This window comes from Erythranthe guttata, chromosome 14 (genome assembly GCF_056151865.1).
Source record: "Erythranthe guttata isolate IM_541 chromosome 14, IM_541, whole genome shotgun sequence".
In the NCBI taxonomy this organism is placed as follows: domain Eukaryota; kingdom Viridiplantae; phylum Streptophyta; class Magnoliopsida; order Lamiales; family Phrymaceae; genus Erythranthe; species Erythranthe guttata.
This window is the reverse complement of record NC_142546.1, coordinates 20,215,885-20,337,014: the sequence shown is the minus strand read 5'-3', so window position 1 is coordinate 20,337,014 and position 121,130 is coordinate 20,215,885. Positions and strand designations below refer to the sequence as shown.

Here is a 121,130-nt window from a genome sequence, read left to right as displayed (position 1 = left end):
ACTTGCCACAAACTTCATTTTCAGGGTAATTGTTTCTCTAATCTCTTTTATTTTCTTTTACCTATTTAAAAATCTAACAAGAAATCAATTTTACGTTATATTCAATTAAAGTTATTCTTCAATAAATAATTTTACGTATATATTTTATAATATTTTTTAAGGTTTCCCATATTTACGAGCAACTTAAAGATGAAATTTAAACGTAAACTACACTAGACTGGCCATGTGTGACAAGCTCGACTTAGTGACCCGTTGGCATGGGAATTCAAATTTCGATTAATTAACACAAACTCAATTACTCCAATCGCTAAAGTTGCGGGACAATTCAAAATTGAGAATTAATATTATAAAATTATTGACAATACAAACAACCTCAAAATTAATTGACCGATTAGTTAATAGTTAATAAATTGACCTCAAAATTAATTGACCGAATTAGTTAATAAAAAAAACACCTTATATGGAATAAGAACAATTGGTATCAAGAACAAAGTTGACTTAGAGAAAATTGCATGCCAGCTGATTGCTCAAAGCTTGAAAAAGGTTTTTTTTTTCCTTTTTTTTTAGGAATTATTAGAAATATTAATTTCATATCATCGTATTGTGACAACTTGGAGAATTGATCGAGTGGTTGGCTTTCATAAGTCGCGCAACCAATTGCATACCTTGATATACTAACTCGTGAAATTTTAATATATATTTTTTTACGAGATGCGGAATTTTAATAGTTAGGCGGTGTTTGAAAAAGTTTTTAAAAATAGATTATGAGTTTTTTTTTTCTGTATATAATCTGTTCTTTTAGATGTTTGCAAAACATTTTTTTATTTTTGGTTCTCTTAAAATAAGTTGATTTAGGTTATAATTTTAAAAGCATCAATGTACATGTTTTTTTTTCTATTTTAGTTGGTTTTTCAGTTAATTTGTAAGCACTTAAAACTTTAAAAAATAAACACTTAATCCCAACTTAAATCACAATTGATCACTACTATCTGCTTTTAAATAAGTTTTTTCAAACAACACCTTAAATATTTTACACTTATAAGTCTAATTGTCACTTGTCTTATTTTATATGCATTCCAAGTAGAAATGATAATAATCAATTGTTAATATCATGTAGAGCAAATTGTGTTACGCTAGAAAGAAGTGATCTATTATTAAATATAAATCTTGGTGAAACTTTCGATATCAAATGCCTATTCAAGTGTATAAAAATATACTTTGCGCGAATCCAAAATTATATGAAATCGGAAAAACAAAATATCACGATTACTATTTATTAAAATGCTGAAAATCGACCCGTATTAAAGGTGATGTAACTGATGAAATAAGAGAGCGCGAAATATGAGTTTGTGTCGCTTTATCAATGTTTTCTGCATTTACACTTACATTAAAGATTGCAAGTTCATTGAAAATCATCCAAACATTATTCAAATGTTTACACACGGTAGTAAAGACAAAATAAATAAGTTGTTTTATCCAAACATTATTCATGCATTATGTCTTGCGCCTTCTATGTTTTATTAAATATATATTGATACCTCGTTTGGTTGGCGAGATTATTCATTCCTAATTAAACAATTGGACTGTGCTTGATGTTTGCTATCCCAGTAACTTACCGGATCGACCTTCAAATATTATTTTATTATGATTTATCTTGCCTTTTAAAAAGTTGTTTGGTCAGACGTTCCAGGATCTGATAAAAGAATTACGTTTTCATTAGATCATTTAATTTTGACTATTCTTATCTTGGCAAACAAACGGGTACGAATCTATTATTTTATTTTGACAGATGAAATCAATATAGATATATATAATTAAAATATAATGGAACGCGTATCAGACTCTAAAATATAGATACAGAGAATGAATCTAAATCCATAAAATCCAAGGCCAAAAGTAATTAGCATTAATTAAAATAAATAAAACTGGAGAAAGGCACTGTCGGTGACATTTCAGAAGTGTCATTATATGAAAATTGATACTCAAAAGTTCAATAACCACTAATGCACTCAACCTTTCTATTTGGAATTATTCATTACAAAGATATTAATACTTAATATATCAGGAAAAAAAAACATTTAGATTACATTGAAGGGGAAAATAATTCAAAAGAATTCCAGATAAGATGAATTTAAATCAAATCTGATTCGAAAATTATTTTACTACAAGGGGTAGAGAAAGTTTCGGATGGAGTGGTGAAATGTGTAGAAATTGGGAAGAACGCAAACCGCGAAAAACACTCTGCTAAATCGATATTCAAAACTTGATAATTTCAAATTCGTCAATCCAAATGAAACCTTATTTCATGGAAGTATTAAAAAAAAAAAAAAAAAAAAAAAAAGAGAAATTAGAAGAAGGCCATTCAAGCTGCATCGTTCATTCTAATGTATGGAAGATTTTGTAGATACTAAATCCAATGATTTGAACCATATATCTATACAAAATAACTCACACTCACCCATGTATATGTTTACTTATTGAATAGTTATTTGTATAGATTTACAGTTTGCTGTACTGGTGTATTTTAACAGGCACAACATTTCATTGAAATCCAGTTATGTGATTTATGGCATTTAATCATTTATCCTCATTATTTACCCTATAAAAAGATGCTCTTCACACAATACACAAAGGGACGAGCAATGATTAAAAGTAAAAGCGCAAATTACAACCGCCCGTCTGAGGTAAGGTCTATTAACGAAAAAACCCTACATTTTTTCATAATTACATCCACCCATTGTAATTTGTAGATTTCTTTCATTAACACCCTTTTGTATGGGTAAATCTAAGCAATTTACAAACTATAAGGGACTGGATGTAATATCTAGAAAACAATGGTTTTTTTTTTCTTTTTTTGGTTATCCCAAAATAAAAGAAAATATAAAAACAAGAATTTTATTTTCACCAGAAATTGGGCACATAAGAAACTCAGTAGTGGTCTTAATCAAAGTGCACTTAGTATTTTTGTGACAAGATCAAATCAACAACAAAATGGATTAGCTAGTTTCACCAAGAAATGAATAACAAAGTATAGCACAATAATTGCTCTTTTAATCCATCATATTGTATGTATCATGGTTGTTGTTTAATTATGTGAAGATAAGGATAAAGCTTCTTCACAAAGGGCATGATTAGCAAATATCAATATAAAAATGAAAGCATAAATAATACCTACTTCATGACAAAGCCAACCTACCAACCACTTTTAGACATAACCAAAGGAGGCCAAAAAAGAAAAGAAAAAAAAAAAAGTAAGAACTAACAAATCATGTACTTTTTAATAGTTTGTAACTGCGGATTTTGTTACAAGTAAATAAACCGTAATCCGTAAGATCAAGCAATAAAATCAACGAAAAGTAAATAAAGATTCGTGTACTTAGCTAAGGGTCATTGTCGAATGGTACATTTGGAGCAGCCGATAATGAAATGTTAAGAGCACGATGCCCGTTGATTTGAAATTCAGCCAAAACAGATGCTTCGTCTACAAGTTGATTACATAAACTATTTCCAGATAAGTCCAGATGCTCGAGTGTTCCTGTGAATGGAGATAGAGAATAACGTACAGTGGATAAAGACCAGTAAACTTCCCGAGTATAATAAACTTTGGGTAATTGCAATTTTTTATTGTCTTGCAAAAAGAAATCCGAAAATGTGCTAGAGATGTGAGCCACCTTTTGAGGCTTTCAAGCCAGCGGATATTACTGACAACGATTCCGTAGGCATTAGGTTATATCTTGCATCAATTGACGTGATTTTGTGAGCATGTGAAACGAGGCTCGTTATAAACCGTGCAGCTTCAATCCCACCTTGGTTATTGCTGTAAAAATTTCATCAAATAATAAATAGTAAGCCATCAGGTATACGTTTGAAAAGCCCCGCTTCAGGGTGCGTGGGGCGGGGCGGGGTGGGTTTGGGGGGTGGGGGGGGGGGGGATGTGGTGAGCTTCCATGTACCTTATATTTATATAAACAATCTTCAATTCCTTTGATATTTCCTTGAGAGCTTCTCGAAAGCCAGAAGAACCAAGTCCAATGTCTTCAATATCAACGGCGCAAACGCCAGCGCACAAATATTCGCCCAATGACACCCCAATTTTACTGGTGAAAGGCAAAAAAGATATGAGCATTCACCCATGAGGAAATATTAGAAGTCATGTATAACATCTCGCGGCAACTGTACCTGCCAAGTCTATTGCCTTTGATTGAGAGCAAATTAAGTGGTTTTTTCATAGTTGAAAGAACTCCTAAAAGTTCAATCACTTGGTCGCAAGTAAGCTCACAATTCTCAAGCTTTAAGTCAGCAAAGGGTAATTCCCTGCCAGAGATCTCAGTAAAATAGGCGATCAGATTCCTGAAAAAAATGATTTTTTTAATTAATAAAAGTTATATAATTCAGTGCCTGAACGGCCCATCGTCCATGTATACCGTTTTAAAAGTGTACAAAAGTTCCAGAAAATTAAAAGCCCCCAGGGAAATCACATGATGTTGATAGGGGAAGGCATGAAAAGGCTAAAAACCTGAATCCACCCTCGATATAATTGTCACTTAAATCAAGATTCTCCAAATTAGGCATGTGAAGCAGAGCCTGTTTGAGACAGTTTGCATCATCACTTACTAAGTTGCAGAACCTGGAATTTCGCAAAAAACTTTGTTAGTGGACAACCATTTATATTACAAACTCTCTGAGCACCAAAGTTCGAATCAAACTTTAATGCATGAATTAAGAAATATTTTCCCATAGAAAGCATTTAGTGAACTGACAAAAAAATAAATATGCACATCCAGCAATTACATCCATATGTTCTGCAAAGTACCTCAAATTTGTTTGGTTCAGCATGCTTTGCAGGGAAATAGGGGAAAGGCAAATGAAAACGAAGAAAAAATTTGGGGAGACATACATAATTTCACCCATTTATTCTCCTCTCTTGTGTTTGTATACACAGACAATATGAAGTCTTAGCAGTATAATTGACGAATTTTCAAATAATATATTCCTAGGTCAAAGATAAGAGGCTCATTCCTATGATCAAAAAGTTGAACATAGGTATAAATATTAAGTTACCTTAAATTGAGCACTCGTAATGAGTGCAATGACTTGCCTATTCCACTTGGGCAACTTGATGATCTCCAACGAAACTGAGAAAGGAAACCTGAAATCTGCAATACCATCCCAAATTACGATTTTAGCAAGTGTTGAATATAAATTGAGATAAAATATAATCCAGTGATGCCCAACTAACATCATTTTCTGAAAGGTCCAGCTTGGAAATACTAGCTGAAACATCAAGGAGGGAATTAAAAATCACTCTTGCAAAATTTCGCCCTAGTTGGTCATCACATAAGGTTAATGATTGCAAAGACCTGCCAACAATTGATGAGTTTAGATACAAACAAACGGCAATATTTCATACGAAGATTGCCATGTCATAATAACAAAAAAGAGAGAAAACAGAATAAAGCTATATCCTCTATGCAAACAAGAATCTATGACTCTTCAAGCCATAGTTTCACTATAAAGCCCAATTACATGATCCCTTCTCCTAAAAGGAAATAATAAAGAAATAACTGACATAGTAAATCACATAAACTATCTGAGCAACAAAACTTAAAAATGAACTATGAAACTATATTGCAGAAACCAAGTTGTATAATGATGTCATAAAATCTGGATAAGTGAGATATCATTGTATTGTGAACAATGTCACAAGCAAGATAAAGTATTTAGACCATATAGACTTATCTTAAATTGAAGATCTAAAAGGGAAAAGCCAGAGTATCTTTTAATTAAATGATCAGGTAGTTTTCACACTGTAAGAGAAATCCTATATTAACATGTTAAAAGAGTAGAAAAGGCATTGCAAAATTGGTCATGGTCCACTCTGTATGGCACAGTCAAAACTGTGTGATCAGCATAAGAACCTTAATTGATCTCTACAAGCCAGATTCAAATCACAATTGCAGTCGATAATAATTAAAAAAAAAAAGTGTTTGGTAAACCGCTTATTTAATTGCAACCCCGAGCAGGACAACAGAAGACAAGATTCAATGTATAATGTCTTCAAATGTAACCATTATATAAATGCATACCTCCCAGATGTTAAGAAAGAAACCAATCCAACCGGTATGGGAGATGAATCAGTTTGAAGGAAGCTTGATCTCTTGATAGAAAAATGTTCAACTGCATGTGCTTGGAGATCCTTTATTTGCAGTGAGTCACAAATTGCATTTATGAAAGTGGTAGAAAGCTTGCAATGGACCAAGTGAATTGACTTCAAGGTCTTGCTATTCTGGTTTAAAAGTTTACATAACCCCTCAACCTGAGAAATTATGTGTGACAAATCAGATGATCCCAACATAAAAGAATTCCACAATTAATTGCTCATGGTGACCTCAATTATGTAACATATAGCAACGAAATAGTTTAAAGAAAGATTGGCTGGCATCATCATTTTACTTAAGGCCATCTCTCGATGCAGTTCAGAAGTTCTGTGTATGGCATCTGGTTAAAAAGACATAAAAAGCATAAAGAACAACAACATAAACACAGAGAGTAATTCTAGGCCTCAATTTTAGGAGTGAAGATATCAACATATCGAATTCATTCTGATTTTGATCTTGTCATGTAATATAGCTGAACTCAAGAGATAATGCAGTTGGTTACAGCTATTACACAACAGGAAGCACAAGGAAAGCAATGATTCATTTGATTATGCACGCATGAATATTTTTGCTTGGTCGGTCTTCTTCATTAGCTTATTTACTTTCCATGAAATTAAGAGAGACTTACATGGTCGGTGGATTTAATCCACTGAAGTTCCAGGCTTCCCAACTTACTGCTCCGTAACAAGTCCTGCAACAGACTAACAGCTAATGATAAAAGGAATAAAATGCCTAAAGCTTATTACATTTAAATTACTAGATGAATCATTTGTAGAAGATTATATTTATCAGTTGACAAATGTAGGGCCAGTTTTCTCCGCTGAGGTTGGTAAATAATAATAAAATCATAAGTTCTGATCGACAAGGATCTATCAGTGGATTGAATTCAGGAAAGAAAGAAGTGAATCCATTTCTTAGGGAGAATTCTCGTAAGCCCATATGGATAAAATTAAAAAAGGAATAGTCTTATGCGAAAATGGAAATATTTAAAGGCTGGTTAAGAAAAGTAAAAGGTTGTAAAGAGGAGTTCGAGTATTTCTTCAAACAATTGGAAATCCATAGAGAGTAAACCCCCAATTAGAAACTAGCTAAACATTGAGCAGTTAAGCTTTTCCTGGAACAAATGTCACAATTTGACAAGAAGCACTAGAATAGCTAGCCCTCGCAAAGACTTGACATTAAGGCAGAGAGCCCACTAATATTAATAAATGTTTAGGACAAACTTATTTCAGAAACCTCAGTAAGAAAAATATGGATAAAGCAGACAAGCACTATGTGCACGAGGTAGTGAAAGCCAATTTTGAAACAATACGACTGTCAGGTCACTAACAGGGTCTGTCTAACTTACACAAGTTTCTGCAACACAGAGTGCATTTGGAAGTCTTAGCTGTCTGCAACAGAAACAGATGCATCATAAAAATAAGTATCATAACATTACGTCCAAGTAATGAAAGATGCATTCAAGAAACACGTAAAATCAGAACAAGGTACATAAATTCTTGATTGTTGAAATGTAGCTTGATTGTTGAAATTAACAAGGTAAAGTACATGTTTACACATTCATCCTATACTACCTGGCATAAGCAGCAAATTTCTGGCAATGGTAAGAGAATTTGAGACAGTCAGATGTCAAGCTAATAAAGTGACCGCTAAGACCAATCTGTTGCAGTATACCATCTGCATAGAGCAAAACATTGATCAACTGATTCAGGCCTTGTTCTCTCTATACATAATAGTCTCAGGAAATTTCTCAGTTCATGAAAACTTCTTCAGATATAAACACCAATCGGAACAACATCTTGAATTAAAATGTGAAAAGATGCACAACTAGAGAAGTTTGTATTAAGTTTATGAAATAAATTCGATGCTCTGGCACTTTCCATAGCATAAGAGGGAATCCATGAAACAATATAACAGGGTAAAGAATAGCTAAGTTTTTCTTTTCAATAATTTATAGAACCATCATCCGTCGAGTCCAATTTTCTTTTGAATGTAAGTTTTCCAACTTCCTCCCTAGCTTGAGCAGCAAAGAGATAGAAAAATTTCAAAGGAAAGGAGACCAACTAACCGGGAATTTTTATTTCCGCAATGGAACCATCATAAGAAGGAAGCAAGGCTGTTTCTGCTACAGCATCCACGCAACTGCCAATAACAACGTGGTCAGATCTTCGTTATTAAAGTAATCAATCACAAGAGAAAATTGTGTCACTTAGACTATTTGGTGATTAGTATACTCTTGCAAGTGTGCCTCCCAGTACATCTGCTGCCAGTCATCAACCGAATCGTACTTCACTGCATCTTGTTTATCCAACCAAGGCACAGCCTGCTTCTGCTGACCAAAACCAGGCCAACGAACTTTGTGTAGTGCATGCCATGCTCCATCTAATATCCCATATCTGTGAAAATAATAGCTTCATACTGATATTTCTGCAAGTAATTTTTCCTCATACATGTAAAATATACTTTTGCAATCTCAGATGCACCTTTCTTCCCAACCTTCTACGTTTTCGACAATCTCCATGGTAATCGTAAGCACAGTCAAAGCTATCCCTGAAGTTAACTGGCCTATATCAAGAAATGAAGCAAGTTATATCATATATGTGTGTTCATCACATGCTATATGATACTGAATATGCTACCGAAATCAATTAACTCATCAAACAAGCTTCCTAGTCACGAAAACTTCTTTAGTTCATATGGAATCAAATTTCACCAAATTGCATAATCACTACTTATTAATGACTCAGTAACTTGCATCTATTCACTGCATCTCTCTAGAATTCATTTCGATACTTTTGAGTTTTGAACTCCACCCCCAACCCCAGCCCCCAAACGTAAAATTTAAAAGTACAACGGATAAATTTATTGATCTCTAGCATGAAAGTCCAATGCCATTTATTTTCCAAAATCAAAGATGAATTATGTGGGAAAGTACTCATGAATCGATTATTTCTTATAAATACAATTGTTCGAAAAAAGTTCTAAACTCACAAATTCTCTTGTAACTTCTGCAATGCCAATGGAGGCAAGTGCGGCAACAAGCTATTGAACAATTCTGACGGAAGTTCATAAATCACCATAAGAATATCATTGTTATCATCTCCTGCAACCACGAACAACAGCTATAAGAGTAGAAATCTAAAACAAAAGAAAATAAATCAATAGATGACAATATTTACCTTGCAGAAGTTCATCTGCAATGGCGGCGATGCACAAATCGACTAATTTTGGAACTCCGGCCATCGTTGAAACTAATTGCGAATCTTTGATAGGTAGGGGTAGAATTTTCTTAGTAGCGAGTCCAATTGTGCTGAGAAATCCGACGAACTCGTAAGCTCAGTGTATATACTTACGACGGATTTTTCTCCGATCAAAACCAAATTCCAAAATTGCCAGGGCGGCGGCGGAGCGGAAGGAAGTGGAAAATCGGAGCAAGTGTTCTGTATAGTCTATTTGAACGGAGTATTTTTGTTCTGATTTTGAAGTGAAATTAGGCAAAAATGTTGCGTTTTGGTCCTGTAGGTTTTGCTTTTTCAGATATTTACTCCAGTATGTTTTCAAGTGTTTGATTTTAGTCCATTTGGTTTCTTTTTTGGTCCTTTTGTGCTATATTTTCATTTTATTTTGGGGAAATTTGTTTTGGAATGATAATTAATTTCAGAAAAAAAAAAAAATTATTTATATCGCAACAAAAAAATAATTTAAATTATGTCCTCAATCCTACATCGGGTGATTGTCACGAGGTCGGTCTCCTATCGATCGAAAGAAGCTAATACCGTTGAACTTAGAGGGTGTTTGGCTAAACTTATTTTAAATAGCTGATAAGCTCTTACATCTGATAAGATGTTTTAAGAGTTGATAAGTTGTTACATCTTATTTTTAGGATTAATTTTTTGAGTGTTTGGATAATGAACTTATTTCCTATTTTTACTCATTGTAAGATCTTAAATAAAAATGTGGGGTAGATGTACTTTTTAAAAAAATCTTATTTGCTCTCTAACAGCTTATTTTAAAAAAAATTAAGATCTTTTTTTTAAAATTTACCAAACATTTTGGAAGAGCTTATAAGCTCTAAAACATCTTATAAACCCCTTTTAACATCTTATAAGCTTAGCCAAACACCCTCTTAGAGCCTAACGGTTGCTATCGTTTTCGACCGAATTTTCAACCAATGTGTCATTAATATGAAATGTTATTTACGGTTAGAAAATTGCTATTTGCGGTTTATAACAAGACCCCCCAAAACTTTCCAAAAAAATCCAAAAACCCCCCAAACTGCAAATATAAAAAAAAAAAATTCGAAAATTCGAAATGAAGCTTGAAGAAGGGTTGGGCTTCGATTTTCTGTTGTAATTTCGACTCTATTATGTGTAATATGCATTGGGTAGGTCGATTACGGAACCAATTTCATGTCAAAAAGCCCTACAAATCGATTTGTAGGGCTTTTTTTTTTTGCAAAAACATGTTGGAACGCCCAAGATGGGCGCCCAAGGCGACGGGCGTTCGTACACGCCTTGGGCGTTCAATTAAAAAAAAAAAAAAATAATTGCACCGGACGCCCAACTTGGGCGTGCACTTCATGAATGGGCGCCCAAGTTGGGTTTTTACGCGTTTTGGGGGGGTTTTTGGATTTTTTTGGAAAGTTTTGGGGTTTTAGAGAAATAAAGTGTTTTTGTTATAAACCGTAAATAGCAATTTTCAAACCGTAAATAGCAAGTCCCGTCATTAATTAGTAATTGAAGACAACTCTCGATTTTCAATATTATGAACCGAAAAAATCAAGTACGCATAAGTTTCGAATTCGAAGAAATAACAACATTATCATCAAATAGATCGATCTACGTACGTTTTATTTTCCCTCTCATCCGGCAATCAACCCACATTGGCTTCTAGGCAGCCTGGAATCTGAAGTACATATAGTTAACTAATTTATAATATGATGAAGTAATTAAAAATGATTAAGCCATGGAATCCAAAGCCATGATGGTGGTGAGGTTCATCGGAAACATATATTTATCGGAACCGGTAAGCAATGTTTGAACAATAATCCTATTGGCCCGTTCGGTCGGATGAAACGGATCCCAAAATGCGTACACTTCTCTGTCCGGGCACAAATTTGAACTAGGGTTGCAAACTCCTACCCCGTTATATGGGCCTTGTCCGCAGCATGCGACCTTAGACGTAATAAAACCTATTAAAAAACCAAAAAAAAAAAGTCCTCGATTATATTTATATAAAACTCATATTAATGAAATATATGGCATAGTTAAACGAACGAATGAACGAACGAACCGAAAGCTTGGGGATTGGTGATGAAATCATTGTGCATTTGATTTGCATTAGCGGCTACGAAAATGTCGGAACCGAGCTCTTTATTGAGTCCTACGAGCATTTGGAGGAGAAGTGGGTTGAAGATGGCGGCGGCTTGTTGAGGCTCCTCCGCGCATTGGCCGTTTGTGCTCCTTGTCGCCAGCTGTGACGGCACACACCCTAGGGGCCCGGTTCCTGTTACTAGAACCCTTCGGGCTCCCAATTTATATAGCATCTGTAATATAATTATAACGATCATTCGGGGTGAAAATCAGATCGGAATTTCATATAAATTCTTGTTTTATTCGAAAGTGAAAAACTAATTTCAATACCGCTTCAATTTTTATTCAAATGGAAATTGGAATGGTAAAACTTCTTCCAAAATCAAAAAAAATCGGATATGAATTGGGGAAACTCAGGGGATGTTTGGTTATGTTTCCAAAACGAATTTCTAGTTTTCAAAATTTCTGATGGAAAAAGTAGATTATTGGTTTTTGTGTAGAAAATGGGAATATGTTTGGATGAAGGTGTATTTTTAGTTTTATGTAGGTGTAGAAATGAGAATATGTTTGGTTGTGGTGAATTTTCTCTACGAAAGTACGTGCAAAAGTAGAATATAATGATTGATGATGATGATAGTGATGATGATGATGATTATTATTATAATAATAATAATAATAATAATAATAATAATAATAATAATAATAATAATAATAATAATAATAATAATAATAATAATAATAATAATAATAATTATTATTATTATTATTATTATTATTATTATTATTATTATTATTATTATTATTATTATTATTATTATTATTATTTTATTATTATTATTATTATTATTATTATTATTATTATTGTTGTTGTTGTTGTTGTTTATATTCTTATATTATTATAATTATTATAATTATTATTATTTTATTATTTATTAGTATTATCATTACTATTACTATTATTATTATTATTATTATAATTATTATTATTATTATTATTATTATTATTATTATTATTATTATTATTATTATTATTATTATTATTATTATTATTATTATTATTATTATTATTATTATTATTATTTGATTTTATTTTATTTATTATTATTATTTTATTTTATTTTATTATTATTATTATTATATTATTATTATTATTATTATTATTATTATTATTGTTTATTATTATTATTATTATTTTTATTAGTATTATTATTATTATTATTATTATTATTATTATTATTATTATTATTATTTTTATTATTATTATTATTATTATTATTATCATCATTATTATTATTATTATTATTATTATTATTATTATTATTATTATTATTTTATTTTTAGTAGTAGATAGAGAAATTGTGAGGAAGGAGAGTGTAGGTATTAATGAGGAGAGAGGAGAGAGAGTGTGAATATTAATGAGGAGAGAGAAATGAGTTGTTGGAATAAAATATATAGGTTAGTAGTAGGTTTTAGTAGGTTTGAAAATTGAAAAAAGTATGAATAGTGTATTTTCAATAGAAATTTGATAAGAAAAAATGGGAATTTCTGGATAAAATTGTGAAACAAACATGATCTCGGTTTTATGAATAGTATAAAACTAGAAAGTGGGTTTGGAAATGAAACCAAACATCCCCTCAGTTTTTCAATTTTTTTGAGTCAGCTATAATATAAAATGCATGATAATATTGACTATTGATATAATTAATGTGTAATGTTTGGAAAAAGTATAGGAAATTTCGAATAATTAAAATTGCATTGGAATTTGGAATTTAACATGCATTCCAATTATTTCCCAAAAAAAAAAAAGAGAGGGGAAAAATGATAGCCGAAACTTCCGAAATTCGGAATGACAAATGTTGTTACAAAATAAAAATATATTTTGATCGAAATCGACAGAACTCAAAAATTCCGCTTCAATTTCCACCCCTATCCGTGATGAATCAGGGGTGAAATCTAAACGAAAATTTCAAATAATGCCGATTTTTTGACCCTATAGTTCTAAACCAATTTATTTTCATAATTAATAATAATAAAAGAAAAAGAAAAAAAAGGAGTGAAGAATTTACCAGTAAGATGTTCTTGTATTGAGAGATGAGAAAGTTGGAGAAATCATGAAGATTAAACTGAAGTCTTCTAAGAGTAATTGGTGTGAAGAAATAATTGTTGACAAAATCATTTCCTCCCAAAGTAATAAGTACAAGAGCGCTTTTAACAAGCAAACGCGCTTCTTCTTCTCCAATTATTGCACTAACCCTCATCTGGTACTCTTTGAACAACTCCAACTGCTCATTTATTCTTATTATGTTTGCCTGCCCCATATATATATATTTCAATTCCTCAATTTTAATTAATTATATTTAAATTTTATAAATACTTTTCCATGCAATTAATTAAGAATTATATATAAATGTGTATTATCAATTATATATATATACACAACATTAATTAATTGGTGGACTTACAAACTGAATGCCGGTATCATTAAGAATTCCAATTCCAGCAGAAGCAAAATTCGCTCCGACGAGCAGCGCTTTTCGCCTCTCAACTCCGGGTTCAAATACGCCATTGTTGATTCTGCACCAATTGCTTGACCTATATACATATATATGCATGTCAAAAATAAACTAAATAAATTAGACGACCATCATATATATATATATCAAAATTTTGGATGAGAATAAAAAAATTAAGTGTGATTATATATAATATGTGTACTTATTAGATCAGGGATGTTGTATCCGTTGGAAAAGCGGCCGGTGGGGCGGTGCGTAGGATAGTCGATGCCGTAAGGCGGTGAGTCAGCCCTAGCGGTGGTGGCCAAGTAGTTGTTATTGCCGTTATCCACCAGGGAATCGCCGAACACAAAGAATGCACGTGCTCCCTCCACCGCCGGCGGCGGCACCACCACTGCCGCCGCCACAACCACAAAAACAGCGAAAACAGCGCCGGAACAAGACATCATTGGATTAATGCAAACTTTTATACTCAGATGAATGAATCTCTATGTTTAGATATAACTTAAATATTAATCTGTACGTACGATGTTAATTAGTTGTAGTTTATAAAATGAGAAAAAATGCAAAAAGGGAAATGGTTTTATAAAGGGTTATTTTTGGCGGGGAGTTACGTGGCCTGCATGCATGGTTGAAAACCTAATAATAATAAATAGCCGGAGATCTGAGACCAGTTGTCTGATCAAAACTGGGAGCCACAAGTTTTATTATTTTGTAGCTAATTCAATAACTTGCTACCAATTTTGGTTGGTGTAAAAACATATAAATAAATATTGGGCTATTAATTGGAATAACTTGCTACCAATTTTAAGCGTCGAACCCTTACGAGATTATTTATTTATTTATTTATATATATTTTTTAATATTTGCCAACGATCAAATTTCGTTAACGTCATTTGGCAACAAAAATAAGTTATTGCCAGCTACATTGCATAAAGTTCGGGGCCACGAATTAAAAGTTCTTGCCAATACATTTAGTATGCACAATGAATTTATTTCGTTGGCAAATATATATTGTTGCCCCGATACATTCATTATCATGCACAGCAAGTTTAGTTTGAGCCAAATATATATATTTAATTTGCATACGTTACAAATACCATATGTCCGTAATGAATGAAATAGTAACTACTTTTTTATTTTTTCGGTAATATGAACGATTGGTATACCATGGTACTCGATATTTCGTAATTTTCCTTTCTTACAAAAAGAATAAAAATTAGAATAATGTTAAACGACCGAGTAATCAAAATATATAATATTTCTTAGTACAATTAATCAGTGTTCTAAAAATTGGTCAAGACGGCTGAAATTAATCATACCATTCATCGAGGTAGAGGCTGATCCAAACATTTATGATTTTGTTGTAATTGTTTGAAAAACGACTTTTTTGGCAATGTGAGGTGATTTCAAGCGATCCAAAGCTGGTCAAATCTTGGAGGCGGGTCAAACTTTGGAGGTAATTAATTTAAATGGGGCAAAAATAAACTTTTTTTCAAATCTAGGGTTTCTTTTATCAAAACGAAATTAGGGTTTTGGATCAAACTGTCGAGCTGTTTTATTTTTCGCTCTCTTGACTATGTCTTCCCGTAAGAAAGCAACGACGCACTCACCAAAAAACGGCATCGTCGCTCTACGAATAATGTTAAAATATCTTATTATGATCTTACTACATTATGAAACTTTGATTGTGTTATGTGATCGATTAGCTAGGATATAAAATAATGATGGATGTACATGCATGTTTAAATATATTTTTATATAGAGTATCTTGAAATATAATACACTAAATTTGAAAAAATCGATTCATTTTTGATTTATTGCTGATTAATCACCGTCCTGTCGTAACCGCCTCCAACCCCAATCGCGCTTCTTAGAACTTCGGTACAAAGCACTAGTCGACATCAATATGTACGAACATATTTGTTTAGCTTTTTGCAAACAAATTGTTAGACATGTCAATTATGATTTGCAACTCTACATCTATATGACAGATCTAAGAATGTACTATATATGCTTTGAGCAATTTTATATATACCTAGTTTTTAGGCCATTTATTACTGTTCGCTTTTTGAAGAGCCAAAACCTTTCTAAGAAGCTTGTCTGCATTCTCGTTCTTTCTCATTTTATTTGTCGTTTTGGAGAAGAAAAAAAAAATAGTTCTGATAATGTGTTATAAAATAAACTCTCTATGTTATATATTTTCAAAGGCTACAATAATCTAAAGAAGTAAGTTTGGTGAAGAAGAGTATTTTATATTTTTCTCACCACTCTGGCTATCTATCCGTACAAGAATATTCACCAGCTCTGTCACATTTGTATAAGTATTAAGAAATTCGATAAATGTGACTTGATTTCCAAGAAGAAAAAAAAATATATATAAAAATACTAAAATAACCTTTATTATTTAATAATTTATAAGAATTAATATCTAGAATTGAATTAAAAAAATTAAAACCTAAAAATACATTTAATGCAATATTGAAAATATAAAGCAACAAATAATATGAAACACGTAGATTTTTGACAAGTGACAATTACTGGAGGACAGAGAAATGTAGGCCCATTCAATTGGTTAAATTTAGGCCCATTCAATTTCCTTTTTCTCCATAGGAAAATTCAAGGAACCAAAAGCCCAAAGCCACAACGTACTAATTTTTAACTTTTTTTTTTAACAGGAAAAAGCCTACTACTCATTCTAATTTTTTTTTCTTTTTCTTTTTTTTTTTTCCCAAATCACCCTTCCCGGAAAGTAGGGGTGAACAAGAAAAAATGAACCAAAATCCAAGACGAAAAAACGGAAGCATTTCAACCCATTCCGAATTTTGAACTGATGATCAGTGGTTAAACCATGATTTCATCACCTGGGGGCCGGATATTCATTAAAGATAAGAAATACCGCAGTAGAATTTAGTCAACAATGATTGTTCGATACGTTAATTTGTAACTTCCTTTTTTTCATATATAGAAGAATCAGACTAAAAATAAATCGAACATGTCATATAAAACTGAACCAAAATCGAAAATGAACGAACGAGACTGATAGAAAACAAAAAATATATTCGGTTTTTAATTTTCTAAGAACCCGAAATAATCGATTCACGTTCCAATTTTATCCAAAAATCGAGTGGAACCATGCTCAACTTCACACACATCCAAAATAGAAATGAGGTTGAATTTGTTGGTTTGGTTTGGAGAGTGAAGAACACGCGCTAAGGCGGCGTAACAAAGTCCAATAATTTAATTTCCCATGTGATAGTCTCACTCTCAAATGTCTTTGTCATTTTAGCTGTTCCCCTGTCAATATCAAATACACTTTGAATCTTCAAATTATATTTGATCACGAGATTTATCGTTCTATTGTAATATTATATTTAATGATAATATTTTAAATTTTAGATTTTAAATTATTATTTATTTAACTTATTTATTTTTTGAAAAGAAAGTTGAATTTATTTAGATCCTAGTACAAATATTGCCAATTTGGGTCTATATATTGCTCTTCATGGGCTTTATTTAAATAATATATAATTATACAAAAAGTACATATAATTAAATTAAAATTAATAATGTTACAATTCATTAATTATTTGTTGGGCTCGAGCTCGAGCTCAAGCTTCAGCTTGTTAACATCGTTTTGAGCCCAAAAAAAATAAAATATTCAACGAGCTCGAGTTCGCCAAAAACAGCCAGACTCGGCTCGTTTACGCCCATAGACTCCAGAGACATGTTCCCTTTGTTTTGGTTTTCCAATGCAAACTCCCGGTATGGTATCTATTATCCCACAGTATTAGATAAAACTGTATGCAAAATGTAGCATCTTTTATAGTATTTTGTTCCCATTCATTTACTTAATATTATCTTGTAAAAAGAGATCATTTATATATTCTTTTGGGTTCATACCCAACATTTACATAACCACCCATCCCAACACACCCACAATTCCTTTTTATATTCCTTCCTCAATATGTGAATCTACGGCTGGAAAATCAGATGGATCAAATCGGAACTGGCACTTTCGAATTTTCTTTTTTAAATATTTTTTGAAAGTGAAAAACTAATTTCAAGTTCGTTCTTTTTTGGAAAAAACACAAATTGGAACTTCAGAATTTGGAATAAAAAAAAAAACTTGTTGCAATATCGGAAATTTCAAATAGGAATCCAAAGAATACAAAATTTTCAGTTTCAACGCTATGTGAATCCGAAAACACTTGCTGGGCTGCCTTGCCCAAACGCCATCATTTCCTAGTTAAACAAGGGTGGTCGGGTTTATAGATCAACCTCTTCGATAAAAAAATTGTCCGTTGCGATTTACAGCTCTCGTGTAAATTACCGAGAACTGAGTTTACGGGTGCACACATGTGGGCTGCAGATTCCTTTTTCTTTTAGTGGAAACAAAAAATATTGTATTCATTGACCACTGTACTTTGAACACAATATAGTTTAGTATCTTGATATTAATTACGTGACACGAAAGAGATGCAAGTACAAGTAGTTGATTCATGTTTTAATACGATTAAGTGGCATGAATGCTTCATATTTAGGATAAATTACGGCTAACCCCTGAAATAAGATTAAATTTCAAAAAAACCCTTCATTTTTGAGTTATTATAATCACTCTCTCACCTATGAATTTTCTTACACGTCCACCCTTGCGGTGTCAAATTTAGTGGAATTTTCTAGACTACCATTTATACCAGTTTTACCCCATTCGAACTTCATATTTTGAAACAAGACAATGATCATAAAATTGTGTTGCATCAGAAACTGCATTTTTACACAAAACGACACAAAGTAGAGAACAATCAACGGAATCTAGAAGATTATATTAAATTTGACACCATAGAAATTGACGTGTAAAATGATTCATAGTAGATCGAACGAAATCTAGAAGATTATATTAAATTTGACACCATAGAAGTTAACGTGTAAAAAAATTCATAGTGAATCGAGTAATTGTAATTACTCAAACAAGAAGATTTTTTTTCTTCATAATTTGATATTACCTCATGAGGCGGCGATAATTTACCACTAATATTTATATTCATTAAACAAGTCATTACTTATTAGCAATTCTTGGGTTGGAGAGAAAAAAATAAATAAATAAACAAAATAACAAATAATATACAGAAGCGGTCCCGGCCGGGGATGTATACTGACAATGCATATTAGTGGCAATTTGCACCGCCGAACAGTTAGTTACAGTGGCTGGGTGGGGGTGGACCATTCATTTTGTCGTGTAATAATAAAACACAAAAATAAAATAAATAATAACAGTATCTCAAACAACAACATATAAACTGTTGCTAAAAGAATATTAAAAAAAAAAAGCCACCTGTCACCCTCTACCTGTCAATTCAACCACCGCCTCCTCCACAAGCTCCTCCAGCAGCTTCACTTCAATTTCCTTCCCCAAATAATCCACCTCCATTCTTAAATTCTCAATCCACCACTTCCCCCCCACCACCTCCTTCCTCACCACCCTCTCCACCGCCAGGCTGTCGTTGCTGTCGTGGGCCCCACACTCATTCATCCACGCATTCATCCGCCCCCACACCTCTTCCACAATATTACTATTATTATTCGATTTTATTAATTCGTTCCCTCCACCAATTTCAACCAACACCGCATTTACGCAGTCGAAGACGAGCTTCTGCAGCGATCTCTTCTGCCTCCTCTTGGCTTCGGGCGTATAATTCGTCGCCTTGTCGTTTAGATCAATGTACTTGTCTCTCAACGACGGGTCCAATGGGATCCCGGGCGAGTGCCACCTGGCCGTGAATGAGCTGGATTGCAGCTCGCCATGTAGACCGGCTGCAGATAATAACGTTTTGACGAAGAAGAACCATTCCCTCTCCTCTTCGTCTGTGCCTCGTGCATTGATTAACGATGATTCGTTTGCTACTGCGTACGATGATGCTGTGTCCACGCATGAATCTTCCCATGATAGGGTTCGCGCGATGGAGCCTATGGGTGGTGACTTGTCGATCAAGTTTGATTTAATGTGGTCTCGTGGCAATTCGACTCCTGAAAATATTTAATGTTACAGTTACGCAAAATACATTATATTAAAAATGAAAAAAAACATATGCAAGTGAGGTGTATACCGTCGTGTCTGTCAGATTTGACAGGGGAGACAGGTGGTGCTGTAAGATCATTATCTTCAAAGGGTGGGTGTAAGACAGATATTGGACTTGGTTGTTCTTGATTCTCACCAGGTGTAATAAGTTTCGATACCGAAAATTGTGTCTGCAAAGGTCAAAACTGTGAGAATACAGTCTCCAGTTTCGAGTTTAGGATCGAAATTCCAAGATACTATAACAATAGCTAGAAGCAAACTTAATATAAACAAGCATCCATCATTCCGAATTCTCATTGGTCATAAAAACTTCAATTATCATTTTAAAGCAGGCTGCAATATAAAATCTTGAAAGACTTTTTAGAGAATCTAATAGCGAACGAGCATATGAAATTACCTCGGGGGTTACAACGCCCTGCTTGAATATTAGATTCGAGGAAGATGCTTTATTTGTGGGCTCCACCAGACCAGACGGCAAATGCTCGGGACCTTCGTTTACGAAACTTGCACTTCTATCATTTCCAATTTCTCCAGAAACGGGGTGCAAATCATCTTTGGTTTCAGATGCAAGAGATTTGTTTTTACCAGTCTTCTTGTTCCTCGAGAAAAACAAACTCGAAACTTTCACTTTCAGTGATGATTTAGCACTTCTACTCGCCTCTTTAGGAACTTCAACTTTGCCCTTATCAGAAACCGAAACGTGCCCGTTGAGCCTACTTCCAAATTGGGTAGAAGACACAGGAAGAGATTTAGACCTCAAAAGATTCCTTGGTGAATTATTCACATCTTCACCCGCTCCCTGTTCACTAACTAAGAGAGAATTTGCATCATCGATTTCTTCATTAGGACTACCTTTTTGTTCACCGAGCATAGCTGCTTTCTTTGCCTCAGAAAGAGCAAGCATTTCACCCAATGTACTAGAGCTTCTCCGTACATGTCTCTGTTCTTGACAAGTCCCATTAGATGCCATCATTGCCCATCTTTCAGAGAGACGTTTCTTTGCTTCTCTGCAAACCGACGACTCTGGAGAATAAGACGCTCTGCTAAAAGACGAAGATGAGTACGGACTGCCAAGCCTATTAACATAATCCCACGAATGCCTAGATACAGGCGACATGACTTCTGAGTCACTTAAATTACCGGCCGGATAATCGATTTCCGATTTATTAAACGAACTTTCATCAGCCACATAACCGTTGGAAAACACCGAAGAAATCCCAGTTTCGTCTCTATGGTGCCTGCCGAGTTTTTCACGCATTTGCTGTGTGATTGCTTTTGCAACTACTCTTGATTCGTGATTCTCGTTGTCTTCTACATCCCCAAAAAAGTCCTCACCGTGTACCCTTGCTGATTGTGACTGTGGAGAAGAACTCATAGCCCTATCGTCGAGTATTTTACCCAGGCTTGGTTTTAGAACTACTATCCGAGTTGGTTGAGTTGTATTTTCGTTATTATTACTCCAATTTGCAGGAGGAGAACTTTGATGGCTTTTCTCCAAATTATTCGGCATTTGTTTTCCTTCTTTATTCCCAGATCCAGCAAAGTTATAACTATCTGCGACCTTTGAAGGTCTAAGCACAGTGATACGCTTTGTCTCTGGTGGAGGAGCAATAGACTGCACATTGTAAAGTTGCTGAGAAAACCCTGAAGTTGGTTCTTGCAAACACCTAAGAAATAAGTCTTTGTTCGAATTCAGAACTTCCAATGCGTCTTGGAATTGCTTAGATTGTCGAAGCTTTGCATCCATAGACAGGCGTTTTGCTTCGACAAACTTCTGACGAACAAGAGCCATTTTTTTGTCACTAGCAGTTTCGTTGTGTTGTCTTCCCTTGTGTGTAACTTTCTGCGATTGCTGCCATATTTCGTAAACGTCTTTGTATTCATTTGGCTCTACGTAGTGAACAAATCCATTCTGTTGCTCCCAGTTACCCATCGGTATCTCCGACTGAGATCGGGGATGACCTTTCGAATGGCTTCTTTGCACCGCTCTGTCAGGTTCCTGTGGTGGAAGGGAATCGAGCCCCATTAGTTTTGCAACTAAATTAGGTGGACTTCGTCTCATGTCCACTTCTTTCGACATCTCTTGTGCAATGAGCATCTTCATGGGTGTAACGTTTAATTTTCTCTGCGAAGAAGTGTTTCTTAGCTCAGACACAATCTGAAAACCACACATTAGAAACAGAATAACTCAGTAACCAGGCAATATATATATAAATATATATATATATATATATATATATATATATATATATATATATGTACACAACAAAGTGATACTAACAGTTCAGAGAAAGTTACCGCTTTTTCTTGTATTTGATCATGAGATGGACTCGTCCTTGTTACATCTGATCGGCTCCTTGACACAGGAGAGCCTGTAAATCAGTTTCAGTAATGTCAGTTAGCAAACTTGACTCGTGATCAGCAATAAAACAAGAAAAGAAGTATAATGAAAAGAGAAGAACCTATCTATCGAAAACATTTTCACATGCTAAAAATATAGCGGGGCAACTATCATTGATCCATGTTATTCCAAACTGCCAATATTTTTAGTCCTAGAAGCGATTCCGACCGAATTGTAATGGAAGATAAAATTGACTATATACCAGAACAGAAGATTATTAAAGCACCCGCATATATAGGTTAAATTACCTTAAACAGAAAGATCAACAATTTCTGTTACGATGTGAAATATATAAAATATAGAATCCTAACACAATACAGTTCGAAATCTAGCTTTAGTAGAAAAGACACAATAGTATAGGTAACACACCATCACGATGAGGTTTATCAGTGAGAAGTTTATTTGCGGACACCCCAATGTTCATCTCAAAGAGATTGACCATTCTTCCCAAGCATCCTGGATAAGTTTTCTCGAAATCGGAAGTCTTGCCATTCCGAGAAGAACCATTCATCTCAACACCTGGCAATGGAACCATTCATCATGTGCATTAGTTATGCAAGATTCTTCAACATAATATTGCATAAACACAGAAAACAACATCAAGAGGAAAAAAAAAAAAAAACGAGAATGAAACCGAGTACCAAGAGGCCCAGATTACTAAAGACATATCAACATGTATAAGATTTCTGCACAATACCCTCAAATCTACACCAATAAGTTAAAACTCTCTACAACCCATAAATAAACCCAAGTTTCCCAAAAATTCTAATAAAATTACAAATCGGAAGATCACAATGGCTTTACTTTCACCATTAAATTCCTTCATAAAATTCACAATTGAGATGACCTAATTATGGCACATATGCTATAAGAATTCAGAATATTTAAAAACAAGTGAAAATTTCAATACTATAAAGCTGAGTGAAAGCTTTAACCTTAATTATTATACAAAACAAGCTAAAAAACAAAAGCAAAATAAAATAAATCGAATTTAATTAATTAAATAAGAAATAAAACTCCATGACTTTTCTCAAAAATCATTACAAAAAATAATGCACTCAGAACACACCAAAAGGAAACCCAAAAGATAGAATCAGATTCGGCTGATTTTTTTCACCTTTGAAAAAGTGATAGATCGGAGGTCAATACAAAGAAACGGAACCGTGGAAAAGGAGAACCGCACACTCCGGGAATCGTCACCGTACTAGAGAATATACTTTTGATACCACTCCCCAAAAATGCGAACCGGCAAGCAAACAGTCTGCAATTTTTTCGCTCTCTTTCTTCACATGGAAAATAGACTTAATCAAAAGTGATGGAGAGCTCCAATGAGACGTTGTACATAAGAAAAACGCCGAATTTGAAGGAATCCGGCATGCCGGTTACAATGTCGCCGGAGATTCGCCGGAATTTTAGAGAGAGGAGAGAGAGTTTTTCTTCCTTGCAGTGAGCTTAGCTTTTTTTTCTTTTTTTTCTCTCACCACCGACTCTGTCGGACTCGACCCGCTTTTGTTTATTCTGATTTTTTTACGTTTCGATTACGTATTTGGTTTATGAGGTACAAATTTGGATATTACGAAATACTACTGTAAACGGGAAAATGAAAATAATAATAATAATAATAATAATAATTAAATAAATAAAAGTAGGTTAATTACGGCCACACCTTAGGAAGATCATATTACGGAAAACCCTCTCATGTTTGACTAATTATAACTTCCCAGTTATGCATTATTTTATACGACTACAACTACAGTGTCAAATTTGCCTAATTAAGGAAGGTTTTTTTTATAAAGAAAATACATAATTGACCAAGTTAATTATAATTATCCAAATAAAATAGATTTTTTCATGATTTGATCTTACCTTAGATTGTTGACCGTAATTTGCCCATGAAAGTATGATAATGAGTAAATTAGATAAAAAAAAAAAACAATAAAAAAAGAAGAAAAAGGAAATTGATCATATTGGGATTTTTCTGCAGAATGGTCCTTGTGGTTTGCAGTCAATTCAATATGGCCCCATATAGTTAGACTCTAATTTAATGAGAATCCTGTCATTATCTTTGTAATAAGTTTATTGCAATAAACTCTAATATTTTGGGTGATCAATTCTATATTACATTTGGGAAATTATGTATCATCTTGGAAAGATTTATTATTCAACTACACACTAATAAGAATATTTGTATTTTTGTGTGTGAATAAATGATTGATATTTGATACATTAAATATATTTTACCACATATAGTATTGAATAAATCAACGTTTTGGTAATTTTTAGACTATTTCTGTTGTATTATAAAACTTTTTAAAAAAAATGATGGCGTGACATTTATTTAAACTACTCTATCCGTGCAAACTTATTTGTCGTTTTGGAGCTTTTTCTTTTCAAATTGTTTGTTACTTTACGATTTCAATTATGCATTTATTGTATATTTCTTAAATTTGTTCTTATATTCTGAAGTAGCTGAGAAATACATAGATAAATAATATATATATATATTGTTGAATGACCATTTCAACCAAAAGCTTAAGCTTTTGGTTGAGATGGTCATTAAACATGGTATCAAAGCCAGGTTAAATAAAAGGTCCTGAGTTCGAATCCCACCGCCACCCAATTCAAATATTTCAAGTGCAAGGCTTCAAATGTAATTCGCCTGCACTTGAGGGGGCGTGTTGGAGATATTAATACTAAATGAATGACCATCTCAACCAAAAGCTTAAGCGGCTTCAAATGTAATTCGCCTGCACTTGAGGGGGCGTGTTGGAGATATTAATACTAAATGAATGACCATCTCAACCAAAAGCTTAAGCTGTTAGTGAAATGTATCATTTAGTATTAATATCTCCAACATATATATATATATATATATATATATATATATATATATATATATATATATATATATATATATATATATATATATATATATATATATATATATAAATTAATAAGATAAGAAACACTATCTATATCAAAATATATATACACTCGAAGGAGGACGCAAGGGTAATAAATCAATTTTAATTTTTTTATTCATTTTTTTTAAATGAAATGATGTAAATATAGTCTAATGTTTGAATTGGCATAAAACTTTTATATGACTTATTTACTAATGTAGGTAAACTAATAAAAATCTAGGAGTATAATTGAGTGATAATTATAGTCTACACATTGTCCCAATGAATGTGCCAACCTATACAATAATAATGTGGTTAAACATTACAAATATTAATTTATTTTTGTGAATAATATATTTTAAAAACCTCCAAAATATTTAACCCAGTCACAATTAATCATATTATATTAATATAAATGATAAATTACGGTCACACCAATGATGTAAGATTAAATTACGAAAAAAAAATCCATCTTGTTTGGCTAAATAACAACCATCCTCTCTACTATGAATTTTCTTCCACATTCACCCCTACAGTGTCAAGTTTCACATAGTCTTCTAAATTTTGTAGAATGTTATTTAGTTTGTATACGTTTTGCGCAAATATGCAGTTTCTAATACACCACAATCTGATATTTACAAGCCAAAAGACATATCTTATGATCATCTTGTTTCAAAATAAGGAGCTTGAATGAGATAAAATGGGTACAAACTGGATAATATTCCACGTAATCTAAGAAATTACATTGAATTTGACCGCGCAAGGGTGGACGCGTGAAAAGATTCATAGTTGAGAGAGGTGATTGTAATTATCGAAACATAGAGGGTTATCTCGCAATTTGACTTTATCTCATATAGGGACCCTAATTTAGCCTAATATTTAACAGCAATTTGCACATTGCACAGTTTTCACCATATTCTGTTATATATCTTTGTTATTTTCCTCCTATGGCTGGCCAATGGATTGGGTTAGGTAAGCAGTTGGGGTGGAAATTAGTAATTACATTAAATAAAAGTAACAATTATAATTATTGATGGGATAAATTGTACCCAACTTTAATTTTGGGTGGAAGAGTTGGTAAAAAGGGTTATAGTTTTAGGTAGGGATGAGAAAAAAGAAAAAAGAAAAATCAAAACCGAAAAATCGAGTGCCGACCAAATTTACGAACCGATGATATGGTTTTTGTCATTTGTTATGAATCGAATAAATTGGTTAATATTTGGTTTTACGCAACTAACCGAGTCGTAAAAACCGAACCGAGTGATAAAATAACGTCATTATGATAAAATAAAATTAAAAAAATCATGCTCGCAGTTAATCTCACGTTAATTTCACGGTAATAGTGTTGTTGTTATATTGTTTATTAAGGTTTTTAGTCATTTTATATTTGATATAATCCAGTGACAACTGGAACAATCTGCCAAAAAAAAAAAGTAAAAGTAAAATAAAATAAAAGATTAGGTGCAGAAGGGGTTCACCTGCAATTATAGTAAAAAAATGGGGGCAACTATTTTGAATACTAATTTTTGCTTAGTTGAATACTACCTAGTTGAAAACCACAATTGAGTACATATTTATAAGTTTTTTCTTACTTTAAAACCAAAATAAAAAGAAAATTACAAAAACACCCTTTCATACAAAATATCAATTATATCAAATTTTATTAGAAATTACCTATTCAAAAACCAAATAAAAAAAAAAAAGAAAAAAAACCCTTTGTTGTTAAAAAAAAAAAACCTCCACCATTTCTTCTCCTCTCCAACCCTGACCGCCGCCGCCGCCGCCGCCGACGCCGCCGCCGCCGCCGCCGACGCCGCCGCCGCCGCCGCCGACGCCGCCGCCGCCGCCGCCGACGCCGCCGCCGCCGCCGCCGCCGCCGAACGCCACCGTACGTGCTCGTAACTGCCGCGACAACCCAATTAAACCCTATCTTTTTCATCTTCTTAAATCCTCCAAAACATCTCCAAATTCAAAAAATCAAAACCTCACAAAACTTATAAAATGGAGTTATAAGACAATAATATGGTAGTATATGTGGAAAGAGAAGCCATTAAGGTAAGTATCGATGTCTTTTTTGAGCTTCGAAGTCGATTTTGAAGTTTTTTTTTTTGAAACCCGTCGGCAATTTTCGACACATACAGGTCGATTTTTGGTCAATTTTCGACACCAACGTGTCGAAAAAGAAAAAAAAAAAAAAAAAAAAAAAAAAAAAAAAAAAAAACCAAATTTCGACACCTACCTGTCGAAATTTGGACAATTTTCGACAGGTAGGTGTCGAAAAACACTATTGGTAAAAAAAAAAAAAAAAAAAAAAAAAAAAAAAAAAAATTTTTTTTTTTTTTTTTTTTTACCAACAGTATTTTTTCGACACATACCTGTCGAAATTTGGACAATTTTCGACAGGTAGGTGTCGAAATTTGGTTTTTTTTTTTTTTTTTTTCTTTTTCGACACGTTGGTGTCGAAAATTGACCAAAAAATCGACCTGTATGTGTCGAAAATTGCCGACGGGTTTCAAAAAAAAAAAACTTCAAAATCGACTTCGAAGCTCAAAAAAGACATCGATACTTACCTTAATGTGTTCTCCTTTCATATATACTACCATATTATTGTCTTATAACTCAATTTTATACGTTTTGTGAGGTTTTAATTTCTTTAGTTTTGATATTTTTTAGAAGGGTTTGTTGTGAGATTTTTTAGAAGGGTTTGTTGTGAGGAAGATTTTTTTGAAGGGTTTTTGGGGAGGGAGAAGAAGGAGGTGGAGAAGGAGGGAAATGGTTTTTTGAGTTTTTGATTATTTGGTATTTAAGAAAGAAAAATAGTATTTGTAATATTTTTTTAGTTTTAATTTCATTAAGGGTATTAAAGTAATTTACAATTAATTATTTATTTTTTATTTTTTTGGTATTCAAGTAAGCAAAAGTTGGGATTTGAAATAGTGATCCCCTAAAAAAATAGTGCCAGAAGTATAATATTATAAAGAAAAAGGGCATTCTTGAAACTGTAGCAAACAAACAAACATTGGGGTAGCTTTCTTATGATTAGTCTTATAATTAGGTTTTTTGGCTTCAATCTTCATTTTATTTGCTTCAAGATTCGTCCTTATTTGGAAATTTGACAACGAAGCTCTAACCCATGATTATTTAGTAATTAATTTAATTATTTATTTTTTGCATATTTATTTAGTCTTATTGTATTGAAGTATTGGACTATGAGTTATTAAGATATGAGTAAATTACAACCACCCCTGATGTATGGTCAAATTATGAATAAACTCATCATATCGGGATAATTATAATATTCCCCTCAACTATGAATCTTCTTCCACGTACACTCTTAACTTATGGTGTCAAATTCAACATAATCTTCTAAATTCCGTGGAATGTTCTCTAGTTTGTACTCGTTTTGTGCAAAAATGCAGTTTTTGATGCACCACAATCTGATATATACAAGTTAAAAAACAAATCTATGATCATTTTGCTTCAAAATGTGGAGCTCAAATGAGATAAAACGGGTACAAATTTGAGAATATTCCTTATAATCTAGAAGATTCCATTAAAGTTGACACAGCAAAAGTGAACGTTTAAGAAGATTTATAGTTCAGGGGTGATTGTAATTACCCAAACATGATGGATTTTCTTTTTTGTAATTTGAGCAAAGTTCGAGGGTGGTTGTAATTTACCCTTAAAATTACGATGAGGGTGACAAATTCAATAATTAGAATCCTATGGCAAAATTAAGGAATAAGACCCTACTTAATTCCTTTTCCCCTCTTGAATATGGGGGAAAATTTGTGAAAATTGGGGATTATTAATTTATTAGGGTTTGTACATGTAGCTCCTTTGTGAATCAATATTGGAAAAAAAAACATTTAATTTAAATCTTTATTTTTTGAGTCCAATAGTAAATTTCAATATAATTCCAAAAACTCCTTTCATTTAACAAATCCCTTACTTTTTCAATCTTGTAAATTGTTACGTTTTCATGTAATATTTTTGTTTTTTTCGAGAACTTTTTTTTTTGTTATCCCGTGTTAGTTAACGCAGAACTCTACCTTCAATTCCGGATTCCATGTTAAACAATCCGGGGGGGGGGAGGAATCGTATAAACATAAAATTTACTTCAAATATGTTATCGTATTAGTCGAAAATTAACGTCTACAGATTTTTTTTGGTTGAGATAGTTTGAGATTTTTGTTTACTCTACCTCATTAAATATTGTAAAGCAAATTATAAAACTCAAAGGGTCAAAATCTTCATTAGTAAAGAATTTTACCATTTGTTTTTTTATTAATTATTTGTTATGAAAATCCATAAAGATATTTTTGCATGTAATATTTAAATATTTAAAGGACATTTGGAAAATTGCAGATAAAGACATAAAAAGAAATGTAAAATGGATTAGCTGACCTTTGTTTTTTGACTTTTTTGTTTATGCGGATTAGGTTTTATTATTATTGCCATAATGCTGCACGTTTGGTATTGTCATTTGTCACTACATTCCAAAAGCAATAATAAGTTCAACTAATACAATTTATTTATTTTAAATTATTTTATTTTGTTCAATTTCTCGGAAATGAGTGGACAACTTTTACATTTTTGAAACCATAATTATTATTTTTCATTACATTACATCCACATTAAATAATAAAAGTAATAAAAATAGAAAGAAGTTAATATCAAAACTAAACATAGGCTAATGTCAACTTTATCTTGATTAATCTTATTTTGACAGTCAAACGAGATGCCTACTCAAATGGCTGATATTTGCCAAAACTCCGAATTATTTATACTGTTTAATATCTTCATGACACGAGGTCCAATATAATTATGTGATTAGTCGAGATAATATTTCAACTTCTCATAATTGTGGTCCGATCAAGAAAATTGTTTGAATTTACCAAACATCAAATAAAGTGTAATATAATTATTTGATCAATTACGAACAAATCAAATGAATCCCATTAATTCACAAAATTTTGACAATAATTTCTCTATAACAAAAAGAAATCACAATTCACAAGTGGTGACAAGTGGATGCATGAGCTATTGTTATCACATTTTATATAGATGTATACATAAATTAATATTATTTGCACCAAAAGAGGGGAAAAATAAAAAAAAAACTAACTTAAAATGGAATTAACCAAAGACATGCAATATTCATGCATGCTTGCGTATAGGTCAACGATAAATAGTTTATGGCTGCTATTATAATCATTTAATTGCATGATGAAAGGATTACTATATAGTTGAAATACTCTATGATTAAATATTAATTATATTATATATATATTTCATATCATTTGAAAGGCACATCAAATCCACAAAAAAATTGACCTTTTTATTTTGTGTGGAATTAGTAGTATTTCTAAATGGGACCTTGTCCTTTGTTAATTATTTTATTTATTATGTAGAAACCCACAACTAATGTATATGCACTGTGTAAATCTGTACTATTGTATAATAGTTTGCAAACCATACAAGAGACGTAAATCACAATATAATAGACTATTCATGTGTGACAAGCTCCACTTATAAACGACCGTTGGCAAAGGGATTCGAATATCGATATGTGTTTTGTTATTTGAATTATTGAAATAATGTAGTAAAATTATTTGACTAGTCATTTTACTTGGACAATCGAAAGATAAGTTAGATAAACAAGTAATTACACTATAACTGAAATTATCTTTGATTTTTTTTTTAGTTCTGAATAAATTAGCCATAGTCTTACAAAGTTTAATCTAGAAGTTAGGGATACATTTATTAGGTATTTGATGAATCAAAATTATGTTACACACGATAAAAAAAAAATCTTTTGAGTAAAGATACCAATTTTCTTATGATTAGGCAAAAAAATATTGTCACTATATGTATATTACTAATTTTAATTTTATATAACAATAAAAAGTGATTGCCACTACTATATAGTTGCGATAAAAATGTTTTAAGTATAAGCGACAATATACAAAATGCTGTAACTTATTAGTGATAATTTTTAATATTGTCACAATTATATATTACTAATGCCATTTTTTCCTGTAGAAATCTAGTAATTCTGCCTTACTTGGTGTGACAAAAAGCTAATTAATAATGGTAAAAAAAAATTGTCAATTGAAAAAAAACCTAATATTTTTTATTTTGTATACAGATATCCAAAATCAAATACTTCAGTAAAATTGGCGGTTGGAAGCACTTTAACCGTAAGTGTAAATTACGATCAACCTCCTGAGATAAGTTCAAATTGTGAAAAAAAATCCTTATATTTTGATTAATTACAATCTCCTCCTCATATATGTATTGTTTAACGGAAAAACCCCTTATTCAGTAGTTACGTTTGACACTGTAAGGATGGACGTGTAAGATAACATATAGTTGAGAGAGTTGATTGTAATTATCAAAATATGAGGAGGAGTTGTTTTTTTTCGTAATTTGAGCATACCTCTGAAAATGATCGTAGTTTGCCCTAATTATAATTGTGGATGTGAATTCCCCAAAGAGAAAAATGCTACGACTAATCAATAAATTTTGAGAAAAAACTAAATAGTAACAAAAGGGTAATAATTAATTTTATTGGCCTGAATGTGATGACATGATGACGTCAAAATATACAGTGGGTCGATGGGATGTGGTAAAGTTGAAATCACTGTTAAATCACTGTTAAATCAACAATTTGGGGTCCCTTAATTTTGTCTGATTCAACCCACTTAAATATTTTTCCCAATTTTACTAATAATTGTACTTTCATAACTTTCATCACATAATTCATTTGGTGATGATGTACACTAGAATATCAATAAAATAATACTCGATAAATTAATAAAATCACTTAAATAATAATTTTTCTTGGTCCAACTCAGTGAAAATATATTAAATTGTGAATTCGATAATTCAATATTTCTTTAAATTAATAAAAATTTACTTATCCCGGCTCTACTAATTTATAGAGGTTTAACTGTATATATCAGTCATATTTTTATTTCAACTATGGATAAGACAAAAAAATAGCCATCAAAATTAAATGCTTACCAAACTAGCAGTTGGAGGTATTGCTACACACATCCAAAAGAAATAAATTCCAATTAAATGGCATCTAAAAAAAACTAAGGTGGAGTTGTTTCATTGTTTGTACTTTGTATGATATTAGCCATAGTCCACATGCTCTTTAAACTTCAGCCCAAGTTTGAGAGAATTTCTAGTACCCATGGTCACATCACATTTATTGATGCATTATAAAAGAAATATTTTGCTCAACTTGAACCTAGCCTCGGTAACAAACCGGTTAATTCGGGTCAATTTGTCGTTGGCCCGAAATCGAAATCGAAATCAACCCACCGATGTTTTTTTCTTTTTTCTTTCTACGATAAAAGGTCACAAATGAGTCAAAAGAACGAATAACAATTATGTGAGGTAACGTGAAAGAAGATAATTAAGCAATCCCTTATTATGGGATTTGATGTAAAGTGATCAAGTTGGCTACACCGAGTAGATCTTTACCATTCATATACGTACTGACACACACCCACATTGGTGTGTGTAGATCAACGATAAAAAAAACACCCGGCGTAACCTTTCAGCTGGTGTAGTATAGAAATAACAGAGTTATGGTTAGAGATATGAATTAGTACTCCACTAATCAAGGAGATCTGTAGATGATTAGGCAATCTCTTAACCAAGGGGAATTAATGTAATTAAGTTAAATAAATTTCATAATTGACACTAGAAAGTATATATAAATAACTATAATGAGAGATGTGATTAGATGATCCTCTAATAAGGGATTTGGGAATGATTAGGCAATTAATTCACTTAAGGAAATTCGACATAGTAAAGTTCGACAAAGTTTTCATATTTGATGCTGCTATAAACAATTGTATACATAACCGAGGACTAGAAACAGTTCAATTTGTTCATAAACATAGCAAAGAAATCTATGCAGATGCATTTGAAGTATTTATCTATATATACTCCAATTCATCATCATCGAAATATAATTCATGGTAGGAGCTATCGTGATCGAGTAACAAAGGGAAGTTTATGCGCGTACCGAGAGAGGAACGGAGATTAGAGGAGAATGCCCCTTCAGAGAAAGGATGAAACGGGTCTCGAGGAGCTTCCTTTTGACTTGGAAGAGGGCATAAGCTATTCCCGTTAACAGTATAAAACGACACGGGGTCTCCGACAGCGAGTTCTTCAGCTGATAAGCACTTCAACGAAACGTCGTTTCGAGGCTTGCCGTCCAAAACCCTGTTCTTAAGCCAATGTCGGTCTCTGTCGTAGAAGACGATGTCGTTGTTATAAAGCATATCTTCCATCGAGACACGATTTGGGGTACGGGGTAAAGGAAGAGAAAACTGTCTTGACGATTCTGATATTGCCCACTTCACATCATCGAAAACTGGTCCAATATTTTGCCTTAAGCAGCTGGCTGGACCGTAATCTGGCAATGCGTCGAATTCTAGGTAATAGTTTGGAAATGAAGACGACGAATGCAGTCCTTTGGCGTGGGCCGCGTTATCTGCAAATTGCCGTTGATCAACATTCCAAGTGTCCAGTCCGGAATATACATTCTTTGCGGTGTTGTGGCTAATAAGAGACGAGTCTAATGTATCTGTACCCCGTTCGAAATCCCATTCGAGCAAGGGTGTTTGAGGTTCTTCTCTTGGACGTTCAATTATAGAACCAACTTCATCCAGCTCTCTGAAATGAAACGAACCTGAAGACCTATACCTTTCAAACGGCAAGCGGATCGGAAAATCATGCTGTGCGACGGAATCTCTGAGCACATGACTCATCGAACCTTGATCAAGATCCACCAATTCGTCTTGACCATGATTTTCTTTACCATAACTGGGAAAAGAAAACCCAGAAATAAAGGTATCCCTTTTCGGGAGTACAACCTCACACGATTTTCCAGTATAAACTTTTGGGAGATCTTTTTCCGACTTATGAGAAAAATGAAACCCTTCATCTATATTATCGGACTCGTGAATTGGGCTTTCGGAACCATAATAACTGGGAAAAGGAAATCCAGAAATAAAGGTATCCCTTTCTGGGAGTATAATCTCATTCGCTTTGCCAAAACAAATTCTTGGGTGATCTTTATCCGACTTATGAGAAAATTGAAGCCCCTTGTCCATATTATTAGACTCGTGTAATGTGATGGATCTGCAACTGTTTTCAGCATCTTCATTTGATGATACCTGGTAAATAAAAATATATCAGAAACTAAGTATAGGAAGTGAGCAACCCTTTAAAAGGAGAAGTTGGAAGATCATACATTATTTTCGTCGCCCTTCGGTAACAGCCGGCTCAAGAGTGAAGAAACCAAATCAGATCTGGGAGAAAACACGAAAACCAAAATGACTTAGGGAAGTCAATTTGTTTTTAATCTAACAAAAGATGAATTTGCTATACATATCTAACCCTGTGGGATGTAGTTTCTGAAAATCGGAAAATGAAGTTTGAGCAATCCACTGGCGTAATCTGTGTCTCTTTGCAGAAAATATTCCTTTTTCGCAGCATAGATTATCTGGACATGCAAACAAAAACTGCAAAATCAGAGAGGACAATCGAGAAGTAGCTTATGAATATTTAGCAAAAAAATTAAGTTATGGAAGAACAGGCAATATATCTACAAATTACAACCAAACGTAGTCAGAGACAAATCAAATAGACTATATTTCTTCAAGATGGATGGTATGGATACGATATCCTCAAAATCATGGAATTTGACTTGGATGAACACCAAGCATTTTTTCGAAATTTCCTAAAGATTAATATATAAGAAAACACGAAAGATAACATGATCCCGTTAGGTGAAAGCATTGAGCAAACAAGGTTCAATACTTCATTAACCCAAAGCATCTCTCAACTGCTACACGAGGACGACACATCTAAGATCTTAAAATTAAGAATAAAGTAAGAAGTAGATATGCGAAATCACAGAGCAAACCTGAGCTCTCCGGTGCTTCATAAAGTGGTGGGGAGAGAGGAATTGGTGCAACAGGCGTAACATTCTCAGAGAGCAGTGACGATCTCTTCCTAATTCTGTTAGTTCCTTCTGCATCAAGTCATACTGTGACTGGAAAGTAATAACAAGAGTCACTAAACTTGAATTTTTCGAAAAATGTCTGAATCACAAATAACAAACCTTTACTTCTTGTCTGATCTCGTTCATCATATTTACTGACGCGAGGTGAAGAGAAAACGTTATCGTCAGATGGCCCTGCCCTTTCTCCCGAAACTGAGAAATTGAAGTTTTTCGTGCTATGGTTGAGCATTCCAGAATCGCTAGTTTTCTCTGCTAATTCAACTAAATTGCACAAGATAAAAAAGAAAATGTAATGATTACCGTTATCCAATTATGCTCCATTCAAGATCTTATCTGGTTACGTTTCAATAAGAAAGCCTTTTACCTCTAATAAGATGATTAACTTCGGAACTCTCCAACTGTTCGTTCTCTTTACACAGTGGACGAGACCAACCATGCAAAGCCCCATTCTTAAATTTGCTAAAATATGCATATTCCGAAGTCTTGGGAGCATTAGCTGCAACACATATAGAATCGTATAATAACTAACAATTACGAGTACTTTTATGAGAGAGACCATGAATTGAAATTCAAGTAATAGCAGAAGACCAACGTGTCGGAGACTCGGCTGCTTTACGTCCTTTCGAAGAAGAAGCAAAAACCGGGATACCATCCATTTCACTATCCACAAATTTCACTCTCTTTGCCTTCCTCATGTCTACAAAACAATAATTACGCCCATGCCATTTAAAAAAAAAACATAACCCAAAAAAAAAAAAAATCACCATGAAATAAATATCAACTACGCATTTTACAGTGACAATCCATACAAAGCTCAATGAAAATCTACTACAAAGAACATTTAAACTCCAAATCATACAGTGTGATTCATGATAAAGATCCAGATTAAAAAAATAAACAGTTAAATAAATCAAATTTCAATTGGGGGGGAGACGAATCAGTTGTTCGAGAAAGGTGGTGGTACCAAATTGCTTATCGGAGCATCGATTTCCAGCTGCGCCTCCGGTTCCAGTACCTGATTTGAATCTTCGACTCATTGTCGCTCAGTAATCTGAAATTCCATTGCCGAGAACCCTAAGTTGCTGAGCTTAATTTGATTTGAGAGAAGGGGGAAAATTCAGGCGCCAAATAGGCACATAATAAAAAATGAATATGTAAATGAAATATATTTGATTCTATTTGAAATATATTTTCTTATTTTTTGTAAATGCATATTAGATATATATTCTCTCAAAATAAAATTGTTAAATTGATAATTTTTTAATTATTATTGTTCTTCTTTCTTTCGTGAATTCTCGATCCCGAGTTGACTCGGACTAGAAATGTTTTATACAAAGCAATCACACCCAAGATAATATGTCTCGTAGTCGAAATTTTTGAGTAATGATTTGTGAAGCGATTTGTGGATTGATTCAATTTAGATTGCTCTAAATTTCTAAACTACGTACTCAAGTTGAGGAGCTGACTTGAGCATCGAAAAATTCCGTCGTAACTAAACAATGATCATAACAAATTAAATGCAATTCCAATTTAGAATCTACTTCAATACTTGGGGGAAAAAAACATTTTTCATCATTAAATTGAATAATTTAATGCAATTTTATTCATTGTTTACAACTTCCAAGTGCAATACTAATATTTCAAAAAAAAAAAAAAAAGAAACATTGCTATTACTTTCTCTACCTTGAATTCCAATTTTAAAGTTCAAATCAAATAAAATATTAAAATCTATTTTAAATTCAAGTAGATCAGATTATCTAAAAGAAATGGATATGGTTATCCAGGTGGCGGCATCCCATTGGCCAGAATCAACAACACTGGCTTTCCTCAGAATTATCACAGTCCATGAAAAATAAAAAAAGATATCCTCTCAAAATCCCATTTTTCTTCCCTGAATTTATCAAACTTTATTTTTCTCATAAAATAATTTAATCAGAAACTTATATTTCAAGAGAGAGAAAGGTAGAGAGAGAGAGAGAGAGATGGCAAGCTGCAGCATGGCATCCGCCGCATGCGGATTTGTGGTGGCACCAAACGTGGCCTCCAACGCGACAAACACTAAGTCCGCCGCAATGGTTTTCTTCCCTAACAAGAGCAGCTGCAGAAACTCAAGGCTAGTGGTTAGGGCCGCCGAGGAGGCGGCGCCGGCCGCCGATTCGCCGGCCGCCGCAGCCCCTAAAGCACCCAAGCCACCAGCAGTTGGCCCACCCAGAGGTTCAAAGGTGAGTTTAAATTTAATTAATTATTTAATTAATTAATTAATCACCCCAGAAGATATACATGAATTAAATAGAATATTATTAATATATCTCAGGTCAGAATTCTGAGGAAGGAATCATACTGGTACAAGGGCGTTGGTTCTGTTGTAGCTGTTGACCAGGTTTGACTATTTTCTTTTTTATTTTTTTGACTAATTAACTACTAATACACCCCTGAATTTCCATAAATTAATACTCGATAAACTAATAACCTCACTCACGTAAATAAGAAATTCTCTCAATCCCAACTTGGTGAAAACATGCTAAATTATTAACTCCATAATTTTATATTAATAGAATTTTCCTAGTCCTGACACTAATTATTTATAGAGGTTTAAATGTATGTATTTATGCAAGATTTCCGTTGAATTAAATGATTTTTTTAATAAAAAAATATATGTTTCATATCTATTACTCACTATTCGATTAGTAATAATGTATTTGTTCTACAATTATAACATTGTAAAAAAAAAAAAAAATACTATTCACATATTATTCCTCTTCATTTACCCGACATACTTAATTATTCAACATTCATATTCAAATCATACAACCGCTCTTAGCTACTCAGATATGGACTGATCAGCATTCGACATTCAGCGCTTAACGTAATCAAACATAGCCTACGTAGTAGTTATTTGGGCAATATTATTTTCTCACAAAACACCCATGTACATTAATATATACGCCATTTAATAATATGACTACTCTTAAATGAATATTTACTTAAGAATAAATCATTAGTATATGATTAATTTTGATGTAATTTTGACAAAATATTGTGATTGGATAGGACAACAAGACAAGGTACCCGGTGGTGGTGAGGTTTAACAAGGTGAATTATGCAAATGTATCTACAAACAATTACGCCTTGGATGAAGTGGAATTGGTTGCATGAGCCATTTTTTGCTCATTTTTAATTTGTGTTTTCTTTCTTTCTTTAATCCTTGTTCTTTAATGTTTGATCCCCTTTAATTAGTTACACACACATGTGTGTGTGTGTTTGTATGTGTGAAAAAATTGTATCATACTTTTTTGCAACCTTTCTTATATTCTCTCGTCAATATCCATTCATTTTAAACATCAGCTCCGCTACTCTAATGAGCCGTTGAGTCACCATAAATTACATTCCCCCATCAAAATATGTCGAGCCAGGGGATAGGGACTCTGAAGGTGAGGGGTTTCGCCTTTTTTTTGTGCAAGTAAATGAGTTTTTATACTGGGTTATTTTGTAATAATGAAGGGATCTACCGATGTAGGGTTAATCTTGTATTCTCTAGAACGAGTTAGAGGGCTGATTGGTAAGTTCACTAAGCAATACAATCAAACGAAATGCGGATAAGAAACCAAGAAACCGGGCCAAAGATTCGCCCCGAATTTTCATATCATATATCAAAACTCGAATCAATACATATTATTCATTTGATGGAGTGATAAAACATTTGAAGAGAGATTCTATATGTGAAACCAGAACTCTTTTCATTACTGATTACACCATGTAAAAGTTCTTGGTTAAGAACACGGCTTAATTCCACTTTACACCACTGAAATATAGCATTTTATCACTTTGCACTGCAAAAAACATTAATAGCATTTTGCACCCTTGAAAACACAATAAACTAATCAAATTGCACCCTGGATAGATATTTATCTTTATAGTGAATTAGGCAATATCATATATATATATTTTTTTTGGTGGAATTTTTTTTAACGTATAGACTATAGAGTGCAAAAATTATCTTTATAGTGAATTAGGCAATATCGAAGAAAAGATCTCATATCTTTTTCCTCAACAAATTATTCATTTTATTACAATTTGTGAAAATATTTGCTGAAATTATTTTCATAACTGAGTATGACCGAATGATTTTTTTTTTACTCGACAGTGCACAATTGACATAAATATATGGAACAATAAAATTACCATGATTGATTACATCAATTTCTTTTACTAATTCCAGTAAAAGACCTATCTCTTAGAAAATTTGGTGATAAAACAATTGGAAACAATTTCTTGTGTTGTGAAAATAATTTTCATTGACAATACCAATATTAAGAAATTCTTTATACCAAACTTACGGGGGCAGTGTGAATGATTTATAGTGTTTTTAGGGTGCAAACTGCTATAAAAAAAATTACAGGGTGTAAAATGCCAAAAATCTATATTTGAAGGGTGCGAAGGGGAACTAAACCGTAAGAACACATAAACGGAAGTCCATATAACATCCAGATCTTCGGTTCTTCCATATACGGTATGGAACAATAGTGTACCACTGAGGTAGATATACAAAATTACAAACTACTTCAAATATTAGAAGCTAGCAAAAATGAAATTAAAAAATATATATATATATATATATATATATAAAACTGTATACGCTCGAGTAATATATCGATTTGACGACGAATTTTTTCCTGGTTCGATCGAACAAAAGTAGAGACTCTTCTACATCTGTTACTTGTTTGCAACAGCTTCTGATAGCAAAGGCTCTAGTTCCCCTTTTCTATGCAGTTTCACAGTGTCTGCACAATCGAACCAAAACGAAAAACCAATAAAAATAATGCCTAAACAAAATAGAAATGCTAAATAGCCTTTGATCTATCGATAATTCGATTATTAAAAAAAATAAAAAAATCTTTACGCCGACCATGAAAACACGAGTGTTTATACAGTTGTAACTAGCAAAATTCTATTAATTTACCGAAATATTAAATTATCGAATTAATAATTTAGCATGTTCTCACCGAGTCGGGACATGTATTTTTTACAGTTAAACCTCTGTAAATTAATACAGTCGGGACTGGCAAAATTCTATTAAATCAGCGAGATATTAAATTATTGAACTAATAATTTAGTACATTTTCACCGAAACAGGACCAGGATAAGTTATTATTTAAGCGAGGTTATTAATTTATCGAGATTCTACTGTATTTATTTAAGCGCGGTTATTAATATATCGAGGTTCTACTGTACAATGTTTTGTGACGGTAACTGTAAAGAAGAAGAAGAAATAGATACCTGTACAACCACCAATATGCTTCCCCCCTGTCATGCAATGCAATTGTCTGTGTTAGTTAATCGAAAACTTGAGAAAGTACATAATTATAATTAAAAAAATAATTAAAAGATAAATATCTAGCTTAAGAACATTCGAAACGCTTGTTACCGACGAATACGTTGGGAACTGTATGTTGTCCCGTAAGCCTTTTCAAAGTCCTCTGCAGTTGGGGTCCTTGAGGACCTGAAAAAAAAAATCGTGTAAAATAGCAGTCAGCAATAGTTTGAATTAATTCATTAATAAATAATAGTTTAAATCACTATTTTGATTAAACTACGTAAACTTAAACTCGAATGCCGAAACAATGGCTCAACGTGTATTGCTTCACCTGTTCGAGGTGAAAGACAAAAGGCATTTCCAACAAAAAACGGAAATTTCAAAATCGTTAGCCGATGATACTAATGATTTAAATCCGTCTTCAAACGAGATTCTTAATACGAAAAGTTTCAGAACAACAAAGAGCATGATGATCAACTGCTAACACTTGTAAAATGTGTATTTAATACTGATCAAACAGCAAAATGCACACACACACACACACACACACACATAGATATAGAAAGCGTACCTAATTGATCCAATTCAATAACAAGTGGCTCAACGCCAAGCCTCTCGAACAAGGATTTTACCAACAACGAGTACCTTCAAAATCCCAACATAAATAAATAATAATAATAATAATAAATTATTAGATCAGAGAAATGGGGGAAACTTACGAACACCAAGTTTTGGAATAAACAACAACCGGATTTCCACCAACGGTGTTCATCACAGACTCACGCAAACGGGCCCCGAATGTGGCCGGGCACGTGGCCCGAATCTCGACGAGGCCCTCATTTCTCGACCCGATTCGGCAACACGGTGCGAATTTCCTGCCATTACTGTAAGCTGGGATATAATTGTGCGAGGGAGAAACAGAGGTGATGATAAATTGAGGGGAAGCGGGAATGAAGGATCTATTTGATAGGGTAGATGCGCCGGCGGCCATTAACGCCATTATCAACAAAATTCAGCCGGAAAAAAATTACAAATTTTTTTTTTTTTTTTTTCCGCTGGATCGGCAGTTTGTGATTCTCTCTCTGCTTTTTTCTCCCTTTTTGGATTTCTCGGCACCTTTTTTTCACTATTATAGAGTAGGCAAATGTCAAGGCCTTATTTTGAGGGGTTATCTTCTAAACCCGATCGAATTGAACCGAATCGAAAGTTTAGTTCCTTATTCCGTAAATATTTTTTGGAATTTTGGTATTCAGTACGGTTACGGTATTGATGTCCGGTTTACTGCATTGTACTACTGTATACTGAAATATTTATTTTGTTTAAAGTTATACTTTTAGATTGATTTTTTTTTTTTCATTATTTACAAATTAGCCTCTATAGATAATTATTTTATTGTTATTACGGTCGATTATTGAAATTTGACTCTCACATTCAAGAATTAATTAGTTTTTAAAAAAAAATTGCACTTTTTTTAAATATTAAAATATATTTCCGGTTTTATCGGTACCAAACTGAAAAAACCGAACTAATTCGGTAAAAAAATGTACCGAAGTCCGAAACGAATAGTTCGGTTCAGTAAGTGGTATACTGATTTTATAACTTATTAATTGCATTTTCTTATGTATATATATAGCATAAAACTGAATATCGTCTACAAAATACTGGGCACTTTAAACTGATAAATGAGTTTGGATAGAACTCATCTCCAGAACTAGCTAAAGAAGAAAAGGTGCTCATTGCACGTAGAAACATTGTAGGAGTGTTACAGACTTTCGATGTTGGACAAATTACAATGAGTTGATCTAATCACCACATCTCAACACACTCTGATACCATGTTAAATGAGTTTAGGTTGAACTCGTCTCCAAATCTTAGTTCAGGAAGAGAGAGAGTGCCATTTCACATTTAAACATTGCATGCTAAAGATTCATAGCTAGTTTTTCCTATTTTCTATTTTCTATTTTCTATTTTCTATTTTAATTGGGAATTTTTTTAATACTTCTATCAAGATTTTCATTTTGAGTTGTTTTGTGAGAAGTGTGAGAATAATGAAATTATATAATAGAAAAAATTGAGACCGTCCTTTAAAATGATGTCAATTTCAAAAAGAAAAAAATATTAAGAGAAAATGATAGCTACATGATTTATCTTGAATATCTAGTTAGAGTAAAATATATGAGAATAATGATATAGAGTATAGACATATACTATATAAATATAGCTGATAGTGATAGGTAATCTAACCGATTGTTTGGACATTTTTATTTTTGGATAATTATTTTCAGATCGACGGTCAGTGACTGTTGTGAATCGACCGTTCAGATCGTCACTCTATCACTTTAATTTATAGGATTTTTAGACGTAAATGAACTATGAATTTACGGTTGTTCGGAGCAGCGCCCCAGATTCTTTTTTTTTTTTTTCTGGGATATTTTGTAAATATCAACAATAAAAAATTTAGTATTTCAAATTATTTTAATATAAAATAAGTATAATCTAAAATATATTATCATTATTGGAATTTTTAAACTTAAAATCATAGAGTATAAGTTTTATAGGGGACGAAATACACAATAATTTATAAATAAATATAAAATATAATTAAAAGAATTTTTTTTTTCTTGCTGGGGCGGCAGCCCATCCAAAGCAAAGCTTGGGTCTGTCCCTGGCTAAACAAAGTGAACCAACAACTATATTGTTCATATACATTCAAAGGTACATTTCCAAAATACGCAGATTTGAGTTTCAACGATTGTCATATGTGAATTTGTGTGATTGTGTGAGCGTGGGAGTGTGTATGTGTATGTCACTATGTATGTGCTAGTTAACTATTATTCGACAACGCCATTGGCGAGGTGAAGACGGCGGCGGTTAGCTAAGATCGAGATCGAAAAATCTGGCTAACTCAGCTCGTTTACATCCTAAATGTACAAAGGGATAGTTTATTGGGCTATAGAAGAAAGAAATGTTAGGGCCACAATTTGGGCTCTTATATGGGCCATAATATATCATTCCTAATGCAGCAATGGATGGTAAAGAAAAAAGCAAGAATGTCACACGAAGATAATTTTTGACAAATTCTTATTTATTGGATTCGACTTGGTTATATGTTAAACCCATCTCTATAAACGAAATGTAGATGCCGAAATAAATATCCAATATTCGACGACATGGTTCTAGGCTAAATCGAAAAATGAACTAAATGTAACGATTTTATAAAATTTAAAATTAAATATTTCGGTGCTTCTTTTTTTTTTTTTTTTTTTAAATTTATGACGGTTTGATTTGATTAGATTTTTAGTTTTTTCGATTCATGTTCGATTTTTCTTTTCCCGATTAACATTATATTGTTACAAAATATTATAAAAAACAACCAAAAACAATAAAAGTGGTCGATGTACTTTAATTAAGAATGCATATTTTAGAACTATTTTTAAGCTTTAAAAAATCGTACGAACGGTTTGTTATTCAGAAATGCTCGATTTTTTTTTTGATTCATCGGTTTTCTTTGCTCACCCCTAAATCACATCCCAAAAGGTTAAAAAATGTAAAAAAATATTTTGCACAAAGTTCAGCAATCTAATTAAAAATGACTTATTTATTTATTTATTTATAAATGTTTGAATTTGATGCTCTATTTGCCATGACAGCATCTAGAGTCAGTTCATGCACCTTAACCTCATGAAATGTGATTCCTTGGTTACATCAAACATTTGGAATTAAATATCTGTCCAAGAATCACTGCCAATATCAATGTCTTAAGTCTTAACAATGATTGATTTATTATTTGCTTATTCCATATAGAATTACCCTTTTGCCCTCGCTATTGATTTTTACGATTTCTTTTTTCTTTTCTTTTTCATAATGTAGTCCTTTAAAACACATATCTCAAAATACTCAAATATTTTCATTTGAGATAAACCGACCAAGTCTAGTAATATTTCGCCAAGTTAATAGCATTTTACTAGTTCCGATTGTATTAGTTGTGTGTAAGTATGAATGTATCTATGGGCAACCAGATCACAAGAATTTCAATCGTAGTATCGATGCATGTGGGTTGTTTTTTAGGTTCATTTAATCCCACTGCACGAAAAATTTGTTACATGAAATTGAAATTATTTTTTCTTTTAAAAATAAACAATTTCTTACCAAAAATTGAAAAAGAAACTCGTACCACTAAAAATTACAAAAGGACCAAACGTATGATGAATGAATTCTATAAATTCGTAGATTCTTACAATGAACAAGGACAAATTGTAGGACTAGCTTTCTTCTTTTTTTAATTTATTTTCCATTTAACAAGAAACCTCGAGAAATTAATTATTCGATGGACCACATAAATATGAAAATCACAGCTGCGATTTATTTTTATTACATTGGGATGATAATAACATTTTTTGTCAAACAAATGACACACATATTTCTGGAAGAATTTTCTGTAGAAGCTTTTGGAAACTACTAGCTACTACATTACTCGGTGGAAATTATGTCTGAAATGTTAAATGTCGTTTCAATTTTGCGAATATCGTTTTGACTTCAAACGTGGGTTTGAACTTTTTCTAGTATGATTTTTGCAAAATTCTAAACACATGAAATGTAGTCCTTCGAGGTAACTTTCTGATTCAACTTGAATCAGCCAAATTGGAGGTTAGGTGACAAAGTTATGCATAAATGAGTTACATTTTGAATTATGAACATCAATGTTGTAGGGAATGTTCATTGATTCATGCATGTCTTTCTTATCCGGCATCCAATCTTGGCGATTCAACTTGGATTACAAAGATAACTCAAATAACTACAAAATGTGTGTTTTGAGTTTTGCCCAGTTTCAAGTGAAAAATGGTCGAAATTACGTATAAAGTCGAAACGGTATAATTAAAATTGAAACGACATTTATCACATCCCAAAATATATACACGCATTTTCCTAGTTCGGATTTAATGTATACAATAATGGACCGTACTCAATGAAAACATCAAATAATGTTCAATATTCTTCAATCATCATGTATTTAAGTAATTTACTTTCTTCAATAATTAAAATATATCAATGCTATAAAAGCCCAACGTAAGCTCCATATAAATTCAAAACTCGAATCAATATATGAATCGAGACTGATCGTACAACAATAAAGTTCGATGGTACGTGAAACTTGAACTTGTAATCTGATGGTATCTAAATCTGAGTAGACCAAAGTTCGACTCGCGTGGCTCGATTACCAGACCCAGCCAAGAATATTAAATAGAAAACAATTTAGTCATGCAGAAAGTAATTTCCAGTTTTCATGGATTATTTCTTCCCACACTCTTTAGTCTTTACTACCAATTAATTCAAGTTGAAACTACAAAGAAACTTATTGCATGACTGATGTATTATGTGAAAGAACAATCACTACATATAATTATTTATATTAATTTCATAATCTCATATGCTTAGTCTCCATTTTATTTTATTTTTCTTTTTTTTTTCATATAATTTTTATAGACCGGATAAACCTCGTTCTCGTGCAGTAGCCCGAAACTATGGAAACAGAAACATATGTATTATAAAAAACATGTTGCTATTTATTGAACTTGATCACTTCCAAGTTCCAATAGTACAACTCCACAACAAGAACTACATTGGTAAAAAGAATGGAAATTAGGTAAAATAAATTATAAAAAAAAAAAAAAGCCACGTCATCCTCAAGTATACAAAATGCCCAATTCTTGAAAACTCTTGGGCTTTTTGAGAGGGGCTGATCTCTAACATGCTATATCATCTCCTTTTGCTTTTCAATTTTTTTTCTTGTATCTTTACATTTTTGTTGTTGTGTAAGAAAAATAAAATTAAGGAAAGAATAAAAGAAGCAAAAAAAAAAAAAAACTCGAAATTTTTTTCCGATCAGAAAGTCGAAATGCATCTTCGGTGATTCGGGACTTTTTGCTTCTTTTGCTTCAAATCATCTTTCCAAATCTTTGCAATGTCTTGTGATATTTGAACAGCATCTGCAGAAACACCAGACAGCCCTCTCCTTGTGAATCCAACGGCATATAAACCGGCTTTCCCTTTCCATGCATTCGGAAACGGTGATTTCGGGAATCCGTTCTTCGAGAAGAATTCGCTCTCCTAAATTAATCGAAAAACAAATTCAATAACACAACATAAGTCCCTCTATTTTCAACAAAATAAAAAAAAAAAAAAAACATTCTTGATTTTTATTATTTTGTCTCACCTGTAGCCAATAAGGTACATTGCTGCAATATCCGGTGGCTAAAACAACCGCGTCGATTTCGAGGTTTTCCCCGTTGACAAGCTCAACGTTACCGCACGAGAATTTTTTGATTGCGGGCACTACTTGGATTTCGCCTGATCGAATCCTTTCGAGTGCACCGATGTCTAGAACAGGGGTTTTTCCTTGAGTATTTTTTAGCTCGAACGGGCCGACGGAGGGCCGTTTCAGCCCGTAATTCTCCGTTTTTCCGAGGACTGTCCATGCTAGAAAGAGCAGAACTTTGTCCACCAGCCATAGTGGTAGCCATTTTAGCAAGAAGATTGCTACCTCGAATGTCGATTTTCCGAATACCTCTCTCGGCAAAACATGAACCTGTTAAGACAAAAAAAAAAAAAAAAAAAAAATCATATTAGAACATTTCTAAATTCATGTTTAATTAAACAAAATGAAGAAAAGAAAAAAAAAAAAGGGTATTTTAGAAATTATTACCGAGCTGCGAACAACCATGGAAGGTTTGGCGCCATAGTTGCAGAGATCGAGAGAGACTTCCATGCCGGAGTTGCCGCATCCGACGACGAGGACTTTTTTACCCCTGAAACTCTCGCCGGATTTGTAATCGGAGGCGTGGATAACCTCGCCGCCGAACTCCTTCAACCCGTCAATCTCCGGCACCACCCCCTCGGCGTTTTCTCCGGTGGCCACCACCAGCCACTGGCAGATGTACTCCACCTCAGAGCCGCCCCGGCAGACGGTTCTGATCCTCCAGAGACGGCACGCCTCGTCGTACTTGGCCGACTGAACGCACTCGTTGAACTGCGGGCTGATGTCGAAGTTCGCGGCGTAGGACTCAAGGTATTCGATGAATTGCCTCTTAGAAGGGTACTCCGGGTAGTGGTCGGGGAATGGATATTCCGGCAGCTGGCAGAATTTCTTCGGCAGGTGAAGCTTCAGCCGGTCATACGTCCGCTTCTGCCACAGAGAAGCGACGCAGTCCGCTCTCTCGAGAATCACGAACGGCACGCCTTGCTGCTTCAGGCCGGCGGCCACCGCCAGGCCTGAAGGTCCGGCGCCGACGATTACCGGGCCGTTCACCCAAACACACCGGCGGGAAAACATATCGGCATCCGAAAAACTAAACATTTTTTTTTTTCTGATCAAAATGTAGCTTCCAAAAAGCACTGTGTTTTTTTGTGTGTGTTTTTTTTGTGTGTTTAGTGTGTGTGAGAGAAAATTATTTTTTTTTAGGATGATTTTTTGAAGAATGAAGTGTTGTTTGGTTATTGGAATGATGAAGGGAATGAATGGAGGAAGAAGGGCTTAAATAGAGGAGTTTTTATGCCCATGGCTCAAGAAAGGTTGCATGTGATGGAAGGTGGAAGTTAATGACTTTTTTGAGTGGGCCCCACTCCTTAATCATAAGCTTAAACATTTTTTTTGTATTATTCTAATTGTGGGATTCTTTTTATGCCATTTCATAATCCATATACATATGCATTGTAAACCCCGTTTTCGTCTAATAACTCGCAAATCATACAAAAAGATTTCTTGAAACATCCATCGGAGAGTTCTGGCAGTGTGAGTCAATGGACTAGTAGAACGGTTTAAATGTCGGCCTAAGGGTTCGGGTGAGCATATTTGTCGGGATGCGAAAGATGGTGAACTGTGAATGAGAGAAATAAAGTTAGAGAAAATTTGATCTGGTGGAGGTTTTGGATAGTGCTGACGTGTAAATCATACTGAGCTGACCATGTGCGATGAGTTTGTTAGACGATACTAAAATATTTAATTGTTGTGTGAAACAAAAATATAGTTTTGGGATTGGACTTTTTTATAATGTTGCCTTTTCCTTTTGTGACTTTTGGAATAATGGTTTTGTTTAATAGTTGAAGTGTTGCAAGTGACATTAAAGAAGATTTTACTTTTTATGCAACTTACTAATTTGTATATATAGTTCTTGTTTTTGAATAAGAACTTTTTCTCATGATTAAAACGAGAAAAAAAAATAAATGGCAAATTCAAGCCGATAATTATGCATATCATATTATGTATATCATGTTGACCATCATCCATAATTGCATAAATTAGTAAATTTGAAACATCAATATACTTTTGTTTATTTAATGTCAACGTGTATATTCTAAAAAATAAAAAATGTCAAACGTGCATTTGGGGAATTAGATGATACACTTGGTTATTTACACCATGTGATTGTTAGTCGTCGATAAAGTTAAACAATCTCCCACTAAGCACACAAACACATGAGTGTGTATAATTACGTGCATATCTACGGTTAACAATCACATGATGTAAATAACTGAATGTAACATCTAATTTCTCCTGTGTATTTGTGAAAATACATTATACACATAAATTGATTAGCTTTAGTTACAAATTCAAAATAATATTTTATTTATTAGGATGACAAGTCCCATGATTTATTATTTGGTTTACAATATTAATCAACCAATTTGGTGGACAATGGTTTAAGTCAAGAGGCGTCCATATGATTTCCACTATAATAATGTTTCTTATACAATAAATGAAAAATAACCTATGTAATCATTTATTTGGTAATATCAATTATCATGAAGGACAAATTTTAAAAGAAAAAGAATCGCAACTTATAAATGCTACCAAACATAAAATATAACCATAATTTACAAAGTGTTTAGCTAAATTTATAAGCCGTTAAAAATAATTTACAGAATGTTTACGAGCGTATAAACTCAACCTTTAATAAGCTTTTTATCCAAACACTTAAAAAGTTAGTTCTAAAAATAAGACGTAACTACTTATCAATTATTAAAATAGCTTATCAGATGTAGTCTAACAGGCTCGTACTAGAAATAAATGCGTACATGTTCAATACAATTATGTCCAGTATTATAACACCATCTTTTTTGTATAAACTACTGTCACGAAGAATGAGTTACGTTCATTAAACGTCAACATTCATACTCCACCAACGAGACCATCTTACTGTAAAACGAAACAATATATTTCACATTAATTTACTAATATTAACATAGAAAATAATACAATGTTAAGAAAAACAAAAACAGAGAAAATCATACGCCCTTTGAGTAGTAGCTAGTGAAAGTGACATGTCATCTCCAAGTGATTCTGATGGGCCCACCAGAAGCTCATTAGAAAATAGTAGAAAATTCTGATATGGACACTGATTTGATGCTTATGTGGCGGTAGAGAAGCTGACGTGGATAAGATGGCCACGTGGAGTAAAGTTTCCATTGGAGTCGGATTTGGACCCCCACACAGGGGATTCTGACCGCTAAGGCTGTTTCGGCCCACAAAACCCATTCCTGCCAACCCATTCTTCACATTACGTGGTGTCTTTTGTGGACCCCACGTTTTCTTTCCCTCCAATATTTAATGATTTTAAAAAATATCTACAACAATTTGCATTAAACCCCTTATAAAATATGCCACATCTAGTGAATTTCATTTTTTTTAATGAAATTCACTACATAATATTCAATTGTATGCATGTAATTCGCGGAAATTATACGGTACGTGATACGTTTTTCACCGTTACTATAAGAAAAAACGCGTTGCCGTGACGCTATCAAAAGTTGTCACTAAATACATAAATTAAACGACAGCAGTTTTATGTTGTCACTAATAATTCTTCTTGTTGTCACTTAATTTTTTTTATCGTCACTAATAGATCTGACAATCATCTTTTATTGTCACTATATAACATTAGTGATACATGATTAGTTATAATCATAGTGACAATATCTTTTACCTATGATCATAAGAAAATTAGTGTTGTCGCTCAAAAGATTATTTATCGTAGAGCGTGGCATCTGCAATATATAAATGTACATACAATACTCACTGTACCCTTTTCTTTCTTGAAGTAAAAGAAAATACTAAAGATAATATTATTCACACTAAATTAGATACAACAAAAATTAAACTTAATCAATGAAATTAGTTAGAGCAATAATATTTCACTTTCACATTTATGTTTATTTGAATTAATGAAAGTGACAATATATTATTAATTATTGCCAGTGACAGATTTCGGTAGATCGAACGGGATCTTGGACTAATCTAAATGGGTGTCTTAAATTTATGAATATTTTTATTTTCTTTTTTGAGATTGACATTTTTATTTCTCAAAGCATTAGCATTTAGCAAACCCTAATTACATCTTAAGTAACACTTAATCACTACATGTTTTAGTTAATTAGGCCAATCATAATATAATACAATTTCTAATTTCGCGTCCTCGCGTAGAAGAAAGCAAATCCTTTTCAATATTTAATTTATTATTATGCTAATCATCATGATTTGGCTGTATTTAGGTAGGGTTAGGCGTATATGTACTAAACTACTAATTAACTTTATGCTTATTAATTATCTTAATTAATTATTAATTATTAATTAATGATTCTTGTGACTGCGCTCCTAATTAGCTTTGAGGAAATAAAATGATTGAAGGATGGTGCGCCTCCACCCACTTGGGGGTGGATTGGGGGGTGAAGTGCAAATTCATGAGAGAGAGAGAGAGAGAGAGAGAGAGAGAGAGAGAGAGAGAGAGAGAGAGAGAGAGAGGGGTGCATGTGAATGAAACCTTGGTTTTCATGGGGATATCTTCTTTTAATGAGAATATAATAGTTATTTTTATTGAAAAAGGGGGCTTTGGTTTTGGAATTATTATTAATTATCATCCTTTCCACTTTCAATCTGGCTATTCCAATCCATTTTATTTTTTAAATTAAAGAAACCCCCTCCAAATGAAAGGATCCAAAAGAAATTATATTAAATAAACAAAGGAAAGATTGTGGAAGCAAATACTTCATCTCTCAATCATTTAATTAGGCATGTTTTTATTTTTTACCGTTTCTAAATAATCACCACTATTAATATAAACTTATAGTTTTGCCAATGTATATGTGTATCAAATTAAATAAATATTTAGGAAAACACAAGTTTTGAATAAGCGAAAGAAGTAAGGAATCGTCTTTTCGACTCTGACTCTAGCTCTAACTCCAATCCTTGTTTTTCGTTACTTCGAAAGTAGCTATTTTTATTAGTTACGTTTATTATAAAATAGCAAGACAAATCAAATTCACGCTTAGTCGAAACAAATTAAAAGGTGTGCCGTATTACTACAAATAAAAATAACATATATATAATCCTCTAATTGTTAAAATTGATATACAGTCATATATATGAACTGGGTAAATTTTGTTTCGTCTCATGCAATAACTTATAAACCACACAAGAAGTATAAATTGCACCGATCAATTAAGTTACATACGACGAGCTTAATTAATCTACAAAGTATTGTCGAAAAGATCGAATTCGGGTCGTAAGAATCGAACACCAACCCTACAAGTTGAAAGCGCAGCGGGATTATGCCCCGACGGTATAATATATTATTAATTAATTAATTAATAAATACAATTAGTTTTTGTAGGTCACATAGCTTTTAGGTATGCTCCACAGCCAGGTTGTGAGTGTATGAGCCCTTACTGGAATTTTACTACTTTTGGTATATTTACCTTTTCAATTGTTTATATATAATCCACAAATTAATTAATTATTAATTAATTCCTTTAATTTCTTCTTTTTGTGGCAATCTCTACTAAATAGTAAATAAATAAAATAGGCGGCACCCCCATGCATAGTTTTATATCAAGCAACCGCGTCTCGGAAGAATACATATGTTATATTAATATATATATATATATATATATATATATATATATATATATATATATATACACACACACACGTAGACACATGCATACACACAGTGTGTATGTATATATTAAAATACAGTGGGATTTTATATAATTAATAAACTATGCGAAAGTTTTGTGAAAACCTATAATACATTAAATATAATCACGCGTGAACGGAGACACTTTAAATATTTGGGAAGAAACGAATAATATAATTATTTATTATAATACTTATACAGTGGCTAAGTAGTGTGTACATACATACACACAAGTCTTGATTTTCTCGTCTGTGTGTGTGTGTGTGTATTATATATTATATATATATTGGCATTTAAAAAAATGAAACGGTGGGAATTAAGGTTTGTTTGGCTAATGAATTAATGTTTTATTTTTTTTTGAAGTGTCGGAGAAGAAAAGAATTGGAAAAAGTAGTCTTTGGAATTAATTTCATAAATATCGTTTTGTTGGGAAGAAATTTCTATGTAGATGGAAGCGGTGAGGGCCGGTGGGGGTATTTTCGGTAACAAATCCATAATTTTAGTCGAAATTAGTCAAATTAATATAAATAACAATTGATAAAAAATGGATAAATAATGTGGAAAACAAAAAAAAAGAAAAGAAAAGAAAAAAAAAAGAAATTTGCACGTTTTTTACATTATGTTGAATATTTTTCGACGCTGAAATGTTAAATGTCGTTTCAATTTTATTAATACAGTTTTGACTTTGAATGTGATTTTGATCAAATTTTTTTGAGTTTAGCCAAATTCAATACCCGAAAATTGTAATTGTTTGAGTAATTAGCTTTGTAATAAAAAATCGAATCAGCTAGATTGGATGTTGGTGATAACGTTAGGCATGAATGAGTTACATTTTGAATTTTAGATCACTTAAAATATCAAAGTTGTAAGCATTGTTCATTGATTCATGCATATATTTATCATCCGACATCCAATCTTAATGATTTAAGTTGGATTAGAAATCTAACTCAAAACATTACAAATTCCATATTGGAATTTTTCCAAATTTAACATCAGAAATAGTCAAAATCGCTTTTAAAGTTGGAATGATATTATTAAAACTCTGAAGATATTTATCACATCACTTTTCGACGTGATCCTATTTCTCGGCACGAGAGGTACGAGATGGTAGATTTTACAAAATTTGCAATGCACCACCAATTTAATTTCATCAGGTCTCTGAAGTTTTCAAAACTTCTATGTCTGCTCCGTTTAAAACATACTAGTCCTAGCTCGCCCCGCCATGTGCCAGTACAAAAGCTATATTTTTAATTACTATAGTTTAATTCATAAAAGAATTTAGGTACTAGCAATTTTAATTTATAATATAAAAGTATATATATAAAATTAATTAAAAAAATCAGGGGCGAAGATACGTATGCATATATTGGTAAACACGTACCATTCAATTACTTACCCGCCATTAGCTAACATGACGGGGATTACTCTGCCGGTGAATATGGGGTGGGCCGGGCAGGGTAGGTGTACTCGTCGAGTCGGATTAAAATTGTCATCCTTAAATGAACCTTTGGAAAATATATAAATGTAAGGTAATAGAAAAATATAGACAAATCTTTGCGAATCTAATCGGTCACATTGGAAATTTAGAACATATATTGTGATAATAATGATGCCAATTCTTCAATGATCTTGTTATGATCATGGCACCACAAAAAATTTCAATATTTAATATAAAATTACTACAATAATATGAAAGAATATGGTTTATTAGTACCTAAATCTCCGATCCTAATATTACTTGATTTAATTCTCTTTTTATTTCAATAACTTGATTCATGGATTTAGTTAAAATGCAATCATGAATAATCATTGAAAATTCAGTGTCGTATAATTATATTGCATTATAAGAAAATCGGACCGAATCGGTCAAAGTATTACATTTATTATTTTTTTGTAATGAAAAAATCTGCAGCTAATTAATCTATACTCTCGTACGTATAACAATTTAGAAATTATACAAGAGACGTAAATTAATCTACCGCGTGTTGGCAATGGAATACAACATTAGTGTATCGAAATTAATCTTAAAAACACTCAAAGAAGAAAATAAAAGGAATAAAATATAGTAAAACTGGATGACATGGCAGAGAACATGGAGTAAAACTTAATACTCGAAATGCGGTCCAATAATCGATCTAATTAATGCACTAATTAACCATTAATTAACTTAATTAATGAACTCAAATACCACGATTTCTAGTTCCAATGTTCGGTTGATGAGGTCGGTAATATCGTTTGAATGATCCGAATACCATGTTAGAAACATTGCATCTTGCCAAAACCAATATTCTCATTCAACTTTACTATTATTATTATTATTGTTATTATTATCAATCTATAATAAAGAAAAAAAGGATGATATTTCATTTTAATATGATCATGAGATATAACACATGACCACATATAACAAAAATAAAGTACAATAAAAATTCAAGCACCCATATTTTTCAAGAAATCAAATTTTACCTCCGATTTAATTTTAAGTATTTTAATTTGAATCATAACATATTTTATACTCCCTTTGTTCTACAATATTTGTCACTTTTGAGAATTTTTGTGTTCCATATTATCTGTCGTTTTAGAATTGAAATGTTGCGTTAATTACATAATTTTCAAATATGCCCTAATTAACTCTTAAATACTTTCTTTGTTTAATTAGAAAAACAATGGTATTTTGGTCTAACAGTACCTATTTTCCTAAAATCAAGATATATTTATTGAGTTTCTTATGATTTGTGCAAAGATGAAAAACGACATATATTTAGAAACTGAGGGAGTAGTTCATCATTCTGGGCACCTCATACATACCAAAAACACATTGTAAGTGATAATCTTTATAAATCGAATTTTTGAATAACTCGAACTTTTTTAGGTCATGCATTCGAGTTTCACCCAATTAAGTTATAATATGATAGACTTTTATTTTCCTCGTATGCAGTCCCCAAATGATTAATGCTAGAGGGGGTGTCTTGAGTTTGTTAAATAATAGATACTACAGAAAACTCGCATATATGTAACACCAAAAATTAACAAATTTAATACAAGATCTGATCTAAGGAACCGAACAATTTACTAATATTTAGTAAAAATAATCAAATCTCATATAATCCAAATTAATCGGATATTAATTAATACCGAGACGATGCTACGAAGTTAGAACATAATATATGTGCAAGATGCATGCATTTTACATCCATCAATGACTTGACTCAATTAAAATTATCAATGCTTTAATTCCTTCGAGATGCTAATTAAGACACGGTATCACATTAATTCATACACATCCATCCCCTCTTTTTTACTTTTCTTCTTTTATTTTGTTATTTTTCTTGAGAATGGGAATGTTTTTTTTTTTTTTTTAATCTCATTTTAGTTCTTTCCTTAAAATAAATTTATTTTTGTTAAGGCGATAGATCAGCGGAGCGTGAGTGGGCGATGAGAAGGAAAGGTCAAAGACTTCGACCTAACGGGAATGAGTAACGACGAATTGAGACGATGAGGTGCTCTGGGGATTTTCAAAAATGATTCTCAAAACAATTTTGAAAGTGTATCTCTCCTTCAAAATTGCTACAGTGGAACGATTTGGCAGTTACAGTAAAAAAATATCTTCACTTAAAAACAGGCATACATCAGTTTAATTTTCAAATTTGTTTAATAAAATATCTTTTTTTCGGACACCATTAAACACGATTTTACTACTACTTTCATTCTCAAATTATTCAAACATTTTTTATTCATTTTTTGAAGAAATTAAATTAGACAACATTTGTTCCGGAAGTTGGCTTCGATTAGTGGCCAGTTATTAGTTAATATGGTTAGCTAACCGAATTCTTATTTTGCTTAAAAATGATTGCAACCACCCCATAGAATAGAACTTCTTTTTTTTTGAACTGCCATAGATTAATTAATTAATTAGTCATAAACGTAATTAATTTAGTACTTCATGTGGCATGTGACCACCACCCCCCACAATTATTCCCTCTTCTACAATTTTGATCCACTAACAGGGTCAACTTGTTATTAAAAAGTCAAACTTACGAACCGAACAATTTAATTCTTCTATTTTATTTTTAAAAGAATTTAGATACTTTTGTTTGTTTCTGTATCTATTTTTTATAAAAAAAATCAATATATATTGTTTAATTAGAACGTTAATTAATGGGGATTATTTTTTGGAAGAATTGAGTTTGACCAAGGTATGAGTTAAAGTAGAAAATTTTGGAAACACATGAGACCACATGGATTAGCCGTTTAAGCTGCACTTCGGAATATTTGCACTTTTAATCAAACACTTACCACCATATTATTAGTCAAACTAATTAAATTTTATTTAAAATATATAAATAGTTCAACAATTTGAAGAACCATATAACTATATTATTTTTCATAATTTAAGTATTTGTTGCAAAATTTTACACTCATTCTTATAATTAGTCAGATATTGAGTTAGTTCTCTTATCAATTTTTTTTTATTTCAAGATTTGTAACTTTTTTTTCCAGGAATCTTTGCAGTTTTTAATAATCTACGTGTAACTTCATAGAGTTTCGGCAAGTTGAAATATACTATATCTTATTTTAATATATTTAAACAAATGTGACGACATATATTTACTTGTTCACTAATATTTCTATGACTATTTACAAAAGAAAAAAAAAACTTCAGGACTCTGCCATGAACCTTTAAAATCTTGATTTACGTTTACTTCATCAATATTTTAGTCATATTTTCTCCAAAATTGTAAACTGCTAATAAAAAAATTATCGTCCAGTTGTGTTCGTTAGAATGAATTAATGTGTACGTTATACAATACAAATAGGGATATTTTTACAAATAAGAAAATTTGTGAATATAGATTCTTCCCCTAATAATGAAACAATACAAATTGATGAGAATATTTTTGCAACACAATAAGTGTTTTTAATACTAATGAATAATGCATAATAAGTCAAATATTATATAATACCACCTTTATAATACAACATACTATACATATAAAAATTGTATTAATACTAGGTATATGCCACATATGATCATGGTATCGAACTAATTACATGTATATATGGGCTTATAAAAATAATCTTTGTGGTTTATAAGTTGTGTGGTCTTCAATAAACCAGCGTCTGTTTCTTTGTTTAATTAATAGGTTGAAGGAATAATACCATCATTATTTCTCTTGTTTAAATTAATTATAAGATTAATTAAGTTGCTAATTTAACCTAATTTAACCGATTTTGACCGAAAAGATGCAAGTTTGACCATATCACAACGAATAATTAGATACTGCCACATGGGATTGATGATCATAGTCTTTTTGTTTTTTAGGGAAAAAAATAAATAAATACATAACTAACTAATGATTGAACCATATATTAGAGTATTTGACCTAATCATGATGTGCTTTAATTGTGTATTTGTCTAATTTCAGAAAGAAAGAAAAAAAACCAAAAAATAAATCTATATCGATGTCGGTTTTATAGAACCTACACCTGGTGAAATACATTACATAGTTTTACATCATTGATTTACAGATAGTAACACACATCCATGTATGTGTACTTAAGAGGTACTCCCTCTGTTCCTCAATAACTGTCTCTTTTTTAAATTATTTTTGTTCCATATTATCTGTCACTTTATATTTCCAATACAACATTAATTGTGTAATTATCAATTTTACCCTTATTAACTATCTCCAACACTCTCTCACATTAATTATTAGCAAGGGCATTTTAGTATAAGAACATATATTTTTTTCTAAAACTAAGCAACATTTATTGAGATCCTTAATCCTTGTGCACAAGCTAAAAACGACAATTATAAAGGAACGGAGGGAGTAGTTATCTATATAGATCTACGGTTTAAAACCAAACGAGGCCGAAGAGTGTTGTAGAATTAATAAGGGCATAATTGAAAAATATATAATTAAAGTAGCATTGAAATTCTAAATTAACAGATTATATGGAAAAAAAAAATCAAAAGTGACAAATATAGTGAAACGGATGGAGTAGAAATTAAAATATGTACAACGATTATATATGCAAACGCCGATTTGCACCCAGTTTTGGGGTTTCTGTGTAGAAATGACAAACATTGTTGGTTCTTAAGGGCATCATCAAATGAGGTGTGTAAAACGAGTCTCCGTGTCATATTTTAGAGACTCGTGTAAGAGATCGACTTTTACGTCAAAGTATTTATATAAATAAATAAAAAAATCATCAATTTTTGTAGTAAGAAGATAATTTCTAATTAGACTAAATTGTCAGCGAGTCGGTTAACCGAATCAAAAAAATAACTGACCTGAACCCTGAACCGACTCAGTAGATAGATGGAAAAGTTAAAGGTAAGGTGTTAATTTAAACATGCATGCTATCGTTGTTTTGACAGTATATAATTAATAGTCCATATCTTCACTCAAATTACAAAATCAAGACCACACGTTTTGATATTCATGCTCGAATGAGATTATTCGATTTATATATGTATATATATATATTTCGAAATATTTTGTTTAAAAGATTTTGTTAGGCAAATTGTTTTTATACAACAAAAAAATTAAGAGCACCACCATTTATTCAATGAAAATTGACTAACATTTATGATTTAAATTAGGGTTGTTCATGGGTCGGTTTTACCCGACAACCGACCCATTATCTGCCCGACTATTCTGGCCGATAATTGCCCACCAACCGACCCGTTTTGGTCGGGCCGATAATTTTAACCGACCCATGCATGGTTGGGTCGGGTATAGTTTCTAATTTGTTGAAAAGTCGGTTGGCCGATATTACCCGACCAACCGACTTTTTTTTTTTTTTTTTTTTTTTTTTTTTTTTTAATTTTCTCTTTATGTTTTTACCGACTATTAGTTTCAATATTTAATTTTTGACCTTTCGGTGAAATGAATAAAAATACACAACTAAAAAAACTATACTTCATTTTCTCAAATTAAAATTAAAAGTTTCAGAATTTTGTGTTGTGAAAGTGTGAATGGCTAAAGTGATTCGTTTTAGTTTTTATATTGTTTTTGAAAATTTAATTTGTAACATGTGATATCGTTGAAATTGATTTTGGTCATGAAATATTGGAATGTTTGTTGTTGAATTTTGATAGAGGAATAGCATAATTTTTTTCAATTTTTATTTTTTATTTTAATTAATGTGGCCGATATTGGCCGATAATTTCAACCGACCCGTTTTGGCAACCGACAAAGTCGGTTGCCAACCATTACCCGACTCATAATAGTCGGGCCGATAATGGTTTTACATATTTGTAAAAGTCGGTTGGTCGGGTCGGGCCGATAATCGGCCGATAATCAACCGACCCGACCCATGAACAACCCTAATTTAAATTGTGATCACAATGGTCACAATCGACTTTATTCTTCACTCTTTCATGCACGAGTCATAACGAAAGATACCTGCCTTCTATTTAATGATGAATATGACTTACATTTGCAATATTTGATCACTTATATATCTTCCATTGAGTTGTTTTCATCCACAAAACCAAATTCTAATGCATAGGCCCGGTTCGGACTGGGCCCCCGATTTTTTACGAATTTTAGGGGCTCTCGATTTAAGAGTATTTGTGAATATATTAATTTTTATTTGAGGACTCTTATTTCCATTATAAATATTAAAAATATATTAGTTCGAATTAATTTGTGTTTGTTAGATATTTTAGTGCTTATTTTGATGTTAATATGTTACCACAAAGAATATAACTTTTATTTATTCTTATGTTAATGATTAGTTAAATACATAAGAGCCTCCGTTTCGACCGCCTTCATAAAGTTCGACATTAGCCCCAAAAATTCTAGGAACGGGCCTGCATTAGCAGGCCCAAACATTATCTTTTTTACATTTATAATATCGATATTATTATGTAGTTTATATTATAGTTGATTGGAGAAATACAATTTCTAAACTCAGCCGATTTCGATCCAAAAAAATTGATTTCAAAACAACTTGTTTTGATATATATATGCAGAATTAATGAGAGACTGATTGAAGGTGACTACAAATATGGATGGACCAGAAAATTATATGTTGTATGGAACCAATAATCCGCATGGGTTTCCTTATATATAATGATTTACCGAATTCTCGATTTTTGTGATTTTCTTTTCTTTAATTATTTTATTTTTTTAATTATCTGGTAATCGAGAAATAGGCAAAAGTAGTTGCTGGTCGTGTTCGATCTTGAAATGCTGATAACGTTGGCGAATTGAATCAAAGCCGTGCAAAAATCTTGACCAGAAAGACAAACATATTAACATATTTTTGTTTGATTTTTATCGAGCTTCATAATTTATGTTTGAACTTGGTTTAAGTGTTAGTAGATCGACCTCGAACGAGTTTTAGTTGAAATGACATGAATCGAGCTCGAGTTGTTCCACTAATACGAGTAAATTTGACAAGAGATTAAAAGAGGAATTTATATCGTAGTCGGATGGAACGATTTGAATTTAAGACAATTAGTATCGTCGCCTAGTATCGCCTCTCTTTTGTCCTCCTTCATGTGAGGCGATATCCTTACTTTCAAGAACGGGAGGCGGGTTTTTTCGTATTTCTTGCTTCTGCTTTTTGTCCTCAATTTCTTTGTGTACTTCGCTTTCTGGGTTGGTTTCTACAGATTCGATCGTATGAACTGCTCTTGTGATTTCGTTGTTCGTATACTAGGGTTGGTTTTTTGCTATGATTAGGGTTTCGATATATATTTTTGCCATCTATTATGTAACTTTTCGAGTTCCCAAATCTGAGCACCTGTTGCTATTTCCACTCGGAGACGATGCCAACTTCATCTATCTCACTTGTGCATATGGAGACGGACTTCGCACTGCGTCTACGCTTTCTAGTTATTAGTTTTATTTCATTAAACGAGCCGGGAACAATTTATCTCATATGATGGCTACGCAAGGTTTTTTTAACTGTAACGAGGGTACTTTATTACCTCCGAACGCGGCGCATTTCACCTAAATTTAATATATTGATATTTTTTCTCAAAAAAGAAAAACTTTATTATTTTAAATTTAAAATAGTTAGCTTCAATCTCCAAATTACGGATTCGAATTCGAGAAGAGGGTTTTGAAATCTACCTTAAAACTAAGATCTAAGGATTTAAAATTCAATATGAAACAATAAATCCAAACATGTTTTTAAAGAACTCTAGAGAGTTTCAGTAAATAAATAAATAAAAAGAAAATTGGTATTAATATAATGGACTTACATATATTATTACATAGAAACTTGGGATGGTATATTCCTAAACAACCTCAAAAAAGACACCCAAAAAACAAGTGTCTGATCCCTAATTCCCCTAGAAAAAGAATTACTGCCATTTTTTGGCACACAGAAAAACAATACAAAAAAACACAAGTCATTAATTATTCCACATTAATTTAATGAATTTCCCTGCCCCCTAAAATACTTAAAAAAAAACTTTAGGAAAATACCATTTATAATAAAGAATAAAATTATATAGCAATCTACAGAATAAATAAAAAAACAAAATCAATAAAAAAAAATCGAAAAATTTGGCGAATTTACAGTGTATATGCCTGGTGTCGTGTCGGAAAATGCTGCTTTACTGAACGTACCACCGTATTTCTTTTTTTTGTAGCATCATTCATGTAGAAAATGGAAGTAGGGATTCTCAAGGAGGTCTAATGCGGGCTTCACATCTAAGAAATCCTTCACTTCAATTGAATTCGACAGTTCATCGATCGAGAATGGAATACTGTAATCACACAAAAAAATTAAAAAATAAAATAAATAAAGGGTTAGACTTTGTATTTTCTACTATGGCGAGAAACTAAACGGGGATGTAAGAGAACCTAAGAAAACAATATTTAAGACAAGTACATGTTTAAATCTTACTAATCTCATTATTTTTCGACATTTGCTTTCTCACCTTGAAATGAAGCTTACGAAATCTATTTTCTTTTTTTTTCGCCAACCATGAAATCGAAATTGTGTTGCATGGAAAGAATAAACTAGTTAAACTGCATGACGCCATTCGAGTTATATTTTCCACTTAAGGTCTCGTTTGGTTACCGCTTATTAACTCCTACTGACTAAATAGTAGGCGTTTGGTTGGCAAGATTCAAACTAACTGAACTGAAGCCCGCCTCACAACAAAATTAGTAGATGCCGACTAATTTTGTAGGTAATGACTACACGGGAAAAGGACAATTTTGTCCCTAAATATTATAAAGGGTAAATTACGGTCACACTCTAAGGTAAGATCAAATTACAAAAAAAAAAGAACACTCGTTTGGATAATTACAACCACCACCCCTTCAACTATGAATTTTCTTACACGTCAACCACTGCGGTGTCAAATTTAGTGGAATCTTCAACACTATGTGGAATATTCTCCAGTTTGTACCCGCTTTACCTCATTTGAGCTCCACATTTTGAAACAAGATGATCATAAGATGTGTCTCTTGGCTTGTAAATATCATATTGTGGTGTATTTTTGCACAAAACGAGTACAAACTAGAGGACATTTCACGGAATAGAAGATTCTATTCAATTTGACACTATAAGGGTGGACGTGTAAGAAGATTCATAGTTGAGGGGGGGTTGTAATTACCCAAACAGAAGCGGTTTTTTCGTAATTTGACCTTACATCTGGGGGTGGCCATGATTTATCCATGTTATAAATTATTCGGATAATGAGTATTGTTAAATTAGGGATATTATTGAAAAATTTCATATAATCTTACTACATAATTAATTAATTAGTTACGAGGCAATTAATCCAATCTAGTCCAATATAATTCGACTCGAACTGTGCTTTTTGCTGGTAATTTACTGAAGCCCATAGTCGCATAAATACGTAAATTACCTGGAATTGTCGTCCAACAGAAACGAGTTGCTGACCGCATTGTTGGAGTCCTCTGTCATGAGCACTCTCATACTGGATATAACCTGTTATTACATAAATTAAATTAAATTACTAAAAATAAATAAAAAAATTAATTTCATTTTAGAAAGATGAAAAATACTCGGGGGCTACTACTGAAAAAAATAAATTATATTCCAGCCAAAAGTAAAATGTACTTACTTCAGAAGACACACTTCGAGTATTATAATTATCGTCCCAATATAGAGTACATATTCTGTACAGCTGCTGGACACTAAGAACCTATGAACACCGATAAGAAACTAATTTCAGATAACGAACATATTTATTATTTTTATTTTTTTATAGGTTCAAGTAGAGATGACGTGGCGGAGGTTGATTGGCTTACCGGACATAAATCATTAATTATCTCGTCATACGATATTCTGTACTTCTGATGTATAACCTGCATAGACGAATCGAATTGCATAAGCTTGGATTACCAAATCGAAAAAAAACCGCAAAAATAGATTAAATTTGCAAGAGAAGTAGCAGTTTTTTTAATAGGAATGAACTAACCAAGAATCCAACTGCTTGTCTTATGTGTTTGAGTTCATCCCAAGCGGAGCCCGCGTACTGTGATCCGCGAATAATTCAACAACGAAAGGAGGAAATTAAAAATATATATAAATATAATTACGTCACACAAATAGAATAAAAAAATAGTACTATGAATTAAACAGGAATAAATAATTACCTCGTCTTTTGCTTGGCAGCACCACAATTCCAGCTCAGCTAGCCCCGATTTGACGTACTCCCCGTTGCTAAATGTACAACACTCCCGTCGTAGGAGAAGGCTATATAAGTCACATCATTTTTAGTGGTTAAAATTAGTCATTCTTCTCAGTGCAGAAACGGTTAAAAAATAAAGATAAAAATAAAAATAAAAATAAAAATAAAAATAAAAATAAAAATAAAAATAAAAACACAATCACCTGTTAAAGAGTTGCACGTTTACGTACTGAAACGTTTGAGTAAATATCTTTTGTACGAGAACCGGAGGAACCTTAAAAAAAAAAATTGTTAGCGTTTTTTAGTTACAAAAATACAGTATACGAAATAATGAAACGAAGCATAAATTAAAATAAAAATACATACAAAATTTTCTTTAAGAGTAGTGAGAAGAGTGTTGAGGCAATCAATAATTCCCTGCCAGTGATTCGTATGCGACTCTTTGCCAAACGACCGACCAGATCTCAGCACACTCCCCTTAGATGTCCTTGGAGCCTAAGTTTTATTACACAAAAATCACCGACATAAAGCACTTGTAATAAAATATTTTGAATCTATACGTCACAATCAAATGATCTCTAAATATACCTGAATACATAAAGCAAGAAGTGAGCCCAGCTCCTTCTTCAAATTGTCTCGAATAATACCGTACATTTTTTCTACGTAGGCAATTAGCTGCTGATTGAAAAGAAGAGCCGGGTATTTGGCTTCGACTTGTTTTACTGTTTCGAGAGCCGCCGAAGCGGCACCGAAATTGACGGTAGAAGGCGATGAACGAAATCCCTGTAAGAAAAAAATTGTTTATTATTATTATTATTATTATTATTATTATCCTCGACTGTGTTGTCTTAAAAAATTGCGGAATATATATACCATCGTCATCCTCCCGAAGAGGGAAGTTGGTTGAGGTTTACGAACCGAAGCTGTGCCAGCTGTACCGGCAGGTTTCATACTTTTTTGAAGTAAGAAGAGAAGAGTCGAGGTATTCGAGAGCCAATAAGCCATATGATCGTTGCTGTCTTGATCCTGCAATTAGTTTAGTTGCTTAATTAATTTATATTTTTTAAATCCTTTTGAAGTTGTTAAAAATAAGGGTAAATGACAACCACCCCCTGAGGTATGGTCAAATTACGAAAACCCCCCTCTTGTTTGGGTAATTACAACCACCCCTCAACTATAAATATTCTTACATGTTCACCCTTGCGGTTTCAAATTTAGTAAAATCTTCTAGATTATATGGAATATTATCACTTTTGTACCCGTTTTGTCACATTCGAGCTCCACATTTTGAAGCAAGATGATCATAAGATGTGTTTGGCTTGTATATATCAGATTGTGGTGCAACATAAACTATATTTTTGACACCGTAAGGGTGGAGGTGTAAGAAGACTCATAGTTAAGGGGGCAGATGTAGTTATCCATACAAGAGGGGTTTTTTCGTAATTTGACCATGCCGGGGGGGGGGGGGGGGGGGGGGGTGTTGTAATTTACCCTAAAAATAATAATAATAGTAATAAGTTGATGCTAAGGAAGTGGTGAATTACCTCAATAGCAGAACCAATCATTTGAACGAGACGATCGAACACGCTAGTACGTTCAGCTTCGAAGGATTTCCAGTGCAAAAGACATTTATATATTGTGAAAGCTGCGACGGGTTTGCCTTGACTGAAGCCGACGTCTTTCACTACACATTCCATGAGAGCATCAACATCCTCCTGCAAAAAATAAAAAAAAAAACAAAAAAAATTGATTATCTTCGATTTAATAAAGCAACAATTTTAATTAAATGAAGGGAATCTCGTTCTTTAGATAAACGCACATGCTGACGATCAATCGGGGGTCTCCTTGGTTTGTTGTCGGGGGTTTCAAATCCTTTTTCTGGAGTAAGCAGTAAATCCTACAGAAAACCAATTAATAATCAACATTTTTTTTATTTAAAGAAAAAAAAATGTCGAGATTAAAGCTTTCGATTAAATTAAAAAAAAAATTATTTAAAGAAAAAAGAATAGTACATTGAGTGTGATTGATTCATTAGCATGGTTTCCGTTCTCGAGTACCTGGACACAAGAATACAAGGAATGAGAAAGAATATAGGAGAGAGTAAATATTCTCGAAAAATATAAATATTCGACCTTGGAAGCTAAATCCGGAGAATGTGCTGGCACTCCCTTATTGGTTAACAAGCTTTGCCACTGAGTTTTGTTCTCAGATTCCATGTCCGCTATTCTTTCTTCGAGACTAGGAGAAAAGATAATTTTTGCAACAAAAACGAAGCATGGGAAAATCAGTATAAAGTTTATCGTGCGCCAAAAAAAAAAAAATAATGATTTATTAAAAAAAAAAAACGAACCTGTGCATAGTGGTTTTCAACTTCACAATAATCGATTCTGCCTCCATGGCTTGCTTCAACCTCTCCTCACTAAGTTTGTAAGTCTCTTTGTATTTCTTCTCTGTCTCGATTATTTTTGTTTTCAAAGAGTTGACCAAGTCCTGCATGCAAAAAAAAAAAAGGTATTTAAGGTTGTCTCGTAACTCGTTTACACATATTCGTCATTTACTTTGAACAAGTTGCCACGGGTTATTTATTACCTTGAGTTCTGCGTTTTCAGCGTTGAGCTTTTCGGTCAACTCATGGTCAACGACTGGGACCTCCTGTATTACAGGGATCGTTTCGGCTGCCGTTTTTGCGGCTTCCCTTTCCTTTACTAATGTGTCTTTAGCTTCTTTTAACTGAAGCTGAAGCTCTTGTACGGCTGTTCGTAACTTTGTGTTCTCTTGCGTTTTTGCTTCTTCTAGGTCGGTCTAGAAAAATCGAAAAAGAAAAACGAAAAGGATGAAGAAGAGTTTGTGGTTAAAAATTATGTAATTATAACATGTCGAAGAAGAGATACTACTTACTCTCATTCGTTTCTCGAGCTGTAATCTCCATGTCAATTCCTCGACTTGCTTCTCTAATTTATTCTTTGCAGCTTGTAGAGCGCCAGTTTCTCTAGCCGCCTGTGTTTTAAGAAGATAAGTAGAGAGAGAGAGAGAGAGAGAGAGAGAGAGAGAGAGAGAGAGAGAGATACAGAGAGAGAGAGAGAGAGAGAGAGAGAGAGAGAGAGGCAAACCATCTTCAAACTACGCAGTTCTTTACGAGCAACTCTTCCTCTCCAAGCAGATTGAGTGGTGATTGTAGCTTTCTTCAGCTTCACATATTTCGAATGAGCCAAGAATTTGCGACAATGACTCTGCAATTCAAGTAAGTAACCGAAATTTATATCCAGAATTTATATTTTAAAAAAAAAAAAAAAAAAAAAATCTTGTTCAGATAATTTATCGACAGTTGAAGAACACACCTGGATAAGAATTGCCGCTTTCGTCTGCCGCCTAAACCGAAGCTCATTTCTAGCAGCCATCCCACGCATTCCGGTCTGAACCGAAAGAGCAGAAGCACGTTTTTCTTTATACGATTTTCTTGCAATATACATTCGCAAATCTCTCTGAATTCTCAGACAAGAAGCTTCCCTTCGCTTGGTTTCATAATCGTGCCTCGCAAGTTCTCCTGCAATTAGAAAAAAAAAATAAAAAAAATTCCACTTGCTTTGATAAGCATTGCCGGTCGACGAAATAATGTGAAATATTAATCCAAACAAAATTCAAATTTCAATTACCTCTGCACACGGACTGAATAAGTATTGTGGATCGACGGAATAGTATGAAACTTTTTCGAGCCATGTAAGAACGAATTTTCCTCTGGATAATGCTGGCCGATTTTCCTAAGATCTCGGTTCTTTTAGTGTCCAGCACTGCCATTTGCCCGGCTCTTAGAAACACTTTAGTTTTACCAATCTACGGAAAAGCAAAAAGTGCATTGAAGATATCTATCTACATGCGATTAATTGAAAAGCACTTCGAAAAATAATAAAACAAAAGCGGTCACTCGATTTTTGAGGTAACACTAATGATAATTCCGATAAAATTTCGAATTCAATGTCGGAAAGAAAGATTATGTCACCTGATATCCTTCAAGTCCGACTTTCTCCAGAAGCTTCTTGCAAACCGCAACCTCGTCCGTACTATTAAAAAAAACTAAACGAAGTGTGAAAAGGGCCACGTCACTGATTACGAGGGGGGGGGGGGGGGGGGGTTGAAGTACAGAAACAGTTATAATAAATAACCTTCCGTCTAGAGCTTCGGGTGCAAGTACACCAAAACGGTCGACAAATTCGTAGAAAGGTCTTTTGGTAGGATATCCAGCACAACTTATCCTAATTGCTTCCAGAACACCCTAAATAGTGAAGAGAAACGAGTACGAAAAATGAAACGAGTGCACGATACCAAAAATAAAAATATTAATAATAAATAAATATTTACCCCACAGCGTAGTTGTTGCAGCACATTTTGGTTCTCGAATATATGTGGCTTAAGAAGATTATTCGGCTTCACACATCGAATATAATGTGGTTCGGTGGCGCTCAGAGTTTCGAGCAGGGCTTGTAATTGTTGCTGCAATATTTATCTCATGAAAAAAAAAAGTCGATATCTCGAATGTGACAAAATAATAATAAAATGAAGAAATTCCATACCTTAAACCTCGAGCCAATAGAAGAAAACTTCGACTGCTTGGACGTTTCCTCGTTCGATACTGGAAACAAACTCGAAGCGAACGAACATTTGGAAGCACTCAATAGTGCTTGGTGTTCGGCAATTACGTAATCCTTGTTTTTCTCTAGAAACAACTCGGTTTGATAAGTAACCTGATAGTAGACAATTTTTTTAATGTCGAGATTAGTATTAAAAATAAATAAAAAATAAAAAAAAGCACGACGAAAACTTACATCACCAGCATAATGACAAATGGTGAAGTCGGAACGAGCTAATTTGGGCTTGCTGAAGCGTTTGTGGTTCTTGAAAGTCTGGTACAGCTTTTGTGCAAATGTGTCGTGAGTGGATCTCGGAAACATACTACAAGGCAGAAGAAATTACAGAATCTTTTTAGATTCCCTAGAATATTCCGTAAGAAATTAAATCGGTTGCCCCCTCAAAAGGATGAGAAGCTTACCAAGCTTCGTCGAGAAGTGCGATGATGCCACCTGGCTTCTGAATAGTTTCAAAAAATGGATATAAAATATTAGAAAAAAAATTAAAGAAAATCGTTTTATGTCGGTAATAGAAATAATTGGAGCAGAGGCAAGAGAACCTTTTCGATGAGGTCTAAGACATCTTGATTGTCGATAAACTCGATGTAACTCCAATTTATTTCTTCTCGTGTATACTCCTCTTGCTCCATTTTAAAAACGTGCTGGAAAAAAATATGGAGTTATTTTATAAGTATCGTAAAAATAAAGAATAAGAACGAAGGACGAGATTAAATTAAGTGTACCTGATTAAAATGCTGCTGAAGTTTTTCGTTGGTCAAGTTTATGCAGAACTGTTCGAAACTGCCGATATACAACATTTGAAATTTAAGATTTATGTATTAAGCATTTTCAAGACACGAAACGAATAAGTTCTCTGATTTTTAAACGACGACACGTCGATTGAACGCAAATTATTATATTTAATATGTTCTATTATTTCAGGCTTCGGAAAATTATCATGCAACTTTATATTCATGCAAACGATGAAGACACAGCGTACCGGTTAAGCACCTGTTAGTCTTGAAACTCTCGAATCCGTAAATATCAAGAACCCCGATTAAATATTTCGAATTAGGATCTTGACCGATCGAATTATTGATTTTGTCCACTAGCCTGCAAATTAACGGTAAAAAGGAAAAATAAGAAAATTTAATCCGTTTAAACAATAAAAAAATAAACAGAATTAGGATTAAACGGTTATGCTTACCAATCGAACAGCCTCGAGTAGACAACTTTGGCCAAAGCATCTCTACTTGAAACAGCAGCCTCTGGATCTAACTCTTTGGTGATCGTTTCGTCACGAGTCACTATTACACGTCTGCAAAGGGAATCTTCCAAAGCCTTTTCGTCGCACCTATAGAAATGCAGAAATTCGTCGAAGAAAAAAATAAATTATCGAATAATCTAAGCCCAAAAAGATTTTTAAATTTTAATAATTAAAATTACATGAAAAGCTCCGCTGCAGTTCTTAAATGGAACCAAGATTTTTCGTCCTTGGGCATGGACGAATCGTATTCTTTCCCCTTCGTAAATTCGATGTTCCCGAGATGGAGAATTGCAGCAATAACACGAAATATCGAGTCCTGAAAAAATAAAAAACAAAACATTTTTTTTATTTTTTATTCCCTTGGACAGTTTTCGTGTTAAATTATTTAAAATGAATGAACACCTGTTCCTCGGAACTAATTCCGACGGTATCCATCGCATTCCTCGTTGCAGTATATTCCTTGGCATCATCGATCCCGTCAAGCTCGTAGCAATTCGTCTGGTTCAGGTAATGGAATGTTCTCGGGTTTCCTAATTTCAAATGTTTAATGTCCTGTCGATTAAACGGAAACAATACGATTAATAATCGTGATTATACATGTGAACCTAATATTTAATATTTATTAATCGAGTTATACCTCTGGTGGTGCAGCACAAAGCATATAGAAACAATGGTAGTTCCTCTCGGGATCGGACAGCTGGCAAACTCGAGATCTTTCGAGCAAGTAAGTTCTAATGGCAGCACCAGAGATTCTACCCCTTTCGTCGAACTGAAGCTCCACAAACTTACCGAAACGACTATAATTTATCAATTTTTTTTTCAGTTAGTTAGTTAGTTAGTCACACGAATACGTAAAAACGTACGTAAATGCGTAGACTGTTTATTATTACCTCGAGTTATTATTTCTCACTGTTTTCGCATTACCAAAAGCCTCGAGAACTGGATTCGACTGCAAACCAAGAACAAGAAGATAATTACTCACCGCTATCGATCGATGCTACTAAACTATATACGAAGATTATTTAATTATTACCTCGAGAACTTTTTGCTCGACTGACCTTCCTTCTGACGCCAAACGACCTCCCATGTAAGCAAGATAACGCATGAGCAATTTCGTGCTTTCTGTTTTACCCGCTCCACTCTCTCCACTGACAAGAATTGCCTGACTTATTCCTTCGTTTATCATAAGCCTGCGTCCCGACAAAAATGGTTTCTTTACAACACTAACATATATATATATATATATATATATATATATAATCGAAAAACGATACATGCCTGTACGCAGCATCTGCAACAGCGAAAGGGTGAGGACTCAATTCGCCAAAGGCTGCTCCTTTATATTGTGCCATCATATGACTATCGTACAGATGAGGCAATCTTTGAAACGGATTCACAGCGATTAATATATTTCCGGTGTACGTCTGCAAATAATAAATAAATAAATAAAAAATGAAGTGATAATAATGGGTTCGATTTTCATGCGATGAACAACTACAGTTAAACCTCTATAAATTAATACAGTCGGGACTAGGGAAATTCTATTAATTTAGCAAATTATTAAATTATCGAGTTAATAATTTTAACATGTTTTCACCGAGTTGGGACCGAGATAAACTACTATTTAACCGAGGCTATTAATTTATCGAGGTTCTACTGTACTACGAAACGTGGGACTTACGTATATCTCGTTTATGTCGTATCTGGATTTCAGATTTTGTAATACTCCCGGTTCGTGCAAATACGCGAGCTTTGTCATGTCATCGACCCCACAAGGTGGGGCTTCGGCGTCTTTTGGATATACATTTGACGACTTGACCACAACCTGTAGAAAAAATTGAATCTTGAAATTAAAACAAACAAACATAGAAGATCGAAAATGGTGTGTTTCGAGTTTGCTGAGGAAAAACGGACCGTCTTTCCGGTTGTACAAAGGACTTTGATGTCATCGCCATTGACCGATATGACCTCACCATCAAGCCAGGCTTCATCGTGATCCTCCACCCAAACAAGAGATCCTACAGCCACCGAAGCAACCTGCGAAAAAAATTCGGCACGGTTTACATTTTGGCAGTTGTCTGTACTGGAATTTGCATAATCAACAACCGTGTTTTCAAATTAACGCAGCACAAGCACACAATCGAATGCGTAAGTTGAAATCAAACTACAAGAGCAAAGGACAAACAAACTGGCATTAGGGGCAAAGGACAACACAACATCAGATTTTGTTCGCTTAATAATCGAATTATTTCCGAATGTAACTAACAGAGGGAATATGTGAACAGGGAAAATGAAAAAATTTCGATTAAATGAACAATAAATCACTCAGGTTTTCAAGATTTTAAAAATAAATTAAACTAAAAGAATCAAATAATCATGCCACATGCACTTCAAAATAACAAAATTAAAAAATAAAAATATTAATAACTACCATTTTGCAGTAGCTTCACTCAGATCAGAAACTTCAGCTCCGCATCGATCAAATATCAATCCCCAACCCAAAATTAAAAAAATTAATAATAACAATAATAAATAAATAAATATATTACAGTTCAGAGAGAGCAGATCAATCCACCACTGTTTCTCCAAATACCTAAAAATAAAAAACCTAATCCCAAAAAATCAACAATAAAAAAATACTCTAAATCTTTATGCACAAGTTCTTCGAATTCTTTCTTCACATACACACACACTGCTAAAAAAACTAAAAAATTAAAATAACAAAAAATAAACAAAGATCTGACAGCAGAATGAGCTCCGTACATCCACCGGTCCGATTTTTCAATTAAAAGTGGGAAAAAAATCGGATAGGAGTTGAATTTCTTGTGAAGAACAGTAAAAAAAAAAAAACGAAGGAAAATGAGAGGATTATTAAAACATTAAACCCCTCTTTTTGCTGTGCTAAGTAAAACGGAATTTTGTATTTTCTTTTATTTTTCAGACACAGTCTTTTCTCTTCTGTCCCACGCTGTTCGGGATTTGGTCTTTGTTTTTTCTTTTTTCTTTTTTTTTTTTTTTTATTATTACAACAATTCGTCAATTAATTGAAAACTGTTAGAAATGCCTATTAAATGAGGTTAAAATTCCATTAATGCCCTTCCTAGATACGCGTTATTACAAATTCGGGATTTGGGGGCATCCCTCACCCGACAGGTGACGTAGGGTTTTTTTGAACTGGGGTCCACCGTTTTGAATGCCACGGCGACGGTTTAGGGTTGTTGACCGTATACAAAATACAAATAAATACACAATATATATATACACTGTGTGAGTAATTCTTAATTGTATTTACTCTTAACTATCCATATTTAATTGTATTCAAGAATAGTAGAGTGTTATTTAAAATTGATGTTACTATCACAAGTCACAACTCACAATTATAAATGCACATTAAATATGTGTGTGTGTTATACAATTCAAATAGGGATTATTTGTCAAAACCCCCTCATCACATAAGTCCAATTACAATGAACCCAAATTTATTTGTTAATTTTAAGATAAATCCAAAATATCTTTTATTAATAAAAATTAATTAAGTATCACAATTATACCCTTACCTTATTATAAATATACCTAATATTTGTTTCCTTAATATCACGTTCTCAATCACACCCACAAATCCCGCTCCACAAATCCTTTTTTTCTCTCTAGATTTTATTTTTCCTTTTTCTTTTCTATTCACCGTTGCTCTCCTTCCGATCAACTCTTCTTCCCTCCCCACCGGCGCTACACAGCCTCCACCCGGCGACGGCCCAACCCCCATCGGCCCTACCCCAGCCTCCACCGGCCCCCCCAGCCCCACCTGGCGCCGCCTCAGCCCCCATCCGGCGCCGCCCCATCCCCCACCGGCGCCGTCCCAGCCCCTACCCCTAGTTCCTCTCTCTTCACCGTCGTCGAACGATATTTATGTTGTGGTAGAAAAATGGAGAAAAGGAATGGCAGAAGACGGTGAGGAAGTGTTTGCTACTCCAATAAATTTGATGAAACACCATCTCTCCAATATTCTTGAGGGGTTTATGTATGTATGTATGTGTATGTATTGTTCATGCTCTGTATTGGGGTTGGCATATATATGCCATACTAGCTGATTGAATATATCAATTATAATGCATTTATCGATCTGCACGACTATTGTGATTTATGAGGAAAAGAACAAGCATATATTTCCAGCTTCAAGATGGGACTATTTTTTTTTAGTGGGTGATGTTAATGATATAGTGGATTCCGATAAGTTTGTAGTGTGGATTACGTTAATTTTATATTTCGATTAAATCAATTTCATAGTGGATTTCGATAATTTTAAGGTGGATTTCGATAAATTTATAGTATATTTCGATAAATTTATAGCGGATTTCGATAAATTTATAGTGGATTTTGATAAATTTATAGTGGATTTCGATAAATATGTAGCGGATTTCGATAAATATGTAGTGGATTTCGATAAATATGTAGTGGATTTTGATAAATTTCTAGTGGATTTCGAGAAATTTATAGTGGATTTCGAGAAATTTATAGTAAATTTCGATAAATATATAGCATATTTCGATAAATATGTAGTGGATTTCAATTTGATGAGCTCATAGAAAAATAAAAAGAAAAAATTATAAAAAAACTGTAAAAAACAAAAAAAAATAATATTTTAATCGAAATTTAAAAAAAAAATGAAAAAAGACAATTTAATAAAATATTTTATTTCCAAAAAAAATGAAAAGAAATCAAAAACCAATTTTTTAAAAATTAAAATTGGAAAACCGAAAATAAAAATAAAACCAACTTTTTATAATAAAAAAAGAAATATATAAATAAGAAAATAAAATTTAAAATAAAAATAAAAATAAAACAGAATTAAAAATATATATAAAAATAAAGAAATCCAAAAGATACAAAGTTGTGCTAATTAAGGTAATCTACGCCCAATGAGTTTAGTTAGGGTATTTTGGGTAATTTGAGGCCATTGGACTTATGTCAAAAATCTAATTAAAATTTGGATTTATCAAGAAGTCAAAATGCAATGGAGGGTGTTTATCAAATAGCCCCATTCAAATATTAAAGGTGTAAATAGATCGAGCAAGCCCGATAATGTTAGTGATTTCGCTTGTAATTTCTAAGCTCAAGTTCGAGCCGAGTTTGACGAGCTCAAACTCATTTTTCTTTTTCTTTTTTTTTTCTATCAAAAAAATTGATCCAGACCGAAATCGGCCTATGAGGCCCAAAGTACGAAGCCCGTTAAGAAATAGTTGAGTCCGGTGCACATGACCCACCAGAAAACCAGGCTCATAGAAAGGAATGGTCTTGAACACTCCGTCGGCCCATTAATAAGAGAGTGGAGGCAAACCACCCAAGTACGCGTGCGTCACTCGGGCATCCCATCACCCTAGGAGAGATCGGGGTAAGTCATAAATGATGTTGACAGTATCGCCAGCGGCACATTAAATGATCTGACATGAGCATTTAATGTCCAAATGACCAGGTGCGGCTAAACGGTGTGCACACAAGCATCATAGTCAGACCTATAAGAGGGATTATCATGACCCCGGCCGTCCGGACAGCAAGAAGGGACGCCGCTGGTAATCGCCGACCTGGATTCCCAGGCCCTCGAACGATGAGCTGAGGGGCCATTATAAAAGAGGAGTATATTTGTCTCAAAAAGGGGGTCTCTTTCATGGTCTTTGACACATATAATATCAAATATAAGTAATGTTGCGGCTATATGCAATACTAAAACCACTTGTGCAAGACCAAATTAAAGAAAGATTCCAAAAGATTCTATTTTATTAAAATGAAATGACAAATATACCCATAAATTAAATTGGCTTTTTTTTCTCATGCAAGACCAAATACAAACAATGAGGAAAAAAAAACACAAAAAATAGATGCGTTAATTAAATAAACAAACAGCCCCCCTGCTCAAATCCTACCTACGCCCACCTTCTTTGTCGTCAAAATTCCGCCGCCCAAGCTCTACCATCGATCGCCGCCACCCAACCTTACGGAAAAAGAGGAAAAACAAATTAAATCTGAAACTGGTAAAAATCGACACCAAGGTGTCGAAAAATTGTGCTAGAAATCGACACTTAAGCGTCGAATTTTATAGGCAAAAATTGACATTGACGTGTCGAATTTATAGCACAAATTCGACATTGCCAAATGTCGAATTTTATGCCTAAAAATCGACATCTAAATGTCGATTTTTACCCATAAAATTCGACCTGTACATGTCGAATTCGTTTGCGTGGAATTTTTTTTGGAAAAACGATATTCTAGCTAAAAAAACTCATAAATGCATACCTTATTGGGTTCTTCCATCGTAGAATCTTCTATTTTGATGTATTCTGACTCCATACTAGCCATCTTTGTAAGATTTGTTGAGTTTTGATGATTTTGAATGTTTAGGTTTTATGGGTTTATGGAGAGAAAGGAGAAAGGTCTTGTGGGTTTTGGAAGATGGAGAAGATGAGAGTTGGTCTTGTGGTTTTGTGGTCTTGTGATAGGGTTTTTTGTGTTTTTGAATTTTTGGTCTTGCACATTTGGAAATTTCTATTTTTTTAACAAATAAGGGTATTATAGTATTTATACATTGAAAAATTTAATTTGATCTTGCACAAGTGGTTTTAGTCTTGCATATAGCCACAGCCTATAAGTAATCCTTGCTAAAAACAATCAGTGGGCCATTACTGACTTGACCGTCGGAGGGTTAACTCCAACGTCAGTCCGGTTGTGATAGCTCAAGCAAGCCAAAGGGATCACTGAATCACGTTGTTTTTTGTTCGGATCAAAAATGATATGTTGTAATGAAAAAATAAAAAATGAAATAAACTGATTTTATTTATTATCAGTTCTTCGTATGTATTTATATCATTGTTATAACATCTTATATTATTTATATATTAAATAAAGTTTTAAATAAAATAAAAACAATCAAGAGCCATTTTGTGAGTTCATAAACAACTAAAGTAAATTTAAGGTCAAGCTCAAGAAAATCAATTCTTACCTCGAGACTTTATCAAGTCAACTCAATTCATTCATACCTGCCTGAATGATTCTTTTAGGATATGCTTTTTAATTAATTATTAAGTAATCCACCTATTTGCAAATGCTTATGCAAATACTTATGATGCATGTGTTCAGGATTCGAGCTTCTATCGAAACGGTTCAACTCAACTATGTGCATTATCCAAATACTTGACCCACATTTGAAGCGCCAAATTTCACCGGGATACTCGCAACTCAAGCATCGAGATGCAAAAACTTCCTACAATATTTCGGCGCCAAAATGCCGCCCTCGACCTCCTCGAGACGTGCCCTGATTTCTACAGCCGTCTGAACTCCGCCTTCAAAGTTGGGGTCGTCTTTGGTCTTCCCAAAGCCTATGCCCTCGAAATTGGCGTCGTCGCATCCAAAACTTCCGCCATTGAAATTAATTGGTGCCGCTAGCCACCAAACATCTGCCCTCAAAATTCACATCGCCATCCATACGAATCTAAATCCCGAGAAGTGTGTTTACACCAGCTCCAAAAAAAATTAGAAATTCTGCCAACTCGCTCGAGGCTTCGAAATTTTTGTCGCCAATAACTCTAGCTATGACGCGACACCAACAACGCCTCTATGGGATCCCTGCAGCCTACTTCTAAATTTTGACTACCTTTTGACTCCAACAAAATGGAAAATTTTACGTCTTCGAGCCACCATTTTGAGGTTACTCACAGGTCCACGGCCCCGTGGCCCAACCTGGAAGTGACGGACTTAATGATGTGTATAATTGAACTTTAACCCAAAATGCCCAAAGTGGACCATTAAGGAAAAAGCTCAATTAATTCACCAAATCGGATTTAGAGGGTGTTTGGCTAAGTTTATTTTAAACAGCTGATAAACTCTTACATCTGATAAGATGTTTTTTGAGCTGATAAGTTGTTACATCTTATTTTTAGGATTAATTTTTAGAGTGTTTGGATAATGAACTTATTTCTTATTTTTACACATCATAAGATCTTAAATAAAAAGGTGGGGTAGAGATACTTATTTAAAAAGATCTTATTTGCACTCCAACAGCTTATTTTTTAAAAAAAAAAAAGATATTTTTATAAAAAATTACCAAACACTTGGGAAGAGCTTATAAGCTCTAAAACATCTTATAAGCTCATTTTAACATCTTATAAGCTTAGCCAAACACCCTCTTAAAAGAAGTTCATTTTACCACATCAATTTTCTAAAAAAAAAAAAAGTCCACCTTTAAATATAGTTAAATATATGATGATATTCACATACTAAAGTTCATTCCATATGGCAAATTCTATATGGCAAGTCAAAAGATTTCATGCTTATACACAACTGTTTTCCGACTTGAGCATCGGAGAACAATCATCGGGCCACCATCATCGTGTCACCTAGTGTTTGTCATATGTTTTACAGGTTAATGAGCGGTCTTCACTCATTCTGACTACGTAAGACACATGGCAGTAACCTTCCGCATTTTTTTTATTGAAGAGGGTAAACTGTAAATCCAAAAAAAGAGATGTTGGTAGTGCCGAACAAATGGACCATCCGACCTCGGCTGTGGCACTTAGAAGGCGCCCAGTCCGGCCCATCGTTTTTACAAGCCGGCCCGTCGGCCCACTGAGGCATAATGCAAGCACAACCCGAACCTTTAGTTCATTTTACGCTATTCTGACGAGGCCGAGGCCAAAAAGAAAAAGAATCGTATAATTATATGGAACAAGTTTATAAGCTATAAAATTGTTTTATATTTAATATATAAGTAATATAAATATTTATTAAAGTATTATTTGATATTTTACTAGTACAGAAGTAAAAAAGAAAAAAACTCACAAAATAGAAACTTATTGAAATAAGCACCACTATTTGAAATAAAGAATCATGTCATTATCTAAGGCAAAAACTGCAACAGGTAAATCAAGATATCAGTCCAGAAAAACCCAGCCAAAAACACTAAAAGGAAAATACCAAGCTGATGACCACTTCTTGTTTTAACATCAATCACTGCACCATAAGTAGTTTGGCCATCACTTGGGATCTCTACACTAAAAAAGAAGTCAAACGAGGATCGGTCCGCTGTGGAAGACCGGTTCTTGCCCCCATGGCTCTGCACCCAATACCAGCCTATACAAAACAAAATCGAGGAGAAATAGAAGGTATAAGAAGCTTTTTTTCTTGAAAATATCCCAAATACTAATTAGTTATCGTTTAACTATTCCGACAAGAATAAACGTTACGACTGACCACTTGAGCGGCAAAAGGCAGCATCTTTTCAGGTGGCATGTCGGCGCAAAGAGCTGCAAAGGTAAAGTCAACAGTAACGTAAATATAGAATGCATTGGGTTATATGAAATATTTATTAATATCGTCTTAGTATTTTTTTACTAACCGTAAAGAATTGCTCCGATAAATGAATCACCAGCACCGGTAGTATCAACAAGTTCGGAAGCTGGAATCTTCTCAGCTGTTCCTAAAACCAGCCTGCCGCATACGGACCCTATCCCCTTTGCGCGCAATTTCACCTTATTCTGAAAGATAAAATTGCACATGATATAGAGTTATGACACGTAATTTAGATAAGACCAAACTAAGTTTTTGCAGAAAGGAAATTACCGATGATACGCATGTTGGGAAGGTGGCGTCGGAATCCTTTTTCAGCTTTAATGTCTCCAATAAATCATCCACATCCACTTCTTCAGACAGCCCACTTGCTGCAAATAAATATACGTGACAAGTTTCAAAATATCAAGATAGACAGAAGAATTTTCATTTTGTATATATCGGTGCATAATTCACAGAATAAAAGCATTAATTTATATTTTACGTACCACTTGACCTCTCAAGCATCACACAACCATCTTCACCTAATGTGACTACTACAAATTTGATATTCGGCAACTTTAGAAGCATAGAAACGAGTGCACTAGGGACAGTTGGAGCGCCTGTCCATTCCTGTGAGACAAAATAGCAATAAAGACGAAATAAGGTTCCGACTCTGCTTTAAGATAGCAAACGCAATAAATTAAAAAAGTATTATAATTTTAGCATGTGTAAGTCTAATAGTGTTATCTCTCTGCTTCCAAGAAGCAATATAATTCTCTATAGCTTTTTGAGACTTTCACTCAAACGAATCAATTAAAATATTGACTTCTTGCAAGCATTATATTTTGCTGTGTCGACACTTTTTTAAAGAAATTAATATTGAAATAGGGGGCATAAAATGAAAAAAAGCAAACGAGCAGTATTAACCTGAATGAAATTCAATAACGATGTAACCCGACATGAAATTTTCGCTCTGTCTACATGAACTACAGTCTACAGACCATTGCATGAATTACGTGATTCATCAATGCAGTCACATTGCTAAATATATTTAAATGAAACAATTTAGAAGAAGTTGAAATGGTGAAAAAGAGAAGTGAGCTTGACTTGCCTGTGGAAATTTAGCCGAGCATATGGCATAATTCGACAAGTTCAAAAGATCGTCCAAACCTTCTCTTTTCCTTTCCGCGTCGATTAAAATAGGAATACCTCTACGAGTTGCCTGCTCTGGAAAAGTGTGGTATACTTTGTCAACAGAATCAAGTCTAAGAATATTTGCATAAAATAAAGACTTGAAGAAAAAAAAGCCCAAGTGTCAATTACCTCATGAGCCACAATTAAAGCAGTCTCGTGCAGCCTTCCGTCAGAATACACTAGCCTTGCACCATCCAATGCTGCTGACAAGTTCGATTCTGTTAGCTCGCCAGGTGTCATGGGAGGATAACCTGGAGTGTGGATACAAGTCCTGGTTTTCCTGCAAGGAAACCAATACGTATATCAACTCGATTTTCTTTTACAGTTAGAAAATAAAGTATAATTATTTGGATATTTCAGCTCATGGCAAGTAAAGAAGTCACGATACCTTCTCCGACATTAAGTGCCTGACCATTAAGTTAAAGTTAAAGAAAATGTGTGTGATTTAATCCCACGGAATTGGGACGTACATATCAGGTTTTTCCAGGATAATTTCACAAACTGAGAAATGAGTAACATTTGAGTTGTATAAATTAAAAAATAGAAAAGATAAAATGAAGTTACGAGTAAAGACAGAAAGATTAGAAAAATGTGCGATGGGACTTCGAACATATTAAAACGGCAAGAAAGCAGAAACACTGACGTTTGTTCATCAACGATAATATAGGTGAATGGTGAGTTTCCCCCTTCAGAAACCTGGAGGCAAAAAACTGTGTTAACGAAAGCGAATTTGAAAGTCGAATAGCAGATTCTGACAAGTCATATATATATATATATATATATATATATATATATATATATAAATTGAAATCTTACCACAATAAATGATGAATCGACTCCATCAGCTTCTAGCTCCTCTATTATCCCTTTACCTTGAGGATCACCAGCTACCTAGGCAACAAATGACACATACAAACTGCCAGTTTTAAATATATTAATATCGAGAAATTAAAAGATGCATAACAGCAAAAGTTAATAGACCTTGGAAATCAGCCGAGGTTTTAAACCAAGACGAGCTGCACATGTCAATGCATTCCCTGCATTCCCACCTCCTTGAACCTATCCCCAAAACACATACATTGACAATAATGTTTTTGAAGCTGAACATTGGGTAATTGTTGTTTAATGCTAAAAGGAACTGCATTCATCTTGATAAATGGCGCCGAGTACAATGCGAGACTTTCCAATTTTGGAACAATATTTTCCATGAGTTCTGAAAAATCCGATTTCCGATTTTTTCTAAATTTTATGGATTGGCATTGGAATACATATAAGATTCCGCTTTCCCATTGAATTTGAATTTCCAAAAATCCCCGGTTTGAACTTACACTTATAACTATTATGCGATTCCAATCCAAAAATACCGATTTTTATTCATTTCCGAATTCCAGTTTTTACAACAAAAAAAAAAATATTGGAACCAAATTGGGTTTTCTTTCTTAGCACTTCCCATCTGATCATGTCAATTTTCCAGGCGATTTAGAGCCCTAGTTCAAAGTATTACCTTGGAGCTGGTGCTTCTAGTCTTATCATCAGGGCTCGGATAAGAAGCCACAGCCGCCAAATAATCCATCGTTAATCCTCCACAACCCAACTGCATAATCAATCACAAACCCAATTCATCATACACACAAATAAATAAATACAGAGCCATCACCACCTGAGCGGGATTCTTTAGGATAAACATTAGCAATTACCACAACGCGATTATCTGGGAGAGGAGGCAGCGCCTGCGCGGCGGAAGACATCTTAAACCTGCATCAATCAAAATACAAAGCGCGCTAAATTGCTGAGCTAAAAGGGGGGAGATTAAGTAAATATACTTAGTGAAAGATTACCGTTTGGTCGAAGGTGGTTGTAAATGAAATGGTGAAGGTGTTTGATGAAATACCTCTGAGAAGATGAAGAATGAAATGCACACGGCGAGGAGAAATGGGGTTTGATTAGAGAGGTGGGTGGCGCGTGGAATGTAATTGTTGTCGCCATTCATTCAGCATCAGCGCAGCACAGAGAATCAAGATATGGAGGGGCAATAGAAAAATATGCGTGACTGTAGTTTGCTTTTTTTCTTTTCTTTTTTTTTTAGAGAAATTGGAATAGAGTTTTTATTCTAAAAATATGCAAAAATAATTTCCAATCCAATTTTCAATTTTCACAAATAATTAATATCATTAAATATGTGACCACATATGTTTTCGATATATATAACCAAATCCGAATAGGAAAAATTGTGTTCACTTTGTAATAGTTCAAGAGTTGGGTCGTGTTTCACGCAAGGAAGGTTCTATCTGTTGGAGCAAGTGAGCCCCGTGTCAACTGACCCATGTTCGAATACCTTTGCCAACAGATGTTAGGTCGAGTTTGTCACATATGATGAGTCTAGTGTAGTTTACTGCACGTTCGCTCGTTACTAAAAAAAATAGTTGGCTGATAATTTTTGTTTATTTATTTATTATTTATTATTAAAATATAATACACATATAAGCAATACTATTAAAAATTATGAAATTAAATTTCTTTAATTTTAGGAAGATTGTATCAGTATAGGATATCTTCCTTTGCTCATTTGATGTGAATGTTATTACTAAGAATAATTATTTAAAAGAAGAAAAAAATCATTTGTTGATAGTTGATTATGATTCCATGATCATCTCTAGCTGAAAAATAAGAGATTTAGGTTGAAAGAATTATACATGAATTTTGAATTTTTTAATACAATAACTTAATTTAAAAAACATAGTACATATTTTTTAAAAACAATAATAAAAATTACAAAAATACCATTAGAATTTCCTAAATTTGCCATAATATGTATTACTTTTATATATAAAATAAAATTCTCATAATTATGAAAAAAAAAACTAAAAAGGAAACCTTAATGTATAATATCCAAAACTCTATTATCCTCCTAACATTTTATTTTTTATTATTATATAGTTTTTTAATTGATAAGATCCGCAGCAGTGAAATAAGAAATCACCATTAATTAGGTCATCCTTTTGGGGGATTAATGCTTACATTCGAATATTGAATCTTGATCAATTCATTCTCCTCCACTTTCAACTTCCTCCTTCCCCGCCCGTTTCAACCAAAACCCTAATTTCTAAAATCCGATTCCGCGCGACCAATTCACTTACAGGAATCATTCCACTTGATCATGCCAGGTGAATTCATGCTTTTTTTTTTTTTTTCGTACAGTTTTCGACGTTTTATTTCCGGTTCTCTGTTTTAGTTTTCTATTACCATGCTTGCGTTTGTTGGGCCGATTTTTTCCTTTCTGTTTTGATTCTTTTGCTGTTCTTTTATTTGATTTTATGATAATATGTTGTTATACTTTAAATTTCAATAGCTGTTGATTGTATGGAAATTTGACTGACAGAGGATTAATTACACAATCCTGCAAACAGAGCCAGGGCCGTGTCGTTGTAGATATTTGCAATGCTTAGTAGTTTAGTACTTTGTGGACGATAATCGCGACAGTGAAAATGTGAAACCGAGACTGAAAGTTTCCGATATTGTGATTTTTCATCCTACCTTTTTTGTTTTTAACACGTTGATTATTTCTGTGTACTACTATTAAACGACATGTTTCGGTGCATGCGGTTTTCTGACGACATTTGCTAATAATTGCTATTTGAAATAACCCGTGTGCAGAGGCCTTCACTGCTTTTTTGTAAGTATGTCGATTGATGAAACTGATTGCGAATGGCTAAAAAGATTGGAATTTCGTAGCTCATTAGGCTGGGAATATTTTGGAATTGACAGCTGTTATTGAGAGAATGGAGGATATGGGAACTACACTTGGCCCGAAGGGCATGATCAAGAAGCATGAGTTGGTACGAATCATCATCCAATGCTTATATTCACTAGGCTATAGTAAATCCGCCGCCTGTTTGGAATTAGAATCTTGCATTACAAGTAAGTCCTCGGAATTTGAATCACTTGAATCACAGATTTTAAATGCAAAGTGGGATGATTGCATCGGGAGTATTAATAAAATCGATGGTTTGAGTGACGAGACGAGAGCTTCAGCATTGTTACTTGTTCTTGAGCAGTGCTTATTGGAGTGTTTGAATTGTGGGGACATCTCTCTGGCGTTGGACATACTACGGAAACAGTTTTCAGCTTTGAAGATTGGAAAAGAAACGGTTCACAAGCTCTCTTATGAACTGCTCTCTTTGAAAGGGTTGGGATTGGCTTGCATTGATTGTGACGAAGTTCATGAATTGCGAAAAAGATTGATATCGAAGCTGGAAAAAGTTTTACCGCCGCCAATTACATTACCCGACAGAAGGCTGGAACATTTGGTGGAAATGGCCGTATGTGCTCAGGTTGAGGATTGTGTGTATCACAATTCATCTGATATGATATCGCTGTACACGGACCACAATTGCGGTCGAGATCAGTTTCCAACAGAAACAATTCAGGTTGGTTAACAGAATACGCTCTTTAAATAATCCGAGAACTAATTTTTATGTTCTTATTATGGCTATCTATGTACTTCAAAGTTGAAATTGGGTTGGATCTCGTCAACTGTTTCTGATTACACAAAGCTTTTATTGCTTCTCCCAATTCGTTTTCGAGCAGGCACCTTCGGTCTAAATTACTATATTGTGGAAAGATTCGTAAAATATCAATATTAGGGTTTTCTTAGTTGGTGATGTGAATTTTCACTTGTTATTTGCCAATTTACCTTTTTCGGTTGACATGCCATCTGCAATATGCATGAGAACGAGAGTGAATGTTGAATAATCTCGACAATTATATTTGCAGTGAATATGAGTTTGTTTCTTTGCCTTCAACTCGTTTAACTTGTGCTCTCTATGCTTTATCTTTACGCAGATATTAACTTATCATCAAAACGAAGTATGGTTCGTTCAATTCTCCAACACTGGAGAGTATTTGGCATCATCATCAAGTGATTGCACAGCCGTTATATGGAAGGTACATTTGTTCTTATCTTACATTCTTACTGCCTTTTGAGTAAGTACAGTTACTGCTGGTATTACTTGAACTATGTTGATGACTTAATTCTTAAAAGCTTTTTATTTGTTTTCTATTAATGTTTGCTTATTAGATTTTAACATGACTAACACATTTGTTTTAGCATTCTATGGCGATGTAATATTTTGCACGGGGTGTGTAAATCAATTCTATATATTTCTTAACAATCATTATTTTCTTCTAAAAACAAAAAAAAAATTCAAACATACGATGAAGAGGCTGGTGATGATCTTGGATATTTTACTTCTTTCGTTATATGTTCTCCGAAACCCTTAGGGAAAACTGACAGTTAACTCCCTGTTTGCGGCTTCTTTTCCCCTTGTTCAGGAAGTTAAACCTTGTTAAGGATGCTTCCTGGTGGAAGTTGGACACTTAATCTCTTAGTGCTTGAGTGTCTCCAACTGCCTAATCAGGTGAGGCAAACATGTTTGGTTTAGTTCGATGGTTGCAGATATATTAATGGATATGCAATCATTTTTCCTCATACACATGCAATGTTTATGTTACTATTTATATTCTTTTTAACTTCTTTGACGACCTACTTCAAGTTATAGTTGGTATTAAGAAACTCATCGATTTTGGTTCATACTTTTACCAATTTATCAAACCTCTTAGAAGTTCCGCTGTTTCTCACTACACTTAGGCCTCATTTGGTTGGGGAGATAAGCCATGATTAATTTAATAGCTGGACTCTGTTTCATGTTTGGCAAACCCAATAATTTTCCGGGCCGACCCGGAAATATCATTTAATCATGGCCTATCTTGCCTTTTAGTGAGATTGTTTATAGTCCAATAATACAATTGGGTTTTATTCGAGCTATTGAATCTTATCTTGGCTAATCTTATCTTAGCAACCAAACGAGACCTTACAAATATCGTTTTTTTCCAGGTGCAGGATGATAATAAAGTGACCTTAAAGCACATCCTATGCAGCCACAAGAACCCCGTATCCTTTGTGGCATGGAGTCCAGACGACACCATGCTGCTCACATGTGGAAACATGGAAGTCCTCAAACTCTGGGAAGTGGCAACGGGCACATGCAAGCACACGTTCGGCGACGACAGTTTCATAGTGAGTTCCTGCGCTTGGTTTCCGGATTCCAAGCGTCTCGTCTGTGGCAGCTCAGATCCTAAGAAGGGCATCTACATGTGGGACTGTGAAGGCAACGAGATCAAAGCATGGAAAGGAATGCGTATGCCGAAGGTTCTCGATCTTGCTGTCACACCAGATGGGGAGAATCTTATCAGCATCTTTTCGGACAAAGAGATAAGGATACTGAACGTGACCACAAATGCTGAGCGTGTTATTACGGAGGAGCACTCTATTACGTCTCTGTCTGTATCTGAAGATAGTAAATTCTTGATCGTCAACCTTAATAGCCAAGAGATTCATATGTGGGATATTACACGGGAAGCGGTGAAGCCACAAACGTACAAGGGGCATGTGCAGCAGAAGTATGTGATCCGGTCGTGCTTTGGTGGGTTGAACAGTATGTTTATTGCCAGTGGTAGTGAAGATTCCAAGGTACTTTCCTCTTCCTTTTACTACATTTCTTCGTCGAGATTATTGGTTTAATCTATATTAAGGTGGTGTTTGCAAAAGCTTTTAAAAATAGATTATGAGCTTTTTTTCTCACATAATCTGTTTTTAGGTGCTTGCAAAACCGACTTTTGCTTTTGCTTCTCTTAAAATAAGCTGTTTTAAGCTATAATTTTAAAAGCACCCATGTATCTGTTTTTTTCTATTTTAATTGATTTTCTAGATTTTTTGCAAACACCCCCAATTTTTAGAATTAAGCACTTAATATCAACTTAACACACAATCACTAACTTATGCTTTTAAATAAGCTTTTGCAAACACCACCTAAGGGGTGTTTGCATAAGCTTATGTAAAAGTAGTAGAAGTTGGTGATTATTAAGTTGGAAATAATAGCTTATTTCTAAAGTCGGTGGTGTTTGCAAAATGTCACTAAAAATTAACTTTAAGCAGTTGGATTATAAGTTGCGGTTTGTTATGATAAGCTGTCCTTCAATTAAATCTAGAGAGACAGCTTTAAGCCCAAAAAAGCTGCTGCAGAGATGCTTTTTGAAATTATGGCTTAAAGCAACACAAATTGATGGTTGGAAATTCGATTTCTGTGAAATAATTAAAATCGAAGTTTTTGTGTTTTTCTAACAGGTCTACATTTGGAACCGTCAAAGTCATGTCCCAATCGAGATTTTGTCTGGGCACTCCATGACTGTAAATTGTGTTAGCTGGAATCCCAAACGACCCCAAATGTTAGCTTCTGCAAGCGATGATAACACAATACGTATATGGGGCCCGAGTCGTTTGAAGTAGATGAAACGATCGAGGAAGCTCGACTGAAGAGGTCACTCGTGTGCATATATGCAGCCTTAGCTTTTATTAGCTACGTTTTTCGTCTGTGGTTCCTTCTGTAAATATACGAGGTTTAATGTATATTCTCAAGCATTTTGTTTTGCTTTGTTTCCACATTATTCATTTAAATTAACTTGTGTTATTGTCTTTTCTAGTTGATTAATAACCTTTTTGTATTTGTACTGAGTTTTATAACATCAAATTTTGTGAGTATATATCAATGGAACAACTTATTAGTGTTACTGGTTTTAAATACTATAGTTGGCTTTTCAAATTAGTACAAATCTATTAATTTATTAAAAGGGCAAATGGCAAAGAAGATTATGATAAGGGGCTTGTTAAATCCCACACTAAAATTTATTAAATCCCGCACATAAATTAAAAAAAAAAATTTATCTCTCTACTTGTATTCTTTCTAACTTTTCTCTAAGATAATTTTATCAAAGTAACCAAAATTCATTATTTTTTTACGTGAATAATCATAAAAAAGTGAGTTCAATTTTATTTAATATTTATTCAATTTCATTAAGCCTTTTTAATTATTCAAATTCATATGAATTCGACTTTTTTTTTTCTCAAATTCCAACTTTATTTTAGTTTGGACACGTGAAGATTTTTCTCAAATTCGAACTTGGAATGCTAGGGACGTTTTTAGTGTGTGATTTTGTAAAAAAAATTAGGAAAAAAAAAAAGAAAAGTAGAGAAGAAGAAAAAAAGATTTTAGAGATATAAATATTTTCAATTGTGTGGAGGATTTGGTAAAATTAGTGTGAGATTTAACATTTCAGTTATGATAAACCCACCTAATTTTTAATTGTACATTCAACTTTTTTTGGGTTTGCAAATTAATCCTCCCCTATGTCCTATAGTATTTATTGTCACTGAGGAAAATTCTACCATATATACTAAAATTACGCCAAACCCTTTTAAATCTTAATTTAACATTAATTTTATGATTGTGACTCTTTTTTCTTTGCCGGCATGACATTTTTTTTCTTCTATTTTTTTCTTCTTTGATCAACACATTAATATTAAAAAAAATTATTATCATTGTGTTACAAATGAATATTATTGTTTTATCAAAGGTGGAGTAAAACATTGACCAAATCGGCCGGCTGAAGTCTGAACCATGTAACCCGTCGGTTTCGCACTCATTTTTTCAATAATAATAATAATAATAATAATAATAATGTTATAGAATAATAATTATATAGTATATATATATATATATATATATATATATATATATATATATATATATATATATATATATATATATATATATATACACGCATAAAGAACAAAAGGAATTTTGCAAAAGGAAACTACTGTGAAGAAGTGTAAGAAAGTTTTGGTGAGGAAGCATTCTTATTTCATCAAATAATATTACACTTATTTATATAGGTAATTTCCCATTTCACAAATGAAACGAAGCAAATGACTTAGAGCCTGTTTGGCTAAGCTTATAAGCTCCTAAAAACATCTTATAAGATGTTTAGGAGCTTATAAGTTGTTAAAAGGTGTTTGGTAAAAAAATTGCAAAAGATCTTATTTTTTCCAAAAATAAGCTGTTAGGGAGCTTATAAGATGTTTTTAAAAAAGTACCTCTACCCCACCTTTTTTCTTTAAGATCTTATTTGCTTCTTTACTAAAACACTTAAAATACAATATTACCCTCAAATACTTTATTATATTACATGAATACTAATAATATTTATATTTTATCAAAACAACGTATTCTTGTAATCAAGATTAATAATTAGTTAAATATAATTATCGTAATTATCATAATAATTGTAAAAAAAATTATTCTCTATTTATATTTTATATGTATATAAAAATACACGAATATTCTTATTATCTCCATAATAAATTATATTTCTTTCATATATAAAAAAATTATATTTCTTTTACAACTTTTATTTTATATTATTATTATTATTTGAAAAAATAATTTGTAAATATTATAATAATATTTTAGGAACACAAGTATTTGAGTCATATAAGTTTAACAATTATACTGGCGTCATGTACTTTTTTGTCATTATAGCAATAAACAGACCTTTTTATTTCCAAACACCCGAACAACTTATAAAAACAAAAAGTAACTTATAAGCTACATATCCAAACACCTTAAAAAATAATTTTTAAAATAAGATCTAACAGCTTATCAGCTCCTAAAACATCTTATCAGATGTAGGAGCTTATAAGATGTTTTAAATAAGCTTAGCCAAACGGGCTCTTAGTTAGTCATCACTTCAAATTAATACAAAATCAATATTGCATGCACTTGAAGATCACGTGAAGGGCTTTAGTAGCATGTGTATAAAATTGATTCTATCGGTTGAGTCCACATGTCACAACAAATAATAATAATAATGTTGGTCGCATATTAACAATAGACAAAGTTATTTTCGAGTTCTCCAACAACGAGTTGTATTGTTGCACTGGATAAATCTAAACTCTTGTATAATAGTCAGCGAACCAAGATAGCCATAAAAACAACGAGGTTAACCATGTGTGACAAATTCGACCTACCCGACCGTTGCATACTTCACCTTTAACTATTAGCATTTTTGAATTTTGTTATATAGAAAGAGTTACATACACTTTGCACCTCTTAAGTAATGTATAGCGTATGTAACACTTTTTCTTGAAGTAGTATCATTTATTACAGTTACCCCATCAACATTAATTATTTTATTTTTTAAAATTTAAAATATAATAAACATAAAAATCTAATCATTATTGGTCATAAAAAATAGCTAAAATTAAATTATAGGAAAAAAAAAACATATATTGTATAATAATGAATGAAATATATTTAAAAAAATTAATGAACTAAAATAAATTTAACTACTTAAAATTACTATTATTTATGTACTGATTTCTTAAAATTTATCGATATGGATATATTCGATTAACTGGTCCAACAACAGTTAGATGTTATTTATAATTAAATATGTAGCAAACGCTATATTTTTTAATTTAAAAATATTTCATTTTTGAACAAATATTTTCCGTTGTATAATTTAAATATTTTTTTTAATTATTCTTGTCTATAAAAGAGAAAATTTTAAGGTATTATAATTTAAAATACAAATTAAATTGTACTTAAGGGGGTAAGTGTTATAAATGATAGTTTAGGGGCGTAAATTGTATTTAACTCTTGTAGAAAAATAAAAAATGAATTTCTCAAATGATGGGCCGACTTTTTGCCTGAAAAGTATTATCTGGGCTTTTCAAATGATCCACACGATGTAAGAACACACACTCACTTCACTGAAATTTCCGCTCCACTCGTTGCACACACACATATATAGATAGATACAAGTGTGCGTATATCTATTTATCTGCTGTCTCACTCATCTCTGAAATCACCCCTCACTGTGTGTGTGTATCTGATTTTTCTCTGTTTTGATTCATGGCTACTCAAGGTCAAGTCATTACTTGCAAAGGTACACATTACTCATTTATTTTCTCTGCATTTATGATTTGAATTGAATAATAGCCTGTAATTTCCTTTTGTTTTGGGGTTTTTTTTTTTAGCGGCGGTGGCCTGGGAACCCAATAAGCCGCTGGTGATTGAGGAGGTGCAGGTGGCGCCGCCGCAATTCGGAGAAGTGAGGGTGAAGATTCTCTACACCGCTCTCTGCCACACCGACGCCTACACCTGGAGCGGCAAGGTACTGCCGTTTTTTAAAGGAAATTGCGACCATTTGTTTTCAGATCTGTTAATTGGGAGAATCTGGATTTTTTAGGGTTTTTTTTTTTATGTTTAATCCAGATTATGTTTCTGTAACTTTTAATCATGAGGAATTGGGTATTGTTCAACCTTTGACAATATTAAAATATAATTTGATTTGAACCTTTTATTAATTGATCCTTGAAGCAGGGATTAGAATGTGTTTGATAGAATGTTTTTTATATTGAATGCATCTCTGAATGAGTCACCATAGGCAGACTGGTTTGAGTTGACCTCACCAACTTGTGAGATTCTGTTAGAGTTGACTTCAAGCAACTCGTGAGACTAATTTATTATGCCTTCTGTTTTTTGTTTTTTTAAATCTGAATTGCCTATCTTTGATCTTTGTAACTGTTCGAAAAAAAAGGAGACAGAAAATAAATAAATTTAATGCTTCCGTTGCGTAAGGCATTGCACAGTCTTCTAATCGATAGTTTATCTTCCTTAAAGGATCCCGAAGGTCTCTTCCCATGCATCCTCGGTCACGAAGCTGCAGGGTACGTTACCCTTTACATTGAAAAGAATATACATACTTTTGTTTTACTGTTTATATTGGAAGGAAACGAATACACACTCGCATCGTGTTTTTTTTTTTTTTTTATGTATTGGAATCACAGAATAGTCGAAAGTGTTGGAGAAGGTGTGACCGAAGTTCAACCAGGGGACCACGTGATCCCTTGCTACCAAGCAGAATGCAAGGAATGCAAGTTCTGCAAATCAGGAAAGACTAATCTCTGTGGGAAAGTAAGGTTAGCTACTGGAGTTGGAGTGATGTTGACCGATCGACAAAGCCGTTTTTCGATCAATGGAAAACCCATCTATCATTTCATGGGAACTTCGACGTTCAGTCAGTACACTGTTGTGCACGATGTTAGTGTTGCAAAGATTGATCCTATAGCACCTTTGGACAAAGTTTGTCTGCTAGGTTGTGGTGTCCCGACAGGTAAACAGATTTCGACTACTTTGATTTACTTGGAATTAGTTTTTTTAGTTGTTAATTAGCATGATGCAATTAGCAGTTTCCTGTAAGGTCTGTGGTTTTAGGTCAACAAATAAATAAATATGTTACTGATCCCGTTTATTGCTGTGCTTTGAAAACAAGAGAACACTTGGCGTGAAGTTGGTTAAACTCGTTTTTGGAGTAGAACTGATCTTTTCCGATTTTTGAAGTTTTAAAATAAATAATACTAACATGCAATGCATGTTTAACAAAGATAGTCTCCTAATGCTGAAGAAGTTTTAAGTTTTTGCAAGTCTGACTCCTTTTTGTGGATATAACTTCTTGAATCTCTAAAAATATGGCTTCTGTGTTTTTAATTCTATCGATTGAGGGTAGATTTAGGTCAAATCATGCAAAATTATTCTTTCCGATTTATATAACAAATATCGTCCAGAACTTTTTATTTTTTATGATTTATTTTCTGATACCTCAAAATTTAATTCCTGCAGGTCTTGGAGCCGTTTGGAATACCGCAAAAGTAGAATCAGGTTCCATTGTTGCTATTTTTGGCCTAGGCACTGTTGGACTTGCTGTAAGTATTTTGTAGGATTATATATGTAATGCTGCGTTAAAAAAATTATATATATATATATATATATATATATATATATATATATATATATATACAAAAATTGATTACTGCTCGTTATTCAGGTGGCAGAGGGTGCCAAAACTGCTGGCGCTTCACGGATAATTGGGATAGATATTGACACCAAGAAGTTCGACACTGGTACTTTGAAACACCTACCATTCTCATGTGTACTTTGATATTACTATTTGTGCAGAGAGTTGACTTCTTGTTCGGCATGTATGGTTTATTATACTTTGTGAACCAAAGATGATTTACGTATTCTGTGAAAATAATGCCGAGCAAGCACATTTTGCCGGATCAAAAAGAAGAAACTTTAGCTAATTACTGGAAAAAACGGACAGTTCCAGTCTGCAGTGCATGCATAATAAATTCTAACGATTTACTTGCTAAACTAGTCACTAAAAAAGAAAATAATTATTTATTTCATTATTGTGGTGTAAAAATCGCGACGCCCACACAGCAAAGAACTTTGGTGTGACCGAATTCATCAACCCAAAAGACCACGAGAAACCGATCCAGCAAGTCATTGTGGATTTAACCGACGGAGGAGTTGATTACAGTTTCGAGTGCATTGGTAACGTCTCTGTAATGAGGGCTGCTTTAGAGTGCTGCCATAAGGTAACTAACTTAAATCAGTTATTTTTATCTATTTTTCCCGTTTTCTTGAATATATATGTTATTAATTAAGAGCAGTCAAAAGTAAGATGCTGAATCTTGATTAAACAAACTTGTAGGGATGGGGAACATCCGTTATTGTGGGTGTTGCTGCATCGGGTCAAGAAATCTCGACCCGCCCGTTTCAGCTGGTAACGGGCCGGGTCTGGAAGGGTACTGCATTTGGCGGGTTCAAGAGCCGCTCCCAAGTACCTTGGCTTGTGGACAAGTATCTGAAGAAAGTGAGTGACTCTTCTTCTGCATGTAAATTTTAAGGTTCTCGTTTTTTTTTTCTTTTCTTTTTCGAACTGAAACACGATTTATTATTCTCGTTACAGGAAATCAAAGTTGACGAGTACATCACCCATAACATGACTCTTCCGGACATAAACAAAGCGTTTGATCTGATGCATGATGGTGTCTGCCTCAGGGTTGTGCTTAGCATGCATTAATTATATCTTGTTACATTTGCTGTGAGACAGTTTGTGTAGTCTTTTTACCAGATCAAACGTGTGATCCTTTTTTTTTTAATCTCTTCATTTGGTAATAAAATATGAGTAACTTCTTTTCTTATCTGTTTGGTTCGTGAATTCTCTTTCCGGGTGAAATAAACAGGTTATTTTTTTACCATTAGTATACACACAAACACACCTACGCACATTGGTGTGTAGATCAACGATAAAAAAATAAAAATTGACCTGGTGTAGCATGGAAATAACTGGTGGTAGGAGGAGGGATGGATTGGAAAACTGAAATATAAATGAAAAACCTGATTTTGTAAAAATAATTTCAAATTTTCATAATTTTCTTCTTAAAATTATATATTTATGTATTTTGTATTGTAGGCAAGTAAAAAATAATATGTTTCGAATTCTAATGGTTTCAAATTGTTTTTCCACTTCTAAAAATATTGATTTTTGTTACTATCGATCCGATCCATTCGATTTCTACCCCGGAACAAAACACAAGTATATAGTATTAATTTAAAAAATAAAATAACTTTTGTACTTGTTTCCTGATAAGGAATTCCGCAACAAAATATAAATGTCAATAAATAAACAAAGTAAGAAAAAACAAAAGGACTATTCTCGAGAATGTACATAAATAATAATTATAGATGAGGTATTGCATGTGCATATTTCGTATGATTTCCGTGAAAATAGGTCGTGCTTCCACTTCAATTTCAATCTCCAATTTTCTAGATGTATCTTCCACCGTTTTATTTATGGGTAAATTACGATAATCAGACGACCCCCTGAACTAATACTGAATTACGAAAAACCCTATTGTTTGCATAATTACGATCAACCCACTCATGCATACTCCGTCTTACAAAAAACCCTTACATAATTAATACTAATAGAATCTTAAGATTCCATAAAATATTATTTCAAATTTCCAGTTTAACCATTGTCTGCGTGTTCTATTAATATGCTATACTCTTACGATCAAAATATCCTAAACCCACATGTAATATAAATTCATTTATGAAGGGCTTTTATTATTTTTTTTTCAAAATTAAAGGGTAATTCAGACAATTCACGTGTTATGTTCAGTTTTTAGAACCACCGCTAATTTGAAGTGTGTGACTGTAATTATCCTAAAATGAAGAGTTTTTTTCATAATTATACCTTACCTTAGGGCTCCTAGTAATTTATCCTTTTATTTATTGTTTTAAGGGGTGTATGCACATATTAAAACTCGTAAATAGCCTTTATTGTCGATGAAAATGAAAAATAATTCTTGTACAATCAATGATTAGTGGTTTATTATATTGATAAAAGCAAATTAATTATTAATTTGTGAAGTGTTTATAAATTGTGAATAATCACGAGATCATATGAACATTAATCTTTGTCATTTTATTTATTGAGAAAAGAAAAAAAAACAATTATGATATTTAACGAGTATTGATTTATGATATACACACATATAGCTAATTAAGATTTTTTGCCATCTTCATTTATAGTTCATGAATATTAGATGATCAATTATTATGACTTACAAACGGTTAGTCCTTGGTCAAGGCATGTTTGACTAAACTTATTTTAAACATCGAATAAATTCGTACTAATTATTTTAAGGGTTGATAAGTTGATACATCTTATTATTAGAATTATTTTTTAAAATGTTTGGAGAGTGAGTTTCTTTGTTTACTAAATCTTATTTAGAAAAAAAAAATCTTATTTGCTACAGAACAATATTTTTTTAATAAAATTAAGATTTTTCTTTTTGAAAAATTACGAAACACGTTGAAGAACTTATAAGCTTTCAAACATCTTATAAGCTTATTCAAACACCCTTTAAAGAAAACAAAATTCTAAATGTCAAACATATGAGAAGTAGCTAGAAATTATTTTCGTGTTTGATCAAATATTTTTCGTATTTCTATTTTTTTTTTCTATATTAAATACCACATTTGATGAAATTGGGTAGACATTTATTTTTAAATACACGCGAATATGTGGAAAATGACGTACGAAATGGTAGGATATAATTCGGTAAATTACCAAAATAACCTTTATTTATTTATTTAATCTTTTTCCCTTTTTCCCATCAATCCCATGCTATTTATACATGCTTAATAAAGAAAATATTCCTTTTTCTTTTCGTTTTTTTCTGGAAATAAATATATCTTTTTTTTTCTTTTCATAGTAAGCATTAATTTGCAGATACATACAACAAACACCTCTGTTCGCGCATGCCTTCGTTTTTCTGCACCGCCATCTCTCTCTCTCTCTCTCTCTCTCTCTCTCTAACAAACGAACACATAAATGCAATAATTTACGCACACCGCCATTGATGAAGGAGAACCGAATCCTGTTGTTAGAGGGAAAATTAACCAGGATCGCAACCCTCCAAAGGTACAATTGCGTATCCGATTATTTCTGGTTTTTGTCGTATTTATTATGGAGAGCTTTAATCAATGTCCAATGGCGTTACTTTTTTTATCGGCGCACATTAGTCAACAAACTTAGGCAGAATTGGTTTCCAGTTCCTTTCCATGAACAAATTTACAAAATAATCAAAAAAAAAAAAAATTGAAATATATTACCTGTAAATTTGGTATTTTTTGATTTAAATGCACCTCTGGTGAAAATGCCAGAAAGAGATAGTGTAATTGTTTAGGTTTACGGTGAATTTTTCTGTAACATGTTTATAAATGTTGATGTGATCATTCTTTTGTATCTGTGTTTTTTGATTTGTTTTTTTTGTTGCAGGGGAATCAATCTCCATACAGGGTATAAGTGCCAACAGTTGTTAGGCTGAACTCTGTTAAACGAATTTGGGGGGGTTTCATCATGAATCTGAACGATAGGCTGCGGATTAGTTTGTAAGTGGAGTTGGAGAATGAATCTATAGTGATGGTTAGGTGATGGAGATGGGGACGAAAGAAAATGGTTATGTTCAAGAAGATTGGTCAACACCGGCATCTCCAATTGAGGTGTTGCAGCAAATATCCCACGAGGCGGTTAGAATGGCCGGTGAGGCGTGGAATAATGCCTATCCGGGGAGTCCAAACACTCCAATATTATATCCACCTCCGGTGCATAGGCGTACACGTAGTGAAGTAGTCTCTTCGTTTCATAGGCGTAGCAATAGCACTAGCACTAGCGGTTTCGTTAAATGGAAGTGTCAGATGAAAAGGGCTTTGCACTGGGGCGGTGGTCGTAGTTTTTGTGAAGATCACTACTATTCTTCTTTCGATCCCGAGATTCTTGCAAATCAGAAAAGGCAGTGGTATCAGCTTAACTCGAGAACATCGGTACACTACCTTTTTCACCGGCAGAAATTTTTATCGTCTTTTATATTTTGTGAAACATATGCTTTTTGCTTACTTTTACATATTTGACGAACTAAAAACCTAACAATTATGTTATATGGAAGTGATTCACGTGGTGCGGATGCATTTTTCGTATTTCCCTCTGATTATATTGATATCTAACTAACACAGTGTATGGTGAAAATGTTGTTGGCTGAGTAAATTACCATGGCGTCATTCTATTTATTGTTGCTATTGTCTGTCACGAGTCGTGTTTTTCCCTTCATGTCGGGGTGTCAATTACATCCAGTCATTCTTTGTTTGTTTCCCCCCTATCAGTTATGGGATTTACTATATTGTCGTTTTATATAACTCATTTATAGCTACCGACCCTGTTAATGCTCCTGTTACCATATAATTTGGACTCATTTTCAGATAGAGATCAAGAATATCTTTCTATACATATTAGTAAGTGTAGTAGCTACATGCCGACATACCTCTTTGATAAAACCTTTTATACATTTTGGATTTTTTTTAAAGCCTATCCCCGAATTATAGAGTCCGAATCCCCTGTTCACTACCACTACTTAACCATTAAAGTTTTCACCATGATGGCTTTCCATTTTCCTCCTATGTTTATAGACAATGCGATCGTGTTTGCCTGGTTTATTTTTTTGTAGCCTCGAGTTTCATTTTACTTTATGACTGAGCGGTAATCGCTTTAGCTAAATCAGATGAGTATGAATGTAGGGCCCTGAAAAATATAAAGAGCCAACCTCACTTTTTGAACACTTTGTTATTGCGGGGCTCAGTCCAGATGCCAAGCTTCAGGCTGTTGAGGATGCATATATCAGCAAGAAGAAATGGGCTCAAGAAATGGAAAGAAACGAAATGTCAGGTTTCCACATGCGACAATACCGGCAGCCTGCAGCTCCACCATTGGAGTCTCAGGTTCAAGTTCTTAAATTTTGCATGTTCACAGTTACTTATGGTGCTCTAGTCTAAATTGATTTTGTTATCCCGCACATTGATAATTTACCCAGAGAGTATTTAAATGATGTTTTTGCAAATGATGCCGATATATACAGTTCCCGAAATATAGATTATATCTGATTTTTACTTCAGAATTTCATGCCGATATCACCTGTTCAAATGAAGCGTGTTACTTATCCATTTTGAAATGATTGCACTCATGTAGAGGGAACTCTATGTAGAATTTCCAATCTTAGGTTTTGATCTTATACAATAGGTGCTCTTTATGTATCCTCCTGGAAGGAAGTTGGCTTTGCGTTTAAAGGATGTTGCTGCATTTTGCTTTCCTGGAGGTGTTAAGGTTAGTAATATTTCAAATTCATTTCCCACCTAGTATCTTAAAAGTGAATATGACGAGATACCTTCTATGACTTCTTTATTTATGTCTATCTGAAGATTGTTCACTGTTTTCAACTCAGGCACGCATGTTGGAGAGGACACCGTCACTAAGTGATTTAAACGAACTTGTTTATGGACAGGTATCAAGAAACCTTGTACATCCATTTGCACCCCCGATACAATTTATATAAGAATTTGGATATTTTCTTGCAATTGCATTTCTATTAATTGGAACAAATAGATATTAACCAAAAACATCTGACTCTTCTGAAAGGGAGAGAAAGAATGAATGAAAAACCAGCTTACTTCTCTTTTTCCTCTCATTTTCCTGTGACAACACGTAACTGTTTGTTGAAATTGTCTTCAGGAACATTTACGCAAGGATGATTTATCATTTATATTTTCACTTAAGGTAAGTCAAAATCAATTCGCTGCCTAAGGACAAATTTTTTGCTGCATTCATATACTGGGATGGATAGGTAATTTTATCTCAATTATAAATTTATAGGTAAAAACACCTAAACCAAAGAAGGAAAAAGAATTAAACAACATCAAACTAGTAAGCTGTATCCTCAAACATTGCTAATTGGCTACGCAATAACTAGGTAAATACTTGAAGATGTTGTTGATTAAGAGGTCAGAATAAAGTGTATGAAATAAATTGCTTCATTTGTTATTGCAACAGTATGCCTCATTTATGAGCAATATTATTCTTTGGATTGAAAGGGGCGTAACATTTGGAATCTGAAATAGCTCTCATAATAGTACGGGGTGGAATAAAGTCCTATATTTTCTCGTTTCCACGCTTACGTAGACATTTAAGAACTGGAGATAACCGTAGAACAAAAAGTGTTTAGCCAGTCAGTTGCATTAACGTTCTTAATTTAGAGTATATTTCAATAACAATATGGTTCCATTGTGATGATATTTGAAATTACCATTATTACGAGAAGCCCCACAATTGTTGAAATAAACACATACATAACTTCTTAAAAAGTAAGGTGTCCTCTTTAGGTTTCTTTGAATGCATGTAGTGGCGTACTTATTAACCTGAATTATTTTTTTGTTTATCAAGATATTCTTTGTGCCCAACGACAGGTGGCAGACAATGCAACACTTTATGGTGTTTGCTTGCATGTACAAGAGGTTGTTCAGAGACCGCCTGGCATTTATGGGCCGTCACCGCCTCTTTCCCGATCAAATTTTGGCTGCAATGGGTTTCTGGTATCTGCTCCTCGTTGTTATTGTATCTTGACAAGAGTGCCTTTCTTTGAGTTACATTATGAGATGTTGAATAGGTCAGTATTAATTCTATTAGAATTTTAGTTCCTTTTTAGACATATGATCGGATTTTTCGGTAATGGACTCTAACTTCCATTTACTTGTATGCAGCATCGTCGCGCAGGACCGTCTGAATCGTATTACTAAGTTTGTTACCGAAATGGCTCTTAGTGATAGTGTCCCTTCACTATCTATGTCGAAAAATGAAAACATCGACTCTCCTGATGCAGAAAGTGCCGTAGACTCAGACTGGATGGCTTCAGAAATCACTGTTGACAGTGAAATGACTCTCACATCTGCTGCTGTAGCAGCAGGTATTATATCAGACGAGGATGTATCATCGAGGGAGGACCATTCGTCTGGTAGTGCTAGTGCCAGTGACACGTCTGATCACAGTCAATCGAAGGAATTAGATAAAGATAGTAGCAAAAAGGTGCATGCTTTTGATGATTGTGCCTCCGAGACCTCGGAAAACCAATCAAATGGTGCACGTACTCCAGATGATATCTGCCCCAGTAGCCAATCATTGGACTGCCTTCGAAGTTTCGAGTCCTTATTTAGGTGACGTTATTATTAGTTTTGTTTGAAAATGGTTTTTTTTCTTCTTACAGTTGTAATCAGCTAAGTTGAGTCTATATGTACTCTTTTATGAATGTATAACTTTGTTTTGGCAGTCCAGCTAGAAGTATGGCATCAGAGGAAGATGATGAAATCTTTTGTAACCATGATGAAGACCCCAAGGATGACATGATAATGGAATGGGCAAGAGTGAGTTTTATTATAATACCTTAAGACATATTTTAAGCTAACTTTTGTTCTCTACAAAAAAAAAAGGCTAGCTTTTGTGGTATTTGAACTGACACTTCCCTGTACGTTTTAGGAAAACAAGAATGATTTGCTACAGATAATATGTGGCTATCATTCTATTCGTCTTCCAGCAAGGGGAGGTCAAATTATTTTTCAGCCATTAGAGCATCTGCAGGTCATTGAATATCGACGGCCGCCTATTTCTGCCCTTGGACTGTACGACAAATATCTTGATCGTAAACTGAAAGATTCTAAGGAAGCCTCTCAGGTTAGTCTGGTTGGATATCATTCAGTAGTCTTTGGAATGCTTTACCTGTAAAAGAAGGAACTCAATTACACTAATATCGTCCTGTTTTTGAAGGTCGAGTTAAAATTATCTACTGCTGAGGAAGCTGCTTCACTCTCTCTATGGTCAACAGCTACAATATGTCGAGTTCTTTCTCTTGAAAGCGTAAAAACGTTTTGAACTTTCAATTCTTAGTTTCACTTTTGATTATGTTAATGTTGCCTCCACTTCGTTTAGAATTAACTTCTTGTTCCTTTCTGAAATATAATATTTTTCAACTTTTGATTCCTAATAACATCACTTTAAGAGCGTGATTAATTTTCTTTTTTCAGGTTCTAGCCTTGATCACTGGTGTATTATTGGAAAAACAAGTGGTTGTGCTGTGCCCCAATTTGGTAATTTTGCCCTGAACTGTATAATAACCAGGATTTGTTATTGTTTCTCACCCTTTCTGGAGTTAATAATTACTCTTGTCTGTACAAACAGGGTATCCTATCTGCTGTGGTGTTGTCTCTTATTCCTATTATTCGTCCATTTGAATGGCAGAGTTTATTTCTTCCAGTAAGTCCTGCAATATTTTTTTCTTACTGCCTTCCAGTTCCAGTCGTGATTTACGAATCATATGATCACCTAACATTTTGAAACGTACGCAACATCAGAAACTTGTGAACTTGTGAAAAATTGTTGATATTTGGTTTTTCCTCGTATCTTTTTCCTCTGCGAAAATGCAGACACCATTTAATTTGTAATTTCTCCCTCATTTTTATGTCATCAATATTTTCCTTTTCTTGATGTATCGAATTTGATAGTTTTTTGAGGTTAAATGAGTTACTCACCTACGTTAAATGAGTTACTCACCTACGTGTTCCAATGCTCATTTATCTCTTATTCTGCTCTTCTGTCTTTAGTTCTTTATGTTAAGGCTATTCCATTAAGTTATTTGCGTTGCGCTGCAGATTCTGCCAGGGACGATGCTAGATTTTCTGGACGCTCCTGTTCCTTTCATTGTGAGTTTGTATTAACTTCAATTTTCTTGTGTAATACCTGAATGTACTTCTTCTGTTGTGTCTAATGATATCTCCAATACGGTTTCGTTTATTTCTGCTCTTGAACACTTTTCACGTAGTTAAATGGCATTGAGCTAACATGTGTGAATTCGGTAGTTTGGATAGAAAAATTCGTTTGCATACTCTAATGGACTTCTTTTTTCTAACCTCGAGAAGGAAAAATTAAATGTTATACCGTAGTATTCTTAATCGGCGTGATTTCGACGCAGGTTGGAATACAACATAAACAAGCTGATTTGAAGATGAAAACTTCCAATCTGGTTCTAGTTAATTTACTCAAAGACCAGGTTTGTCCACTTTTGTTTTCGTAAGCTATAATCATTAAAGCACGTATAATTACGCTGGAAGTTTGCGTATGCAATATTCTTTTTTATTGTAAAAAAAATTGTGTAGGTGAAAAGTTGTAGTCTACCGGTACTTCCTCAACGTAAAGAGCTTATTTCGGAACTTAGACCGATCCACTCCAAACTGTCATGTGAAGACAATATTCCTCAGAGACACCCCGTATATAAATGCAATGAAATGCAGGTACGTACAGGTCAAGCGGCCCCTTCATCCTTCATGATAATACGAGCATCTAAAAAATTCTTCGGTACTTAAATGAGGTTTTTATGTTGTTTTAGTACTGAAATTGTGAATTATTTTGATGTATTTTCATTTCTGGTTGACTGGTTGTTAGTTTAATCAACAATTGTGCGACACGAATTCAATCCACATTTACTCTTACGATTTCCTTTGCGTTTCATCTGTTTTCTTCTCCTGTCAACGTATTATAGATGTCACAAAACTTGCAGGTTGAAGCTGCTTCCAAATTTTTAATTGTCATGAGGCGGTACATGGAGTCGCTTTGTTCCGATTTGAGATTGCACACAATTACTAGCGTACAATCCAACGATGACAAGGTTTTTTTTTCTCTTCTTTTTTCCTAACTTTTATTTCAATATCTAATACTTTCGTAAGTATAGTCAGATCTGTAAAAACTGCTGAAACAAGTAACTGTTAACCTTTTCAGGTCTCGATACTTCTTAAGGATAGCTTCATCGATTCCTTCCCTGTAAAAAGTCAGTCTTTTATTAAGGTATACACGCCGTACTATGTTCCTTATTTTTCTTTCTATGTCGTATGTCACCTATTCCGAATTTAGGTTAAAAGTCGAACAAAAACTCGATAAAATATTTCGGTTTTCTTTTCGCAGTTATTTGTAGAAACACAGTTATTCAGCGTTCTGTCAGACTCCCGTCTGTCAACCTACGAGAACGAATAGTTTCAGCATACACCAGAAAGAAACCTTGATTGTATATTGGTGTCCAAATTTTGAGCTTCAATTCGACGATAATGTAACTACTAAACGTGTAGATTAATAAACGACAACCGATCAATTTCGATTGTTAGTTGTTTACTATGTCAAGGGGAAAGGCAATCTGTTGTTGTTTAAATATTTTAATATATATATTTTTCTTTCTTTCTTATGTATGTAACACCAAGTACAAAGATTGAATAATTGATGTCCCTCCCAAAATTCTGGACTGGTATTATTTTCATTATATAATCCAAAATTTGCACATGTTTCTTATGTGTCGGCATATATATATATATATATATATATATATATATATATATATATATATATATATATATATATATATATATTAATTGACCTCCAGGTTTACAATTAATGCTTCAGAAAAATACAAGTCCTCTTCGTTTTATTCATTTATGAATGTCAGTGTATTGTGCAATTGGTTTTGACTTTTGATGGTAGACTCTATGTCGTCTAATATATCCAAATTTTAGCAATTTTTTGGTAGGGGCCAATTATTACGTCAATGTTTAGAAGCGTTTTAGAACTTATTTTGATTTCATTTTGAGGAAATATGTTTTGGGGGAAGAATTTGAGAACGAAAATAATGTTTGTTTATATTATTGAAGGAGACAAAATACACTGTAGCTGTCACATCATGTTTAAAGGTGTTAGAAAAAAATATTTTAGAAGAAGAAAATTGAAAGATGAAGTGACATTTCTTTGTTTTTTAGTGAAGACATTTTTTACAAATCATTTTACTGTAGCAGTCACATCATGTCTAAAGGAGAGATAAACTTTTGAGATTGTTTTGAGAAAATTATTTGAGAAGTGTAATAAATATAATTTTGTTTTGGGGATCAATGAAAACAAAATGAAAACAATATCAAACATTGGCTATATATTCAACACATTAGTACAAATTTATAATATATTATTCGTGGAAGTTCTGATCAATATTATCAGATTGGAAAATACTGGGTATCGTTTATTGTATCGTATCTTAAGAGGATACTCGACTAACTATTAAGAACAATACAAAAATACATACCTATATAATAAAAATACAATAAATATTTAGAATTTAACATTTAAAAAAAAAAAAAAAAACACTTGTTCAAAAGAAGATATCTAAATTAAAGTGTCAAATTTAAATCATTAAATTAAATATGATAAAAATCATAGTTGTTAGAAATACCGGTGCCATTTTAGTACCTTTACTCCTTTACCTATATAAATTGCTCTTTGGTTTATTTAATGTTGAACAAACTTATTGATTTTGATTGGGAACACAATTGAATTTATCAGAGGTAATTTATTTTGGTTTTGCCTAAATATATATCTTATATACAAAATAAAAACATTAACACAATTGTTATATAAAAAAATGTGCTGAAAATCAAACAAATCACCCAAAATAAGCTGAAAATAGCAAAAATCAACCTAAAAAAAATATCGTAAATATCGTTTTGTCGATGTCTATCGATATTTAAGAACAATCGATACATATTCGTGCCAGTGTTGTCGATTTTTTTTTTTTTTTTTAATTTTTTTTATTTATTACTCCAACATATTTAAATAATTGTAGGGTTTTGCCATCATTACATTTGGACCACGGTGCAGAATCAGTGCAAAAAGATTAATGTGGACAAATCATAAGCTTTGTAAGTACTATATCCATTCATTCATTCATTCAATCGGCACTTATAAAGCTAGATAGATACATATATATTTAAATATGTATCAAAAGGCCGTACGCTTATTGGTAGTATTTGACATCGACACACTTGCATCCTTTTAAATGTGACACAATTGGTTCTCAATTTAATTAAAATGTCCAACTATTTATCAAAAAATACCTAAATAAATGTCCAACTTGTGGTGTGACCGTCCATATTACGCTTGGTCAATTTCGGTGGTCAATGTGTTACTTTTCTTTATACATTATACTGCATCCATGCTAAAATATGTGTCGCTTTGGGTTGTTGCGCACATATTAAGAAAACTAATAAGTGTGAGTTGATTTTAGAGAAAAATATATAGAATGACTAAAATATTCATGTTATTACTGTTTTTCCATTAATTCTGAGTCAATTAATGAATAGTAATAAGGGTAAAATCGATAAAATAGTAATTAATGCATTATTGAAATTCTAAAGTGACAGATAATTTGAAACAAGAAAAATTCCTCAAAGAAAAAATATCATTAGTCTATGCAATGTTGTGGAATTGTATATTATTTACAACACTCCCTCTTGGGGATTCCTATTAAACTACTATTGAGTTTTGCCTCGTTCAAATCTTCGAGTAACAAAAATCAGTGAAGAAAAACAACAACCTCGGTTAGGAAATAAAGTACAACGTACAATCTTTTGAATTAACACATGTTGCCTCATGAAAACCTTGGCAAGTAACAAAATTTATGTAGGAAAAATAAACATCGTACGAAAAAAAAAGTACCACATGACACTCTAGTATCTTTTGGATACGGAGTACCGACAATGTACCACCCTCATGTTAACTCTCTTTAATGTCTACGAGGAAGTGAACTCGTATAATCCACACAAATCAATAGCCTTAAAGTGATTTTAGGCCAAGACTTAGTAAATAAGTCAGTCAGCATACTTGTCCTAACTCATGATCTGCTGGACCATTCTTGTTTGATTACTTATTGTTGTTGATTGAAGAAAACCTCATAATTATTTTTGTGGGATTGTCACATTTAATGAATCCCGTCTTCATTTGCTCAATTCATGATGCATTACGATCAAATACAATTTCGTAGGATCTTATTTGTTAGTCAATTCGTAGGAATCTCGAACATGCCTAGTCATGACTGCAATCTGTGTGCATTAACACACTACCTCGTGAAGCAATTTTTTTTACATGATCCCACCAAGTGACAACTAATGTACATTTCACACACCTCCAGAATATAACTATATTTCAAATAGAAAATAATAGATTTTGAATTAGCTTTCTGTGGGTATGACTTATCGTCTATGTCAGTATAATCCACAAGTTTTGCATCATTTAGTGGTGCATACAACGTATCGGTGATGTGATATATGTCTACATAAAGAGTTTACTAAAAATATTAAATCATATCGAGTACATAGAGTTAAATACAGTAATGCACATATTGCACTTAGATATGGCTCGTGCTCCTCCTATATATGGTAAAATGAATCCTTCGACATATTAACTTAATGCGCTTTCCAAAGAACTGCCCCGCATGAGAGTGGAACTTACCTTAAGATTCCATCCAACTAGATGGGCGAAAGAAGGGGGAAAGGCTCAAGGCTGGAACTAGATCTCAAATCCGAAGGAAACATGCTAACTTTAAGACTTGCAGGCACGAACCAACGATCATATCAGGCCGACATCATATCTCATTCACTAATTGAGATTAAATGGACAAATTTGATGCCGGTGCAACATTTTAACAAGTTGAGGTATACACGTGCAACTCTTTTTCGTTTAGGGATAAAGTGCAAAAACTTTCTAGTGTTCAAACGTCAATATTTTTAACCCATATCTTTTACACGTTTTCTTCTTCTTTTCTAAAAGTAAAATTGTTGCGATGTTTTAAAAGGATTTGTGTAAAAAAATGCATGCAAAGCAAGCAACTTTCAATGAAAGTTGGTAAAGTATTGACTCATTTCCACTCACAAATGTCAAATTGGTTGATGACTGCATTACTTTATTCATTTTGAATATTGGGCATTAGCATTACAGCTATGGTTGCCTGGAAAGTACATTTACACATGCACCTATTCATATTAATATTATTATTATTTTTATTATTAATAGGATTATGTGTTGGATTACATATTCATTTTTCATCATCTTTGACCTTTTATGGAAGTATTGATACAGTACGTCAACTGGGTCCCCCACTCAACCCCACTTTTTTTAAAACATTTTTTTATGAATTAATGAACTTTCGCCCCCAAACTTTCAATTATATACATTTTTAGTCCATAATTTTTTTCCTTCTCTTAAATCACCCATATATTCTAACCCCCAAGAAAAACCCGTGGGTACTACCCGGTTTTATCTATCCTACACCTGGTGAAGGTTACACCGGGTGATTTTTTACCGTTGATCTACACATACCAATGCGGGTGTGTGTGTGTTTGTGTGCATATAAATGGTAAAGATATACCCAGTGTATTTCACCCGATATAGGATTTCAAAAGCCGTACTACCCTAAGTCGGTAGGAGTGCGTTATTTATGATAATGTAGCATGAAATTATGATGATATTTATGATTTTGAATTACACTGTGTTATTAATATGTGTAATCTATTATTTGAGTATCCTGGATTGCTTATAAATATCCAAAATATCGACACTTTAAAAATATGTAGTAATTAATTAATAATGCATTCAAAATCAGGATTGTGGAGTGACGGACGATGTTGACTTTGAACATAAACTCAAACCCCAATCATTTGACATAACTTGATTTTAGTATCTATGAGATTTAATTATAATTCCCAAACATAACCTTTACTTTTAGACTTTTGGTACAAAATATGAATGTCTTTTTCTACAAACAACAAATTATTTATACATCTCCAAATTTGGCATTGTTCGATACTACGTGCACAAGGTGAATGTGACTAATTCGGCACAACGGGTCGAACTTGATCTTTTGGGCCTAGATGATGTGGGATTTAGACCATTATCTGGGTTAATTTTGGACCAAGTGTACTTGAGTCGAATTATAAGTTAGTTTAGGTAGGAAGTTGAAACGAGCTACGAGCTCGTTGAGCCAGAATTAAATTAAAAGATAAATTACCGAGTTGGGAGCTCGACTTTGTTGAAAAGACTTGCTAAATTAAGAGTTCGCATTCGCATGTAGACGAATTGTGTTTAAGAAAATGATAATCATATCTCATATTTGAAGAGATTTATTGAGAATCCTACACCAAATAAGTAAGTTCTAGAAGAATATATCAAGAGTTTGAGGTAAAAAAAAAGAAAAAATGGTAATTACTACTAAACTATAACAATAACTATTAGGTTGTTGTTCGTGATCTTATTACATACATTATTGAATATAGTTTCTCTTCTTCAAAAGTCGTTTTCCTCTACTTGAGCGTCGTAAAGTTCTTCACTGAATTCAACCCGGTGTTGCAGGTGATCAGAACAAGCTTTGCGGTGACATATGATAGTTGAAAATAAGACATAGACGTGCTAATTTAGCCCAACTTCATCGAATTACATCCTATCATGCGTATATAGAAAACATAGCCTTATACTAAAGTAGAATTACATGTTCGTATAGAACTATATATAGTATCATAGATCATATCTCCTATAGTCATTGCCCATAAACAAACTTACAAAACCGCGTGAAATACATTGAGTATATCATAGTCATTTACTTATACACACGCAACATCTATGTTGGTGCATGCAAATATATATGGTATATATGATTTTTTTTTTTTTTTTAATGAATTTATCGAATGTAACATAGAAATAGATGACCAATGCGACGTGGACTGCAATCTGCATATATATGGAATAGTGCATTAATTTAGTGTGGAAATTGAGGCGAAATTTCTAAATTCCCATCACTTTTGATCCATTTTATTATGCAATATTATTTTTATTCCTTATTTCAAAAATTCACAGAATTGTTTGAATTTTTTGGATTGGAATTGAAATATATATGTGATTTTGATTTTGAATATAATTTACAAAAATAATTCCAAAAAATCAATTAAATTTTCAACACTATTTATAATATCACTATTACGTATTATCTTATAATTATTGGTGAATAAAAGAAAAATGGAATTTTCAATTGAGAACGGTTACATAATTTTTCCATTCCAATTTCTAAATATTCGATTTCAAAATTTTCATACCTTTGGAACGAAATTGATTTGAATCCTTTTCAAAAGTGCTCAATATTTCAATCAATTCATTCAACCCTCAAACACCAGAAAGAAGAAAAAGGAAAACATGTTAAAAGGAATCAAATCAATCATCTATCATCATAATATAAATTAATTATTTGTGTAAGAAGGCATCGTAATTCACGGCCATGATAATTATTTTTTAATCTTACTATAATATTCGCCCTTCTATCGCACCTACCAACAAATTAAATATTCACCAACTGAAAACACAAGTCTCAGCACTGAAAAATTAAATAATGCTTGTTGACAAGAATGTCTTTTTTCTTTTTCTTCCCATAATAACTTAAAAAAATAAATAAATAAATATATATATATATTTATATGGTGTAATTTACGAAAACCCCTGATGTTTGAGTAATTACAAATCTATCAATTATGAATCTTCTTACAAGTCTATTCTTCTGGTGTCAAATTCAATATAATATTCTAGATTCGGTGAAATATTTTTTAGTTTATACTCGTTTGTAAAAAAATGTTGTTTCTGATGCACTACAATATGATATTTACAAGCCAAAAGACACATCTTATGATCATTTTGATTTAAAATATGAAAATCCTATGTGGTAAAATGGATATAAAACAGAGAATATTCTACATATCTAGAAGATTCCATTAAATTTGACACAGACATAACGTAGAAGATTCCACTAAATTTGATACCGCAAGAGTGAACGTGTAAAAAGATTTATAGTTGATGGATAGTTGTAATGACCCAAACAAGAAGGGTCTTTTAAGTAATTTAATATTAACTCATAAGGTGAGCGTAATTTACCCCTATATATATATATATATATATATATATATATATATATATATATATATATATATATATATATATAAATATAATGTTAGAGCTCCTTTCTTGATCAATATATATATTATACACATTAGACCAGAAAAAAGAAATTCCACTGCTAGCAGCTCTTATAGCTGTGGGTTTGTGGGGTTTGTTGCTCATCATCTTTTTTCTTTTTAATTTAGTCGCTTAAAATTTGTATTTACAGAGAAAGAAAGAAAGGAAAAAAAATTGCCTCGATATTCACCACCGGCTCGACAAACGATCTCTCCGGGAAAAGTAACACAAACCCAGGTCAGATTTTTGTATTTTCTTTAATGGGTTGGTGTCAAATTCAAATCTTGCCCACATTTTTCTTTTCTTTTCTAGAGAGATAAACATGTATACCGGAGATAGAGAGAGAGAAGGAGAGATAGATTAAAGGCCCCATTTTTTTTTTCTGTTTTTTTTTTTTTTTAATTTAAAATACTGCTCTGCATATTATGTTGGTATTCGGTATTGGGTTTGATGATGATGAACGAGAGTTTTTGTTTTCATGCGCAGATTCCACCACCCCCTATTCTCTCTCTCTCTCTCTCTCTCTCTCTCTCTCTCTCTCTCTCTCCGTGACTTGTCATTGCATTTGGTGACAATCTCCATTGCCAGATGGTGAAATGCCCTTTACACGATTTGATCTCTCAATCTCCGTCGCACTATTTTTCATCGAATCCCATTTATAATTATAATTATAATAATAGCAGCACCACTGTGATCTTCGCTCCGCTTGTATCAATTGATTCCAGCCATCGCCATAATTTTCGCGGCTCGGAGATTGATATCTGTAAATTAATATTATGGGTATCAATCTATTACCATCGTTATTCTTCGCCGCCGCATCTGAATCACCACAGACCAACCACCTCCCGGAGACAATCCACCGCGTCCCGATTCTAGAATTGGCCTCCGTCTGCATCAATTTGACGCTGCTCCTCGTCTTCCTCTTCATCGTATCCGCCCGGCAGGTTTTCGTCTGCTTCGGCCGGATTCGAGTCACCAAGGAGGACTCCTCCAACAACGCCGCCCTCCGGCGGAGGGCGGCGGCGGACCGTGAGGAAATCCAGAGCCTCGTGGTTAGCAGAAGCTACAAAGCCACACTCTTTTGCAGCTTCTATATTCTGCTTGTGCAAGTTTCTGTATTGGGGTTTGATGGGTTTCGTCTGATAAAAGAGGCGACTCAGGGCAAGGGCAAACAAACACATTGGACTGTTCTTCTGCTGCCCGCTGCCCAGAGTTTAGCTTGGTTTGTTCTTAGCTTCTCTGCCCTGTACTGTAAGTACAAATTCTCCGAGAAATTCCCATTGTTGCTGAGGATTTGGTGGCTTACATCTTTCGTGCTGTGTTTGTCTACTCTGTATGGCGATGGTAGAGGGTTTTCTACAGAAGGGTCAGCCCATTTGAGCTCTCATGTCTTGGGGAATTTCGCCGTCACCCCGCCGCTTTCTTTTCTGTTTTTTATTGCGATTAGCGGTTTCACGGGTATCCAAGTAAGCCGAAACTCCGATCTTCAAGAGCCGTTGTTGCTCGAGGAAGAAGCGGGGTGTCTCAAAGTCACCCCCTACAGCGATGCTGGTATTTTCAGTTTAGTCACTCTCTCGTGGCTGAATCCGCTCCTCTCGACCGGAGCGAAAAGACCGCTCGAGCTCAAAGACATCCCGTTGCTCGCGCCGAAAGACCGCTCGAAAACCAACTACAAAGCACTGAACTCGAATTGGGAGAAGTTAAAGGCCGAAGACCCTGTAAAGAAACCCTCTTTAGCTTGGGCTATCTTCAAGACTTTCTGGAAAGAAGCCGCATGCAATGGGATATTCGCAGGGGCGAGCACCCTCGTTTCTTATGTGGGCCCGTACTTGATTAGGTACTTTGTTGATTATCTAGGTGGCAACGAGACTTCCCCACACGAGGGCTACGTTCTTGCTGCGATTTTCTTCAGCGCAAAGCTGGTCGAGACCTTCACAACCCGACAGTGGTATTTAGGTGTCGACATTTTGGGCATGCATGTGAGATCGGCTCTCACTGCAATGGTGTACAGAAAGGGGCTTCGCCTCTCTAGCTCGGCTAGGCAGAGCCACACGAGCGGAGAGATAGTCAACTACATGGCGGTTGATGTTCAAAGAGTGGGCGACTATTCTTGGTATTTGCATGATATATGGATGCTCCCCTTACAAATTATACTCGCGCTCGCGATTCTGTACCAGAACGTTGGAATTGCATCGGTTGCAACACTTATTGCCACCATTGTGTCGATTGTTGCGACTGTTCCTTTGGCTAGGGTTCAAGAGGATTACCAAGACAAGTTAATGGCGGCAAAAGACGATCGAATGAGGAAAACTTCCGAATGCCTTAGAAATATGAGGATTCTCAAATCGCAGGCTTGGGAGGAAAGATACCGAGTGATGCTCGAAGAGATGCGTAGTGTGGAGTTTAAGTACCTCAAGAAAGCTCTCTACTCGCAGGCTTTCATCACGTTTATTTTCTGGAGCTCGCCTATTTTCGTGTCGGCTATTACTTTTGGCACTTGCGTCTTGTTGGGCGGTCAGCTGACAGCTGGCAGCGTTCTTTCGGCTTTGGCTACTTTCCGGATACTGCAAGAGCCGCTTAGAAATTTCCCCGACTTGGTTTCGATGATGGCTCAAACTAAAGTCTCGCTCGATCGAATAACAGAATTCTTGGAGGAGGAAGAGCTGAGAGAAGATGCAACCATTGCCTTGCCACGTGGGATTTCGAATGTGGCCATAGAAATTAAAGATGGAGAATTCGGGTGGGACCCGTCTTCGTCAAATCCGACCCTTTCGGGTATACAATTCAGGGTAGAGAGAGGAATGTGTGTGGCTGTATGTGGTGTGGTTGGTTCGGGGAAATCTAGCTTCCTTTCTAGTATACTTGGCGAGATTCCAAAAATCTCCGGTGAAGTAAGTTTTCTAAGTTTATAATTATTTTTTTACATATTTTTTAAGAATTTTTAGTGACTGAATCTCTATGTCTAATATATATGATCAGGTTAGAATATGTGGTTCTGCTGCATACGTATCTCAATCTGCGTGGATACAATCAGGGAATATAGAGGAGAATATTCTCTTTGGAAGTCAGATGGATAAGGCGAAATACAAGCGTGTTATTCATGCTTGTTCGTTGAAGAGAGATTTGGAGCTGTTTTCGCACGGTGATCAAACTATTATTGGAGATCGAGGCATAAATCTTAGTGGTGGTCAGAAGCAAAGGGTGCAACTTGCGAGGGCTTTATATCACGATGCGGATATTTATTTACTGGATGATCCCTTTAGTGCAGTTGATGCACACACTGGATCGGAGTTATTTAAGGTTTTATATATGTTTTTTTTTTGTGCATATTTTTGTGTTGTATAAACCGATTCGAGTCTTGCTAAGCAAAATATTTTTGGTGTAACTGCAGGAGTATATACTGATGGCGTTAGCTACAAAGACTGTTGTCTTTGTTACTCATCAAGTTGAATTTTTGCCTGCCGCCGACTTGATTTTGGTATTGTTTTTAGTGCTACCTATTTTTTTGTCATTTCTAATTTTGCGAGTTGGCTTATTTTTGTACCATTTTTTTATGCCTAAAGTCCTAATTTTTTTTTATCACAATTCCGGACCAGTTTTGGTCATAATTATGCGATCCCGGTTTATAATTGCATTTTTCGTCCTTATACTACGTCATTTTTTCATTCTCACGATCAAGGGTTACAAAATTGATCCTCAATGACGCCATTTTTCTGTTGTTTCAGTCCTTCTGTTAGAATATGCTGTTAAGTTAGATGGAATTCTGACGTGGAGTGAATTTTTTTCAATATTGACCAACTGACACGAACAACTAATATACACGTGGTCAATATTTTGTTAAGGTAGGATGTGAAGTTTTGAAAAATGGCAACTTTAAGGACCAATTTTGTAATTATAGGGACGAGAAGCGAGTAAGTGGTATAGTATAGGGGCAGAAAGTGTAATTATCCCCAGTCTCGAGTATTAAAGTGTAATAACTGAAACGATATTAGAAAGGCCTACAATTTACTATGCATGTACCTCATATCGTACAAGTTCGAACATTACCAAATATCGTAGTAACCTCAAGTGTCGTGGTGATTGATTGGCTTAGTAACTGTTATTTCCTCTGTCTTCTTTGTCGATTTTATTTTGAGATTTTCATTGACTTCAATACGAGAAATCATCCTATGCATGCATAAATACTCATACTCTTAGAATTCCATATGATAAGCAATACAATGATTGAGATGGTATTAACACCGATTATTGCTCGTTCAAATTCTTGCTAATTGCCTGATGCATGTCACTGTACCTTGTTGTGTAGGTTCTAAAGGAAGGCCGTATTATCCAAGCAGGAAAATACGACGAACTTCTGCAAGCAGGAACTGATTTCAATGCACTAGTCTCCGCCCATCACGAAGCAATCGAAGCAATGGATTTTTGCAGCCAACCCTCCGAAGAATCGGAGACACACTACCCACCCGACAGTTCAGTTCTCATGAGCAAGAAATGCGAATCGGTTGGTAATAACATCGCAGCCATGGCAGACGAAGTCGAACAAACTAGCACACCCTCAACTTCAGACCAGAACAAAGCAATCAAGGAAAAGAAGAAAGCCAAACGTTCTAGAAGAAAGCAGCTCGTGCAGGACGAAGAACGAGAGCGAGGCAGAGTCAGCATGAAAGTGTATCTATCGTATATGACTGCTGCTTATAAGGGGCTTTTGATTCCATGTATTATACTTGCACAGACGTTGTTTCAGGTCCTGCAAATAGCGAGTAGTTGGTGGATGGCTTGGGCCAACCCTCAAACTGCGGGCGATAAAGCGAAAACGAGTAGTATGGTTCTTATTGTCGTATATATGGCGCTTGCTTTTGGCAGTTCTTGGTTCATATTTATCAGGGCTGTTCTTGTCGCCACTTTTGGCCTCGCTGCTGCTCAGAAATTGTTTCTGAAAATGCTCCGAAATGTTTTTCGTGCTCCCATGTCTTTCTTCGACTCTACGCCAGCTGGCCGCATACTTAATCGCGTAGGGACAAATTTCAAGATTCTTTTTTTTCTTTTTTCTTTTTTTTTTTCTTTAAAATTCCCTTATTTGATATTTTTTTGGTAATCCACCAGGTGTCGATTGATCAAAGTGTTGTTGATCTTGATATTCCGTTCAGACTCGGTGGATTTGCTTCGACGACAATTCAACTTCTTGGTATCGTAGGTGTTATGACACAGGTGACCTGGCAGATTCTGCTTCTTGTTGTTCCAATGGCAATTGCGTGCTTGTGGATGCAGGTAAGCTAGTATTGACAATTCTACCCTCGATATGTTCGTACACTTATTATCCATTGGCTTGTGGACAAGTGTCGTTTTTTGGGAACTGATGAAGCTGCATTGCTCTGATTTTTTTCTTTTTTTTTTGGCAGAAATACTATATGGCTTCATCGAGAGAACTAGTTCGTATTGTTAGCATCCAGAAATCGCCGGTGATTCATCTCTTTGCGGAATCGATTGCTGGAGCAGCTACAATTAGAGGGTTTGGGCAAGAAAAGAGATTTATGAAGAGGAATCTTTATCTACTCGACTGCTTTTCCCGACCATTCTTTTGTAGTCTTTCAGCTATCGAATGGCTTTGCTTGCGCATGGAGTTGCTCTCCACAATCGTGTTTGCCTTTTGCATGATCTTACTTGTGAGCTTCCCACATGGTACTATTGATCCAAGTAAGTAGTGTTTCTATAAACCATCAACTTTAATCAGACGTATAAAAAATATATTGCCAATGAAATAGAAAGTGTCACTTTTGTTATCATGTAACGGACAATTTTTCGTGCTATGATTAAAAATGAAAAAAAATAGGTATGGCGGGTCTTGCTGTGACATACGGCCTCAATTTGAATGCCCGTTTATCGAGATGGATACTCAGTTTTTGCAAGCTCGAAAACAAAATAATCTCCATAGAAAGGATTCATCAATACTGCCACATACCTAGTGAAGCACCTGCATTTATCGAAGACTCGCGCCCCCCTTCCTCGTGGCCTGAATATGGCGAAATCGAATTAGTTGATTTAAAGGTAATGCACATATTAAAAAGATATATATATATATATATATATATATATATATATATATATATATATATATATATATATATATATATATATATATATATATATATATATATATATATATATATATATATATTCGACATTTGCAAATAAACAAGATAAAAAAAATTGGAAAATTAAAGCTAAACAATTTTTTTTTTTCCGCATAGGTTCGTTACAAGGAGAGTCTTCCTGTGGTGCTGCATGGTGTCTCTTGCATATTTCCTGGTGGTCAGAAAATCGGAATAGTGGGTCGTACTGGAAGTGGCAAATCTACCTTAATTCAGGCCCTATTTCGATTGATTGAGCCAGCTGGCGGTAAAATAATTATCGACAATATTGATATATCCACAATCGGTCTTCATGACCTTCGAAGCAAGTTGGGTATCATACCCCAAGACCCCATATTATTTGAAGGAACTATTAGAGGCAATCTTGATCCACTCGAAGAGCATTCCGATCAAGATATTTGGGAGGTATATATATATATATATATATATATATATATATATATATATATATATATATATATATATATATATATATATATATATATATATATATATGAGTAAACTGCAAATACTACCCCTGTGTTATCTCGAAATAGCAGAAACCCCCCTGTGATAAATAAACTAGCAAAAACCCCCCTGTGAAATTTAGTCAAAGGCAGAATCCCCCCTAGCTGATTTTTTAGACTTGAAATGACAAAATTGTCCCTCAAAATGTATTTATATATATACATATTATATGTATATTTATTCTTTTTAATTTGTTTGTTTAGAAATAAAAAAAAATAGTAAACAACTAAATTGATTATTTTTTAAATAAAATAATTAAAATATTTATAAAATATAAGAATTTATTAATTGCAAGACTCCAGGGGTATTTGTGTCTTTTTATATCAAGTCAACCCTCAAATAGTTCCATAGGGGGGTTTTTGCTATTTAAATAATTTCACGGGGGAGGTTTTTGCTAGTTTATTTATCACAGGGGGGTTTTTGCTATTTCGAGATTATACAGGGGTAGTTTTTGCAGTTTACTCATATATATATATATATATATATATATATATATATATATATATATATATATATGTATATATATATTGGTTTCTTAAATTCTATTTTGCTTTATATATTGATACTGTATGTAATTTGGTACACAGGCTCTTGATAAGTCTCAGTTAGGAGACATAGTTCGCCAGAAAGAGCATAAACTCGATACGCCAGGTAAGCATGCATAAATCCTTAAAAATCGAGCTTAAATTAAATCACTGGATTCTGAAGAAAATAACAATAATAATTATAATAATAACGAGGAATTGTTTTTTGTTGGCAGTTTTAGAAAACGGAGATAATTGGAGCGTGGGGCAACGGCAGTTAGTATCTCTAGGTAGGGCTTTGCTTAAACAGGCAAAGATTTTGGTTCTTGACGAAGCTACAGCCTCGGTTGACTCAGCCACAGATAACCTTATCCAAAAGATTATAAGAACGGAATTCAAGAATTGCACCGTTTGCACTATCGCTCATCGAATTCCTACTGTTATTGACAGCGACCTCGTTTTGGTCCTAAGTGATGGTAAATAAATCTTCTATCATTCCTCGAAACTTATGCTAACAAAAAAGATATGCTAATTTTGTATTTATTTATCTATTTTTCCGTATGTTTTGCAGGTAGAGTGGCGGAGTTTGATACCCCGTCGAGGTTATTAGAGGACAAGTCTTCGATGTTTCTTAAGCTTGTGTCTGAATACTCATCAAGATGAAACGGGGTTCTTGATTTTTTATCTTTGTGCATGAAATTCTTGTGAAAACGGGAACAAGAGCACTAATCGAGTTCTATATCAGAAAAAAACCGGATTTGCCATATTGCTGCTCTGGTAATGCATTCGGCAGATGAATGAGAAAAAAACATGCGAATCTTGATTGCCATGGAGAAATGGAAAGCCCAAGTGGAAAAGAAAGAGATTAATTAGTGTGAAATTAAAAATGGGATTAGTATAATCTTATTAATGGGGGAACTTCTTACAAGCTCCAAATATGTACATAGAATAAGTTTGTTTGTAGGAAGAGTGGCGGTTTGCCATCAACTAAGGAGCGGCTTCATGTGCAATAAGACAAGACTTTTTTAGATTTTTTTTTTTTTTTTAATTTTTAATTTATTTTTGGCAGCAAATTTTGTAATGTACTTACTACTTGTAGTTGTAGTTGGAGGATAGCTAATTCCTATTTATGTTCGTCGTATGCATCTTTAATTCGAGTAGTGGGGTTTTTCGCAACTAAATACCTATCCCACACTATTACATACTATTCAGAACAATCTCAAATTTTTGTAGCAGTACAATTGAATTATAAGAAAACAAAGAAATTGAATTGTAAGAAAACAAAGAACAATCTCAAATTTTTGTAGCAGTACAATTGAATTGTAAGAAAACCAAGAAATTGAATTGTAAGAAAACAAAGAGGCGAACCAAATGTTAGTTGATTGAACTGGCAAACGGGATAACAATGACGAATTGCCAACAACTTGTGGATACTATCTCCGTGAAAATTATGCAAACACCTACGATGTGATAACAAATTTAGAGCACCTAGAGACGAATCTTCGCCCTTCGCGAGACAAATAGAGCAAGTTGTCTGATGTAAGAAAATCTTAAGGCGATGAAATTAGAAAGTTATCAACAAATAATGACATTCTAGAAACTTCACAAAGACTCTATCATGGTACATTCTATTTACCTTCTAAAGTATACCTAAAACTTTTCATGGAGTGTTGTAGAGAGTCGCTTTAAACTCTACGACATAATCTATCATCACCATCCTTCAAAGAAATGTAGTAGTATAAATGGAAGTATGGTTTTTATTCATAAATCAACAAGGCAAACATGTTATGGAAGTATGGTTTTTATTCATAAATCAACAAGGCAAACATATAAACAGTTAGAATGGTGATAACAAATTAAATGCAAAACACACAATTACACAAAAGTTATGACCCATACATCACCACATGTATGTCATCTACATAGTTGCATGTCTATGGTTGGTGAAGATTCCTATAGATTGAGGCCGCGTTGGGCGACACTCTACAAATCGTTGGTGGCGCTCCACAAAACCGACAACGGCACTAAATTTTGGTTACCTAATTATGATATACATAAATTTTGGTTGTGTGATATTCCCATACATAAATTTTGCTTATGTGATATTCCCAGATTAGATTTGCTAGCAAAGGAGAATAAATTAACAAAAAAATCTATACTCTGTAATATATATTATAAAGACCATGGTTATACCTGCTGCGCCCACACACTCCCCAAGTGCGTTTATCTGCACGAATGTTTATTAAATTGTGGTTAAGCTATTAAAAATATATAAATGAAGGAATAGAGTCATTTTTAAGACACATTAGAGTCATGTTTAAGACGCGCGTATATCTGCAAGAATGTTTATTAAATTGTGGTTAAACTATTAAAAATATATAAATGAACGAATAGAGTCATGTTTAAGTACTGTTTCTAATGTATATTTCGACTACTTACAAGTAATTTTTATATATTTATTACACTAAATCTAAAAAATCAATTTATTTTCAACTTACCGCAAATTTGTCGTGTGGCGGTGCCTAACCGCCGGGACTCACGCTTCTTAAAACCTTGGAATTTCTTATGTTCTTGTTATATAGAAAAAGTATATTTCTATGTATATATTAATGTTTTAAGGCAAAATGATCATGCCAAATCCTTGATATATTCTAGGTGGTCATTTAGGCTTGAGTGAAATATGCAAAAGAGAGGAAAAATCCAGACTTAGGATGGAGTTCCTACTCCGACTACCAAGTTATTGATTTTTTCTGAAAAACCTTCTCTCTTGGGTTATAAATAATAGGGTTGTGGTTTCTAACTCCTTGGCATGTATTGTCTTGGTATTTATAAAGGGTATGGATGGATGATAATTAAACCTGTTCAATCATCTCAGTAAAGTATCTTTGGACTTCAAATTACTGTTCAATTTCTTTACGGTCTTTCTATACAAACATTCTCCGAGCATGTCAATTGATTGGACGTGCATTAAATGTTGTCACATGTCTTAAGCGGCTAACGCTGTTGCTAGTTTGTGGTCAACTATCTCTTGCTATTTCATGGTCGATCATTTTCTCGTTTATCAAGTGTTTGTCTCGCTCGTGAAAGGTTACTAGCGGGTGCCTAATCTCGCGGAATTTGAAACGAGACCACTTGATGTTTGCTTTGAATCTTATGGGTCTTTTGGGCAGAC

The 121,130-nt window shown here is 33.5% G+C and overlaps 12 protein-coding genes and 1 pseudogene across 19 annotated transcripts; 5 read left to right on the top strand and 8 right to left on the bottom strand.

Annotated features, from left to right (window-relative positions):
* Positions 1-3,241: 3,241 nt before the first annotated feature.
* Positions 3,242-9,685, bottom strand: LOC105950180 (RNI-like superfamily protein). Of its 2 annotated transcripts, none has more exons than XM_012973505.2 (16): positions 9,338-9,685; positions 9,150-9,261; positions 8,642-8,723; positions 8,393-8,554; positions 8,227-8,300; positions 7,733-7,835; positions 7,507-7,549; positions 6,787-6,849; positions 6,087-6,316; positions 5,240-5,360; positions 5,062-5,156; positions 4,517-4,627; positions 4,180-4,350; positions 3,954-4,097; positions 3,672-3,817; positions 3,242-3,535 (listed from the first exon to the last, which is right to left on the bottom strand). In XM_012973505.2, the coding sequence occupies exons 2-16, from the start codon at positions 9,226-9,228 to the stop codon at positions 3,381-3,383; spliced, it is 1,779 nt and encodes a 592-aa protein (XP_012828959.2). In that variant the 5' UTR covers positions 9,229-9,261; positions 9,338-9,685; the 3' UTR covers positions 3,242-3,380. The 2 variants fall into 2 exon arrangements, with proteins under 2 accessions (XP_012828959.2, XP_012828958.2); XM_012973504.2 differs by having other exon boundaries at positions 8,655-8,723; positions 9,338-9,628.
* Positions 9,686-10,894: 1,209 nt separating this feature from the next.
* Positions 10,895-14,534, bottom strand: LOC148765400 (GDSL esterase/lipase At4g28780-like; annotated as a pseudogene). The gene is made up of 5 exons (XR_016029775.1): positions 14,186-14,534; positions 13,933-14,062; positions 13,537-13,779; positions 11,451-11,703; positions 10,895-11,349 (listed from the first exon to the last, which is right to left on the bottom strand). The product of XR_016029775.1 is annotated as a GDSL esterase/lipase At4g28780-like (transcript).
* A 4,574-nt stretch (positions 14,535-19,108) lies between these two features.
* TRM17 (GPI-anchored adhesin-like protein, putative (DUF3741)) lies at positions 19,109-24,067 on the bottom strand. 4 transcript variants are annotated; one of them, XM_088814684.1, is made up of 6 exons: positions 23,581-24,067; positions 22,833-22,982; positions 22,361-22,434; positions 20,460-22,187; positions 20,091-20,232; positions 19,109-20,010 (listed from the first exon to the last, which is right to left on the bottom strand). In XM_088814684.1, the coding sequence occupies exons 2-6, from the start codon at positions 22,972-22,974 to the stop codon at positions 19,322-19,324; spliced, it is 2,775 nt and encodes a 924-aa protein (XP_088670810.1). In that variant the 5' UTR covers positions 22,975-22,982; positions 23,581-24,067; the 3' UTR covers positions 19,109-19,321. The 4 variants fall into 4 exon arrangements, with proteins under 4 accessions (XP_088670810.1, XP_088670808.1, XP_088670807.1 ...); XM_088814682.1 differs by having other exon boundaries at positions 20,460-22,220; positions 23,581-24,048; XM_088814681.1 differs by lacking the exon at positions 23,581-24,067 and adding an exon at positions 23,268-23,368 and having other exon boundaries at positions 20,460-22,220.
* Positions 24,068-33,147: 9,080 nt separating this feature from the next.
* Positions 33,148-36,556, bottom strand: LOC105950122 (uncharacterized). The gene is made up of 8 exons (XM_088814163.1): positions 36,385-36,556; positions 36,013-36,117; positions 35,785-35,916; positions 35,520-35,669; positions 35,322-35,429; positions 34,793-34,898; positions 34,647-34,704; positions 33,148-34,569 (listed from the first exon to the last, which is right to left on the bottom strand). The coding sequence occupies exons 1-8, from the start codon at positions 36,455-36,457 to the stop codon at positions 33,325-33,327; spliced, it is 1,977 nt and encodes a 658-aa protein (XP_088670289.1). The 5' UTR covers positions 36,458-36,556; the 3' UTR covers positions 33,148-33,324.
* Positions 36,557-37,142: 586 nt separating this feature from the next.
* Positions 37,143-38,742, top strand: PSAE-2 (photosystem I subunit E-2). Its single transcript, XM_012973556.2, has 3 exons — positions 37,143-37,642; positions 37,735-37,800; positions 38,472-38,742. Exons 1-3 carry the CDS (start codon positions 37,403-37,405, stop codon positions 38,574-38,576), a joined length of 411 nt encoding a protein of 136 aa, XP_012829010.2. The 5' UTR covers positions 37,143-37,402; the 3' UTR covers positions 38,577-38,742.
* Positions 38,743-39,876: 1,134 nt separating this feature from the next.
* On the bottom strand, positions 39,877-41,861 carry LOC105950229 (Thioredoxin superfamily protein). The gene is made up of 5 exons (XM_012973575.2): positions 41,454-41,861; positions 41,306-41,379; positions 40,846-40,920; positions 40,698-40,724; positions 39,877-40,201 (listed from the first exon to the last, which is right to left on the bottom strand). The coding sequence occupies exons 1-5, from the start codon at positions 41,732-41,734 to the stop codon at positions 40,134-40,136; spliced, it is 525 nt and encodes a 174-aa protein (XP_012829029.2). The 5' UTR covers positions 41,735-41,861; the 3' UTR covers positions 39,877-40,133.
* Positions 41,862-46,273: 4,412 nt separating this feature from the next.
* On the bottom strand, positions 46,274-48,246 carry LOC105950228 (putative indole-3-pyruvate monooxygenase YUCCA9). Its single transcript, XM_012973574.2, has 3 exons — positions 47,438-48,246; positions 46,949-47,320; positions 46,274-46,842 (listed from the first exon to the last, which is right to left on the bottom strand). The coding sequence occupies exons 1-3, from the start codon at positions 48,086-48,088 to the stop codon at positions 46,618-46,620; spliced, it is 1,248 nt and encodes a 415-aa protein (XP_012829028.2). The 5' UTR covers positions 48,089-48,246; the 3' UTR covers positions 46,274-46,617.
* A 13,646-nt stretch (positions 48,247-61,892) lies between these two features.
* Positions 61,893-73,197, bottom strand: LOC105950183 (myosin-6). 2 transcript variants are annotated; one of them, XM_012973510.2, is made up of 39 exons: positions 72,659-73,197; positions 72,142-72,264; positions 71,909-72,052; positions 71,506-71,651; positions 71,261-71,417; positions 71,118-71,176; positions 70,865-71,024; positions 70,630-70,779; positions 70,407-70,543; positions 70,168-70,314; positions 69,972-70,073; positions 69,704-69,761; positions 69,521-69,622; positions 69,383-69,420; positions 69,159-69,285; positions 68,907-69,077; positions 68,695-68,826; positions 68,499-68,608; positions 68,336-68,396; positions 67,992-68,169; positions 67,677-67,882; positions 67,449-67,568; positions 67,237-67,335; positions 66,928-67,140; positions 66,689-66,828; positions 66,471-66,576; positions 66,351-66,395; positions 66,158-66,235; positions 65,883-66,053; positions 65,212-65,364; positions 64,927-65,121; positions 64,705-64,833; positions 64,542-64,612; positions 64,304-64,403; positions 64,126-64,182; positions 63,956-64,012; positions 63,769-63,849; positions 63,550-63,632; positions 61,893-62,436 (listed from the first exon to the last, which is right to left on the bottom strand). In XM_012973510.2, the coding sequence occupies exons 1-39, from the start codon at positions 72,659-72,661 to the stop codon at positions 62,322-62,324; spliced, it is 4,524 nt and encodes a 1,507-aa protein (XP_012828964.2). In that variant the 5' UTR covers positions 72,662-73,197; the 3' UTR covers positions 61,893-62,321. The 2 variants fall into 2 exon arrangements, with proteins under 2 accessions (XP_012828964.2, XP_088669295.1); XM_088813169.1 differs by having other exon boundaries at positions 68,336-68,608; positions 72,659-73,130.
* Positions 73,198-79,049: 5,852 nt separating this feature from the next.
* Positions 79,050-82,909, bottom strand: LOC105950244 (uncharacterized). 2 transcript variants are annotated; one of them, XM_012973592.2, is made up of 13 exons: positions 82,628-82,909; positions 82,434-82,491; positions 82,241-82,330; positions 81,718-81,795; positions 81,553-81,627; positions 81,380-81,432; positions 80,866-81,016; positions 80,654-80,764; positions 80,049-80,172; positions 79,834-79,931; positions 79,610-79,748; positions 79,465-79,517; positions 79,050-79,344 (listed from the first exon to the last, which is right to left on the bottom strand). In XM_012973592.2, the coding sequence occupies exons 1-13, from the start codon at positions 82,720-82,722 to the stop codon at positions 79,261-79,263; spliced, it is 1,209 nt and encodes a 402-aa protein (XP_012829046.2). In that variant the 5' UTR covers positions 82,723-82,909; the 3' UTR covers positions 79,050-79,260. The 2 variants fall into 2 exon arrangements, with proteins under 2 accessions (XP_012829046.2, XP_088669431.1); XM_088813305.1 differs by having other exon boundaries at positions 82,575-82,799.
* A 730-nt stretch (positions 82,910-83,639) lies between these two features.
* LOC105950227 (transducin family protein / WD-40 repeat family protein) lies at positions 83,640-88,373 on the top strand. The gene is made up of 5 exons (XM_088813167.1): positions 83,640-83,900; positions 84,391-85,163; positions 85,579-85,680; positions 86,630-87,265; positions 87,920-88,373. Exons 2-5 carry the CDS (start codon positions 84,516-84,518, stop codon positions 88,079-88,081), a joined length of 1,548 nt encoding a protein of 515 aa, XP_088669293.1. The 5' UTR covers positions 83,640-83,900; positions 84,391-84,515; the 3' UTR covers positions 88,082-88,373.
* Positions 88,374-91,318: 2,945 nt separating this feature from the next.
* On the top strand, positions 91,319-94,684 carry HOT5 (GroES-like zinc-binding dehydrogenase family protein). The gene is made up of 9 exons (XM_012973536.2): positions 91,319-91,578; positions 91,670-91,806; positions 92,316-92,362; positions 92,483-92,808; positions 93,315-93,397; positions 93,520-93,595; positions 93,918-94,075; positions 94,192-94,353; positions 94,450-94,684. The coding sequence occupies exons 1-9, from the start codon at positions 91,545-91,547 to the stop codon at positions 94,561-94,563; spliced, it is 1,137 nt and encodes a 378-aa protein (XP_012828990.2). The 5' UTR covers positions 91,319-91,544; the 3' UTR covers positions 94,564-94,684.
* A 1,905-nt stretch (positions 94,685-96,589) lies between these two features.
* On the top strand, positions 96,590-104,250 carry LOC105950240 (uncharacterized). The gene is made up of 19 exons (XM_012973587.2): positions 96,590-96,975; positions 97,333-97,877; positions 98,625-98,825; positions 99,124-99,207; positions 99,326-99,385; positions 99,613-99,657; positions 100,344-100,543; positions 100,638-101,087; positions 101,201-101,294; positions 101,407-101,601; positions 101,695-101,784; positions 101,952-102,014; positions 102,106-102,180; positions 102,576-102,626; positions 102,896-102,973; positions 103,080-103,214; positions 103,481-103,588; positions 103,699-103,764; positions 103,882-104,250. Exons 2-19 carry the CDS (start codon positions 97,488-97,490, stop codon positions 103,948-103,950), a joined length of 2,454 nt encoding a protein of 817 aa, XP_012829041.1. The 5' UTR covers positions 96,590-96,975; positions 97,333-97,487; the 3' UTR covers positions 103,951-104,250.
* A 6,509-nt stretch (positions 104,251-110,759) lies between these two features.
* Positions 110,760-119,139, top strand: LOC105950182 (ABC transporter C family member 5). The gene is made up of 12 exons (XM_012973508.2): positions 110,760-111,015; positions 111,265-113,669; positions 113,758-114,078; positions 114,170-114,256; positions 115,085-115,789; positions 115,882-116,046; positions 116,178-116,472; positions 116,609-116,823; positions 117,027-117,332; positions 118,022-118,085; positions 118,195-118,434; positions 118,530-119,139. The coding sequence occupies exons 2-12, from the start codon at positions 111,555-111,557 to the stop codon at positions 118,619-118,621; spliced, it is 4,605 nt and encodes a 1,534-aa protein (XP_012828962.2). The 5' UTR covers positions 110,760-111,015; positions 111,265-111,554; the 3' UTR covers positions 118,622-119,139.
* Positions 119,140-121,130: the final 1,991 nt, after the last annotated feature.

Coding starts and splice junctions, on each gene's coding strand:
- TRM17 (XM_088814681.1), bottom strand. CDS start 23,289: ATGAAGGAATTTAATGGTGAAA. Junction 22,221..22,360: donor ATCAAATACAAGAAAAAGCG/GTAACTTTCTCT, acceptor TGTGGTTTTCAG/ATTGTGTCTGAGCTAAGAAA. Junction 20,233..20,459: donor AGGGCGTTGTAACCCCCGAG/GTAATTTCATAT, acceptor TGACCTTTGCAG/ACACAATTTTCGGTATCGAA.
- LOC105950183 (XM_088813169.1), bottom strand. Junction 66,829..66,927: donor CTGAAAACGCAGAACTCAAG/GTAATAAATAAC, acceptor TTTTGCATGCAG/GACTTGGTCAACTCTTTGAA. Junction 63,850..63,955: donor TAATTAATGATTTATGTCCG/GTAAGCCAATCA, acceptor CGGTGTTCATAG/GTTCTTAGTGTCCAGCAGCT.
- LOC105950229 (XM_012973575.2), bottom strand. CDS start 41,734: ATGGCGTTAATGGCCGCCGGCGCATCTACCCTATCAAATAGATCCTTC. Junction 40,725..40,845: donor AGTTCCCAACGTATTCGTCG/GTAACAAGCGTT, acceptor ATTGCATGACAG/GGGGGAAGCATATTGGTGGT. Junction 40,202..40,697: donor GCATATTGGTGGTTGTACAG/GTATCTATTTCT, acceptor TCGATTGTGCAG/ACACTGTGAAACTGCATAGA.
- LOC105950244 (XM_088813305.1), bottom strand. CDS start 82,726: ATGAATGGCGACAACAATTACATTCCACGCGCCACCCACCTCTCTAAT. Junction 82,492..82,574: donor CAACCACCTTCGACCAAACG/GTAATCTTTCAC, acceptor TGATTGATGCAG/GTTTAAGATGTCTTCCGCCG. Junction 79,749..79,833: donor TCCCAACATGCGTATCATCG/GTAATTTCCTTT, acceptor TTTATCTTTCAG/AATAAGGTGAAATTGCGCGC.
- HOT5 (XM_012973536.2), top strand. CDS start 91,545: ATGGCTACTCAAGGTCAAGTCATTACTTGCAAAG. Junction 91,579..91,669: donor TCAAGTCATTACTTGCAAAG/GTACACATTACT, acceptor TTTTTTTTTTAG/CGGCGGTGGCCTGGGAACCC. Junction 93,398..93,519: donor TAGGCACTGTTGGACTTGCT/GTAAGTATTTTG, acceptor CTCGTTATTCAG/GTGGCAGAGGGTGCCAAAAC.
- PSAE-2 (XM_012973556.2), top strand. CDS start 37,403: ATGGCAAGCTGCAGCATGGCATCCGCCGCATGCGGATTTGTGGTGGCA. Junction 37,643..37,734: donor GCCCACCCAGAGGTTCAAAG/GTGAGTTTAAAT, acceptor AATATATCTCAG/GTCAGAATTCTGAGGAAGGA. Junction 37,801..38,471: donor CTGTTGTAGCTGTTGACCAG/GTTTGACTATTT, acceptor GTGATTGGATAG/GACAACAAGACAAGGTACCC.
- LOC105950180 (XM_012973504.2), bottom strand. CDS start 9,401: ATGGCCGGAGTTCCAAAATTAGTCGATTTGTGCATCGCCGCCATTGCA. Junction 8,555..8,654: donor GATTGTCGAAAACGTAGAAG/GTTGGGAAGAAA, acceptor TTATTTTCACAG/ATATGGGATATTAGATGGAG. Junction 5,157..5,239: donor TGGACCTTTCAGAAAATGAT/GTTAGTTGGGCA, acceptor ATGGTATTGCAG/ATTTCAGGTTTCCTTTCTCA.
- LOC105950227 (XM_088813167.1), top strand. CDS start 84,516: ATGGAGGATATGGGAACTACACTTGGCCCGAAGGGCATGATCAAGAAG. Junction 85,681..86,629: donor GCACAGCCGTTATATGGAAG/GTACATTTGTTC, acceptor GTTTTTTTCCAG/GTGCAGGATGATAATAAAGT. Junction 87,266..87,919: donor GTGGTAGTGAAGATTCCAAG/GTACTTTCCTCT, acceptor TTTTTCTAACAG/GTCTACATTTGGAACCGTCA.
- LOC105950240 (XM_012973587.2), top strand. CDS start 97,488: ATGGAGATGGGGACGAAAGAAAATGGTTATGTTCAAGAAGATTGGTCA. Junction 102,974..103,079: donor TTAATTTACTCAAAGACCAG/GTTTGTCCACTT, acceptor AAAATTGTGTAG/GTGAAAAGTTGTAGTCTACC. Junction 103,589..103,698: donor TACAATCCAACGATGACAAG/GTTTTTTTTTCT, acceptor TAACCTTTTCAG/GTCTCGATACTTCTTAAGGA.
- LOC105950182 (XM_012973508.2), top strand. CDS start 111,555: ATGGGTATCAATCTATTACCATCGTTATTCTTCGCCGCCGCATCTGAA. Junction 116,473..116,608: donor ACATGGTACTATTGATCCAA/GTAAGTAGTGTT, acceptor GAAAAAAAATAG/GTATGGCGGGTCTTGCTGTG. Junction 117,333..118,021: donor CCGATCAAGATATTTGGGAG/GTATATATATAT, acceptor TTTGGTACACAG/GCTCTTGATAAGTCTCAGTT.
- LOC105950122 (XM_088814163.1), bottom strand. CDS start 36,457: ATGAGTCGAAGATTCAAATCAGGTACTGGAACCGGAGGCGCAGCTGGA. Junction 36,118..36,384: donor ATGCTCCGATAAGCAATTTG/GTACCACCACCT, acceptor ATTGTTTTGTAG/ACATGAGGAAGGCAAAGAGA. Junction 35,917..36,012: donor AGCAGCCGAGTCTCCGACAC/GTTGGTCTTCTG, acceptor TATGTGTTGCAG/CTAATGCTCCCAAGACTTCG.
- LOC105950228 (XM_012973574.2), bottom strand. CDS start 48,088: ATGTTTAGTTTTTCGGATGCCGATATGTTTTCCCGCCGGTGTGTTTGG. Junction 47,321..47,437: donor CCATGGTTGTTCGCAGCTCG/GTAATAATTTCT, acceptor TTGTCTTAACAG/GTTCATGTTTTGCCGAGAGA. Junction 46,843..46,948: donor ATGTACCTTATTGGCTACAG/GTGAGACAAAAT, acceptor CGATTAATTTAG/GAGAGCGAATTCTTCTCGAA.